This window comes from Drosophila guanche, unplaced genomic scaffold, assembly GCF_900245975.1.
Source record: "Drosophila guanche unplaced genomic scaffold, DGUA_6, whole genome shotgun sequence".
NCBI classification, from domain to species: Eukaryota; Metazoa; Arthropoda; class Insecta; order Diptera; family Drosophilidae; genus Drosophila; species Drosophila guanche.
The window spans coordinates 1-121,418 of NW_022995788.1; the positions used below are offsets into that span (position 1 = coordinate 1).

At 40.6% G+C, this 121,418-nt stretch overlaps 15 protein-coding genes and 1 long non-coding RNA gene across 19 annotated transcripts; 8 read left to right on the top strand and 8 right to left on the bottom strand.

Moving 5' to 3' along the window:
- Positions 1 to 7: 7 nt before the first annotated feature.
- Positions 8 to 10,791, bottom strand: LOC117591544 (sister chromatid cohesion protein solo; the record flags this gene model as incomplete). The annotated part of the gene is made up of 8 exons (XM_034284841.1): positions 10,616 to 10,791; positions 7,053 to 7,130; positions 6,957 to 6,984; positions 4,248 to 4,300; positions 4,104 to 4,195; positions 4,036 to 4,046; positions 2,813 to 3,848; positions 8 to 1,553 (listed from the first exon to the last, which is right to left on the bottom strand). Coding segments are annotated over exons 4-8 (2,706 nt in total), but the record flags the coding sequence as incomplete, so codon positions are not given.
- Positions 4,868 to 8,200, top strand: LOC117591542 (plasminogen activator inhibitor 1 RNA-binding protein). Its single transcript, XM_034284839.1, has 4 exons — positions 4,868 to 5,016; positions 5,294 to 6,094; positions 7,173 to 7,442; positions 7,512 to 8,200. Exons 2-4 carry the CDS (start codon positions 5,332 to 5,334, stop codon positions 8,024 to 8,026), a joined length of 1,548 nt encoding a protein of 515 aa, XP_034140730.1. The 5' UTR covers positions 4,868 to 5,016; positions 5,294 to 5,331; the 3' UTR covers positions 8,027 to 8,200.
- Positions 10,792 to 10,944: 153 nt separating the features above from the next.
- Positions 10,945 to 12,441, top strand: LOC117591543 (transcription elongation factor S-II). Its single transcript, XM_034284840.1, has 3 exons — positions 10,945 to 11,066; positions 11,208 to 11,294; positions 11,365 to 12,441. Exons 2-3 carry the CDS (start codon positions 11,223 to 11,225, stop codon positions 12,232 to 12,234), a joined length of 942 nt encoding a protein of 313 aa, XP_034140731.1. The 5' UTR covers positions 10,945 to 11,066; positions 11,208 to 11,222; the 3' UTR covers positions 12,235 to 12,441.
- A 266-nt stretch (positions 12,442 to 12,707) lies between these two features.
- Positions 12,708 to 41,304, top strand: LOC117591541 (myosin-VIIa). 3 transcript variants are annotated; one of them, XM_034284836.1, is made up of 11 exons: positions 12,708 to 12,816; positions 27,672 to 27,819; positions 29,418 to 29,678; positions 33,505 to 33,854; positions 33,918 to 34,118; positions 34,180 to 36,574; positions 36,637 to 38,087; positions 38,151 to 39,506; positions 39,574 to 39,720; positions 39,784 to 39,904; positions 39,967 to 40,173. In XM_034284836.1, exons 2-11 carry the CDS (start codon positions 27,802 to 27,804, stop codon positions 40,171 to 40,173), a joined length of 6,507 nt encoding a protein of 2,168 aa, XP_034140727.1. In that variant the 5' UTR covers positions 12,708 to 12,816; positions 27,672 to 27,801. The 3 variants fall into 3 exon arrangements, with proteins under 3 accessions (XP_034140727.1, XP_034140726.1, XP_034140728.1); XM_034284835.1 differs by lacking the exon at positions 12,708 to 12,816 and adding an exon at positions 13,039 to 13,149; XM_034284837.1 differs by lacking the exon at positions 12,708 to 12,816 and having other exon boundaries at positions 27,802 to 27,819; positions 39,967 to 41,304.
- Positions 41,305 to 43,810: 2,506 nt separating this feature from the next.
- On the bottom strand, positions 43,811 to 47,436 carry LOC117591538 (suppressor of hairless protein). Its single transcript, XM_034284832.1, has 4 exons — positions 47,077 to 47,436; positions 45,174 to 46,054; positions 44,906 to 45,113; positions 43,811 to 44,838 (listed from the first exon to the last, which is right to left on the bottom strand). Exons 1-4 carry the CDS (start codon positions 47,434 to 47,436, stop codon positions 44,530 to 44,532), a joined length of 1,758 nt encoding a protein of 585 aa, XP_034140723.1. The 3' UTR covers positions 43,811 to 44,529.
- A 2,680-nt stretch (positions 47,437 to 50,116) lies between these two features.
- LOC117591529 lies at positions 50,117 to 51,210 on the top strand. The gene is made up of 3 exons (XR_004574414.1): positions 50,117 to 50,432; positions 50,593 to 50,994; positions 51,052 to 51,210. It is a non-coding gene; the product is annotated as an uncharacterized LOC117591529 (long non-coding RNA).
- A 721-nt stretch (positions 51,211 to 51,931) lies between these two features.
- On the top strand, positions 51,932 to 52,938 carry LOC117591531 (anamorsin homolog). Its single transcript, XM_034284823.1, has 3 exons — positions 51,932 to 52,090; positions 52,156 to 52,649; positions 52,711 to 52,938. Exons 1-3 carry the CDS (start codon positions 51,955 to 51,957, stop codon positions 52,822 to 52,824), a joined length of 744 nt encoding a protein of 247 aa, XP_034140714.1. The 5' UTR covers positions 51,932 to 51,954; the 3' UTR covers positions 52,825 to 52,938.
- On the bottom strand, positions 52,855 to 55,802 carry LOC117591530 (protein yellow). Its single transcript, XM_034284821.1, has 3 exons — positions 55,490 to 55,802; positions 53,715 to 54,120; positions 52,855 to 53,645 (listed from the first exon to the last, which is right to left on the bottom strand). The coding sequence occupies exons 1-3, from the start codon at positions 55,720 to 55,722 to the stop codon at positions 52,968 to 52,970; spliced, it is 1,317 nt and encodes a 438-aa protein (XP_034140712.1). The 5' UTR covers positions 55,723 to 55,802; the 3' UTR covers positions 52,855 to 52,967.
- Positions 55,803 to 58,236: 2,434 nt separating this feature from the next.
- On the bottom strand, positions 58,237 to 84,139 carry LOC117591536 (gamma-aminobutyric acid type B receptor subunit 1). Of its 2 annotated transcripts, XM_034284828.1 has the most exons (17): positions 83,469 to 84,139; positions 73,839 to 74,096; positions 64,967 to 65,101; positions 64,734 to 64,904; positions 64,455 to 64,671; positions 64,221 to 64,386; positions 63,902 to 64,145; positions 63,686 to 63,835; positions 61,225 to 61,367; positions 61,037 to 61,160; positions 60,854 to 60,970; positions 59,809 to 60,016; positions 59,484 to 59,740; positions 59,291 to 59,428; positions 59,033 to 59,228; positions 58,837 to 58,906; positions 58,237 to 58,611 (listed from the first exon to the last, which is right to left on the bottom strand). In XM_034284828.1, the coding sequence occupies exons 2-16, from the start codon at positions 74,091 to 74,093 to the stop codon at positions 58,866 to 58,868; spliced, it is 2,562 nt and encodes an 853-aa protein (XP_034140719.1). In that variant the 5' UTR covers positions 74,094 to 74,096; positions 83,469 to 84,139; the 3' UTR covers positions 58,237 to 58,611; positions 58,837 to 58,865. The 2 variants fall into 2 exon arrangements, with proteins under 2 accessions (XP_034140719.1, XP_034140720.1); XM_034284829.1 differs by lacking the exons at positions 58,837 to 58,906; positions 83,469 to 84,139 and having other exon boundaries at positions 73,839 to 74,093.
- Positions 61,383 to 63,647, bottom strand: LOC117591537. Its single transcript, XM_034284831.1, has one exon. It carries the CDS (start codon positions 63,614 to 63,616, stop codon positions 61,427 to 61,429), a length of 2,190 nt encoding a protein of 729 aa, XP_034140722.1. The 5' UTR covers positions 63,617 to 63,647; the 3' UTR covers positions 61,383 to 61,426.
- Positions 84,140 to 98,106: 13,967 nt separating the features above from the next.
- LOC117591540 (mRNA cap guanine-N7 methyltransferase) lies at positions 98,107 to 99,621 on the bottom strand. The gene is made up of 2 exons (XM_034284834.1): positions 98,445 to 99,621; positions 98,107 to 98,388 (listed from the first exon to the last, which is right to left on the bottom strand). The coding sequence occupies exons 1-2, from the start codon at positions 99,598 to 99,600 to the stop codon at positions 98,306 to 98,308; spliced, it is 1,239 nt and encodes a 412-aa protein (XP_034140725.1). The 5' UTR covers positions 99,601 to 99,621; the 3' UTR covers positions 98,107 to 98,305.
- Positions 99,622 to 102,684: 3,063 nt separating this feature from the next.
- Positions 102,685 to 103,819, top strand: LOC117591532 (probable tRNA(His) guanylyltransferase). The gene is made up of 2 exons (XM_034284824.1): positions 102,685 to 102,960; positions 103,018 to 103,819. Exons 1-2 carry the CDS (start codon positions 102,735 to 102,737, stop codon positions 103,758 to 103,760), a joined length of 969 nt encoding a protein of 322 aa, XP_034140715.1. The 5' UTR covers positions 102,685 to 102,734; the 3' UTR covers positions 103,761 to 103,819.
- LOC117591535 (protein Dr1) lies at positions 103,753 to 104,467 on the bottom strand. Its single transcript, XM_034284827.1, has one exon. The coding sequence runs from the start codon at positions 104,383 to 104,385 to the stop codon at positions 103,834 to 103,836; it is 552 nt and encodes a 183-aa protein (XP_034140718.1). The 5' UTR covers positions 104,386 to 104,467; the 3' UTR covers positions 103,753 to 103,833.
- Positions 104,468 to 104,504: 37 nt separating this feature from the next.
- Positions 104,505 to 105,319, top strand: LOC117591533 (ankyrin repeat domain-containing protein 49). Its single transcript, XM_034284825.1, has 2 exons — positions 104,505 to 104,726; positions 104,807 to 105,319. Exons 1-2 carry the CDS (start codon positions 104,591 to 104,593, stop codon positions 105,316 to 105,318), a joined length of 648 nt encoding a protein of 215 aa, XP_034140716.1. The 5' UTR covers positions 104,505 to 104,590; the 3' UTR covers position 105,319.
- A 10-nt stretch (positions 105,320 to 105,329) lies between these two features.
- On the bottom strand, positions 105,330 to 106,199 carry LOC117591534 (dynactin subunit 5). The gene is made up of 3 exons (XM_034284826.1): positions 106,059 to 106,199; positions 105,673 to 105,972; positions 105,330 to 105,610 (listed from the first exon to the last, which is right to left on the bottom strand). Exons 1-3 carry the CDS (start codon positions 106,104 to 106,106, stop codon positions 105,395 to 105,397), a joined length of 564 nt encoding a protein of 187 aa, XP_034140717.1. The 5' UTR covers positions 106,107 to 106,199; the 3' UTR covers positions 105,330 to 105,394.
- Positions 106,200 to 118,474: 12,275 nt separating this feature from the next.
- On the top strand, positions 118,475 to 119,781 carry LOC117591539 (dual oxidase maturation factor 1). The gene is made up of 3 exons (XM_034284833.1): positions 118,475 to 118,906; positions 118,965 to 119,580; positions 119,652 to 119,781. The coding sequence occupies exons 1-3, from the start codon at positions 118,528 to 118,530 to the stop codon at positions 119,692 to 119,694; spliced, it is 1,038 nt and encodes a 345-aa protein (XP_034140724.1). The 5' UTR covers positions 118,475 to 118,527; the 3' UTR covers positions 119,695 to 119,781.
- Positions 119,782 to 121,418: the final 1,637 nt, after the last annotated feature.

Genomic DNA, 121,418 nt, shown 5'->3' on the forward strand with positions numbered 1-121,418 from the left:
TCGCCTGCAAGTCCAGAAGAAAGCGAAAGGTTCTCGCCGCATCCATGCGGTTCTTGATGAACGGAGCATTCTGCAAATCCACCCGTGGCCACGTGATGAGTGCCTCAAACAGACCATGGACTAGCTCCACCTTTGATATTGGCATGTCCAATATTATATGTGGATCGTAGGTCTCCACAGCGGCAAGGGAGCGATACTGTCTGATCGCTTCTCCGGGATGCTGCTGATCGCTGAGATACTTCTGATGATCGACCATTACACGAAGCATGTCCGTGTGCTGCGCGATGTATGCCATGTCTTCCATGTGTTTTCTGTTCCGACGAATTGCTGTGGTTGCTGTCCGTTGCAAAGACGATACTGACACGACTGCGTTTTCCGCACTCTGAAGTGTTGATCTTCCTGCCTGATATATGGCTAGACTTTCTACTGATTTTCCTGCTTGTTCTATGGCTGGAAATCCAGTTGACACTCGTGTCTGATCTATGCCTGGAAGTGACAGGCTCCCGGTGTCCATGCTCCATGGTGGCAGAATTTGCACATCAGTAACGATTGCGTTTACACTCAAGTCGGCCAAAGAGTTCGCCGACTGTCTACTGTTGGTAATCTGCATTGGCACAGCCACCTGCCGGGCTTCCGTTACATCCATACTCGTTATTTCGTTCTCCGAAATGTTAGGCAGGATTTCTGGAATAGAGGGTCCTAGAAGAGCCGGTGGAAAATCAGGAGCTTCCGCGTTTAAAGCAAATCGCGATATTGTTGCCTGTAGTGGCGGCTCTGCTTGCATTGGCTCTTGCAGCTCTCCCAGCACTTCCATCTGAGGCAGCACCCCATCGGAGTCAGGAGCAGTGGGGGAGCCAGTCGTAGATGGCGGGTGAATAACCATTTGCAGTGGAGCTCTGACCATTTCTGTCGCTCTTTGCAGTAAATTGGCCATAAAATTCTTTGTGATCTCATGATTCAATCGCGGCTGTTCGTCCAATGTATCCCTTGGCGGCGTTTCCGGTAATCTCTGGCGTCGTGGACGTCGGTTTCTTGGTGCCGAGACATTTCGCGTTTCGACATAGCTCGGTATTTGATCACGCGCTCGAAATATGCTACTCCAATCACGTCGCGGAGTCTGTGGTGGTGTAATAGGAGCAGTTCCCGCTGCTACCTCTGCTCCTGTTGTGTCTTCTACTATTGCTTCTAACGGTCCTCCTGCGGAAGCTTCCGGTGGGCAACCTGATTCTAATGATCCTGCTGCTGTTGTTTCGTCTGCTGGTGGGGGCGGATGAAACGACTTCTTCAGCAAACGCGGTAACATAGAGAGGCGATGCTCCTCGTCGATCACTGGCAACAATGGGCGAAACGGTGTGACTCCAGGTCGAGAGCGAGCCACCGTTGAAACGACATCTTCTGACGCGGGCGACATAACCATCGACTGCTTATTGCCGCTGTCCACGTCCACCAATGCAACCTCCGCTGGCAACGAGCGTGCACTCCCGGATCCTGGCATCATAGGAGTGTTCTCCTCATCGGGCTGCGATGAGGACGATGTCGGGTGGAATGCCAATCTGTGAAACGTACATACATTAAGGGTTTGAGTTAGCTGCTGCCTGCACCTCTGAATTAAAGATTAGAAAATTAAGCGATAGAAAGATAACAGGAAAGGAGACAGGATTGTGTATCAGTGGATTGATCTGGAAGAAGAGTGTGGGTCGCATCGAATAATAAAATATAGATATACCAAATGAACCTTTATGTGGAAAGAATTACATTCGGCTTGTTTTACACAGAGTGTAAGCACGGAGTTTTAGTGCCCTTTTGGAGTTAATAACGAGAAAGGACGTGTGAGACGCATCCCGGCACTCAGTCAGTGTACCTGTACCATATTGTTTTTTACGAATTTTACATTTGACATTTTAGATTTTTTTCTACACCTCACATCTGCATCTACATAACTTCTCACGCCAACACGCTGTTTTCGCTCGCCCCCCTCCCCTAGAGCCACAAACTACAGTCCAAGTCAGAGGCAGACCAGCTGCAGAGGCAGAAGGCCGCACACTGCAGAAGCAGAGTGTGAATGAGAAAATGTGAAAAAAAACAAAAGCTGCTGGACAGGGTGTGTTTAGCCACTGCGAATTAATTTCTTCATTGTGGCTATAATAATGATCTAACCAGATCCAAATTTGGTGATCTGATAGATATGGCCATTCCCTGCGGAATTCGTTTTCTTTTATCTTCAAATTTGTAGGTTTGGGAGGTTTTCAGCCTTTTGCGTGGGCGGAAGGGGGCGGGGCTAATTTTTTAATACACTGGTTTCAGTGTGAGCATACAGCAGTCTGTATGCAACATTTCGTGGCTCTAGCTCTTATAGTCTCTGAGAACTAGCCGACAAACAAGACGCACGGACGGACTGACAGACAGACATGGCTCAATCGACTCGGCTATTAATGCTGATGCTGTTCACCAAGAATATATATACTTTATGGGGTCGGAAACGTTTCCTTCTCTGCGTTACATACAACCGTTATTCGCACAAATACAATATACCCTATTCACTCTTCGAGTACCGGGTATAAAAAGTACGAAATCCCTTAGTAGCCCTTATCTCAAAAATGTATCAGTATCATGTAGTGTCAAACAACAAATAAAATGTTTTAAGTTATGTTCATGAACAGGAAAAAAAATAGTTATAAAAGAAAATATACTTTAATTGCAAACATTGTTCCCATACATTCATGCATTGTGGAAGATCTGATTGAAGTGGCGAAATCAATCCAATGGAATAGGAAGGAAAAGAGAGATAGGCTTGATTTATTGTGTTAAATACCCGTAGTCGATGTTAGGTGTTATTGGGGTTGATGATAAGGCGATACGTGCACCGCCGTCCTGTTCGCACAACGACCCGTAGCGACTGAAGTATGCTATATCAGTGGTGTCCCGATTCTGAGACTGCTGCTCACGCGCCACATTGGTCCCCAGGCTGCCTGCCGGTATGCTTGTGTATCCCATGCCATGTTCAACTGCTGGCAGCTCCATCGGCTCACTAGACTCGGCCAAAAATGAAAAATCCAGAAGTCTGGGCTGTCGGTCGTCCAACCATGCCGGTGGTAGTGCATGTCCCTCATCAGGCCAGGCTCGTCGACTGTGCAGCCCTGTTGTTACGCCCATGTTAATCAATCGTATCGTGTGCATCTGCATAAAGTTCTCACTGAGCCAGTGGGGAAATTTTGCCGCGCTTAAAGTGGCCAGAACTGGTTTTTCAGCTGTGGCTGCTGCTACTGCTCCTGCTTCTTCTGCTTCAGTCTCATCTTCTGACGAGAGTTCATTTCGGATTACAGCTTCCTCATTCGCATTATACAAGGCGAAGCTGGCCATGTAGAGATCTTTGATCTGTCGAACTTTTGCAGTTTCCTCTGAGGACGTGGTCACAGTTCCACGCCATTTGGAGCCCCTTTGTCTTTCTCTGCTCGGACGAGATCTGGGCACCACAAATTCATCAAAATTATCATTCAAATGAGGCTGCTCATTTACCCTCATACCGTGGAGCTGCCTAAACATGTTCTTCACCTGACTTTGCCCAGCTTCGGACTGGTTAAGCATTTTATTTATTTCCTCTAGAACGCGCTTGGACTTGGCTGTCGATTCACGATTCAGTCGCGACTGCTTCTCTCGCTCCTCCCTATCCTGAAGCTGCAGTGCATCCCTTTCGCTGGTCACAAGCTCTTCGAAGGCCGTGAGCAAGTAGTCACGAAGCTCTCGCACCTTCACCATTGTCGTGAATGTCCGCAAATCGAGATGATCAAGGAAGGAGATCACCACATCCCTGTCGCAGCTTGAAGGTATCTTCATGCGCACACAATTGACTGATACAGAGCGTTATGAAGAGAAGATATTGGGTGTGAAGTTCCCAACGACCATGCAGGGATATTGGGTGGACAACGAAAAAACAAAGCACATCACAAAACAAACATACATATATGTACTTAAATCTAAGCTTGCAAATACTTCTTAGCTAGATCAGGGAAGAAAATTAAAGGCATTTATCTTTACCATCTTCGCCATCATTGCGAAGTCCACGATATCCGCCTCCGCTACCACCACCACCTTCCTCGCCCTCACCACCTCCACGTCTTGCGGTGTTCTGGGGTGTCTCCTCGTCGCTCCAAGCTTGCACTGACATCGCAGCTACTCCCTTCGCAGGTTCAAATTCCTGCATTAAAAGTACATTAGAAAATGGGATATGCCTGTGTGAAAATGGGTACCTCGCCTTCCCAGTCAGACATTTTGGTAAGATTCGACCTTTTTTAATAAGTATCTGAAAGATAAAATTATAAAACATAAGCATCAAAGTCGTCCAAGAAATTAATTAGTTCTTAACATGTTCAAAAATTTAAAGATGGCGCCAACGAAAAATTAATCGATAGATTATTTATTAAATCACTAAAGCACAGCAATTAAATGAAAAATCAATGAAAGCAACTTATCTGGCACCAATTTCTTTAAATATTTAAAAGAAACAGATGTAAAAGATTGCTAATATTAAATTGTTTATTTTGGCGCTACATGCTTAGCGACCGATAACCGACTGTCGGTAAACCCTCAACACAGAATCGGTTTTCATCCACAATTAAACTAATCTTATTTTATTTAATACATTCCTGTGTTTTTTATGTATTTTCAACTTTTCCCAATTTATGGCACATAAATCTTCTATTAAATGTTCGATTGCTTCGACTAAATTTGCAAGATTGCCACTTCAATAGTGGACAGAGTAGCCAGCACCCACATTCCTTATCTGACAACCGACCGATAGTTGGCATTCACCAGGCGACGCGGGCAGCAAAAACGTGAGTTTCTGTTTTTTCTATCTATACCAAGAACACATGTGGGCTTGCCTAGCTGTGTGCGTGAGTAGGCCATGTGCGTGTGCAGTCGTTAGCGTGTGTGTGTAGGTAATACAGCAGCGAGGCGAAGAAGAAACGTTGAAAATTTAGGTTAGAGAGCAGCAGCCACCAACAGCCAGCGAGAAAAGTAAGGAAAATTTCGCGCATAGCAAAATTGAAAAAAAAAACTCCTCTCACTTCATTCCACACGCACCAGCAGCACACTAAATATATTTGGGAAATGAAAAACATCTATATTTCCGTGTGCACAAGCGACATTACAAGCGATTCCCCCATTTCCATTGTGTGACAGAAAACTCAACTCTCGTTTGCATAAATCATCGTGTGCCGTGTGTCGTGTGTGTGTAGAGAGGGAGTGCAGGAAAGAAAAATCAATTTAGAACTGTCTAAAAATTCTTTTGCAGGCAAGCAAAGCAGCTATTAGCCACATAAACCTCAAATCATGGATAGTGCCGGTAAAAATCGTTATGAACTCTTGTTCATGGACGATGATGTTAGCGATCCATTAGATAATCTTGTTGCGGCGACGGCTGCCGTAGCAGCCGCAACATCAGCCAGCAAGAAGAAGCAGCCGCAGACCGCCGGGGGCGGTGCAGTGTCCGCATCGGGAGGTACCAAGAATGGCGCCGCCAAGATGGCCAAGACAGCAGCCGTTGGCGGAGGACCAAATGCTAAGAAACCAAATCAAGCCGAAAAGGAGAACAAACCGAATGCTCTTAACAAAAATAACAACAACGAGGGCAAGAAGCCCGCTTCGACCACGGACAAACAGTTCAACAAAGACAACAACAACACCGGTACCAGCAGCGCCGGTTACAAGCAGGGCGGCGGTGCTGCCCGTCCAGGCGGTGGCAGCTTTGGCAACAGAACACGTGAGTTCGGCTCTGGTCAAGGGCAGGGACAAGAGCGGGAACAACGGGGACAGGGTCAGCAGCGGGAACGCAATGTGAACTTCCGTCAACAGAATGGTGGTGGCGAGCGCGGTGGCAATGGAAATGGCAACTACGAAACACGTGAGCAGCGCAACAATCGCCGCAATGTCCGTGAGAATGGCGCTGGTGGACCACCCGATGGTCAGCCTCGTCCGTATCGTGGCCAGGGCAACAGTGGTGCTGGCGGTGATCGCCCTCCACGCCAAAATCGCAACTATGATGGACAGAACAGGAAGCGGGAATTCGATCGTCAGTCTGGATCCGACAAAACTGGTGAGTAATAAAGTAGTCCAGGGCGAAGGGGTGCATCAGGCATGGCGGCGTAAAAACATAACCACAAACAGAATGCCCGCCCACTAAATAAAAAAAAAATAAAAAAATGAACTGAAAATTTGTAGGAACAAAAAAATCATTTGTTCCATGACAACAAAAAACAAAATCAGCGGGCTGATGCAAAGTCAGGGGGGAGGGGGGCAAGCCGACACGACATTCCAATATTGATACCTATTCAATTATCTTATTATTATTCTTATTCATTATTATTATTGTTATTCATTATTGTTATTCTTATTCATTATTATAATTCTTGATTTCGCAGAAAACGAAAGATCCTTATATTTCAGAATCATTATTTTTGCTTTATTCCACTTTTAACAATTACACAAAACGTATAGTCCAATTTAGGCACCAATGAGAGACACAAGGCAGACAACGAAATAGATTTATGTCGGTCAAATTAATATTTATCAGAACTTTTTATATATTCTATATTTCACTTCACACTTCCTGTCTTTCTCTTACCCATTTCATTTTTGGAATATCCAAAATTAAAATCTCTAAAAGTTTAAGAAAAGCAAAAGCAAAGATAAAATCACACGCCAAGTGGAAAAATTTTAAAATGTTTTAAAAATAGTTTGCGCGTCTTTCTCTAGCAACGCTTTCTTCTTCGTTCACCGCCACGAAAGAATATTAGTTGTATTAGGCCCATTTTTCAGAGCGAAAAACATTAACGTGCGCGCATAGCCTATAGAGGAAGTTTTATATTCCATATAATCTGATTACAGCAAAAAAACAAATTTTAGCAAATTGTTCTTATTTATCACTATGCAAAGGTAGTACAAATATATCCACTCACCAAAAAAATAAAAAAGCGGAACGCTCAGCTTCTGTAAAAGTAAAATAAACAAATATTAGGGTGAAATCAAAATATAAATTCAGCAAAGAAACTTACTTTTAGCTGGGAGGATTCACGAATTTCCGTAGACTATCTGCTGGCTTTGATCCTTAGATCTTTTCTGGCCTCTCTCTCCTGTAAATAATATATTTATTAATACATTGCTTTCTTTCGCAGGTGTTAAGGCAATTGATAAGCGCGATGGAGCTGGCGCCCACAACTGGGGTTCGGTAAAGGAGGCCATTGATGATGTGAACAAGAACGAAAGCGAGACAAGTGTGAACAATGCCGAAGGCGACAGCAAGGCCAACGAGTCTGGAAATGAACAGCAGAGCGAGCCGCAGGCAGCCGCCGAGGAAGAGACCAAAGAGCTGACATTAGACGAATGGAAGGCACAGCAGGGGCAGCGCACTAAGCCCACCTTCAACATACGCAAGGCCGGAGAAGGTGCGAAATATAACCCTAGGGGGGTGATGAATAATATAACCTAATTTAAATCTTGTTTCATTTCTTCAGGTGAAGACACATCGCAGTGGAAGAAGATGGTCGTTCTGACCAGTAACAAAAAGAAGGAGAACGAGAGCGAAGAGGAACTTGAATATGACCCTGCCATGTACCCACAGCGCGTTGGTCGCCAGCAGCGCGTTCTTAACATCCAGTTTAACTTCAACGACGGTCGACGAGGACCAGGCGGTTTTGGTGGTCGCGGTGGTCGTGGCGGTCCACGTGTCGGCGGTGGTATTGGTCGGGACGGACCCCGTCCTGAGGGCGGTAACCGTGGTGGACCACGCGATGGACCCCGTGATGGCCCGCCATCGGGTCCTCGCCAGAACACTGACGAGGGATCTGCTGCTGGCGGTGGTGCCCCATCGGCACCAACCAACCGGCCACCAATTGAGCGCCGTGGACCCGGAACCAACAACAGTGGTGGTGGTGCTCCTGGCGGTTTGGCCAAGCGTTTCGGTAATGAGCGGCAGCAGAATACCGCCCCCAAGGTGAACGATGAGCGCCAGTTCCCAACACTGGCCTAAAGATGGAGGTTCTTCAAGTTTTATAAACATTTTGGTGACTAGTCGTCTGGGATTGAACGCGAAGTTGAACTAGAAGGACTAGCTAGAGGCAGGCTCTGGAGGTTCTGGTTACCAAAATGAAAATCTAATAAATTACATATATCACAGACAAATAGAAGTAACAAATTTCTAAAAGCAGTTGTAGCCGCCATTAAAAGCCAAAAGCAACAAAACAACAACACGAAACACCTATGCAAAAATGGAAAATAAAATATACATATATTCAGAAATATATGAAGAAAACAAAAGCAATTTTAGTTTATGCGCTCTAATTTTACATGTAAAATCGCGATCAAGCTGAGACTTCGTATAAACTAGTCCGACGATGAAGAAAAGGAGCAGAAAAGAGAAGCTAGACACACTGACATACACAACACACACACACGCATCCCATCCTATTGTGAATTGAAATTAAATCCACTCACAATCGACATTTGGTGGATTAAAGAGAAATTTGTAACAGACAAAAATGTACTGTAAATTTGATTTTTTTTATCATTATCAAACTCAACAATCATCCTACTAACAATAGTACTAGCACAGTAACTACAAAGCGTTTAAAAAGTAACTAAGGGAAAATATAAAACATCATCGGCCTGGCGGCTTGTGGGAGAAGTGCGAAATACGGCAGAGGAGAGGCGAAGAAAAAAATCCAACACTAAAAAATACACTTCATACAGACAAAAAAAAACAGTAAAAGCATTTTCATTACTCATATGATTTTTTTCGGTTTAAAAAAATACAATTTTCACGAGGGAACTTTTTTATTTACCATTTTACGGTTTTATTTAAAATAAAGGAAACAAAAAAAATTACAATTATAAAAAGTTTTAGTTGGACAAACGCAAAAGAATAGCAACTGTTAAAGCCCCTGTAATTGTGTTTCTCGATGCAGATTCTATAATTATACATTTACATTTAATAATTATAAAGCAAATTAATATGCATCATATTTACTACTTTTAATTATAGAAACAATACAAAACATAAAACGAAAAACTGAACCCGAAATATTTAAAAAACACAAAATAACTTTAAGAAGAATTATGAAACAAAACTCAAAAACAATAAATAAAACAATATTCTAATAAACTATTGGAACAACTATAAAAATTTAATAAGTAGATTTACGGGGAAGGACGTTTTCCCTCAAAAGGTCCCTATGCAATGAAAAGAATAAAACCATCCTAAACACGCAAAAAAAAAACAATTTTATGATCCCCTGCAAGATTGTTTTCTTTTACAATTAGAAATTGTATAAATTAATAAAACCTATATTCATAATAGGATACAAGAATTGCAAAAATACAAAAACTTTATGACAGCAAAAACGAATAGGGAAAAAACCACTTAGAAGAACAAAATACACGAGATTTTTTGAAATATTGTATTGTATTTTGACCCAAAGGAAACAAACAACCATTTAACAGCGAGTGTTGAGAAACTCGTTTAAACATAAAGGAAAGAAAAATTATTTCATAAAAATAAAGAAAAACAAAAAAAAATTTACTCCTCGAATATGTTGTATAAGGGCTGGGGGGAGGGAGGGAGGGGGGGGGGGGGGGTCGAATTTTCTAGAAGCACGCGGGAAATAGCCAACCGGTACTTCAGAGAAAAGCAACTACGTAAGTTTGTGATTTTTGGATTATTTACACAGAAATTTCATATGTACAACTTCACTACAGCGACGCTGTTTGGAACAAGAACTTTTGTTAAAGTTAAAAATACGCATAAAAACCCACCAAAAGAAATTAAACTAAAGGCTTTCATTAAACTTGGTCATTTTGATAGGGTTCTGACTTGCACACATATGCGTACATATGTATGTACATGGGTATGTACAACGAAGAAACGCTTAACCAGAGTTCTCGGTAAAAATATAAATATTTCTTTATTAAATTATTGCTGGGACAACAAAACTGTTAAATTAGTCACACAATTTAATGCAAAACACTATTAAACAGGAAATTCCATGTGATTGGAATCCCGCACACACACATGCACGCACAAATCTGTTTTCTTATTTGAATTCTAGACAGAATTATTACACGAATATAATTTGCACAAATACCACTTCCTAACTCGGTTAACTAAAGAACGGACGCGCAAAAGAGAAACTCGGATCAGCGACGGCAAATTCAATGATTAGGATTGTCGCAGTTGTCAAAATGTAGTGTAATTGCTATAGCTTGCACAGAAAACCATGAAATGGAGCTTCGATAATCTTGCGACATTACGGTAAATTCAACGGACAACTGTCAAGCGAAAACGGACGATAGGCGAATGGGCGATTAAAAGGGACTACGTAAAGTTGCTTGCAGCTTCATTAATGGATGTATCGGTGTTCAAAATAAGATATATAAACAAAAATAGTGTAATGTGGATTTTGTGAATTCAATATTTAAGGGCATTGCAAGCGAACTATTTCACCGTTCAGCACATTTCACTCACAGCTAAGCGGCACATACATATGTAAATACATCTGGACCTTGAATTGGTGTATTTTATTGGCATTCAATGACAAAACACTATCAGCAGCGCAAGACTCACCTTTCGAATAGTTCCACACTTCAATAAAGTCAAATTAGCTACGATCTTTGAGATTCACAACGCTTTATCGTATCGTTGGTTGAGAAGGACGGGAGGAAGAAAGGAAGATCTTAAATATCGCCGCATTGTCAGCCATTTTTTATATCAGTTAACTAATCGCACTATCAATCGATAGTAGTATATGGGAAAAATTTTAGGTTTCTGGGGATTATTTATTATTTAATTGTGTCAAAAAATTACATATTATATGTGTTTGTGTAAAATAAATAAATAATTTAAATTTACTTAAGAATCCTATAGAACTTTTACGTGTGACGCTACCTTATTTGACCGTCAGGCGTCTCTGGCAGGCATCCCTATGTAGTAGACCATACTTGACACCAAACATCGATGACAGCAGCTGCCACACATCGATGTTTCTCCAGCTCTAATACATATAGAAAAAAATCAGGTAAACAATTTTTATTGGAGGGAAAAAGTTTAGTTCTCCGTTTAAGCTTTAAAGCAATATTGCTGCTGAGTTGTTGTAACAAATTTCACGCAGCGTTGGAACGCCGCTAACTTAACCTCTCTTCTGTCATATGCGATACAGTTTCTGGCGGCCAATATGAGCGTGGAGGATGAAGTCTTTCGCATTCAGAAAAAAATGAGCAAGATATCAACGTTTAGCGATGGCTCAGTAAGTAGCGTCCACCACACATCCATTGCGTTGTTTTGATAGCTTTTCTTCCCACCCGCCCCACTTTCAGGGACAGGAACAGGCTTTGGATCTTCTGAAGGCGCTGCAAACGCTGAACATTAATCTGGAGATCCTGACTAAAACGCGCATCGGCATGACTGTCAACGAGCTGCGCAAAAGCAGCAAGGATGACGAGGTGATTGCACTGGCCAAGACCCTAATTAAGAACTGGAAACGCTTTCTGCCCAGCCCAGCCCCTGCCACCCCAAACAACAGCACTGCCGCCGGCAAGGAGAGCTTGAACAATAGTGCCTCCAAGTCCTCGAGTTCGAGCAAGTCGGCCAGCAAGGAGAAGTCTAGTAGTAGCAGCAGCTCCTCCTCGCGTGACAAGCGCGACGAGAAGAAGGTTTCGTCTTCACAGACTTCCTTCCCATCCGGCGGCATGACAGATGCCGTGCGCTTGAAGTGTCGCGAAATGCTGACCGCCGCGCTCAAGAACGGAGAGGTGCCCGAAGGTTGTGCCGAGCCCGAGGAAATGGCCGCCGAGCTAGAGGACGCCATTTACTCGGAATTTAAGAATACGGACATGAAGTACAAGAATCGCATTCGTTCGCGTGTGGCCAATTTAAAGGACCCGAAGAACCCGGGTCTACGTGGAAATTTCATGTGCGGCGCCGTCTCTGCCAAGCAGCTGGCCAAAATGAGTCCCGAGGAGATGGCCAGCGACGAGATGAAGAAGCTGCGCGAGAAGTTCGTGAAGGAGGCCATAAACGATGCCCAGCTGGCCACCGTACAGGGCACAAAGACAGATCTCCTCAAGTGCGGCAAGTGCAAGAAGCGCAACTGCACCTACAACCAGCTGCAGACGCGCTCCGCCGACGAGCCCATGACCACTTTCGTCATGTGCAACGAGTGCGGCAACCGCTGGAAGTTCTGCTAAGCTCCGTCCCAGCCTGTAACTCCAACAAAACCCTTGAAACACCCTACAACATACACCACTTGTATCCAAATAGCAACCTACATATTCTTATTACTTTGTAAAGACACGAGCTACTTTTTTGTATTTACCCGCTTGAGCAAGCGCATATTCTATGACCACCAAGAGAGGAAATTTCAATAAAAAAAACTATTGATAAAAACAAACTAACAATCAATTCTGTGCTTGAGTGCCGGTGATGAAAACGAAGGGCAGATAATATTAGTACATTATGTTGTTGCAAGTACAGTTTTCTGTCAAACATTTATAGGAGGGGTTAAGTCTGTTCGTCGGTATATTTACGGTATTTTTGAAAGCGATAAGGTTCGGTATATTTCTTAGGTATCTTTTCGCTCAGACCTGAAACGGAAAAATGAGTTGGGAGATTTTAAACGTGTGCCATGGTATACAAGGTAATGGGTGGGATTTTACCTAGCATTTGTGCGCACTTTCTTCTCTGTTTTACCTGTAGTCTGTACCCTTTGTTTCTCGAAAATTACATAAATCTTAAAAGCTGGGTTTAAAAACATTGTTCGGAAAAGCTCGGGAAGAAAATGTTTTGGACGCGGAATACTATAAAATAAATATTTTTAAATATTTTTCTGAATTCAGAAAAGTCAGTTGATATCCATATTGTTACCTGTGCTCGTTCATTCGAGAGAAATAAATAAATAAGTGCACTACAATTGTAATAATTTTCTCCAAGAATTTTTCACTCGATCGGTTTTGATCTATTCCCCATTTAATTTTGGTGTAAGTTTGTAGCATAAAGGGAAATGATAATGAACAAACGCATGAAAATGTTCAATAGTCGAGTAAAACTAATTAACCTGTTGGATTGAGAACAATCGGCGCGCTGCACTTTTCCTGCTATTGTTGGTGTGTGACCTATTTATATAACCTGTTTTTGAAAAAATAAAAATATCCCGCTTCAAAACTGGCCTAAACCGAGTGACCCAAGTGATAAATAATACAACAATACATTAAGTTGTTGTGCCAGAAAAGAATTGTGCAAAATTCCAGAGAGAAATAGGCAGCAGAGAATGTTTAAAAGAAAAAAAGAGTGCATTAACCTTGCAAGACAGAGCTAAATCGCCTGTGTGTATGTGCATGTGCATGTGAATGTGATTGTTGTTGGCTAGAAAACCCATCAAGAGAAAATGACAAGGGTCAAGTTAAAGGAATGGAGCATCATAATTTTAATTACCATTGATTTTAGTATCTTCTAAGACGCGACGTGGCTGCATTGCATTTTTCTTTTTTTATTGCCTTAAGGCCCTCTTCTCAACAAAAAAAAATTATAGCTACGCTTCAGGTTTCGTTGGCTAGAACGGTACTAACATGCACACACTCACTGACAACCCACAGAGCACACACTCTCACACACACCCAGACCTGAACAGACACCTGCTAAAGAAGGTAGAGCAAGAGAGAGCGGCATGCGTAAAGAGCGGCTGACAGTGCAGCAAACATATACACAGATTCCCCTATTCTTCCCTCTCACTCTCACCCGCCTGTTGCTGTCTGGTTTTGAGTTTCATAGAAGTCGAACGCACTCTCTCTCTCTCCGTGAGCTTGAACCTGGCTGTTCTTATTCGAAAATCACACCAACTCACCACACATGCACACTTGTTTGGCCGGTTTGTTGGTGTTGATGTTGCGCAACTGGACATTTATAGGGTGGCCAGGGGACTAGATCCGGAAACCCTTTTCCCTTAAATGCTTCTCATTAGTTGTTTTGTGGAACTGTGGATTCTTTCAGCCACAACACAAACCTTTTTTTTGCGTTTCCATTTCGGTAGCCCTAATAAAGCTTATGTTGGATGGCGGCCGGCCCCCTCCCATCCGCATTGGTGTCTGAGACTTTCGCGACTTTCTGTTTGTTTGGTGAAACTTAAGGTTTCTAAATATGTATGTATATGTATGTAAATACATACATACGTATGTATAATAAAAAATGCAACAAACAAGAATTCTAATAATACTTTATTCAGTTTAACTTAGTTTCTTGGGTGGTTTTAGATGGTTAGGAGATTTTCTAGTGTAAGACTTTAAAATGTGAAAGAAATTTCAGTGTAGAATGCAAATATGAGTAAAAGTGAGGGAAGAAGGGGAATATATGTATGTACATACATGCATAAATATGTACATAATGGACTTTAAAAGAAAAAAAATGTTAAAAAGACTTTAAAATTTAATACATGTGTACATATTTACAAATCTACATACATATACGAAAATATGATCAATATTAAATAAAGTTTATTTTAAAAAATGATAAAAGTTGTTTACTAATTAACAAAAGTTTGAAAACGAATTTAAGTAAAAATGTACATACCACAAAATAATTGAAAATAATAATGATAACAATTCTATAGTAATTGATTTATTAATTCACATCTCCCATTATAATGCTTATTCATCTGATCAAAATTGTACACAATTTGGTTAAGGTTTGTTATAAGCGTGTTCTTGAAGATCAGTTGTACATATAGGATAAATATGTATGTAAATACATATGTACATACAGATATTTTATTCAAGAAGACCACTGGAATGATAGTTCCCTGATGTACGTACATATGTATTCTCCTAAGCAACCAACCCGCTTTTCTGTTCATCGAAAAATATATGTACTTGCTCTCAGAGCGATCATTCTACAACCAAAAGCACAATTTGTGATAAATGCCAACGTCAAGTTGAACAACAGCTAATGTATAATAATAATAAGCGGTATAAAGGTTATGTACATACATTTGTATGTACAAATTACATACATACATATAAACATATGTACGTATGCATGTGTGTGATGCATATACCGTAATTGTACGTGGCTGAGCATAACATATTTATGTACATACGAACTTTCACTAATGACTCTCGATGAACTTTTGGCTCACTCACGTTTCACACACAACGAATTTTTTATTTTATTTTTTTTTTGAGGTTTTATGTTACCGCTCTTCCCTTTTGAATAGTGGGGATTAATTGTCGCACTCTCTTAAAAGTCGCTCACGTGCTGCTCTTTTTCCTTTCTCCCTTTCCACTGTCGCCTCACCTAATCCCTCTCCCCTATTTACCACCTGGAAGATACGTGATAAAGTTGAGTCATTGACGGGTTGTTGGATGGATTGATGCAGAATCTCTTTTAATCTTTCATTGCGGAAACTCTTAGGCGCGTCTGTCGGTTGATTCAGTTTTTTGTAGAGTTTCGGTCATGCCCAGAGATATGTCTGTGCTAATATGGCACTCTCGAACCAAGCACTCTTCCCTCACACCTTGTTTAATGTTCTTATCTGGCATGCACTTACGCGAGTTTCTCCGATAAGAGCGGCCGGGGTATTAAGAAATACTTGTATTTTTAAATGTTTATTTGTAAAAATGTATGATGTATGTGTATGTTTCAACTAAATGCTTGAACTCTAAACAACTGACTCACGGTAATCTGCATACGAAATAATGTGTGTACATACATATATGTATACAGACCGCCGTTCTCTTTCGTAGTGACCAGACGTGTTTTTGTTTTGCGCTCCGTAATTTCCTTTATATTTTGGATAAACACCGGGTTTTTTTTCGAAATAATTCTTTTATAATTATTGAATAGCTTGCCGCTTTTCTTAACTATCCTAATACGCGAGTGCATGCCTATTATTTTGTTTAAAATTAAAATCGTATTCATTTGTGCGTCGGTTAGTTGTGTGTTTGTGCTTTTTCTTGTAAGTACGCCCTCACTATTAACCTCTCTCTCTTGTAGTTGCGCTTCTGTCTTTCACTCTATAGTTCGAGTAACTGTTCTCCCTCTCTCGCTCTCAATACTTTCTGTGCAGTGGCGTGCGCTCACTGCTTTGGCTGCCGCTGCGCTTGTTCTTCTCTCCTCTCTGCGCTCATCTGTTTTCGATCCCGCTTTAAACATTTCTTTAAGCAATTGGTCGGCACACTGGACCCATTGCTATTTGTTTTGTGAAAATAATATTTATTTGTTTTATTTATTTAATATATTATATATATATTCAAAATAAATAATAAAATAATGGAATACTTGGTTGTGTGCTCCGCTAAGGCTTGCAAAAAGCAAATCACCCACGACCAGCCGATCATCCCTTGTTGGCTCTGCGATAACGTAGTGCACGCAAAATGTATTGGGTTCTCAGGCCTCGTGGGTGACGCAATTTCGAAGCGTAATGGTCTGCATTACAGTTGCGAGGCATGTCGGTCTATCGAGAGTGACATGGTCACGTTTATGAGGCAGACGCGAAAGGGCTTTAAGGAGCTGACCGTGGGCTTTAAAAATCAGTACGATCGGCTTCTAGCCATGGAATCTCAATTCAGCAGTTTTAAAGTGCTGAATGAGTCTCCTAGGCGCAAAAAAGTCACTCCTCGCGATCTGCAAGTGCCTGTCCCTCGACCGCTCGCTGCTGATCAACTATCTCCGTCCACTCCGATAGTGCAGCAGCTAATTTCGTTCGCTACTCCAAGGGCAACGACAACTGCTGGTGATCAAGTTTCGGCTACCGAATCGATCATCTCGGAGAACATGCAGCCAGTTAGTGCTGTAGCGTCCGTGTCTGTCCGGATATTGCCGTCACAGGTACCAGTCTCTCGGCTTGCCCCTGACCTCACATCTAATGATGTAACTGCTTTTATACAAAGCAAAATAAAAGCCGTTGGCTTAAAGGTGGAGAAGTTTAATTTCTCTTATGCCAGGGAGATATCCTCTTTCAAGATTAGCGTGTCTCCAACTCATTTCGAGACCATTTGCTCTTCCAAATTTTGACCAGAGCAACTGGTTGTGAAAGAGTTTAAGGCTAAGAAGAAAAATAGGCCCCCATAACTCTTCCTAGTAGTGAGGCCAGTGGTCCTTCCTCCTCCGCTCCATTCTCCTCTTCCCACCGCAATTCCTTGCAGTAAAAAAACTAACCTCCCTCTTTGTAGCCTATCAAAATGCTCGCGGCTTACGTAGTAAGCTGAGCACTCTTTTTATGGATACAAAGTGTAACAGTAGGGTACAATAACACAAATGGCTTTGGACCAATTTCGGCCTGTAAGAATCAAGGCTTCAAAACCGTCTAGCCATGTGTTGAATATCTTTACTAGCAAGCAGAGCTCGTGGAGGAGGGGTTCTGATTGCAGTAAACTCTAACTTTACGTCGGAACTTTTCATAGTCCAGGTCTCACAAGACCTGGATTTCAACCTGCCAGGTACTGTCTGGTCTTCGGTTAACGAGTCAAACAACCTTGTGCCCATGTCACGACATGAGTTTATTGATGGCTTATTAGACCTGTCCCTGTCTCAAGTCAACCATGTAAAAAACTCCTTGGGTCGATTGCTTGATCTGTGCTTTGTCTCGGATCCGACCGTAGCGTTGTTAACACGAGCACTCCCGCTCACTATACCTGAAGACTGCTATCATCCTACTTTCGAAGTGTCGATAGATATTGGACCTACTGTATCGGATCGTGCGGGTAGGCTATCTGAACGCGTCCGCTGCTTTCGTAAAGCCGAGTTTACGAAGCTCAATAACTTAATTCGAAATTTTGATTGGTCCGCTCTGTACTTGTGCAGTGACGTCATTGAAGGCACAAACATTTTTTACAATGTACTTGACACAATTTTGGACACGTGTGTCCCACTTTCATGTCCGACTAGGTCTGCGAAACCTCCTTGGTTCACCAAAGTGTTACCCAGTCTAAAAAATCTAAAATCAAGACTATTTAAAANATTCTTAGTTCCGAAGTTTTGGCAGATCGGTACACAATTTATAGGAATGATCGTTCGTCTCGACGTGGAGGAGGGGTTCTGATTGCAGTAAACTCTAACTTTACGTCGGAACTTTTCATAGTCCAGGTCTCACAAGACCTGGAATTCCTCTGTGTTAGACTGATTCTTCCCGGCCAGTCTATTTATGTCACTTGCTCGTATATTCCACCGTCTTCGGATGTACTAATATACGAGCAGCATTTGTCTGCCTTAAAAACTGTTTCTTCCTCGCTATCAGATAAAGACCATTTAATAGTTCTTGGGGATTTCAACCTGCCAGGTACTGTCTGGTCTTCGGTTAACGAGTCAAACAACCTTGTGCCCATGTCACGACATGAGTTTATTGATGGCTTATTAGACCTGTCCCTGTCTCAAGTCAACCATGTAAAAAACTCCTTGGGTCGATTGCTTGATCTGTGCTTTGTCTCGGATCCGACCGTAGCGTTGTTAACACGAGCACTCCCGCTCACTATACCTGAAGACTGCTATCATCGTACTTTCGAAGTGTCGATAGATATTGGACCTACTGTATCGGATCGTGCGGGTAGGCTATCTGAACGCGTCCGCTGCTTTCGTAAAGCCGAGTTTACGAAGCTCAATAACTTAATTCGAAATTTTGATTGGTCCGCTCTGTACTTGTGCAGTGACGTCATTGAAGGCACAAACATTTTTTACAATGTACTTGACACAATTTTTGACACGTGTGTCCCACTTTCATGTCCGACTAGATCTGCGAAACCTCCTTGGTTCACCAAAGAGTTATCCAGTCTAAAAAATCTAAAATNTTGATCTGTGCTTTGTCTCGGATCCGACCGTAGCGTTGTTAACACGAGCACTCCCGCTCACTATACCTGAAGACTGCTATCATCCTACTTTCGAAGTGTCGATAGATATTGGACCTACTGTATCGGATCGTGCGGGTAGGCTATCTGAACGCGTCCGCTGCTTTCGTAAAGCCGAGTTTACGAAGCTCAATAACTTAATTCGAAATTTTGATTGGTCCGCTCTGTACTTGTGCAGTGACGTCATTGAAGGCACAAACATTTTTTACAATGTACTTGACACAATTTTGGACACGTGTGTCCCACTTTCATGTCCGACTAGGTCTGCGAAACCTCCTTGGTTCACCAAAGTGTTACCCAGTCTAAAAAATCTAAAATCAAGACTATTTAAAAAATCTCAAGAAGTTGGTTCTCCCTCTTCTCTTTCTTATTACTTAATAGCTCGGTCAAATTTCACGGTTCTTAATGCTCAATGCTATAGGAACTACCTCCTTCGATGCAGGATACGTTTTTCACAGGACCCTAAACAGTTTTACAGCTTTGTAAACAGTAAGCGTAGAACGTCCGCACATCCATCCTCGCTATCATTTTTGAATATGTCGGCAAACAATGGTCAGGCAATCGCCGATCTTTTTGCAACATTTTTTCAAACAACCTATTCCCAGCAAAGCTACCCAGGTCATATGTATCCATATAGTTTACCAAGGTCGAGTGGCATTTTCTGTCCTTTGTTTAATGAAGGCTCCTTACTTCATGAACTTAAATTAGTTAAGCCGGTATTTTCACCGGGCCCTGACGGAGTTCCCGGCTGTGTACTCAGGTACTGTGCCGAGTCTGTGTGCGGACCTTTGCTTAAACTATTCACTCTATCTATCCATTCTTCTAGCTTTCCCCCCATCTGGAAGGAATCCTTTATAATTCCTCTCCATAAAAAAGGTAGCAAGTCTGACGCTAAAAACTATAGAGGTATATCTAAGTTATCCGCTATTCCTAAAATGTTCGAGAAATTTGTAACTCCGCACTTGCAGCATCTCTGCAAATAACTTATATCTCCAACAACCACTAATCTTTTAGAGTTCACCTCCTTTGTAATTAAAGGCTTCCAAGGTAACTTGCAGACGGATGTTATTTACACTGACTTCAGTAAGGCATTCGATTCTGTAAACCATTCTCTTCTTGCACAAAAGCTCGACCTTCTAGGGTTTCCGCCCAATCTGTTGAGATGGATTTCTAGCTACCTGTGTTCTATGTCTCAAAGGGTCCTTTTCAAAAACTCCTTATCTTTACCTGTTATGGTTACTTCTGGAGTACATTTAGGCCCCTTACTTTTCATACTCTTTATTAATGACCTGCCTTCTGTATTAACAAATTCTCGAGTACTTATGTATGCGGATGATGTTAAACTCTGTGTCCAGTATAAGGACATTTCATTTCACTCTCGCTTGCAATCTGATCTCAATAGCTTTCAGTCATGGTGCTGTGCAAATATGTTACAACTTAATGCCTCGAAGTGCAATGTAATGAATTTTTATCGCTCCAGTGCTTGGGTTTATAAAGAGGTGGTCAAAGGAATTTGAGGACCCCTATATAACGAAGACTCTCTATATCTCGCTTGTTCGTCCGATTTTAGAATACGGCTCATGTGTATGGTGCCCTCAGTACAACATACATCAGGACCGTATTGAATCAGTACAGAACAACTTTTTATTATTTGCCCTACGGGGCCTCAACTGGGATGCAACTGTGAGACTGCCATCCCATCAGACTTCTTTTAATAAATCTTCCATCCTTAGTTAGTCGTAGAAAAATGCTTGGTGTAATTTTTATGCACAACTTGATCAAGGGGGATGTAGACAGCCCAGACTTGCTGAGCCGCATAAACTTTACGATTCTCATTAGACCCACTAGAAACTTTATTCCTTTGTGCCTTCCACTATGTAGATCGAATTATGCCTCACACGAACCCACATTATATCCTCAACTAACTCCCTTCCTCTTCTTAAATCTCTTATACTAGCCTACCTCTCCCGTAGTTAGTTTCATTTTAGTTTTGTCTTGTTTGTGATTTTGATAATTTTGCTTGCTTAGCTATAGTAGCTCTAGTCTAGTTATGTTTAGCTCTAATTTTCCTCGAATATTAGCCTAACATCTATCTTTCCATGCCATATCATGCGGCAGCGCCCCTCGGTCGGTTGGGCGGGAGGAGGGCTGCGTTCTGCTGGGTCCCGCGCGTAACAGGCTTTGGCTTGGTGTCGCTTGGTGTCGCAGTCATTGCATTTCAACGTCCAGAAGATCTGCATACATACATACATACATATATACATACATACAATATAGGTAAAGTGTAATCACTGTAAAGAGAATAAGAGCAGGGGGAAAAAAATTTAAATAAAATCGGGATACTTCATACATATGTTGTACATAGTACATACGTATATCACAAAAGATCCAAAGAGATTCAATTGATTTTTCTAAAATATGAATTTTTCACAATGAGTTTCCGGCTCACGTTTTCGACCGCCCATAGATGTTCTACTGTGTGTATGTGTATGCTTGTACTTGTGTCTGCTTACGTGTGGCTTGTAGATACACTCCTTATCAGTGGAATAGACTCACGAATTTTCATTAGGAAAATTTATTCACAACATCCAGCTTCGAATGATTATGTAAAAAATATATTTTTCCATTAATCAAGACTCTCTTCCTTATTTAAAAAGTAAATAATTAGACTTCTAAGTAAACAATTTTTGTTCAATGATTTTTTTTGTGTAAATATCACAAAAATATAGTGAGTTTTAGTGATCACTCGAATAGACTAAACTTTAATATTAGGCAAAAGCTTTGTATTACATTTTTTGTAATGATATTTTTAGCACTTTTTTGAGTTCGAAATTTTCACTAACTTTTTATACCCGGTACTCGAAGAGTAAATAGGGTATATTGCATTTGTGTGAATAACGGTTGTATGTAACGCACAGAAGGAAGCGTTTCCGACCCCATAAAGTATATATATTCTTGATCAGCATTAATAGCCGAGTCGATAGAGCCATGTCTGTCTGTCCGTCTGTCCGTCTGTCCGTCTTGTTTGTGGGCTAGTTCTCAGAGACTATAAGAGCTAGAGCCACCAATTTTTGGCTCCGGACTGCTGTATGCTCACACTGAAACCAGTGCATTTCAAAAATTAGCCCCGCCCCCTTCTGCCCCACAAAAGGGCGAAAACCTCCCAAACCTACAGTTTTGAAGATAAAAGAAAACTAAAAAACGCCATTCCGTAGGGAATGGCCATATCTATCAGATCACCAAATTGGATCATTATTATAGCCACAATGAAGAAATTAATTTCCAGTGGCTAGTCCCGCAGCTTATATTTGTTTTCTTCACATTCTCTTATTCACACTCTGCTTCTGCAATATGCGGTCTCTGCCTCTGGCGTCCCTCTGCCTCTGCTCTGCCAATTTTTAACTCACCCCGTCCCGCAGCTTATATATGTTTTTTTTGTGTGCGGGCGATGCCTCTGCCTCTGCCGTGAGTTTGCAGTGTGTTGGTCTAGGGAGGGGGGCGAGCTAACGGAGCGTGTTGGTGTGAGAAGTGTTGTAGATGTAAATAACAGATGAAGAAAAAATTTAAAATTTGACAACCGCTTAGGTACAGATGTAGTACTGAGTGTCGGGTATAAAAGTTGTGACGCGTAAGAAGCGTCTCACACAGCCCTTCTCGTTTTACATTGATTTCACAATCAACAATTTGAAGATGTTAAACCATTACATATTTGCATCCTTTGAAATCCCTGAAGGACTTTAGCAAGCAATTCCAAACAAGTTTTCCACAAACATTATTAGTTAAGTTTCATATATCATTAACAAAATATTTAATACAACTTTTGCCTAATACAGCTTTTAGATTCAAGCTGAGTCTATTCGAGTGATCGCTAAAACTGGCCCTATTTTTGGGGTTCTTACACAAAATAATTCATAAAAAAACCATTTTACTTAGAAGTCTAATTCCTTACTTTTTAAATAAGGAGAGAGTCGCTTGGTTAATGGAAAAATATTTTTGTTTTCATAATGATTCATAGCTGGATTTTTAGAATATATTTTTATATTGAAAATTCGTGAGTCTATTCCACTGATTTGGGAGTGTAAGTTCCCTATGTGCTGCTGCTACTGCTTCTGCATTATGGGCTATACTTTTATTTTGACCGCCAGAGCGTAACCAGACTGGTTTACGTGCCGCCGCCGCCTCGCTTTTTGTGCCACTAAATCTGGTTGCCATTGTTTTTGTTGCTGTTTTTTGTCTGGCATGTTGCAATTACCTTCGCGATGAGATTGTATCCCACCTATAGAGAGACGCCTAAAAATGAGTAACTCGTACATATATATACATACCTGGTGTTGGATGCGGCAGGGTCCGCTGTGCTCTTGTTGCCTCCTCTGCCGCTGCTGTTAGCCATGTGTTAAATGATGGATGGGGTGTCCAGTTGAAAGGCGGTTTCAAATGGCAACCGACTTGAAATTGAGAATCCATGAGATACTGCCTCATAGTGGCCTGCTCCTCAAAGGGGTCTCTTTATGGTACATATGTATATCTATGTATGATATGCAGGTAGAGAGTTCACCAGTGTTAAATTAAAAAGCTGTTTTTAGCTATTATATACAAAATATGATGCGTGGTTGGGGCATTTCTAGTAAAAAGATGATGACAAATAGAATTTTCTATGATCCAGTAGCTATAAAGCTGGTCTGCTTAAAGAGCTTTAAATATACATACATACATACGTTGCAAGAAATGTTATCTTTTAAGGAAAATTCTTTGCGATTAATCGTTTGTATAGCAGAATTATATGCTGGTCGCGATATTCAAGGAACTATCATTGTAAGCCATCATGTGGGTCGTTAATTGTTTGCTAATATGGCATGCAATCGTCTTCTATCTTCTTCTGGACGTTGATATGCAATGACTGCACCATCAAGTGGCCTATGCAACACTAATCCAAAGCCTGTTACGCGCGGAACCCAGCAGAACGCAGCCCTCCTCCCGCCCAACCGACCGAGGGGCGCTGCCGCATGACGCGAGCATGCAGGAAAGATAGATGTTAGGCTAATATTCGAGGAAAATTAAAACTAAACACAACTAAACTAGAGCAAGTATAGCTAAGCAAGTATAGCTAAACAAGTATAGCAAACCTATCAAAGTCAGAAACAAGACAAAGCTTAAATGAAACTAGCTACGGGAGAGGTAGGCTAGTATAAGAGATTTAAGAAGAGGAAGGGAGTTAGTCGAATATATAATGTGGTAGAGGGAATTATAATCCGAGCATAAAACCCTAAAGGGTTCGTGTGAGGCATAATTCGATCTACATAGTGGAAGGAACAAAGGAATAAAGTTTCTAGTGGGTCTAATGGGAATCGTAAAGTTTACGCGGCTCAACAAGTCAGGGCTGTCTACATCCCCCATGATCAAGTTGTGATATCTTAAATGATATCTTAATTTTTTAATTCCCATTGCACTCTCAAATAGATATCCACATCTACGAGTATCAATGTTCCCTTTAGATATTTTCAAAACATCCACTTCAGGATGAACAATGGAAATATTTTCCAATTCTGAATTGATTCCATTTCGCTTATCACTCAGATTTCCCCTTAGAAGGTGAATCAATTTCCCTATCAATTTCGACACCTTTCTTTTCTGTCCAAAAATGTATTGTTATAGACCTGCAGTTTTCTATTGACTAAATCGTATATAGCACGGCGGGACACGTGCTCCTCCGTATAAAGTAATGAAAGTACATTTTTATAAAAAAACGAGAAGGGACGTGTGAGACGCTTTTTACGCGTCCCAACTTTTATACCAGGCACTCAGGACTACATCTAGATGTAGAAGACATCGCCAACCACTAGATATCGTTCACATTACAGAACACGTAGTAAAAGCCTACTAAATAAAATGCATCAAACAAATTGGATCGGTTAATCGTATTTTCCAATTTATGATATATTTAAAACAGCAATAAAATTGGTACTTTTTCCCTGCACATTCTGTGAAATAATGACCGCTAGGTTTCACAGCAGATTTTTCGAAAGTGGCGCCATCTATGAAAATTTCTTATACGCAACTTGATGGTCACTCTTCTTCTAATACAGAGCGTTAAAAACCTAGTCTTGGTTTTAACTTTTAAAAATTAGCTTTTGGCCACTGTTTCCGCAACTCCTCGCAACCAGTTCAGAATCAAAATCTCGAAATAAAAAGCCAAGTGCTGCTGTTCGGGCGAGTTGGAATTCAAATCAATTTAATCTCTTCTTCTTTTCAATTTCGATATTCACCTATTAAATGCATGTTCTTCCTCTTTCTCTATCGTATTCACATATCACATGTATGTTCTATAGCAACAAGCTTCTGTCAGTAGCTTAATGCTACAAAGTCATCTACATCTACAACACTTCTCACGCCAACACGCTCGCTTTCCCTAGACCCGCACTGCTGAGTTGCGGTATTGACAGAGGCAGCGCCCTCACACAAAAAAAAAACAAATATAAGCTGCGGGACGGGGTGGGTTAAAAGTCGGAAGAGTACACGCCAGGGGAGGGCAGAGGCAGGGGCCGAGTGAAGCAGAAGCAGATTGTGAATGAAAGAATATAAAAAGAGCAACAAAAGCTGCGGGACATGGTGGGTTTAGCCACTGGAAATTAATTTCTCCATTGTGGCTTTAATAATGATCCGATCGATGGTGATCTGATAGATATGGCCATTTCCTACGGAATGGCGTTTTTAGTTTTCTTGTATCTTCAAAACTGTAGATTTGGGGGGTTTCGCCCTTTCGCGGGTGCGGAAGGAGGCGTGGCTCATTTTTGAAATACACTGGTTTCAGTGTAAGCATACAGCAGTCCGGAGCCAAAATTTGGTGGCTCTAGGTCTTATAGTTTTTTGAGAACTAACCGACAAACAAGACGGACAGACGGACAGACAGACATGGCTCTATCGACTCGTCTCTTGATGATGATCAAGAATATATATACTTTATGGGGTCGGAAACGCTTCCTTCTGTGCGTTACATACAACCGTTATTCCACAAATTCAATATACCCTATTTACTCTTTGAGTACCGGGTATAAAAAGAAAACAAATAAAAGCTGCTGGACGGGGTGGGTTAAAAGACGGAAGAGGAATCGGCAGGGGGAGGGCAGAGGCAGGGGCCGAGTGAAGCAGAAGCAGAGTGTGAATGAGAGAATGTAAAAATAACAACAAAAGCTGCGGGACAGGGTGGGTTTAGCCACTGGAAATTAATGTCTTCATTGTGGCTAAATTAAAGATCCAATCGGATCCCAATTTGGTGATCTGATAGATATGGCCATTCTCTACGGAAGTTTTCTTTTATCTTCAAAACTGTAGATTTGGGAGGTTTTCGCCTTTTTTCGGGGGCGAAAGGGGGCGTGGTTCATTTTTGAAATACACTGGTTTCAGTGTGAGCATATAGCAGTCTGGATGGAAAACTTGGTGGCTCTAGCTCTTATAGTCTCTGAGAACTAACCGACAAACAAGACGGACAGACGGACAGACAGACATGGCTCTATCGACTCGTCTCTTGATGATGATCAAGAATATATATACTTTATGGGGTCGGAAACGCTTCCTTCTGTGCGTTACATACAACCGTTATTCACACAAATACAATATACCCTATTTACTCTTCGAGTACCGGGTATAAAAACCACACACACAAACCCCCCTAAAACAATTTGCATAACAAACCCAGACCATTCAGAGACCTTCGGTTAGGCTTTCGGCTGGGTTCTCGTGTTTATTGGTTTTGGGGACTGTCACGGAAGATTGTCGCTAAAAAGTGAAAATAGCTGGTTGGCCTTTTTTGCATGTCTATGGAGTTTATTATTTATGAAGATTTGTTCGGTCACGTATGGGACTGTTTGATTTGATTTCGGAAAAAAAAGAAGTATCGAAAGTAACGAATGGCTTAGGAATTGGTGACTAATTTGTTGTTCGGGTTTTTGGGGTTATTCTTATTCTCAGTTTAGGGTGATTGCTGGGGGCTTGGAAAAAGTACCGAAAGTTTAAGATGGGTTAAGAATAAATGAAAAATGTTGGTTACAGTTTTAAAATTGTATTTAGGTTATTCTTAACCTCGAGGAGGAAATATTTGCGAACTTCTAGTGACTTTAAATATATGTATGATGGATCTCAAAGTCTGCGCCCGTAAACAGTGGTGGTATTGACAACAAGCAACTGGTTTTTCGATGGGGTAAATTTGATTAAGGAAAATGAAACACTTGTCACCCGGAAAATATTCCTTGATGTGATACCCTCCCTACTCGACCTGTTTTGTGAATATCTGTCCACCATTGTATTAACCATAGTTCAGGTCTATTCCTGGTGTCACTCTTTCTGTTTTTGCTGTTTTAAACTTCAACTTTTACCCTCCATCCTAGAACTACCTTTTTTTTAATGGGTCTAATAATTATAAAACACTGGCCTTGGGTCATGTGGGAGTAGTGCTTGACTGTTACTTTGACTGTAAGTGCGTGCAAGCCGAGCATTTGAATTGGTTAGCCTATGCCAAATGAAAAGAAAGAACGAAATTGACTAGGAATGACAGAGATATACTTACACAGATAGAGAAATAGACATACGAAGAAACAACAACAAAAATAATACAACTAATACGGACCACAAACGAAGACAGCGACAAGTTGTGAATTCTTTTAATTTACCGTAAGCTTCACCTTAATTCTTCGTGTTTTTTTCCAAAGCCGGTTTCCGTTGACGCAGGCAGGCGCTAACTTGTTGCTGTTGCTGTTTGCCTATGGCTAACTCTCTTCCACTTGTTCTCTTTTATGGAACAGAACAACACCACTAGAAAAGGTAGAAGAAGGAGGCAAAGAATCAAAGAAGAAGCAGACGACGGAGAAGAGCGAACGGAGCTTTGAATTTGGATGCCAAAACCTGGGGAACAGTAAATGAAGGACGACAAATATGGTGATTGTAACACGTGTAAGTTTAAAGAGAGTACATAACGTTCATAGAAAGAGCCCAGATCTTGCTTCATCTATAATGATGCATCTACATACATACATCCATACATATGTACATATGTTGTACTTCCTTTTCAATGTGCAATATCAAAGTAAATAGATTTAAGGTGAGACCTTATCCGGTAACTACTCTGGCAAATTTAAGTGCAGGAGGAAACCCAAAGCACATGCAGTCGAAAGACAGAGCGCAAGTTTGAAAGTCAGCCATGCATCAACCTTATATTTTGGTACACCTTGTTAATTTGTACAAAAAAACGGAGTAGGAGAAACACAGTGAAGAAGCAAAGAGCGGATGTTTTGTTACACATGCATGTGTGAATTCATGTGAGGTGTGTAAGCCTTACCTCACTTTGTCTCCCATTGTGTCCGTACACAGTGGTGGGCAGAAATGTTGAAACTAGGCAACGGGTTTTTCGATGTGGTAAATTTGATAATGGAAAATGTAGCACTTCACTCCCTGAAAATATTCCTTGAAGTGATCCCCTCCCTACCTGTTGTGTCAATATCTGCACACCACTGTATTAACCATCATTCAGGTCTTTCCCTGGTATCGCCACTAAGAAAACAACATATAGAGGGTTCAAACTACTGAAAAACCTGCTGCCTATATCAGTATAGGGGATTGGCTCCCAGTGCCTTCGGCTTTTGGTGAGAGAGCCTTCGCCTGAGAGAGTTTGGCGTTGGCTCTCTTGAGCATTGAACGCAAAGCGACTCTCGCAAAAAACGTTTTGTTTTTCCTTTCAAGTCTGATTCGTAATTTCATGTGTGCGGTGACACATATGTACATACATGATAGCAATGCGTGTATCTATTCTCGACTTCATATGCGTTTTCATTTTTAGCGCTTGAATCGTTTGGCATTTTTGTGTTGCTTCTGAGCTCACATACCCTTCCTTTAAACTCTATGCTCATATATTTCTTAAATACAGTTAAGACGAAAGGGATAAAAGGTTATGAACATCTTAATATGTATACATATACTTAACAACAATTGACTTGGCGTTGCAAATATTTTCTATTAGAGTATTCAGCGTACACTATATGAATAAACATAGAGTTATAAGTGGAGACATGGCAGCTGTGCCGAAAAAGAATTTATTTGTTTTTTTCTTTTCAAGTTACTTTTGTAGTCTCTTGTGTGTCTCTCTCTCTATTTTTAAACTTACGAATCAGACTTCAAAGGAAAAACAAAACTTTGTTTTTGCGAGAATCGCTTTGCGTTCAATGCTCAAGAGAGCAAACGCCAAACTCACTCAGCCGAAGGCTCTCTCACCAGGAGCCGAAGGCACGGGAGCCAATCCCCTATACTGATTAGGCAGCAGGGGTTTCAGTAGTTTGAACCCTCTATATGTTGCTTGCTTAGTGGTATCACTCTTTCTGCTATTTCTCTTTCCGCTCTGCTCCTTACAACAAACAACGTCAAGATATTGTTTTTTATGCCTCTGGGTTTGGGCCTCTCTGTCCATGACAACCCAATGTGGCAGGCATCCTCGGCGTAAAGTTATGAATGCCAAATTGTTAAAAAATTTTAAAACTTGTGAACATCGATCCACACAGGGTGACTACATCTGGATAGAGCCCGCCTCGGGACGAGAATTCGATGTGGCCATTGGAGCACGTGTCATCTCCGCGGAGGGTCGACGCATCCAAGTGCGTGATGATGATGGCGACGAGGTCTGGCTAGCCCCCGAGCGTCGCATCAAGGCCATGCACGCGTCCTCCGTCCAGGGTGTGGAGGATATGATATCGCTGGGCGATCTTCATGAAGCTGGCATCTTGCGGAATCTACTCATACGCTACAAGGAGAATCTAATTTATGTGAGTAGAGCAACAAAAAATAGTACAGACAATTATCTACCTCTAGAAATGCAAAAATCCTTTGAATCAATAATATGTTCCTTGGTTAACCCACAGTAAATTCATTAAAAGGCTCATATGAAGTCTTGGAATATATTACATCATTATTGAAGGTACACTCCCAATCATTGGAATAGACTCAAGAATTGTCAATATGAAATTTTAATTTTAAAAATCCAGCTTTGAATGATTACACTACTCTGAAAAATGGAACTTTTTTTCCGCTTCGAACCAAACCAACTTTTTCTAATAGACTAAGGCCTACAAATTTTTATACCCGGTACTCGAAGAGTAAATAGGGTATATTGTATTTGTGGGGAATAACGGTTGTATGTAACGCACAGAAGGAAACGTTTCCGACCCCATAAAGTATATATATTCTTGATCAGCATCAATAGACGAGTCGATAGAGCCATGTCTGTCTGTCCGTCTGTCCGTCTTGTTTGTCGGCTAGTTCTCAGAGACTATAAGAGCTAGAGCCACCAAATTTTGCATGCAGACTGATATGCTCGCACTGAAACCAGGGTATTTCAACGCCACGCCCCCTTCCGCCCCCGCAAAACGGCTGAACCCACCCTGTCCCGCAGCTTTTGTTGTTATTTTTACATTCTCTCATTCACACTCTGCTTCTGCTTCACTCGGCCCCTGCCTCTGCCCTCCCCCTGCCGATTCCTCTTCCGACTTTTAACCCATCCCGTCCCGCAGCTTATATTTGTTTTTTTTTTTGTGTGCGGGCGCTGCCTCTGCCGCGAGTCTGCAGTGTGTGGGTCTAGGGAAGGGCGGCGAGCTAAAGGAGCGTGTTGGTGTGAGTAGTGTTCTTGACGTAGATGACAGATGAAGAACAAATTGAAAATTTGACAACACACCGCTAAGGTGCAGATTTAGTCCTGAGTGCCGGGTATAAAAGTTGTGACGCGTAAAAAGCGTCTCACACGTCCCTTCTCGTTCTTTAAAGAAATATGGTTTTTCTTTATGCCACAACTTTTTTTTAAGAATTTGTAAAGTGTGATATTTTGTTTTAACGTTTGTTTGAGGTAGCGTATTCTATAAAACTGATGAATGCATCTATAAAATGTAACCAAACATTTTGTGGTTTTAGCTTACCGTTTGAAAAATATTAAGCTTTGAAATGCAAAAGTTTGATTTTTATGAGGTATTTTTTACGAAATTCGTACTTCAAAAACTCGGGTAAAGTGTCCACTCATGTGTCCACTATTTTTGCTCGTCAAAATCTATGGAGAGACGAAAGACCTGTTGGAAGGTAGTTGGTATAATTATTTACTTTTTATACCCGGTACTCAAAGAGTAAATAGGGTATATTGTATTTGTGCGAATAACGGTTGTATGTAACGCACAGAAGGAAGCGTTTCCGACCCCATAAAGTATATATATTCTTGATCATCATCAATAGCCGAGTCGATAGAGCCATGTCTGTCCGTCTGTCCGTCTGTCCGTCTTGTTTGTCGGCTCGTTCTCAGAGACTATAAGAGCTAGAGCCACCAAATTTTGCATTCAGACTGCTATATGCTCACACTGAAACCAGTGTATTTCAAAAATGAGGCACGCCCCCTTCCGACCCCGCAAAAGGGCGAAAACCTTCCAAATCTACAGTTTTGAAGATAAAAGAAAACAAAAAACGCCATTCCGTAGGAAATGGCCATATCTATCAGATCACCAAATTGGGATCCGATCGGATCATAATTATAGCCACAATGGAGAAATTAATTTCCAGTGGCTAAACCCACCCTGTCCCGCAGCTTTTGTTGCTCTTTTTACATTCTCTCATTCACACTGCTTCTGCTTCACTCGGCCCCTGCCTCAGCCCTCACCCTGGCGTTGACTCTTCCGAATTTTAACCAAGACTCGGTTTTCAACGCTAGATGGCGCCACTTTCGAAAAATTTGCTGTGAAACCTATCATTCATTATTGCACAGAATGTGCAGACCATTGGACCATCAAAGTTGCGTACCAGAAATTTTCATAGATGGCGCCACTTTCGAAAAATCTGCTGTGAAACCTAGCGGTCATATTGCACAGAATGTGCAGGGAAAAAGTACCAATTTTATTGCTGTTTTAAATATCTCATAAATTGGAAAATACGATTAACTTATTCAATTTTCTTGATGAATTTTATTTAGTAGGCTTTTTATTACGTGTTCTGTAATGTGAACGATATCTAGTGGTTGGCGATGTCTTCTAAACGTCGTCTGTCTGTCTTCTTCTAGAAAAACGTCCTTCAATTCGGATGGATCCTTGAGAAATCAAATTTGAGCATACAGTTGTATTATGATGATCTGCAGTTAAGTCAAATGCTAATATAAAACTGTTTTTATCAAACATTTCCTTTGTGATTTGCAAGCCTCGATCATAATGTCTTATGCCACTTGATCTGAATAATATATTATATCCTCTAGAGCTTTGAGCATTTTCAGAATTCGAGAAATCAAATTCAAGTGCCTGCGATGGTACTTGCACTCCATTTACCATTAGATTAAAACGTTGAATTTTAAAATGATCAAAGTTGAAGGGATTTAATGTCCGATTTCCTGAATATGATTTGTTTTTGCCATGCAAAAAGCTAAGAAATTAGGAAGCTCTCCAATGTCAATGTTAAAAGTTAAGCTCAAATCAACATTATTTATGAGTAATTTTGGTTGATTAAATATATCTCCATGAACTTTTCCGAACAGCTCAACCTTATTACTGTTTTGAAATAGATTTTTGAGCAGAATGTTTCCATCGGTGTTAACGTATCGATTAGATATTAATTTTCCATAATTAGGATAACCCCCTTGAGTAGCTAAGTGACTTTCACTAGCATCACTACCATAGTTTAAAATCGTTTGCAAATACGATCTATAATGATAGTTATTATTGCTCTGGGAAACCAATATATTATTTAAAGAGACTGATGAACAAGCGTCTCACACGTCCGTTCTCGTTAAATAATGAAGAAAGTCCTTATTAATAGAAAACGAAAAGGGACGTGTGAGACGCTTCTTACGCGTCACAACTTTTATGCCCAGCACTCAGTACTACATCTGCAAGTTAGCGGTTATTTGGCAAATTTTAAATTTGTTCTTCATCTGTCATCTACATCAACAACACTACTCACACCAACACGCTCCTTCAGCTCGCCAAGAGCTCCCCTAGAGCCACACACTGCAGAGTCAGGGCAGAGACGCGGCAGAGGCAGATACGTGTCAGAGGCAGCGACGCGGCACTGCGCGAAGCAGAGTGTGAAAGAGAGAACGTGCAATATGCTGCGGGACGGGGTGGGTTTAGCCACTGGAAATTAATTTCTTCATTTTGGCTATAATAATTTTGCCCATTTTGGTGATCTGATAGATATGGATAGTTTTCTTTCATCCTCAAAACTGTAGGTTTGGGAGGTTTTCGCCCTTTTATGGGGGCGGGGCTAATTTTTTAAATACACTGGTTTCAGTGTGAGCATAAAGCAATGTGGATGCACAATTTGGTGGCGCTAGCACTTATAGTCTCTGAGAACTAGCCGACAAACAAGACGGACAGACGGACAGACAGACAGACAGACAGACAGACACACAGACAGACAGACAGACAGACATACATGGCTCAATCGACTCGTCTATTAATGCTGTTCAAGAATATATATACTTTATGGGGTCGGAAAAGTTTCCTTCTGTGCGTTACATACAACCGTTATTCCCCACAAATACAATATACCCTATTTACTCTTCGAGTACCGTGTATAATAAACCTAAAAGCATGAAAAGATAAGCTTTGTATTTTTACTGCTGCCTTTCAGACCTATACCGGTTCCATATTGGTTGCCGTCAATCCCTACCAGATCCTGCCCATCTACACGGGTGATCAGATCAAACTGTATAAGGAGCGCAAAATAGGAGAACTCCCACCGCATATATTTGCCATTGGCGATAATGCGTATGCGCATATGAAACGCTACCTCCAGGATCAATGCATTGTCATCTCGGGTGAGTCGGGTGCGGGCAAGACGGAAAGCACTAAGCTGATCCTACAATATCTGGCGGCTATCAGTGGTAAGCATTCGTGGATTGAGCAGCAAATCCTAGAGGCAAATCCCATACTAGAAGCCTTTGGCAATGCCAAGACCATACGAAATGATAATTCTTCCAGGTAAATATCTTAGATCTAAGAGGAATCTTCTTCATTGCTAATCGATCTTTTGTTTATTAACAGATTTGGCAAATATATAGATATACACTTTAGCGCGAATGGTGTGATCGAGGGTGCCAAAATCGAGCAATATCTATTGGAGAAGTCACGAATTGTCTCCCAGAATCACAGCGAACGTAATTATCACGTGTTTTATTGTATTTTGGCTGGTCTTTCGTCCGAGGAAAAGAGTCGCCTCGATTTGGGAGCAGCTGCGGATTACAAGTGAGAGGCAATATGCAGACTTTAATAGCTTCAAATGACTAAATTTTTCGCTCCTTGACAGATATCTAACAGGCGGTAATAGCATAACCTGCGAGGGACGCGATGATGCAGCTGAATTCTCTGATATACGATCCGCCATGAAGGTTTTACTGTTTTCGGATCAGGAGATTTGGGAGATAATCAAACTTCTGGCTGCTCTACTCCACTGCGGCAACATCAAGTACAAGGCGACGGTTGTGGATAATCTGGACGCAACAGAGATACCCGAACACATAAATGTGGAGCGTGTGGCTGGACTTCTAGGACTGCCCATACAACCATTGATTGATGCGTTGACGCGACGCACACTGTTCGCACATGGCGAGACGGTGGTGTCGACCCTCTCGCGGGACCAGTCGGTGGATGTGCGCGACGCCTTTGTCAAGGGCATATACGGGCGACTCTTTGTGCATATTGTGCGGAAGATAAATACAGCCATTTTCAAGCCGCGAGCAACTTCACGCAATGCCATCGGAGTGCTGGACATTTTCGGCTTTGAAAATTTTGATCAGAACAGCTTTGAGCAGTTTTGCATCAACTATGCCAACGAGAATCTGCAGCAGTTCTTTGTGCAGCACATTTTCAAGTTGGAGCAGGAAGAGTACAACCATGAGGCCATCAACTGGCAGCACATTGAGTTTGTGGACAATCAGGATGCCCTCGATCTGATAGCCATAAAGCAGCTGAACATCATGGCTCTGATTGATGAGGAGGCGCGCTTCCCCAAGGGCACGGACACCACGATGTTGGCCAAACTGCACAAGACCCATGGATCTCACAAGAACTATCTAAAGCCCAAGTCGGACATAAACACCAGCTTCGGCTTGAATCACTTTGCGGGTGTGGTATTTTACGATACGCGGGGTTTTCTGGACAAGAACAGGGACACCTTTAGTCCGGATCTGTTGCATTTGGTCAGCCAGAGTGGCAACAAATTCCTCAGGCAGATCTTTTCTCAGGATATTGAGATGGGCGCCGAGACGCGAAAGCGAACACCCACTCTGTCCACTCAGTTCCGCAAGTCTCTGGATGCCCTGATGAAGACCCTTAGCAGCTGTCAGCCCTTCTTCATACGCTGCATTAAGCCCAACGAGCTGAAGAAACCCATGATGTTCGATCGCGGTCTGTGCTGTCGACAGTTGCGATACTCTGGCATGATGGAAACCATACGGATACGTCGCGCTGGCTATCCCATTCGTCACGGGTTCCGTGAGTTTGTGGAGAGATATCGGTTTTTGATACCGGGAGTGCCGCCCGCTCATCGCACCGATTGCCAGGTGGCCACGTCACGCATTTGTGCCATGGTCCTGGGCAAATCCGACTATCAGCTGGGACACACGAAGGTCTTCCTGAAAGATGCACACGATCTGTTCCTGGAGCAAGAGCGCGATCGTGTGTTGACGCGAAAGATCCTCATACTGCAGCGTAGCATTCGTGGGTGGGTGTACCGCCGGCGCTTCCTGCGTTTGAGGGCTGCTGCCATCAGTGTGCAGAGATTCTGGAAGGGCTATGCGCAGCGGAAGCGCTACAGGAACATGCGCGTGGGCTACATGCGATTGCAGGCTTTGATACGTTCGCGTGTTCTGTCGCATCGCTTCCGCCATCTCAGGGGCCACATTGTCGGACTACAGGCCCATGCCAGGGGGTATCTAGTGAGGCGCGAGTACGGCCAAAAGATGTGGGCCGTCATCAAGATACAGTCGCATGTGAGGCGCATGATTGCTATGCGTCGCTATCGTAAGCTGCGCCTAGAGCACAAGCAATTCGCGGAGGTCCTGCAGCTGCGCAAAATGGAAGAGCAGGAGCTGATGCATCGTGGAAATAAGCATGCCCGGGAAATTGCCGAGCAGCATTACCGCGATCGCCTGCACGAACTGGAGCGACGGGAGATAGCCACACAGCTGGAGGATCGACGCCGCGTGGAGGTGAAGATGAATATCATCAACGATGCGGCACGCAAGCAGGAAGAGCCCGTCGACGATGGCAAGTTAGTGGAGGCAATGTTTGACTTTCTACCCGACTCCAGCAGCGATGCTCCGACGCCACATGGCGGAAGGGAGACTTCAGTGTTCATGGATCTGCCCCAGGGTCAGGCCGCCAACCAGGAGGACATAATTGCCCAATTGCACGTCTCCGAGGATGAGGAGGATCTGTCTGAGTTCAAGTTTCAGAAATTCGCAGCCACCTACTTCCAGGGGAATGTGAATCATCAGTACGCCAAGAAGGCTCTGAAGCACCCCCTGCTGCCGCTGCACACACAGGGCGATCAATTAGCCGCCCAGGCACTGTGGATCACCATACTGCGTTTCACGGGGGATATGCCAGAGCCCAAATATCATACAATGGATCGCATGGACACCACATCGGTGATGTCGAAGGTGACGGCCACATTGGGACGTAATTTCATCAGGAGTAAGGTGAATGTTCCTTGCAATTTCTTCGAGTGTTCAGTTTCTAAGATTTATGTTTAATTTCACAGGAATTCCAAGAGGCTCAACTGATGGGCCTGGATCCGGATGCCTTTCTTAAGCATAAGCCACGCTCAATACGCCACAAACTCGTCTCGTTGACACTGAAGCGTAAGAACAAACTTGGCGAAGATGTGCGCCGACGACTGCAGGATGATGAGTACACTGCGGATAGCTACCAGTTCTGGCTGCAGTCGCGCCCCACCTCGAACCTGGAGAAGCTCCACTTCATAATCGGCCATGGCATACTGCGCGCCGAGTTGCGCGATGAAATCTACTGCCAGATATGCAAGCAGTTGACCAATAATCCTTTGAAATCCTCACATGCCCGTGGCTGGATACTGCTGTCGCTTTGCGTGGGCTGCTTTGCGCCGTCGGAGAAGTTTGTCAACTATCTGCGGGCCTTTATACGCGAGGGCCCGCCCGGCTATGCTCCCTACTGCGAGGAGCGACTGAAGCGCACGTTCAACAATGGTACGCGCAATCAGCCGCCCTCCTGGCTGGAGCTTCAGGCCACGAAATCAAAGAAGCCCATCATGCTGCCAATCACGTTTATGGATGGAAATACCAAGACTTTGCTCGCGGACTCAGCCACCACGGCCAGGGAGCTGTGCAATCAGCTGTCGGACAAGATAACGCTAAAGGATCAGTTTGGATTCTCGTTGTACATTGCTCTCTTCGACAAGGTTAGTTCGCTGGGCAGTGGCGGGGATCATGTGATGGATGCCATTTCCCAGTGCGAGCAATATGCCAAGGAGCAGGGTGCACAGGAAAGAAACGCGCCCTGGCGTTTGTTCTTCCGCAAGGAGATCTTCGCGCCCTGGCACGAGCCCACCCACGATCAGGTGGCCACCAACCTAATCTATCAGCAGGTGGTGAGAGGCGTCAAATTCGGGGAATATCGTTGCGACAAGGAGGAGGATCTGGCCATGATTGCGGCACAACAATACTTCATCGAATACGGCACGGACATGTCCATGGAGCGGCTGTTTACGCTACTGCCCAACTTTATACCCGACTTCTGCTTGAGTGGCGTTGACAAGGCCATCGAGCGATGGGCTGCTCTTGTGCTGCAGGCCTACAAGAAGTCCTACTATGTGAAGGATAAGATTGCGGCGCTCAAGATCAAGGAAGATATTGTCAGCTATGCCAAGTACAAGTGGCCTCTGCTCTTCTCGCGCTTCTACGAGGCCTATCGCAACTCGGGACCCAATCTGCCGAAGAATGATGTCATCATAGCCGTCAATTGGACGGGCGTCTATGTGGTGGATGATCAGGAGCAGGTGCTGCTGGAGCTGAGCTTCCCCGAGATCACAGCCGTGTCCAGTCAGAAGACAACCAAGGTGTTCACACAGACATTTAGTTTGTCCACAGTGCGCGGTGAAGAGTTTACATTCCAGAGTCCAAATGCAGAGGATATTAGGGATCTGGTGGTATATTTCCTGGATGGCCTAAAAAAACGGTTAGTATCGGGAAGGATATGCGAATTATAAACCATTTTATACTCCTCTTTCTGCCCTTTCAGTTCAAAATATGTCATTGCCCTGCAGGACTATCGCGCTCCGTCGGATGGAACGAGTTTCTTGTCCTTCTTTAAAGGCGATTTGATCATTTTGGAGGACGAATCGTGCGGCGAATCTGTGCTAAACAATGGCTGGTGCATAGGACGATGCGATCGCTCGCAGGATCGTGGCGATTTCCCCGCGGAAACGGTCTATGTACTGCCGACTCTCAGCAAACCGCCACAGGACATACTCGCCTTGTTCAACATCGAGGATGCAGCGCATCACGGACGCCGCCTGAGCATGACCTCAAATGGCGTAGCCGTTGAACCGAGAGATCGACCGCATACGCTAATGGAATACGCTCTGGATCATTTCCGGCTGCCGCCCAAGCGCACCATGTCCAAGACGTTGACGCTCAGCTCAAAGCGGAACGAGGAGTTGTGGCGCTATTCGAGGGATCCCATCAAATTGCCGCTGCTGCGCAAGCTGCAGAGCAAAGAGGAGCTGGCCGAGGAGGCCTGCTTTGCCTTTGCCGCCATACTGAAGTACATGGGGGATCTGCCCTCGAAGCGGCCCCGCATGGGCAACGAGATCACGGATCACATATTCGATGGACCGCTCAAGCATGAGATTTTGCGAGACGAGATTTATTGCCAGCTGATGAAGCAGCTAACCGACAATCGCAATCGCATGTCCGAAGAGCGGGGATGGGAGCTAATGTGGTTGGCCACGGGTCTGTTCGCCTGCTCGCAAGGCTTGCTGAAGGAGTTGTCGCTGTTCCTGCGCACAAGGCGGCATCCAATCTCGCAGGACTCTATTCATCGCCTGCAGAAGACCATACGCCATGGACAACGCAAATATCCACCGCATCAAGTGGAAGTGGAGGCTATACAGCACAAGACAACGCAAATCTTCCACAAGGTCTACTTTCCCGACGACACGGACGAAGCCTTCGAGGTGGACAGCTCCACTCGAGCCAAGGATTTCTGCAACAACATCTCGCAGCGTCTTTCGCTGCGCACCAGCGAGGGCTTTTCTCTGTTTGTGAAGATTGCCGACAAGGTGATCTCTGTGCCGGAGGGCGACTTCTTCTTTGACTTTGTGCGCCATCTGACCGACTGGATAAAGAAGGCGCGACCTATCCGCGACGGTGCCAATCCCCAGTTTACCTATCAGGTGTTCTTCATGAAGAAATTGTGGACGAACACAGTGCCAGGCAAGGATCGCAATGCAGATCTTATATTCCACTATCACCAGGAGCTACCCAAGCTGTTACGCGGCTATCACAAGTGCTCCAGGGAGGAGGCAGCCAAGCTGGCTGCTTTAGTCTTCCGCGTACGATTTGGCGAAAATAAAACAGAACTGCAGGCCATACCGTAAGTGGCAGGGAGGGATGTTTTTATACTTATAAAATCATATATTAATAATTTATTTTTATTGCAGACAAATGCTGAGAGAACTTGTTCCATCGGATATTATGAAAATGCAGAGCAACAATGAATGGAAGCGTTCGATTGTGGCCTCGTATAATCAGGATGGTGGAATGACCTCAGAGGATGCCAAGGTGGCCTTCTTGAAGATTGTCTACAGGTAATGTTTTAGACTAGAAATTGTTAAAAAATATAGATATATATAATTGTCTTACCCGAACAGATGGCCCACGTTTGGTTCTGCCTTCTTTGAGGTGAAACAAACCACCGAACCGAATTATCCGGAAATGTTGCTTATAGCAATCAACAAACACGGCGTGAGTCTCATACATCCCGTGAACAAGGTGAATCTATTGCTATAGATACCCAATAGTTGCTTGTATTTATATATTTATTCGCTTTCTAGGATATCCTTATCACGCATCCCTTTACACGCATCTCGAACTGGTCGTCCGGCAATACGTACTTCCACATGACTATTGGCAATCTGGTGCGAGGCTCTAAGCTGCTCTGCGAAACGTCGCTGGGCTACAAGATGGACGATCTGTTGACCTCGTACATATCGCTGATGCTGACGAACATGAATAAGAATCGAACAATACGAGCCAACTAGTAAAAAGCGTACACACAGCAAATATTTATAATAATTATAAATGATAAATTGCAATAACTTATACACATACCTTAGTACTCTCTAGCTCTAAGTAAGTACTCCCCCACCAACACCCATGCATTTTAACTACCCCTACCCATTCCTACCACCCACACTCAGAATTCATTCCACGCTTTGCTATCAAAATCAACTTTTGTCCAATATTTATACCCGGAACTCGAAGAGTAAATAGGGTATATTGTATTTGTGGGAAAGTGGATGTATGTAACGAAGAGAAGGAAACTATATAGCTACATATGTAGATGTAGCCATGCCTGTCTGTCCGTCCGTCTTGTTGAGCGCTTGGACCTCAGAGACTATAAAAGATAGAGCCACAAATTTGTGCATCCAGATGGCTGCATGCTCACACTGTTACAAGTGTATTTCAAAATTTCCCGCCTCGCCCCCGCAAAGGCTAAAAATCAGCATATTCACATTTTTGAAGATTAAAGAAAATGAAACTAATAACGACATTCCGTAGGAAAGGACTATATCTTTCCGATCACCGAATTGGAATCAGATTGGATCATTATTATAGCCAGAATGAAGAAATTAATTTGCTGTGGCTTCATCCACCCTTTACAGCAGCTCTGCGTATTCTTGCTTATTGTTGTTATGCTTTCTCGCTCGCACACTCTGCCTCATGCAGTGTGCGTTACTGGGGGCGGGTGGCGAGCTAAAAATGGCTTGTTGTTGTGAGAAATGATGTAGATGTAGATGAACCATGTAGAAAAAATGTAAAATGTAAAGTTCGAACAAATCAAAAGATTACATATGACTGAGTACCGGGTATAAAAGTTGTGACGCGTATGAAGCGTCTCACAAGCGTTCCTACTCGTTTTTGTTTCGGTTTTACTACGAGTTTTTGATTATTTCATTCATTTTGCAACACAATTGCTTTAGGCAAATTCTTATGACACATTCCACATTTTACTTAAATTATTGAATACCTGTGGACTATAGCATTTGTATCTTCGCATTTTGCATCTATCTCTTTTGTATATCTTAAATACATATCTGTACTGAAGACGTTTTGTATCAAATACATAGAAATGTTCAACTATTTAATAAATTATATACACATTAAATTTACTTTTTTCTATATTTTGATGTGGGCTGCGTTTAAGGGATTTATCAGTCATAGCTCCTATAACACTGCTCCAAAAAAATCGAACGTTTGTTAAAAAATAAAATGATCATCAAACCATTTCTAAGCCCTATATCTTTCAGAAAATTAAGTTTGGATCGAAGCGGCAAAATCGTGTAGAGTAGTGTAACATTGCTGCACTGAAGAGCATCAATAAGGGATATATTCAATATCCAATATTATTTGCTTATTGACATCTCTTAAATGGATTATTAACGAGAAGGTACGTGTGAGACGCTTCTTACTCGTCACATATGTACCTTAGCGGTTATTTGTCAAATTTCAGAGGAACGGCAGAGACAGAGACCGCATAATGCAGAAGCAGAGTGTTTATCCACTGGAAATTAATTTCTTCATTGTGGCTATAATAATGAATTTGGTGATCTGATAGATATGGTCATTCCCTACGGGGGGGCGTGGCTCATTGTTGAAACTCACTTGTAACAGTGTGAGCATACAGAAGTCTGGATGGAATTTGGTGGCTCTAGCTCTTATAGTATCTGAGTACTAGGTGCTCATCAGGACGGACAGACAGACATGGCTCTATCGACAAAAATATCGGCACAAGTACAATATACCCTATTTACTCTTCGAGTACCGGGTAAAAAAAGTACAAGGTTTTTAGCATGCGTTAAATTCGATTCAGATTATAGTTCAATAGCATTCACTATGAATTAAAATATTTAAGCAATTGGGTATTTAATCGATTGCCACCATACCTTCAAAGATGGTGGGCTGGGTGTGTTGCCCAAAAGCAAAATTGAGTTTCAGTGCTTGGGAAAAATGTTCTTGCAACGATATAAAAGATCTTAAGGAGTCTATGTGGAAAGGATTTTGAAGAACCTTTTTCCTGAATTTGAACTATTTGAAATCTTCTTAAAACTTAAAGGAGTCGAAGATGCTTGACTATCCATATTGGTCTATAATTCTTCTAAAATCTTCTAAAAACAAAATCATGTTTAACATAAAGAATTATGAAAGAAATCCTACTATTTAATTGCAGAATACCTACCTATAACCGCCAACACAGACTAATTCAGTCCTCCTCCTTTTTATTTTTCAATGTCACTTTGAATCAATAAACTTGAAACAGGAATTGTATTTTCCATATATTAAACAACAAAAAAAACGGACAACACAGCACTTAGCAGTATATGTATATACGAGGACTCTGGTATGTATGTATATTTTGTAGGTCTACTATATACATATTAGGATGGACTTGCATGTGTACTTCCCCTGATTGGTCTTGGCTGGGCTCCCACGCAACCGAATTCCCACGAGTTGTATTTTGCGGAGAATTTAAATTTTTCCACACAGCGTGTGAAAAACGGCAGCAGTCAACGGGGAGGCGGCAAATCAAGACGGGGATAGACTTAGATTTCTTCGAGATAATTAACTACGTTTTTTTTAGATGTCGAGCAGTCCTGAGAACTTTTAGAAATTGTTTTCTTCCCCCTTTCTAGCTAAGAGACCGACCGCAATCAAGGCACCTTCGCCCCCAACTCTCCAACCAGACTGACGGTAGTACACGGAGGTGGGGTCGGCCTCATGGAAATGTTCATTAAAAATTCCAAACTAATTTCATATTCAGCTTCTTATAAGACAACGCGCGACCTTAAGAAGTTGCAGTAGCAATTACAAAACTTGAGACACATTTTGGTGGTGGTTTTTCCATCATCATCATCTTCGTCAGCCACATCACGTGACGAGCGAGTTTGCTGTTTGAGTCTTTTGTTTTCCCATCAAATAAGTGCAGCGACTCTTAGGGGTTGACCTGCTTGGCTGCCTCTGGCACTGCCGCTCCGATAAGAAATTTTGTCTCCCAACTTCAGAGATTAGTTTTTAGTGCCGCTCTATCCGACAATCCCAAGCGGAAGTAAGCGATATTTAATTTAAAACTGCGAATCTTAATTTGTAAATCTGTAAAGAGCAACAACAATAAAATGCATAAATATTCAACAAAAGGCAGTAAAAGTTCTCACAGCAGCGGCAGTGGCAGCAACAGCAGTAGCGTAAGACCCTACTTTTTGGGCTGTGCGAAAACACGGCTCCTTAACGTTGGGTAAAAACGGAAACAATAGTGTTATATATACAGACACAGGCACAGACACAAGTTTCTTGACTTGGCATTCAGCGATTTCAGACCAAACTGTAATTAAAGTGAAGTTCGTAAGAAGGGGCAAGAGTAGGAGAAGGGCCATGCCATCGTGGGAAGAGGGGCACTTGTTTTGTTTAAAAATATTCACACGATATCTGGTCATATTCCCACAGCAATTTACCCTGCCCTCCTCCAGCACCCCACCCAAAACACTCCTCAGGGCGACCATCCAATAAAAATTGGTAGACTAGAATAATTTTAAATCATGGTAAATCATAAATGTATAATCTGACGACATGCTTTGCTTTTTCTTTTGTCATAATTTCGGTCTTTCGATCTTGTTTTTTTAGTTTTATTATTGTTGTCTGGACTTAAAAACAAATCGTTTTTATCTATATTTTTATATGGTACAAAAAATAATATCGCGGATCTTTGATCGTTGAGAGGTTCCAAAGATATGGGCCAAAGAAATCCAGAAATGTCACCAAATTGTATATATACAGACAATATCCCTACAGGAATGTATTTTGTATTTGTATATGGGATTTTATTAATGAAATGTTTTTTTGTGTTCATGATTTTTAAAGGAATTTTATATATTCTGTTTGTGGGTGATTTCTTTTCCATTTCTTTGCAAATTCACAAGAATAAAAGTGTTAAAAAATATTTGCAACCGCTGCCAAAAAAATCTGCTATATACTTATACAAAAATGTATATTTAACTAGAATTACAACTGTATATATATTCTATACAAATATATATACATATATGTATATCATATGCGTGTGTCGTGGTGTCAGTGTGTGAGCTCTTTCGAGTTACATATATACAAATTTTTCTTTATGTATTCCATCTACACATCTATTGGTTGCGTACTAGCACTAATTGTAGGATGATTTTAAATAGTAGGTGTCACTAGAGAGGAGGAATTTCTGTTTGTTTGTTCGAGACGCGTCATGAGAGGGGAGAAATTAGAATTAGAAAAATAGTCAATCTACAAACTAAGGCGTCTAATGGAAACTATAAAAAACTTAGCAGACATAAATGTAAGATGCAATTGTCCTGCACTCAGGACAAGCCGCTACCATGACTATTCCATTGCACTTCTGAGATGGAGGGCAGCGCCTGATGCTGCTGTGGCTGTTGTTGCTCCTGCTGTTGCAAGCTGCCACCTGCCGGTGAGCCCGAGTTATTGTTGTTGCTGATGTTCGAGATGTTGTTATTGTTGTTGTGCCTTGTCCGCATCACATCCTCAGCCTGGGTATTGCAATGCGGCCGCGGCCCCGGCTCTGGGGTATACGTGAATGTCAGGCCCGTGGCATAGATAATGCCATCGTTGCGCACCAGCGAAATGGGCACCTGTGTGGGCTGTCGTACCTATCAAAATCATAGTTATAGATAGCGATTCAAATGGTAGATAGACTATTTCCACGCAGACACTCACCCAAAGCCATTCGCCGCGAAAAAGTGATATTTCCGGCACCACACAGAGCAGCGTCTCCGTACAGCGATACATGGTCTCGGCCTCCACATCACCGAACCACACCTGCAGATGGGGCGTAAAGTTGTCGCCGCTCAGCTCCAGCATGGCCACATCGCCGCCACCATTAAGATTAAGGGAATTTACAATGGGCACAGGTGTGACTGGAGAACTTAAAGAAGAAAACGTCAAATAAAATCAAGCCGTGACAGAGAAGAGAAGCTCAACTTACGCCACAGGACCCATGCCCTCGTAGAACTGGTACTCGGCTTTGTCCGTGGAAATAATTGTCCAACAGGCACCATCATTGATCATCTCCTTGTTTGGCTCCTTGGGACAAGGCGTGGCCTGAAATTGGATAATCTTCTCTTGCGACAAGCACAAATACATGCGATCCGTGTCCTTCATGTAGAACGCACATTTGTGCAGCTGGGAGACAGGATCATCGGCCTCCAGCAGCGCCATTTGCTTGTCCACCTTGCGTATAATGAGGCGCGGCAGGGCCATGCCTGTGACTGAGCATACCAGCTTGACTGTGGCACCGTAATGGATGTAGCCATCGCGCACCTGAAACTCCTCCGACTCGGACTCGTTGTCGTCGAGCAGATGTATCGTAAATGCCCCCCACTGGGTGGACGAGGCATGAAAGTGTCCATTCTCCACATGCAGATACCGAGTGGAGACGGTTTGCGAGCGCAGGCGATTGAAGAGGGCCACATTTGTGCCGCTGGCTATGCACAGGTCGGCGTTTTTTAGTGACTGCTTTTTCTTGGATGGCTTTGATATCACCTTGATCCGTTTCGAATTGAACACGCCGATGTCGTGGCCATTCCCGTAAAACATCTTCACCGACAGCATAAAGTGTTTGCGTTTGTCCGAGTCCGAAATGAAGAGGGTCTTGGCAGCACAGTACTGCTTTCCGTTGAGATCCAGCTGCTGCATGTCCTGGTCACTGCTCCCAATGCCAATGAAGGCGCACAGCTGAGCCCCCTGTTCACCCTCGCCCTGCTGCAGCATCTCCTCGTAGCGCCGTCGCCAGCCGCTGCCAAACAGATAGATGCAGGGCGGCGGGCAGAAGAAGCGCTTCTCATTGCCATAGGACTTCTGGGCCACCTGGAAAGACGCGAAAGATCGAAAAATTCAATTAGCACAAATTGTTACTCGCTCGGATTATCGGCAAATACTATCAAAACCGCAAGCTATGCAGCTTTGCTAATTGTCTGTAATTAATTTCGATTATTTTCATTGCGGCTCGGCTCGGGCTGGACTGAACCGAACCGGGCAACGGGGAACCGCACCGAGCGCGCTGCGTTGCTCAATTTGGATTCACTGGAGTGTGAAGGATTCCCATTTGGCAGCAGTCGTTGCCGTTTTAAGATCGCCACCACTAAAAAAGCGACCGCGACAATTTCATTCTCATTTTTTTCGCTTTTCGCCAAAACCGCAAAAATGTAACACTTTTAAGCTGGACAAACGAATCGGACACTTTGGCGCGGATGTTCGTGGAGGAGGTGACTCTGATTAGAATGGGAATATCAATTTAAAACCTACTTGAAGAACATTTCGGTACTTGAAGAAATATTTTAAAGGCTATCTAGTATAGTATAGAGTATAGAGTGGACTGGGAATTAAATGGGAATATTTCAAACAGATGTGAGAACAATCTTCAGGATAGCGTACGAATTCGCAAAGACCAGGAGCATTAAGGAACTGTTTGGATAGTTAAGTAATGTCGAAGATCATTCTATGGTCATCACAGTGTCTGAGAAATAAGATTTATCTTTGAATTGGTGGTTAGTATCTATCAGAAATTCAATTCAAACCGAAATATGACACAAATTACACACATTTCCTGGCCTAAATTACCTTACATCTAAATTGTAAATGTTTTAGGTTTTCATCAGGATAAATATCCACATAAATTAGTGAAGTATTTCCTGGACATCATATCTATATCCTGTAAGAACATTGATAAAACAAACTACTCTTAGCTTTCTTCAATTGAATTGACGAACTTTAAGAACTCCACCAGCCACCTTTTTAACCTGAACCTACCAAAAGTGCCCCCATTTATACTTCCTAAAATCCCTTCGAGAGCCCTACCAAATGATCCCCAAAACCATGTCATATCGCACCTTGGCATGGAGTATCACGATGACCATATCGTTACGCTCCCTCATATACTTCTCCATGGCATCGCGCGTCAGCTTTTTTTCCTCGATGTGCGGCCGGTACGGACCCGGCAACATGGACAGTTGCATTTGTTGTTGCTGTTGTTGTTGTTGCTGCTGCTGATGGTGCACTTGCTGCTGCTGCGTCGGCGGCGGCTGAGGACCGCTGCCCAGTCCAAAGTGCGGCATGTCCTGACGCTGCTGCTGCTGATTGTGATCGAGGGGCGAATTGCTTGAACTTAGGGCTGCTGCTGCGGCTGCGTTCTCGTAGGCAATGGCGGGCGGGGCAACGGCGTTCAAACTAAATTGGTTGTAGCTCTTCATTTATGCACATGTCTTCTGCATAGAATTCTATGAAATTTAATGGTTGCTTGCTTTTGGTTAGCTCTTTTTGTTTTATTTTTTTGGCAAATTCGTTTATAGTTTTGGCACTTTATGTGTAATATTTGTTGTTGTTGTATGTTTTGTATTTGTTATCCTGCACCAACACACACGGCCAGCAGCTGTCGTTTCTCTCACGCACTCTCTCTCTCTCTTCGTCTTGGTCGGATTCGCTGATGGAGACTTGATTTTTGTACTGGACACCGTAATCACATATTTCTATTTTGAAAACCACCTGACTCTAGCGACTAGCGGTTGCAGCGGCTGCCTTCTGTTTAATGCTGTAACTAGCGCTTGAGTTATATTTATAATCAATTTATAAAAAAGCGACTTGTGAGCAATGTATCGATACATCGAAGGTTTGTTATTTACGATAGTTGACACCTACCGGCGATATCTTCACCGCTTAATAACACTTAAAATTAGAGGTGGGCATGGACCGAGTTTTCTTTGCGTCACGTCGTGACATGTCACACTCTAACCGTTTGGAGTCTAAACTTTAGACGCATGAGAGGACCGTATAGACAGACTAGAGGATTTTTCTGACCATTATATGAAAAATTGATATACAACGAGAAGGGACGCTTCTTACGAGTTACATCTTTTATACCCGGTACTCAGTACTAACTCTGTACTTAAGCGGTTTTTATTTTTTCAAATTTTACATTTTTTCTTCATCTGTCTTTTACATCTAGATCACTTCGCACTACACACTACACGCACAATGTGAGAATGTGCAATAATTAAAAAAGTCTGCTGGACGGGGTGGGCGCAGCCACTGAAAATTAATTTCTTCAGTTCTTCTTAGTCCTTCCCAACGGAATGGCCTTTTCTCTTATCTTCAATATTGTGGCTGTGGGCGACTTTCGCCCTTTGTGATGACTCTTGTAACAGTGTTAGCATACAGAAATCTGGATGCAACATTTGTTGGCTCTAGCTTCTATAGTTTCTGAGATCCAGGCGCTCAACAAGACGGACAGACGGGCGGACAGACAGACATGGCTCTATCGACTCGGCTATTGATGCTGATCAAGAATATATGAATATACTTTATGGGATCGGAAACGTTTGCTACTGTGCGTACATACATTCCCCGTAATTCCCAACAAATAAAAAATACCCTATTTACTCTTCTAGTACCGGGTATACAAAAACACAAGGTCATAAATAGACTATTAATGAATCGCGCCTATGATAACATTTTGCACAAAATCAAAGCCGGAAACACCAACATATGCGAAGTTTGCAACGTTCTTGACAATGTGGGACACGAAATCTTCGCCTGCCAACGACATGCTATTACCAGGAAAAAAAAAAAAATGTTCCATCGTTTTAAAGACCTTAAGGAGTTATTACTCACATAAAAGCCTATTTTTTAGAGAATTGGCCAAATTAATTAATGCACACTGGATTACTTCAAGTCGGGTTAACTCGGGCAAGAGGAGGAACCTTCTGTAGCAGGTTATTTGTTCTAAGGACTGTATCTTTTGAATAAGCGCGCGAAGATATCGTCCACGACACCGATACATCGAGTGGAGATACCAATAGATTAAAGTCGATCACTAAGAACTATCGATAAGCGGGTAATCGTGATTGCGCGAAGAAGAAGGGACTTCGATTGTAATCATCATGCGGACCGGTCGTATGCAAAAAGAGATAATAAAATAAAGAAAACAATTGAATGAGAATCCGAGTGTGTGCCTATTTGTTGATTGGCCAGGCGCCTCCTACACTTTGTTGTTCCTACTTTCTGGGGCAGCCTTCTGTTGCCTTTGCACCTACACCTACACTTACACATCAATCCATTAAATTAAATCTCACTTCCATACAATTTGTTAAACCTTTACACACGACCAAACTTTCTAACCAAGCATCATAACATTGTTATACCCGGTACTCGAAGAGTAAATAGGGTATATTGTATTTGTTTAAATAACGGTTGTATGTAATAACGCACAGAAGGAAACGATTCCGACCCCATAAAGTATATATATTCTTGATCAGCATCAATAGCCGAGTCGATAGAGCCATGTCTGTCTGTCCGTCTGTTCGTCCGTCCGTCTTGTTTTTGGTGGTTGGAAAAAATAAATATACCAATAAAAGTTGTTATTTTATTTGAATGCTGTAATTGTTTTAAATTCAGATTTTATACTGCTTTATTCAAAATTGTATGCATATTATTTAAACGCCGTCGCTTCTCGACTTCGTTGCTGCAGTATTATCAACATTGTTACCAAATCCATCTTTTACAGACAAATCTTTTCAGATAAATATAAAAACATATATGTATATAGGACATACATATTTATGAACATACATCTTTTCAATTGCTGTTCTCGTCGTCGAGTATGTTCTCGACTTCATGTGCGCTTTAATTGTTAGCGATTGAAACCTTTTGCATTTTTTTTTATTCTGAGCTCACATACCATTCAAATGAATACCCTCAAGAATTTATGAAGAAGCTTGCCCCTCAAAATCAAAATACATTTAATTTGTGTGACCTTTATATGCTTTATATAATTTAGGATGAAAGGGGTAACGGATATAGCCATGAATATGTATACAAATAATGAATTACTGCAATTGACTTTGCGTTGCAAATATTTTCCATTAGAGTATTCAGAGTCACGGTGTGAACAAGCATGGAGTATTGACGGAAGCAAGGCGGCTGCCTTGCACATTTACACACACATTGACACTTGCACATTTTCCTCCGACTCCCATCGGCAAATCGAGATTTGTAGTTCAGAAAGTCAGCGCACCAACACATACATTACTTGAAGTGCCCGTGAGAATCAAGACAAAACCGGTTTGGAGCGCTAAAAAATCATTGGCTACACCCACTTATGCAAATGAAGCTGGGACTTCTGGCTGCGTGCTTTACACCTGCAGTGTTGCCAACTCTTCGTGCATTGATGGAAGCTAAGAAACACGCTAAGGTATTGAAACGTTGTTTTAAGAGCAGAATCTCGCAAATTAGAACCACTTTGTTCCTGGGGTGATTCTAATTTCTGAAAAGTTATAATTTATGCACATTTTTTTTAATAGAATATGCTAAATAACCCAATAACAATTTAATTTGATTTGTTGCATTCGGAGGAAATCGATCGGCAAAATACTGGATTTTGCAGTATTTTTTGTTTGTGGTTGGCATTTGATATTAGAAGGGGCAAGCCGATAAACGGTGCCCTAGAGCGAGAGAAGGGGAAAATAGAAGCGAGGCTCGAAAACATTGCGGGATCCACGAGCCAGCTCACCCACACCCTCAAAAATGCCATGCTATGCCCTTGAACTTGGTTCAAGGGCAATAGAAGAGATGAGATCAGCTGCAGCAAGAGGGACTGCGTAGAGCAGCTACGCTGAACATGCCGGCAGTGGAAAAATAAACATCGGCAGTGTTAGAGTGTTTAGTGTGTGTGACCGTTTAGAAAAAATTCGGGAAAAAGGAAACAAACAGACCGGCCAATCTAGAGGACCTTTTTACCCGAATCTAAATAAAAAGTGAGTCCAGTCCAAAGAAAAAATGAATCCCAGATTCAATATTTTTAAAACCCATAGGGCATAAGTTGTATCGGCTGGTCTCCCGTAGATGGGCCAAAATTACCATTCGCCGCGGAATCCTGGTCACACCCCTGCCCGGGCGTGAGCCCGCCACGCCGCCACCGACAATAAAATAATTAATTCATGCATACATAAACGCATACATAAATAATTAATACATGCATATATAAATACATAAATAATATCTATCTATATTAATTAATATTTAATTAATTAGCCGCCCCCATATATAATTACCGACCATATTAATGTAACATAAATGTAATAATAATTAATTAATTAATTTATAATAAAACTGTATAGAATTTTATTCATAAACATATTCTCTTGTTTAACATTAACATTTTAGTCTGTCATTTGACCTTCTTCAGTCATCAACTGACAGCTAACATACATTTTAAAAGCGTATCAAAAGTTTACACGCAGTGAATAGCTCGGGGACTCCCAATTGTATTTTTACTTCAACCGAAATTAGAAACACACGTTCTAATTTCACAGTCGCCAGTGCAGTATCCTGTATGGTACTTGTCAATGTCATCTTCGTGCGACCATCCCTGATCCCTGATAAATAATATATATATATATATATGTAAAGCTTAGCTGCGAAAATCCGAAGAGCCGAATACGTTAGCCGTTACGTGAAATCGGCTTTTATTGCCCGGATCAAATGCTTTCGCCTGAGCGAATATTCTCTGAAGAGACTTGAATGAATATAAACTTTAGAACTAGAATTACGAACAATAATGTATCTAATCCATGGTCTATTAAACAAACAAAAAATATTTTTCGGTATATTTTCGAGGCCCTGCCGGTATATTTTATCGATAATTATAGCGGTCACGCCACTAGCGATTATATACAAAAAAAAAAATACAAATAAAATAAAATCATTCTAGAAAAATGGAACAATTTAAGGGTCTGAAAAAATCTCTATACATTTGGACTGAAAGCGACGATCTGGACAAGCGTGTGGAGCTGCTGAAAGACGCCACCGAGGGCGAGGTGGCTGTGGAAAATGTGCATCGCCTTTCTTTTTGTAAGTTTCATGTGAAATTGGCCCTTCGCTTCGCAAATTCATTAGCGACCGGCATTCAATTTCAGCCTCCTACGCCAACTCCAGCTTCGACCTGATTGTCATTGAGTGCGCCCAGCTCACCGACAATTACGTAAAGCTGCTGCACATGCTGAAGCCCAGCGGAAAACTCCATTTGTTTTCGTTCATTGGCACTGTCGCCAGCTTAATGCAGGAAATCAAACTCTCTGGTTTCATCAACTGCAGCGAGGGTCCCGATGCTCTGACAGCAGAGAAGCCCGGTTACGAAACTGGCTCCTCGGCCCGCCTCTCGTTTGCCAAAAAGAACGCCAGCGCTCTGAATGTGTGGAAAATCAGCGGCGACGATGAGGAGCTGATCGATGAGGAAGAACTGCTGGATGAGGAGGACAAACTGAAGCCAGATCCGGCTGTTCTAAAAGTCTGCAGCACCACGGGCAAGCGCAAGGCCTGCAAGAATTGCTCCTGCGGCCTTGCCGATGAGCTTGAGAGGGAGAAGAAAGCCACAACGGCCACTGAAAATATCAAATCCAGCTGCGGAAGTGTATGTTAGGACAAAAAGATTACTATTGCATTTCGAATAATTATGATCTGTGTTTTTGCAGTGCTACCTGGGCGACGCTTTTCGCTGTTCCACCTGCCCCTACCTAGGCATGCCTGCCTTCAAGCCGGGCGAGAAGGTGCAGCTGGCTAATAATCTGCTGAAGTCGGACATTTAACTTAAGGGACCCCCCACAGCGCACAGTCAATCACATTGAGAATAGTTTATTAAGCTGACTTACTAACCAACAATTAATGCCTTATGAAAATACAAAAATTAATCGCGGCTCAAATCACACAACGAATGCCTGTAGGGTGCTGCTTACATTTCGCACGGTGAACCCTTGATGAGATCGCGATTGTTTCCCATCAATATTCGGTAGTTAATGGCTGAAGGATCCAGCTCCTTGTACAAATACGTGGGCATCCTGTCGGACAGCACCCAGATGGTGCCCTCGCTATCGATCTTCATGTCGTTAGGAAAGACCAAGGTATGTGAATCGGAGTCAATGAGACCTTGAGTGTCGGGCGTGTAGGGACGCTTGATGTTCCAGCAGGCGATGGCATCCTTGTTCACTTGCGTGTAGAAAATGACGCCCGTTTCCGGATCGAAGACCTCGGCGGTCGACTGGCCATTCATGCCGCGATCTCCCACATATTTAAAGTCATAGTAGGAATCGCCACCCGTGACGTGTGATTCGTTTTGCAACACACGATTGGACACCTTGAACTCTTTGGTGCTGGCCAAAGCATGGAAGTAGATGTCCTTGGAGTGATCCGGATTCATGGGACCCACGGCCAGGCCAAATACTCCATCCGTCCACTGGAAGTTGACGCCGCCGACATTGAAGTCGCCCTGTAGTGGATCAAAGTGGAAGAAGTTGTGCTTGACACGATAGGACTTGTCTTTTCGCAGCGAGTACACAATCACACCATAGGCACCCAAGTCGGGCACATAGGCAAACGCATCCTGGCACTCTGAACGATCAGCATCCACAACCTGCAATTGGATAAATGGAATACCCTCCTTAGTATAAGAAAATCACGTTTTCATGTCATCATTACTCACGATATTGGCAAAGAACGAATCCTCCTTGGACTGATCAGCGGGAATGGTGAAACGACGCAGCAGTGTATCAGTCTTGAGATCAAACACCAGAATGGAGTTTGGTGTAATCTGCTTGGGGCTGCCCAGAATATCAGCCAGACCAGTGTCCAACACCCACAGACGATCGCAGACATCTACCTGAATGCGGAATGTGGAAATGATGGTGGCATTGTCCTTCAACTGAATGCCAGCATCCTGCGCCTTGTCAGCATCCAAACGTCCACCCGAGGGCGTCTTCTGATCCTGCGGCTTGACATCGATGGGCAATGTGTTGGCCTCCCAGCTGGGATAGGGATGTAACTTTGGCGACTTCTCAGTCGATGTGAGATCAATGTAGTTGAGGGTGGCAGCAACACCGGCCTTCCATCTGTATGGGAAAGAAGGAAATTCAAATTATAAAATGTTTTATAGATTGAGAACTAGACAAATTTACTCAACGGAAGCTGGAAAGTATTTCTAAGCGAAGGTTGTAAGTTTTTTATAGCGATACCTGGCAAAGCTATAGAAATTTTTCTCTCTCTTTATATTTACAATCTGTTTTTTTAAACAATAAGTAAATTGTATAATTAATATTCAATTAACAGAAATAGCAGTTTTCCAATGAGCCCTGCTATTATATATCACATCTTTTCAGTTTGTTGGATTTAAAGCTACAGAAATAAATTGAAAAACCTTTGTGATAAGAAATCTCACAAATTTTTTCTTGTTTATAATCATATCTGAGAATTTATCTCAAAATTGTTTGTCATCCAACTTTTAATTCTTGTTTTTATTAAACAAACAAAAATTTGTTTATCTCATTTGGACTCTTTTTTATACCCGGTACTCGAAGAGTAAATAGGGTATACTTATTGTATTTGTGGGGAATAACGGTTGTATGTAACGTACAGAAGGAAACGTTTCCGACCCCATAATGTATATATATTCTTGATCAGAATCAATAGCCGAGTCGATTGAGCCATGTCTGTCTGCCCGCCTGTCCGTCCGTCCGTCTTTTTTGTCGGCTAGTTCTCAGAGACTATAAAAGCTAGAGCCACCATTTTTTTTTCTCAGGACTGCTGTATGCTCACACTGAAACCACTGTATTTAAAAATTAGCCCCGCCCCCTTCCGCCCCCGCAAAAGGCGGCGAGTCTGCAGTGTGTGGGTCTAGGGAAGGGCGGCGAGCGAACGGAGTGGTGTTGGTGTAAGAAGTGTTGTAGATGTAGATGACAGGTGAAGAAAAAATTTAAAATTTGACAGAACACCGCTAAGGTGCAGATGTAGTACTGAGTGCCGGGTAGAAAAGTTGTGACACGTAAGAAGCGTCTCACACGTCCCTTCTCGTTTTTTTAAAGGCAAACCCCCCAATAGAGCTGACGTCACGTACCGTCTGATCTTATTGACCTTTTTCTATGAAAAGGTTCTAATTAAATCCGGTCAAGTGCTTAAATGTTTTCTCTTATTAATTATATATAAATTTCACGTGAGCATTTGCATTTAGAAACTAACATTTAAAATGCAAAATAGTTTTTTACACAAAGGAAAATTTACGTAGAAAAGTTACCCTAGCCAAGAGGGGGAAACAGGTTTACATTGTAGAGCTAGTCGGTCAGTGAGTTTGCAAGTCTAGACTGACATTTAATTAACCAACCGAAAAAAACCTAACATCGACTGCAAGAGGTTTTCACATATTGGGTTTTGGTCTGTTGAACACTACATAAAATAAATACGTGTATGGTGATAATGGTAAATTACCTTGGCACAGTGACAAAGATTCTGTTTTGCCAACGCTCCACGCCCAGCGGCAGGTTATTGTCCTCGATGTAGTGTCCGTTTGCTTTGGCCTCCTCCTCGGCCTTTGTGCTGGGCCAGTCGAAGGCCAGCTGCTTCCACGAGAATTTCTCTTCCAGCTTCGCCATCGCACTCCAGCTCCAGCAGCTTATCAGGCACAACAATAGCCCCACGCTCACCATTCGTATGGTATACATATTTTTTGTACTGTTTGTTCGAAGTACTGTCGTTTCGGTCCGATCTTCGCTTTTATAACCGTTCGATGCGAGCTTTGTGCGCAGAGTGCAAGATCATTGCTGGAAGAGCAGCGTAATATGCTTACAGCCAAGCTTAAAGCTCAGCTCAGGTGAGTGTTATAATCTATTTGAACTGTTATACCAAAAAGCTGTGGGAAGATCGGTTTCGCTGCTGAGTGGATGTTTTAAATTAGCAACATAAGCGGAAGGAAAAAAATGCGTTGCGATGCGGGTGTGCATCTCTCACTTGGTAATATTTTATAAATACCTTTCGGGATGCAGTCTGTCTGCTCATCTGTATTAAAATCATAAGAGCAGTGAACCCATAAGATCGAGTGGCGCAGACATTACGGATCGTTGGTTTTTAGTTTGAAAGTCGGCCGCACAATTTGTATAACGGAAAATGTAATGAATTTGATCTCATATCAGACTTGAGTGTTTTTCTACCTTTATATTTGCATTTATTCAATGATTTGCTCACCTAATTCAATTAAAATGAATTCCCCCAGCAACACGTTTCCAATATTAATAATTCAAATACATATTTTTGTATTCAGATATGCAGAAAGGTCAAAGACCTCCCAAAGCCACACAAATTATCCAGTTATTTTTAAAATACAGTTTTTGTGTTTTGTTTTTTATTATGTAAAATTCTCATTTATTTCCATTTTTATTAAACTTTAAGTTAATTCGTCAATGTTACTTTCATAAGAACATACCGAGTTTTTCTTGCATTAAAGGTTCTTTTTATTTTCTTTGGGGCTTCCTCTTTATATTGCTATGTTTTTCTTTGATTTTTTGGGGTGTGTGTTGTTTTCATGGGGAAATAAATCTGGTTTTATTTACTTTTCGTTTTGCCTTTGGTTTATTCTACATATGTATTGTATTGATTTTATACAACAATTAGCCTGGCTAAAGTTTGTCTTATTTTACTAAAAGTTCTTCATTCGGTTGTGATCTGTGAATAATGGTTTTTTAACGGATGCCAAACTTGAAAATCAAATTGAAGTATATTTGGTTACACATTAGAATTTTTATTTGCTTTGGGGGCTTGTTTTGTGGAATTGTGTGGAGAGGAGTCGCAGCTAAATGTTCTATATACAATATACACATACATACATACATACATACATACATACATGATTTCTACCCTAATAGCGTTCCCTAAATTTATACCGAAATACAATTCAATCAAATTTAAACTGCAGGTTCCAACAATCCTTAACAAATATCAATGTACTATAAGATGTTTTTTTGCCATGTGTAAATTTCATATATATGTATATATATAACTACATACATACATATATCTTTATTTATTGTTATGTATATAATCATCGTTGATTTATCGTGACTATCGTATTTTTTGTTTTGTTATGATTTACTTGATTTTCCCTTTCATTTTAACGGCTTAGATTTTAAAGTCTTTCATTTCGTAGGAATTTTATGTTTTCTATGCGTTTTTTCTTATAGCACTTTTTTGGAATGGATTTGCTTCTTATTTCAATTTAATTTTCTGTGTTTTGCGAATTCTTGAATGTGTCACTGAATTATAAAAGGGTTCTAATTTGATCATATATATCGAGTGATAGACAGAGAGAGAATGTGTGGTGTGAGAGAGTCATTTCATAATTTTTCTCAGTAGGTTTCAGTTTTCTGTTTGGTTTTTATTTTAGTTTAAGTAAAGTCAATTCCTTTATAACGACACGCTCATTTATGTTCCTTGGTATTCCTTCATTTCCTGTGTATAATATATATATTTTATAAATGCAATTTTAGAACTTACAGAATGTTCAAAAATTTCTCATTAACATTTATTTTATTTGCTCATTCGCTTGAGTATGAATAACCGTACATAAAAATTAAAACGTTGCTTGAGCCTTGTGACCTTGACCCATCCCATAATATAATATTAACTTTTGAGGCTACACTAGACTATGCTATATATTTATATAATATATATCTTCTTTTAATATCTAAGGTTGCTAAACTTTTCCATTCGATTTGTGCTATTTACGATTCGCTGAAATTTAAACTATTAAAACTTGATCTTGAGTGCGATTATACACAACATACGGACATACATACGCATTTGGATCTATACAAAATGCCTAAAGCTAACTTATCTATAAAGAACCAAGACCCAAAATAGATCTCTGGGCTTGGTTACTGGAGTCTAGGAGTTTGGTTTGTATTGGATGTGTAAGAAATAACAAAAGTTCAAGAGAAGGCCGCCATGGGTAATGTGGTGGGGAGTGAGGGGTGGATGGCGGGTGAGGGGCTATATATATTGTGTGTATGCATTAATAGACCTCTAGGAGACAGCACTTAGCAAAAAATATGTTTGAAACGAAAACAATAGGATTATTTATGTACCTAAAAAACAACAGTTTGTTGTCTTTTGTATTTTAAAAATGACTAAATTTAACATGATTTGTTTTGTTGTTGTTTTAGGTTCTCTACACGTTTGTATTTTTTGGGTTTTTTTTATATATAAACTTTAAAGCCTAACAATTTGCTTAGAGATTCTAGTGTAGAGTGTTTTTGGGTTTTCGTTTTGTCTTAGTTATTTGTAAGTTAAAAGTATTTCGTTTTCCATATTAATGCTAAACACGTTTAAGGTACAATACATATTTCAGCTAATCTACAAAATTGCTGCTACCAATTCTCACTTATTTAGCTCAGCTTAAAGTTGATACAAAGTTTATTAGGTATATATTTTTTGTATTAAATTTGTTCTTTTCTTCGTTTTTCATCCTTCTTATATGCACTTCATACTTTCAGTTGTATAATTCACCTATCACGCAAAAAAAATTGACAAGTTTTTTCATGTACGCTGCTCATGAGTATCTGAAAAAGGGAGATCCCAATTAAATTAGTTTCAGTTTAAATACAAATTCGGTTATTATCACTAGAAAAGGTTGAAACATCGAATTTACCGGTAAAAAGATTGATATTTGTAAAGATTGAATTGTAATTTCGTGTTTTTAGTGTTTTAAAGAATATATTTGTATTAAATTAAGTGCTTAAGGTGCAGGTGTGTGAGTTTTGCATAGCATAAACAAACCAAATAACCTTTGAACTCCATTTCTACGGCGTTGTACCTAATCAAGTGTGTCAATACCCCCGAAAATGGCCAACATTTCTAATTGAGATTGAAAACATATAAATTAATAATATCAAGCTAATACAACATTCAAGTTCCACATGCAAGTATCTATGGTGAGCACATCCATTCCATTGCATAAGTCTGTGTGTGTGGATCACTTACCTTGTGTGATTGCGAGTGTGGCTGCGGGTGTGGGATGTGCGGATGTGGATGCATTGATGAGAGTAGCGGGCTGCGACGGTGAGGCTACCGCTGCTGCCACTGCAGAGGCGACGCCCGTTGCACCATTCAGTTCTGTGCCCTTGGCGTCGCTGCGCTCCACGAGCCGCTGTCGTAAGACTCGTATTTTTTCCTCCTTCTACGGATTAATGAATTCAAAGAAATGTAAGAGTAACCCAAATTTGTGATTTATTTGCTTGCCTGTGTGATTAATCGTTGTAATTCCTCGTTTTCCGTGACCAGTTTCTGATAGCGTTCCTCATCCTCCTTCGATATGGCCGAATCGGGGTTGTATTTCGACTCGGCTTTATCCTTCGGATGTCGTATTACCTCAATGACCTGCAAGCACACATTTGCATCAAAATTTAATGGTTATTCGTTGTGAAGGACTCACCTTTGGCACAAAAATCAGCAGCATGCTAAGGAAACAACAGAATATCACAGCTAGAGCAACAAAGGCAAATGATGCGTCCTGTTGCGATGCAATGACCATGCCCACCGGCGCTGTTATCAGGCAAAGAACGACCACATTGTAGATGCTCATGCCCACATACCGTGAATCGTTAATCTGTTTCACTTTAATGGAGCGCGTCTCATAGGCCAAAAAGAGACCAAAAACCAGAATGAGGCCCTTGAAGCCATAGACAAGTCCTGTAAGTACATGTATTTCTTCGTAAGTTCCTGACGGAAAATTATAATCTAGAAATATATGTACTCACCCAGCCACATGGAATTTCGCTGACTCTCACAATGCTCAAGCTCTGGACGTATTTTAATATCATCAGTTGTAGATACTGGATCTTCGAGTGGGAATGTTTCAAGATAACGCTGCAGCGGATCAAAGATCTGCCATGAGAGTAATATCACTAAATCTATTGATAAGAGGCCCGAAACCATGGTGTATAGCTTCCAAGGTTCCACTTTTTTCTGCAAAAATGCAAAACATTAAATTTGGAGACTAAGAGTTAATTTTTTTGTTTTACACCCGGTACTCGAAGAGTAAATAGGGTACATTGTATTTGTGGGGAATAACGGTTGTATGTAACGCACAAAAGGAAACGTTAGATAAAGTATATGTATTCTTGATCAGCATCAATAGCCGAGTCGATTGAGCCATGTCTGTCTGTCCGTCTTGTTTGTCGGCTAGTTCTCAGAGACTATAAGAGCTAGAGCCACCAAATTTTGGCTCCAGACTGCTGTATGCTCTCACTGAAACCAGTGTATTAGTCCCGCCCCCTTCCGCCCCCGCAAAAGGGCGAAAACCTACCAAATCTACAATTTTGACGATAAAAGAAAACTAAAAACGCCATTCCGTAGGGGATGGCCATATCTATCAGATCACCAAATTGGATAATTATAGCCATCATGAAGAAATTAATTTGCATTGGCTAAACCCACCCTGTCCCGCAGCTTTTGTTGTTCTTTTCACATTCTCTCATTCACACTCAGCTTCTGCTTCACTCGGCCTCTGCCTCTTCCAACTTTTAACCCACCGCGTCCCGCAGCTTATATTTATTTTTTTTTGTGTGCGGGCGCTCCTCTGCCTCTGCCTCTGCCGCGAGTCTACAGTGTGTGGGTCTAGGGAAGGGCGGCGAGCTAAAGGAGCGTGTTGGTGTGAGAAGTGTTGTAGATGTGGATGACAGTTGAAGAAAACATTTAAAATTTGACAAAACACCGCTAAGGTGCAGATGTAGTACTGAGTGCCGGGTATAAAAGTTGTGACGCGTAAGAAGCGTCTCACATCCTCTCTCGTTTTAGCTATACCTTAGGGTCAGTTTTCGCTTTTGTTGTAAAACGATGCACACGCCAGACTTTGCTGAACATGGCACCATAGGCTAATGTAAAACCGGTGGATAATAACCAAGCTCGAGCTTGACAAATCTAAAAATAGTAAATGGTACAAATATGAGTTACAGTTTGAATAATTTTTCAGTAACAATATCCTACCTTTGGGTATTCCTCGGGGCTAACAAAGCGTCCGTCCATGCCCAATAAGATGACTGATGTGAGACAGATGATAACACCAAATAACATGATGGTATTGCAAACAGGATGTGAGGATTGTATAACTCTGGAAATTAAATAGATATTAAAAATAATAGAGGGAAATCTATAATTCATTCATGATAAGTTACCTTCTATGCTTATTCCATATATTAAAGATGATCAAGGCAAATGCAACAAATATGCCGCAACTGGAGATGGTGCACATGCACACAAATAATGGCAAGGAAACGGTGCGTAGGACATGGGTAACAATTGTGCGATCTTGAGGAACCTAAATGCAGATATAGAAAATAAGAAATGAATTACTTTAATCATGTTCATGAGATTTACTCATAAGGAATCGTGATATATGAGTGCCTTCTGCACCCTCTGACGATTTTGTTCATGTCCCATGATAACAAAAAATGAGACCTGACAAAAATCTTTGCTGTTGTGATGGATATTTTGTGCCCAGATCTTGCAATTGATGTCCACTCTTTCGTTTGCCTTCAGATTTCGTAGCTTGAGAGCCACAATACGGTTGAGATCCTCTCTATCAAAAGAGTTTTTTACAAATTTCTCCTCAATATCCGTGTATTCCGTTCTGACGGCTGCCTCTGGATAGAATTCAATTTTAAGTTTATTTTTCGGTTTTGTGGTGCATGTAAACCAAATACGATTCCCACATGCCTTTTGGGTTGTCGTTTTCCTTAAGAGACTCTTTAATATGATGTCATGGGGTCTTTTGTTGTTTTCTCTATCCACCTGATTGAAATGTGTATATGGAACAGTTTTGAAACCAATTTGACGATTAATTTTGAGGAAAACACATGGCGCACTGCTTAGATAGCCAAACTTTTGATCTGCTGTGCATGGATCAAAGCGTTCATTTTCCCCCGAGTCGCCAAATCGCTGGAAAAATTCCAATGTCCTGGTGTACATATCATTGACTTCCGTATCGTTTCGCTCATCAAATGTAAGCCGTCGCCATAAAGTCGTAGCTAGACTTAGATAGGGTTGCACCATCTTTGCAACTGGTCTATTTTCGGTAATTACCTCTGTAACATGATCGATCCAGGCCATGCTGAAGAGACACGCAAATAATATATATAAGACGACACATAGAACCGTATAAATCCAGTGCATGGGAAGTCCTGCTAGGTATGTACCCTGGAAGCCATCACGGAAGAGTCTACTCCAATGATTTCTGCCCAGAAAATGGTTTTTACAGCCCTCATAGTAGGATCTACTGCCAGTTTCCACCTCATATGTCCCATACACCGCCTGTGTCCTTGCAAACAGTTCGTTAATGTGATTCATATCGATTTTATAGGGCTTTATGTGATTGATCGGTGTATCATCATGAATCGGTTCGCAAGGATTTACTGTGTTAACCCCAATTTCCCGTAGGAGACCGTAACAGTGGTAGTGCATCTGCGATATGGATGGCTCTCTTTTTATTTCCTCAGAGACCTCTTCTATTTTCTCTTCTATTATTTCCGTAGTCTTTGCCATTTCTTCCTCTGCTTCGTATACGATAATTTCATCAAAATCATCTAGTTCCCATCTTTGAGGCACTCGAGATATTCTAGTATTAATGGATTTATGTTTTATAAGCGGATCAACGCTCTCATCCTCCATAGAAAATACACTGTCCCGACCTTCTTCAGATAACTGGCGCATGCCTGTTGCCTTGGGACCCCGTAACTCATCCAAAGTTCTGACTTTGCCGCGATTTCTCAACTGAGATTCCTCCAGGTCTCGCTGGGCATACCATTTTTGTATATCTTCTAATGTTAGAAACTGATTTCTAGCCAAATCAGGTGTCGGTCGTCCTTTGCCTCTTCGATATAAAAAACCCATGGATAGTTCATGTCTGACACTGTCCAACGATGATTTCCTAACACTTGGGATATCTTGAAGCGTATTACTGTTGGGGTCCGTTACCGCTTCACCGCAGTGGGGTAAGTCCCTTTCGGTATGAGCAAAACTATTATCAGAATCGCGCTGTGGTTGAGAGGTCTGCATACTTGCGTTCGTATGAGGACTCTCGAGACTTGCAGTATCCTTAATTTGCCGCTCTTCATTCGTCTCACTTAGATCAAGATTGTTCAGTTTTTTCTGTGTAGTTTCTGCATCTGTGCTTCTCTCTGTGGTAATATTTTGATCCACTGACTCCCGACCATTTGCAAAGTTTGGTTTAGTTTCGATTTTCACATTTTGTTGGCTTTCTTCAAGAGCTTCCCTTCCTTGATTGTTGGCCTTATTTTCTGAATCTATCAAAGGTTCGGAGATCCTTGGCAATGCATTTCCTTCTTCGTTTTCGGTAGCTGCTTCTACCTCATATATTTGTGATTCCTGTTTTTGATCATCTGCAGTTTTTTGTTTCGATTCTAGAGGTTTTACTGTATCTGAACCTTTTTTGGGCTTTGATTTTGGTTTTGGACTAACCGGAGGACCTGCCGGTTTGATGGAACTGGCGTTTTTAGTATCCTTTGAGCCACAATTTGGTTTCTTTTGCTTCTTATCTTTGTCAGACATTTTTCTTATTGATTTTCAGAATTCTTTAAGCCTAAACTTGTTTGGTTTGAATGATAGTTCAATGCTCACCTTGCCACCAATCCATTGCTCGGTATTTAACCAGGTTAGGTTATCCAGTTGGGTGTCGTAGTAGCCTAACTTCTCGTACCTGCCCTTTACCATCTGTTCAATCTGTGTAAGGGCAATACGATCACCCTGCGAGCTGAATGCCACAACGCCCTAAAAAAAATGGTAATCCTTTGTAGAACATTTTATAGATGTAAAGATATGATTTAGAATATTTACCGACACACCCAGAAACTGTGTTGAATTCATGGCCGCATAGATCTCATCGGCAATTTCCTTGTCCGTATAGGTGAAGTCTTTCAGTGATTTCTGGCCCATCGTTAGACGCTCCATTGTTTTGTTAAAAGCTAGTGCCACACTCCAGACAGCATCATAGGCTAGGGGTGCCTCCTGATAGCCCTCCGGATAGCGACCATGACTTATGTCGTAGTTATCCTCAATTAAAGCCTGATTCAGTCGATGTCTAAGATTGGATAAAGATATATTTTAGACTTAGATGATCTGTATCTTATTACTATGTATAAATGTAAGGCCTTACCGAAATTCCTCGGCAGTCATACCGGATATTGTTGTCTGATTGTTCTGATTCCACATGAGAGCCTCGGTCGTTAGATGTCCTTCGGCAGCTATACGCATTTGCTCAACGGTACAGGTGATGCCCTCGGATACTAAATTTACCTCATACCAATTATCTTCATACCAGCCTGAACAGAAAGAAATTCGCATAAATTTCCGAGAAGTGAACGGACACATGACAAGAACGGAGACTTACCTATGAAGAACCATACATGTGCCCGCCCATAGAGCTGCTGTTTGTACATTTCACAGAGCACTCGACGGGCAGCGACTACATAAAAGAGTCCCACAATGATGCGTGCGTCCTGGCGTCGTAAATTACGTACGGCGTCTGTTGGATCGGATAGAAATGATTGTCTAGTTACAATTTCAACGCCAGCTTCCATGCATCGATTCTCAAGATCTTCTACGGTCTGAAAAATGTAAAATGCAATGAAATGTTTTGTTTAACTATACCAGCAGAGCAGCGACATACCGATATAAATACTTCTTCGGCCTGTTGTAGGATGGCCACGCGTGACCAACCAAATTTCTTCATCAATTTTATGCGAGTTGGATTGTGCACTGTGGCCGATGGATGGGTGCGAAAAAGCGTTGGGAAACGCTTACGATCGGACAGGGCAGGACTCGACGCTCCATAGCATAGCTGTGGAGAGAGTTTTTTGCATTTTGCATTCCATTACGCAATTTTGCAGACAGCACACTCACCACAATGAGATTCCACATTTTGGCAGCCTCTGCCACAGTGGTGCACACAGTGCTGCATCCCGCTAGTAGCATGAGTTTTTGCGGTTTGTTATACAGCAGATTGTACATCACACTGGCGCCCAGTCCCGGCTCGCACTGTCAATGGCAATGGCAATAATATAAATACGGAAAGTGAATTAGCTTTCCAACCTCATTCGATGGCTTTCCAACAGAACAAATATATGTACGATTATCTACATATGTATTTTCTGCCGGTAAATATTCTGATTTTAAATTTAAAAATACATAATATGTATGTAAATGTGAAAATTCGGATGTTGTGTGATTTATTTCTGTCTGTCAGCGGAGGGGAAGTAAGTTCTGAATTATTGGCTTAGATATGTACTCGTATGCATATGTCTGAAACTATTGATTATTATTTACATTCTAGTAGTATTTATGCAGCTATAAAAATTCAAACAAAACTATTTTCATTATGTGAAAATTCGGCTCTTGTGTAATTTATTTCTGTATGTCAGCGGAGGTGAAATAATAATTAATTTGATTCAATTCCTGTGAGATTTACGAGTGCTCCGGATGATTGCGGAAAACGTTAATTCGTGTCGATTAATCTACAAGATTTGTTGCGGAGGAAGTGGTTAAACTCCAATTAAATGTAGTTGATTTTCAAATGTTAAATTAAATATTCGATAGTTTCATACGCACCATAAAACCCAGAATTTTCATTTTGTGTAGCAATATTTATTTTATTTGCTTAGTTAATATGCATAAATATTGTTTTATTAGTTTATAGACAACAAAATAATGCTAAACTGCTGCCAACTACCAGCTGTTCAATAAATTAAAATTAAATAATTTTTTTTGCAATAAAACCATATGTGGTCAGTTTATTTTTACACAGTTCGTTTGGAATTTTAGAATACATATGTACATATATACATATGAATGTTCATAAGTACATGTATGTCCAATGTAAAATGTTTTTTTTAAATATTTGGTTTACTTTTTCCTACCACACTTAGGGGTTAAATTAATATGTAAACGTTTTAGCACCATTTGAAATAAAAAACGTGTCGAGTGGTGTTATTGAATTTAGGCTATATTTAGGTTTGTTGGGTAATAAATCGGTGTGTACATGGATAGATGTTGGTATTTTGTAAATTAGGGGACTCTTACACCTAGTAGTCAGATTCTAAATATGGAAATATAATTGAAAAAGCAAATAAAATTTTGAAAGCTGTGTTAAAAGAGCCAAACCTCAACTGAGCCTTAAGTAGTTTCGTTAGATCTCGTATCTGGCTAGTAAAATCACTTTAGCAAAAATAAGAAATATATCTCAACATGCTTCTAAAGCAGGTATTATAAGTGGGTACATAATCTAAATGAATACTATGCAATTCGCGCTTTCAATGGTAATTTATGCCATCACTTGGGATCAATTTCTTTTACATGTTTTTTTTTTTAGTACCGTTTTTATGTATATTATCAATTAAACAAAAATCATTTATGGGTCCTTAAGGTGTCCTACTGTCTCTGTGCCTTCCTCTTTCTCGTTTTTTCCTGGCCATATAAAGACAGACAGGAAACGTGATTCGAGGGAGGCCTGAAAAGTAATCGGCCTTACCAATATAACACCTTTCTCTTATCCTGAGAGAGTTTCAGACGGTTTTGGAAACCCTTGGTTTTTTTTGCAAAAAAAAAACGCCACTGAATCCAATGCTAAACTTGCTGACAACTTCGAATAAGTGTTTGGTGTGGTTCCACGACAATAAGGACACATTTCTGCACCGTTTCGTAACCGTTTATGAAACGTAGAACACCCAAGTCCACCAGAGATAAAAGCAGTCAAAGCACAGTGTTTCTCAGGATAATTCTGAGCCAAAGTCGGCCAAAGTGGGTTTTCTAGGTTATAAAGCTAATAAAATAATACATCTATTTTTATGGAATATCTTTCTATCATTATCTACCTTCAGAATCGTATACAATCAATGGCGATCAACAATGGAAATCAACTTATTTAATATATTTAATGCGAATGCTTAAAAGAAACGACGACAAGAAACTAAGCTTTTCAGTTGCATTAGAAAACATCCATCCACTACGATACGAAATGAGTCTGAGAAATGCTAAGAAAGGTATATAGAGCAAAAAAGCTACAGAGATTTTGTTGACAAATAAACAAAAAAAACAATTAAAAAACGAGAAGGGACGTGTCAGACGCGTCACAACTTTTATACCCGGTACTGAGTAGTAAACCTTAACGGTTTTTTCAAAATTTACATATTACATTTTACATTTTTTCTATATCTTTCATCAACATCTACATCACTTATCACGCAAACACGCTCTTTTAGCTTGCCCCCCTCCCCTAGAGCTGCACACTACACAAAGCAGAGTGAGAGAGAGTGAGAAAAAATAAAAAAAAACGTAGCCATTGGAAATTAATTTCTACTACATTCTGGCTGTAAAAATGATCCAATCACATCCCAATTCGGTGATCTGATAGATATGGTCATTCCTTACGGAATGGCGTTTTTAGATTTATTTTTTCTATAAAACTGTGGATACCGCAGGATTTCGCAATTTGCTCGGGCAGAAGGGGGCGAATTTTTTGCACTTTTAACAGTGAGAGCATACAGCCATCATAATGCAAAATGTAATGGCTCGAGATTTTATAGTCTTTGAGAACCAGGCGATCAACAAAACGGACGGACAGACAGAAATGGCTGCATCGACTTGGCTATTGATGCTGATCAAGTGATCAGTGGTTTCGCATCCTTATGTGTGTTTCATGTTTTCCGCACAAATACAATACTTTTCGAGTACCGGGTGTAAAAAATGTTTTATCAGGCCTCGTATATCCACGTTGACCATATGAATAATTCATTTATTCAGTTATTCATTCTCTCCATTCATTAATTTACATTCCAAATTCCTTTTTTTCAGTTTCCTCTTCAACTTTCTTTTTGGCTCCACCCTCAGATGCCACCCACTCTTCCTGCGGTACGCTGACGACAGTTTTCATATTTCTTACCGGCCTTGCGTGTAAACAACTGCTATAATTTGTATACCCGGTACTCGAAGAGTAAATAGGGTATATTGTATTTGTGGGGAATAACGGTTGTATGTAACGCACAGAAAGAAACGTTTCCGACCCCATAAAGTAAATATATTATTGATCAGCATCAATAGACGAGTCGATAGAGCCATGACTGTCTGTCCGTCTGTCCGTCTTGTTTGTCGGCTAGTTCTCAGAGACTATAAGAGCTAGAGCCACTAAATGTTGCATCCAGACTGCTATATGCTCACACTGAAACCAGTGTATTTCAAAAATGAGCCACGCCCCCTTCCGCCCCCGCAAAAGAGCGAAAACCTCCCAAATCTACAGTTTTGAAGATAAAAGAAAACTAAAAACGCCATTCCGTAGGGAATGGCCATATCTATCAGATCAAATTGGGATCCGATCGGATCATTATTATAGCCAGAATGAAGAAATTAATTTTCAGTGGCTAAACCCACCTTGTCCCGCAGCTTTTGTTGTTCTTTTTACATTCTCTCATTCACACTCTGCTTCTGCTTCACTCGGGCCCTGCCTCGGCCGCTTTGGCTGCTTTGGCTCCGTATTAGTTGACTGTTTATGCATAAGCATTATCCTACAGTACAACTATGTACTGGTACTGGAAGTGCTGCTCCCTCCACCATCATCTATGTGTAGCCCTGGCTATTTTTATGTACATATGTGTGTCAAGACCCGAGGCATGCCGCATTAAGACCCAGCCAGAGTCACTGGCAGGGCGATTCCGAGCGCTCTTGTTTAATAGTTTTCCCTCTATTGGTAATACTCTTAAGAGAGGGTATTTTGAGATATTTGTGGAGCAAGGCAGCGAGAGAAGCATAGTTGGGGCATATTAAGGTAATTTCTCATCCCATAACACTACCCGACACGATTTTTCCTCAAGGAACCAACCAAATGGTTTGATATATTTATATATTTTTTTTATTTGCCAGAGATTTTTTAAAAAATTTTATAAATTTTTTTTAGTGGAACCGACTTCTTTGACATTTTCTGAGTTTTTAAGGTCAACATTTTGTTAAAAATAACGCACAAAATTCATTATTTTTGCGTTTAAAAGCTTAATATCTCTCAGACGGTAAGTTAAAACCAGAAAGTGGCAGCTTTTCAGAATGGAAATGTTGTTTACAACCTAATCTAAGATACTTGAGTTATGTGAAAAAACGGCTACTTCTGAAAAAGGAACAGTTGTTAGACGCTTCCTACGCGTCACAACTTTTATACCCGGTACTCTCTTAGTAAACTTATCAGTGCCTTAGTGGTTTTTTCGATTGTTAAATATTACATTTTTTCTACATTTTTCATTTAAATCTTTCATCTTTGTCATCTAAATTCTTTCCACCCTCCTAGTAACTCACACTGCAAGACGCAGAATGTGAGAATGAGAGAAAGAATGAGCAACAAAAAAAAGGCAAATGCAAAAGTGCTTTGAGGGGCTTTTGGCTTTTGGCTACAATAATGATCTAATCTAGTCCCAATTTGGTGATCTGATAGATATGGTCATTCCTACGGAACTGCAACGAAATTATCTTCAAAATTAAGCATGTGGGAGATTTACGCCCTTTGTGTGGCCGGGGCGATATTTTGAAAAACACTTGTAACAGTGTGATATCACAAGAGTCTTCACACAAGATTTGGAAACTCTACCTCTATAGTCTCTGATATCCAGGCGCTCATCAACACGGGCGGAAGGACGGACAGACAGACATACCTCGGCTATGGATGCCCTCTGTGCTTTAAATAATAACTTTCATAAACTTTCGGTCACAAATACAATATAACCAATATAATCTTCGAGTAACGGGTATTCATTAAAAAATGTTAATGCCCCAAATCTTATTTCAGACAAAAGTTGTTTTGGTTTCGTAAGGAATCAAAAGTTTGATTTAGTCGCGTTGTGTAATTAGTAAGAAATATTAATTTTAGTTTAAGAAAATTCAAAATAAATCTCACAGTTGAAAGTCATAAATAGTATTTATGAATGCAGCCGAAGATCGTAGACAAGAAATTTATTCATTGTTTTCCCTGAACTCATAAGAGTATTTCCAGCTTCGTTGCTACCCTTCAATCTGTCATTCTTACCACTCCGTGGTCCCTCCTGTGCACGCTTCGTTGGGACATTTCACACATCAAAGTAGGTCAAGCTAACGGCAAAGGTAAAAGTTGAAGCTCGGGCTGTTGCTGAAGCTGACTCTGAACCTGAAGCTGAGATTGGAATGAGAAGGCAATGGCAAACATTCCGTGCGTCCTTTGCCGCTTTTCGCCATGCCATGGGATGTGGGAGGGAGATAGCAACTAATTATGCAGCATTTAACGGAAGCTGTTTGCCAAAGCCACAAATATAACTCTACTACTCCCTACTAACACTACTCCCATATACAGAATCTACTGCTGCCATCTGTCCGTACTACTGGCCACGAGTATGTGAAAGTATAATATGTACTGTCCGTCTGTCTGTCTGTATGTGTCCCTCTTGTCAGCCTTGAATTAAAATAACTCAAATGATGAGCTGAAAGCTAAGACAGAGCGACAGGTAGAGTGAGACAGAGCTCGAGCTCTCGCGAGCGCTGTAAAGTGACCTCATTCAAAACTCAGAACAAGTAGTTAAGCTTTTTCGTTCACTTAAAACTAATGAGGTTCGCGCTTATAAATAGACAGCACCCACGCCTCAAGCCCTACACCCCACTCCTGCCATTCAACATACCGCATGCCACAGGAGGACCACCCAACTAGACCAGGGCCAAACCCAAAGTAGTAGTCAAAACCGCAACAACTGTACCGCAAGCGGACCCTTAATATTAAGAAAAACAAAAGCAAAAATATTAAAATAAATAAAAATAGTTGTATGAATTTTTGAGTGTGGATAGTTGGTAGGGGTTGGGTGCTGTACACATTGATAGGGGTATTTTATTCAGGAATCAAAGTTACATTCGAGAAAGGGTCCCTTGGAAACTCTCCTACTGGCCATTAAATATGATATACGACATTTTATATGGCGACTTGGGGATGGCGGTAGGGGGTAGGGGGCGACGGCATTTGTCTGACAGTTTAAGGTTTTACATTTTCTGCCATTAAATATGCTTCGAGGGATTCGAGTTGCCAGAGATTAATTAAAACATTGAAATATATTGGCTGAGAATTCATTTTGAATTGGATCTAGCTTTGCCCACTGCAAAGATTTGATCTTTTAAGTTATTTATAAAAAACGCGGAGACGCTTTGAACGCGTCATAACATTTTTATTTATTTTTTTATTTGTGTATTTAATACGCCCGGTACTCGAAGAGTAAATAGGGTATATTGTAATTGTGGGGAATTGCCAATTAATCGAGGTCGATTGAGCCATGTCTGTCTGGCAACAAAGTTTTGCAATCAGACTTCTTTCTGTATGCTCACATTGTTAGAAGGGTATTTTAAAAATGAGCCCTCAACAAACGGCGAAAATCTCCTACAGCCACAATTTTGAACATAAAAGAACACAAAAACGCCATTACGTAGGGAAGGACTATATCTATCCGATCACCGAATTAAGATCCGATTGGATCTTTATTATAGGCAGAATGAAGAAATTAATTTGCAGTCTCTAAACCTACCACGTCCCGCAGTTTTTTGTTGTTGTTTTTTGCACATTCTCTCATCCACGCTCTGATTCTGCAGTGTGCGGCTCTAGGGGACGGTGGTGAGCTAAAAGAGCGTGTTGGCGTAAGAAGTGATGCAGATGTAGATGTAGATGATGGATGAAGAAAAAATGTGAAATGTAATATGTAAAATGTAAAATTTGAATAAACCGCAGATGTCCTATTCAGTACCTGGTATAAAGTTTGTGACGCGTAAGAAGCGTCTCACACGTCCCTTCTCGTTGTGTAACATATGCGGATTAGAAATGGTCGATGACAATTTTTTTGATTTCAATTTTTTTAAGTTTATATTCAGAGGTAGCGGTTGGTTTTGTACACAACTTTAGTATCTTAAATCTGGTTTTAAGGATTTGGTTTATTTGAACAGCGTCTTCATGCAGCTAAAAAGTAGACTCAAACTTTTTGTGATTTCAGCGTACCGTCTGGGAAATATTAAGCTTTAGTGCTGTGTTTTTTACGAAAGTCAAAGTTCTGCCATAGAAAAAATAATTCTTTAAAAAAATCTAATCCCCGATATCTATCAGAAAAAGTCGGTTTTGTTTTTCGAGGAAACAAAAAGTTTGATTTATAGTCCTATTTAATAACTAATTTGCAGAACTAGTTAAATCATCATTGATAAGTCAAAAACATCAATAAATTGTAAAAAAGATTAAAAAATATACTATCTTACACCTTTAATCATTAAATATATAACTTTTTTTTGAGAAAGTTTTAAAATCTGTTTTTTTTTTTAAGTTTTTATTCAGAGGTAGCGGTTTGTTTTGTATCTAAAATCTGGTTTTAACGACTTGCTTTATTTGAACAGCGTCTTCAAGCAGCTAAAAAATATACTCAAACTCTTTGTGATTTCATCGTACCGTCTGGGAAATATTAAGCTTTTGTGCGGTATTTTTTACGAAAGTCAAATTTCTGCCATAGAAAAAAAATATCATCAAAACAATGTAATACCCGATACCTAACAGAAAAAGTCGGTTTGGTTTTTCGAGAAAACAAAAAGTTTGATTTTGTCAAGTAGTGTTTATTAACTATCCTATTTATTAACTAATTTGCAGAACTAGTTAAATCATCATTGATTAGTCAAAAACATCAGTAAATTGTAGAAAAGATTAAAAAATGTAATATCTTACACCTTTAATCATTAAATATGTAGAATAAATCTATTCAGTTTTTGGAAACAGCGAAAAGTATTTTAAAAATGCTCTCAAGTCAACAATCTAAACTCAAAGACAGGGAAGTTTTGGTAGAGCTGCTAAAAGAACAACCTAACATTTTCTTAAGTATCCTTAGCTCCGATTGTTCATTGTAGCTGTAATCACGATAATTCCACCGTATGCTCTAGCCTTAATAACTTTTCTTTGAGTACAAGTGACACACACACTCATAAAACAGCGATTTATTCTAACTCTAGTTTGATGAATGTAAATGCCTGCGTAATGGTTAACTCTCAGCTCCAAATCCTGACCGGCCGTCCAGTCGTATACTCAAAACTCAATTACAATTTATGTACGGTCGTTAATCCCAAGAAGGGAAGATTGTGGCAAATATATTTCTGCTACTGCTGCTGCTGTTGACCAATTCACGGGAAGTTATACTAGTATTGGAAAGTAATAGATAAAATGTTACTGAAAATGTTCTGCTCGCAGGCAGGCAAAAGACAAAAGAAAAAGCGAAAAAGAGATGAGATGAGAAGTACAGAATTTATAAGTTATTTTTCTCTCTCGTAGATGTACATATTCATACATGCGGGCATTGTTAGAGATGGTAATTTTCTACATGACTGGCTGGCTGAGTTGCTCAGAATTTTCGAAGAATTTAATTTGTGGAACACTGTTGCGTATAAATACCCTTTAGTTGGCTGACAGAAATCATAATAAAATCGGGAGGCAGAAGCCCCTACAGACCGGATCAAAGTCTCTAGAGAAATATGCTAATGAATGCCAGTACGGTCAGCCCCTACCATTTGGGGAGGCACACTCCACTCATCAGTGGAATAGTGAAAGAGAAAAAGAAAAAAAAACATAAGTGGCACCCAATGTGAGCATACCAGACCCTATATATGTACATACGAGTATCATATGAAAAAGAGAATATGACTGAATGTACATAAATATTTACATATTTAGGTATTGCTAGACAGCTTATCCTATATTTTGAGTACTCACCTCACTGTCATTGCTGTGGAGGATGAGCTTGAAGCCGGGTAGGAGATTGGGCTGCATGTTGACATCCTCCAGTGCCATTTTTGCGGCCGGCATGCATGCCTGCCCGCCCTGCCATCCTCCTTTGCCTTCTATTGGGAAGATGCCACCTATGTGCAGCTCATCGGGCCTACCTGCCTCGCCTTCCTTCAGGTGCGGCGAGTTGGCGATCAAACAAAGCAAAAATATCCAAAACGTAACAGCACCATCCCTTGTCATATCCTGAAATGGAAACAGAGAGAGTGCAACTGAGAAAAAGCCCGAGGATGAGCAAAAATAATAAAACGCTTGAAATGTGATTACCGAATTGCCAAAGCAAGAATGCAGAAAAATACAAATCGGGGAATACAAATACAAATAGAATAATATAAAAATAAGAAGGACAACACGCAAAACCCAACGGAAAGCCTACGGCTAAGGACGAACCAAGCCCAAAAAACGATGAAAACCAAAACGAGAAAGAAAATAAAACCAGAAACAGACGAAGTGTCAAGCTTCATTTTATGTGCCAAACAATTTTTATGATTAGATGGGCAAACGTGTGTGTGCTGGATGTCCTTCAGATATTTTGGGTATAGCCGGCATGGTATGGCATACGATTTACTGGGAGATATGGGCTCGGGATATTATGTTAACTTGTGTAAAGATTAGACTGGATTTTTGGGACTGGACTCCGCACATATGTGTATATGTATGTACAATATCATATTTATTATTATAAAATTATTTAATTTTCAAATTTGATTTGCACTGGAGGGCATTTGGGGAACTTAAGAGAAGCTTTGTGATCTAGGATGAAGTTAAATATAAGTACGTTAATGCCCGTTCAACGATGGGCAGCACTTTCAATCCACTTTTTGAGTAATCACAATTTTTATATTGATTTAGAGATTCATTTCGATTGATTTTTGGAGGCTTAGTATTAGCTTAAAAGCTTCAAAAATTCATAGAATCTATCTAGATTATCCAGAGAAAAGTATAAAATATTTACTTGGAAAATGGAATTTGTGCTTAAAAATCAATTGATATGTGAAATTTAAAACACTTTAATGTATCATTCAGTGGAATAACCTTTAAAAGTTATCCACTCTGCATATCCATATCATAGTTCCTGTCTTATTTATAAGCTTTATTTCTAATATTCTAACAACATAATTTGCCATAATCTAATTCACTTGTCAATGATATATTTTTTCTTCATCAGAAAGATATACTTTTGGTTTCATGTTATTTCTAATACCCCTTTTAGTTAGGTTAGGTAAGGTTAACTCGGACGGCCCTCGGTGGGGCCACTCATAGGCAACATATTTTTATCCTCGGTCTTCGAAGAGTAAGTACATCCACAAAAGTGGATGTATGTAAGTCAATAAGAGCTATATCCACCAAATTTTGTCTGCAGACTGCTATGGTGTCACACTGATGCACGCTTCCTCCCCCACAAAAAAACGAAAATCTGTGGTATCCACAATTGTGATGATAAGAGAAATCTAAAAATGCCATTCAGTATGAAATAACATATCTATCAGATCACCGAATTCAGATTTGATTGCACCATTTCATAGCCAGAATGAAGAAATAATCTTCTCATTCTACACCTTGCTTCGTGCAGGGTGCGGCTCTAGGGGAGGGGCGAGCTAAAAGAGCGTGTTGGCGTGAGAAGTGATGAGATGTAAATGACACATGTAGAAAAAATGTAAAATTTAAAATTAGAAAAAATCCACTTAGGCACAGATGTCCTACTAAGTACCGGGTATTAAAGTTTTAACTCGTAAGAAGCGTCATAAACGTCCCTCCTCGTAGTTTTTTTGCATTCAGCTGGATTATGTTAAGGATTTTAATTTGTACATTGCATTCGCAATCGTTTCGAAGTGTAGTGAAAAAAACATTTTACATATCACATTTTTTGCTTTCAATGAATTTTATAACAAAACGGCAGCACGAAAAATGGATTTGTTCTTTCGAATTTGTTTGAAAGAATTGCAGCTTAAATTTCGTTAGCTTCAGGCTTTGTTACCTAACTTACGACTAGAAGATATTTTTTTTTTTGAAAAGTCTTTATATTTATTTGTGAAATACGGAGAAAAAATTTGGAACATTCTTTTATAAAATATGTCTGGGAAAATGGGAATCGTCTTATTTTGCTGCCACATTGTTGTCTTTAAATATATATGACAATTTTTTTTTAAATTTTTTAATTTAAAAAGTATTTTAGGTATTACAAGCTTGGTATAATACGTCTCGAAAAAATGTAAATTATATTCTTGGATTTCTCTATATAAGATTTCTGTTTAAATTTGGCTGCTTTTCCTTTGTTGTTTTTGCATTCGTTTGATTACTCTACTCGACTAAATTAAACTTTTTTTCTCAAGGAACTAAACAATCCTTTTGTCCAGAAGACAGGATACAATTTTCTTTGACTTTTCCTGAGTTTTTAAAGTCAAAATTTAGACAATTTTTACATTTTAATGCTTCATATTTTTCAAACGGTACGCTAAAACCACAAAGCGTTTGGGCTTTATAGAATGGCTAAGTCATTACAACCCGATGTAATATACTTAAGTTATGTGAAAAAAAGTGCTAGCTGTAAAAAAATACAGGTTTTTTAAATTCTTTAATTGTCATAGAAGATATATTATCAGACCATTTCTAAGACCCATATCTTTCAGAAAAAGTTGGTTTGATTCCTTGAGTGAAAATCGTGTCGGGTAGTGTTATCTTAGGTAATTTTTGTTGTTACTGAAAAATTTGAATGAACGACAACGCGTATCACAATTGGCACGTAATCCAATAACACCATAAAGCGACTAATTACATTTCAATTAAAACCACCTCCGGAATCCTTCCACATTTAAATACATGTTTGTTTTAATTAGTCAAATCTCATTAGAAACTAAAGTGGCTGCTGACAAACTAAATCAGAATCCGAATCCACATAGATCATCCCCCCAGCATAATCCTCCTAAGTTATGTACAGATGTATGTATACAGGAATAGTTTATTTGGGGTGGTAGTCCGCAATCGGAAGCCAAATCAATTCTGTAAAAATTCAATTGTGTCCTGACCAAATTGAACTTGGATTTTCGCTTTTATTTTTGCTGTAACATTCGATTTGTCTTTTTTTGTATCTTTCCCTATGTTGGTATCTTTTTCTGTGGTTTCAAGCTCGCTGTCTCTATGTGTATCTGCGTCTTTTTTGATGTGTATGCGGTATGCGGCTTGTGTGCGGAATCCATTTGAGTTTTGATTAGAAAGCATTTAAGCTTTGTTTCAATTACGATTTCGAAACAAATAAATAAATAAACAGTTTCTATTTTTTGTGGTTCTTTTTTTATTTGTTCTGTATACCCGGTACTCAAAGAGTAAATAGGGTACAATAGCCGAATCGATATAGCCATGTCTGTCTGTCCGTCTGTCCGTCCGTCTTGATGAGCGTCTGAATGTCAGAGACTATACGAGATAGAGTCACCTGATTTTGTGTGAAGACTCATGTGTTAGTAGAGAATATCTATCAGATCGAAAAATAAGGATCAGATTGGATTAATATTATTATAGCCAGAATGACGAAATTCGTTTGCAGGGGCTTCCCCCCACCCCTACCTGCAGCTTTGCTCATGCATGCATTTATCATTTGTTTGTCGCTCGCACACTCTGCCTCATGCAGTGTGAGACTCTGTGGAAGGGTGGCAAGCGAAAAGGGCGTGTTGGTGTGAGAAGAGAAGAAAAGAAAAGAGAAAATTTAAAATGTAAAATTTGAAAAAACCATAATGTATGTACAATGTATATAAAAATGTATCACACTACGGCAGGGCTCGGCCCCCACACTGTAATACGCTATTACTTGAGAGCAGCGCCGCGGCAGAGCTGTCCTATACCAATAGATATGGGCGTGCCAATAGATAAGGTTACATACGCGTTTCACACGTGCTCGCTTTTGTCTAAACATATTCTGCGAAAAGGTATTTTGCGCTTCAGCGCCTGAGTTTTATCTGTTCTACTTTGGTTTTTTTTTATCAGAACTAACAGCACTGCTTCTATTGGCTTTACTTCTCTTATCTTCCCCTTTAGATTTTTCTTCTCTACCGTTTCCATTATTTTTTTTCGCTCGTGCTAATAGATTTTGTTTGTTTCTTTTTACCCGGTACTCGAAGATTAAATAAGGTACATTGTATTTGTCTTCGAAAAATGTAACACACAGAAGGAAGTGTTTCCGACCCTATAAAGTATGTACATATGTATATTATTGATCAGTATAAATAGCCGAGTTGATATACATACATAGCTATGTCTGTCTGTCCATCTGTCTGTCCGACTGTCCGTCCTGATGAGCGCCTAGTACTCAGAGACCATAAGAGATAGTACAACCAAGTTTTGCATCCGTCTTCTTAATGCTCACACTGTTAAAAGAGTAATTTAAAATTTCGCACAGCGCACTTCCGCCCCCACAAAGGTAAAAAATCTCCTATATTCACAGTTTTGAAGATAAGAGAAAACTAAAAACGCAGTTCTGTAGAGAATGGCTTTCTAGCAGATCCCTGAATTAAGATCGGCTCAGATCCTTATTAAAGCCAGAATGAATATTTGCAGTGGCTTCCTCCCATCCCTTCCAGCAGCTTTGCGTACGCTTGCTTGTTGTGGATTTTCTTTCTCGCTCGGCGTGTTGGTGTGATAAATGATGTGATAGCCGAAGTATAAAAAATGTAAAATGTAAACTTTAACATTCGGAAAAATTACAATGTTAACATATGTACACACATATGTATGACACTTATGTTACATCCATATGAATGTACATACATACACATGTATATACTGACTGAGTGACGGGTACGAAGCGTCTCACAAACGTGTCTACTAGTTGTTTTTGTGTTGCCGGAAGCGTCTCTGTAGCCTTGTATGTATATACATATGCCTCGTTCGTGCGTGTGCTGTGAGAAAGGTTGAGTACCCAGTCGGACCGACTAGAAGTGGTTGCGAAAAGAATCGATCTTGCATCTCTCCCTGGTAGACTATGTAGAACCACGTAATTAAGTATGTACATATAACTGTATCTGTTTGTCGTCATAGGTTTGTATCATCGATCAGGTAGCAAAAGAAGAAAGGGTTGAACCAGAAATGCGGTGAGTTATTTTAAAAATGATTATTAAATAATATTCAAACTGATCTGATATCCTTTTTAAGTTCATACGTAGGTACATTAATATTGCTATTTTTATATTCTTCAGATAACATACAAGGAATTAAAGCTCCATGTAAAAAAAAAATGGATATGCACAAGGACAATTTATACATGCTTACAGTTTTCGTTAATTTATTTGTAACGTAGCCTACATATATTATTTTTGAGTTCTTTGAGAACGGTCTGTTATGCTTGCCACGGATGTGCTATGGAATGATTCTATTGAACAGTTGCGAACAGTTCTTAATAGGTTCCTGTGGCACGATATTATATGCATGCTCTATAGATTCCCAAGGGACGCATTTAGATGCATTCCAAAGATGTGTACTGCAATGCTTTTTTCGAAAACTACACTGGATGGGAAACCCGAGTGTTTCACGAAGTCGAATTTACAACAACCACCAGTTCTACATACGTTCCAAAAGAAACGTTCCTACCTAGAACAAAAAGTACTGATTCCCACGTGTTTCACACCCTTTAAATTTGAATCGAAAACCTCACGCATTGTGTACTCATGCTTAGTGGAAAAGGTAGCGATGCAGAAGTACTGTTTGGAAGCAACTAGGTCCGACTGGATATATGCACATTTTTATGAACGCACTCACTCACACATCTACACAGGGGTACGTTTGCTTATGATTGTCGGCGGTTATTGAATGGATGCCCTCGAAAGCAGGCAACATAATTTCGCCATATACACACAGATTCAGAGGCGCACACATGAACAGACACGCATGAGCATCTCACCAGTTATCCAGCCGTCCCCCTTCCAACACTCGAAAATTGTTTGATAGTTAATCGCACTGAACCGTTAATCATGTTTTGAGGGGTTGGGAGGAGGCGGTTGCCGCTAGGTTTTGGGGTGTGGTTGGAGATTTTGCGAGTTGACACCTTTTGAAGGTGAGTGGAAAAGAGGGATGGGGATTGTGATGGATGGGGGGGCCTAACAGGGGGACTAACTTCCTAGTGACCTAGTTTACCCACACACACAAACTGAAAAATACACGTGGCGCAAACACACAGGCAACACATAAGCCCACACTCAGTTATATGTATTTATGTATGTACATACATACATACATATATATGTATGTAGGTATTATTTACACCGAGACATTTGGAAAAAAAAAATGCACAGGTGCTTTTCACGTCACTTCACCTGCTCTCCACCTGCACTTGGTCTTTCAATTCCACTCGAACAAAAATGAACTCGCCGTTCCTCTCACTCCATGCATCAACTGATGCTCTCCTGTAATTCTTGGATTCGCATTCACATTCACACCTGTACTCAAACTCAAACTCACCTGCAATTACCCTGCTCTCGTTCCCTCTCTCTTTCTGTTTTTGTCTCTCTCTCTCTCTCTCTCTCATGCACTCGAACTTACTCCTGTGCTCCTATGCACGAAGAGAAAAATAAATCTAGGTACATAGGTCTGTGTTCGATTCACAAGTTTCGATTGTGATTACTATTATTATATTACAGTACTATTATTATTTTTAGGTCATACTCTTATTCCACTCTCTGCCTCATCCAGTGGATGAAAAAATTAAAAACTTCCAATTTTTTGATTTTAGTTCTTATTAGAAAGAGAAAGGTATTTTGAAAAAATGGGCGAGCAACGTTTTCTTCAGTGTAAAATATCATTTTTATTTTATTATTCCCGGTACTCGAAGAGTAAATAGGGTATACTGTATTTTTGCACAAAGTGGATTTATGTAAAGCACAGAGGAAAACGTTTCCGAACCCATAAAGTATATATATTCTCGATCAGCATTAATCGCCGAGTCGATTGAGCCATGTTTATCCGTCCGTCGTGTTTGTCGGCTAGTTCTCAGAGACTATAAGAGCTAGAGTGACCAAATGTTACCTTAAGACTGCTCACACTGATACATATTTCTACAAAAATTTAAAAAAATTTAAAATGTCAAATGTAAAATTCGAAAAAAAACTGCCTGAGTACCGGGTATAAAAGTTGTCATGTGTAAGAGGCTTCTCACACGCCCCTTCTCGATTTTAAATGGTTTCAAAGAAACACGAGAAGGGACGTGTGAGACGATTCAGTACAACATCTGCACCTTAGTGGTGTTTTGTCAATTTTTAAATTTTTTCTTTAACTGTCATCTACATCTACAACACTTCTCACACCAACACGCTCCTTTAGCTCGCCGCCCTTCCCTAGACCCACACACTGCAGACTCGCGGCAGAGGCAGAGGCAGCGGCAGCGCCCGCACACAAAAAAAACGAGAAGGGAAGTGTGAGACGCTTCTTACGCGTCACAACTTTTATACCCGACACTCAGTACTACATCTGCACCTAAGCGGTGTTTTGTAAAATTTTAAATTTTTTCTTCAACTGTCATCTACATCTACAACACATCTCACACCAACACGCTCCTTTAGCTCGCCGCCCTTCCCTAGATCCACACACTGCAGACCCGCGGCAGAGGCAGAGGCAGCGCCCGCACACAAAACAAAACAAAACAAATATAAGCTGCGTGACGGGGTGGGTTAAAAGTCAGCGGAGGCAAAGGCAGAGGGGCGGCAGAGTCAGGGGCCGAGTGAAGCAGAAGCAGAGTGTGAATGAGAGAAAGCTCAGTGTGAGCATACAGAAGTCTGGATGCAAAATTTGGTGGCTCTAGCTTTTATGGTCTCTGAGATCCAGGCGCTCAACAAGACGGACGGACAGACAGACATGGCTCAATCGACTCGGCTATTGATGCTGATCAAGAATATCTATACTTTATATGGTCGGAAAAGTTTCCTTCTGTGCGTTACATACAACCGTTATTCTCACAAATACAATATACGCTATTTACTCTTCGAATACCGGCTATAATTATAAGACAATGCTATATTATAAACAAAGAGCGTTCCTGGATTTTTTTTTAATTCAAAACTGCACGTTAGTGCAGATTAACTCAACTTTATTATAATTGTACGATTGTACACGAATTTCTGCACCAATCTGCACATTTTCTTTTGAACTGTCTTATGTTTCAGTGCAATTTTCAAATTAATCGAAAAACTGTTCAGAAAATCTCTTATTTTAACTTATTTTATTTAGAAGATCCCTTATCATCCTCAATATTAGAGATAGGTTTTACCGCCTAAATGCATTGGAAGTTGACATCTTATTTTGCACTTTTCTTCTTCACTGCGGTCAACATTGAAAATAACTAGGAGTTTTTCAGACCTTATGTTTCATCCTAAAAACTTGAATTGCTGAGAAAGTGTACAAACGTGCACATTGGTATGCAAAGCATATAACAATAATTGAACAGTCTAAATTATGCATTAAGTCGTATGCTGCCAAGAAAAGTTACTCTTTTTGTAAGCTTCTTCAAACACAAATTTTCATTACAAACTTAGATGTACTTATTAAACGACTAAAGATTAGACAATATAAGGACAATTAATCTGATCAAAGTAAAAAACATAGTTGAAACCTCTTTGATGAGGCTGCGTAGTAAAAATTTGACTTAAGTTGTTGAATTTTAAGTTTTAAACTACTTCAAAGTTGCAAGAAAGTTGCAAGTTGCTAGCTAACAGCTCTGTTAAAAGCGGATAACTTAACAGTGCACTGATTAATTTTGGACTACATAACTTTGAAGATTTTCGGATACATCGCTGTTAAAAATATATTATTTCAGGTACGTTTTTAAAATGGATTTTGGCCAATGTGAATGAAAAATGTCAAGTGTACAATTCGAAAAAAAAAACATAAAATCACATACATTTAAATGTATAACACTCAGATTAAACACATATGTATGCATGTACATATCTACGTACTGACATGGAACTGGGTATAAAAGTTGCGACTCGTATGACGCGTCTCACAACGTGAGACCCCCTCGTTAAATAGTCAATATGGCACACGTGTATCTGAGGTAATATTTTCCTGAAGTTTCCAGCTATGGATATATCGAAGGTTATGCGTTGACCATGTGCTACTGCGAAAAATCAGCAAAATCACATTTAAAAGTAATCCAAAAATATAAAAAATATAGACATAGATAAATCTAAATGTATAACCAAAAATGTTGCCAACGTTCAAGAATTAATTGATGTCCCAAAATCGCAGAAATCGTTTGTATCTGTGTAGATATAGATTTTAAAACCATACTTTGGCAATACAAATACCAATTAATAAAGCTTATCTGTTTTCCATTTTTCGGTTAATTGATGTTGTGGGAATATTATTAAAACCGTCAACAAATATTTTAAGATATTATATGTACATACATGCATACATATGTAAATTCATTTAAAATCAGTGAATTTATGTCTAATTTATATATCTTTTTGCGGTGTACTCTGCCTGTATGGTTAACTTTGTCACCGTTCCCAAATCCCTCTTTTCCCATCCCACTTTCCCTGCCGTTTTTCTCCTGCTCTTCATTTAAACTTCACTTACTTTGCGTATTGCCGTTAAAAAATGTGATGCGATTCTGGGTTGCTGTTATTTCTATTTGTATTGTTGCTGTTGCTTCTTTTGTTGTTGTTGTTGCTGTAACTTCTTCTTTTTCGTCTTTCTCTTTGTTTTTGTCCTTGTATTTGTCTGCTGCTGCTTTGGCTGCCTGGGCCGGTGCCTCAATTGTTTCATAAGACGCAATCTATCTCTTCACTGGATTGGAGGCGCAATGCGATGTATGCTCAGTGTGAGGGTCTGTGTGTTTGTGTTAAAGCTATTGTTGTTGTTGAATTTGTTGAACGTTGCTGTTGTTTTTGCAGTTGCAGTGGCAATTGTTGTCGCTCCAGGTTTCGCGGCGGTTTTGTTGTTCAAACATAATTTGATGACAGCGCATTACAATCGATAATACCATGCACAAATGCAACCCAGCGCATCGGCATTGACTTAAATCCATTTTAATTAAACCAATTCCGTAATCCCCAAATGATGAGTATTCCTCCACACCCGCTCTCTATCCACTCACTATCTGTGTCTTCTTATCTCTGGTTGTTGCACTTTCAACATAAAAAAAAAGAAAAAGTTAGTCAAAAAGTAAAAAGTAAAAGGTAAGGAAAAGTACAGAGACAAACTCGGGAGGGGCGTGAGATTTTTCTTCTTTTTTTTTCCTTTATCAAGTTTTGGTTTGAATCCTGATTACTGCTTTATATATCCTCGGATCCTCTTTTGCTATATATTTTGTACTGTAGTATATTTCTTTGGCATTCGAATTTTTCTTATATATTTTCTATGTGTTTGTCTTGCATTTACACCGAACTGAATTATTAAATAATTGGGTTTACACGGAGACAATTTCACACACAATTTCACACTCTTCTTAATTCGCGCACTCACTCACGGTAATGCCTGAAAACTCAATTAAATATATATTTTTTATATATATTCTGATTTTTTTTCATTGAAATTTTTTGTCTATTTTTTGTGGAAACTTTGTCGCATTGTATTTGGGGGATGAGACGCGAATATCTTCTCCAGTTGCGTTCGTTGTGTTCCACATGTATCCGACAACTGGAACTCCATGACTGACATTTAATATTTCGGCTCGCCAGGACGAAAGTTTTCGAGAGACCTCTGCCTGAAGCTTTTGCCTTAGCCGAAAGCTTGCGCCCCATAATTTTTTATTCCAGTTGCCAAGTCGTTGCCAAGTTGAAGTTGCGCTTTTAGTTTAGGATAGAAGTCGCGAAACTCTTCGGTCAATTATTGTTTTTAGAGAGAGACGTAGCGATAAAAGAAAGAGAAAACGCATAGGGCTCACAGGGCGGAGGTAGTCGTCAGGTTGTAGGTTTTAAGGACACCGGTTTTATAGAGTTGTCGAATGGCCTTAGGAATGGCCAGTCAAAACATAAAAATTCACTCGCAATTGGCCAAGGGCACACACCCCAAACACACACACACACATATACACCACATTGTTGTTGTTGTTACAGTTATTTTCGTGGGGAGTTGCTGGATTTTGTTTTGAAAGCGAAAGGCCATAATGGAATGGCCTGGCCTGTGTGAGGTACGGAACCTTGCATGCCACGTTGCATGCCACATTCAAAGCCAAAGTTTAGTTTCCTTTATTTTTGGGGTCGTAAACACGCACAGGCCAGGCAGTTGAGGCACCGCCAAGGTAAGGTCCTTGTCACTTGTCGTGTTGACCTTTTGTTGGCTCCTAGTGTGCGACAAGCACAGAAAAACACACAGGAAATGCAACGAAAACAACAACACCTAATGCCCAAATGCCACGCCTTGAGCTTGAGCCACAACAACTTACCTTCCCCCCCCACCCTTTCCACACCTCGTTAGGCTTCATGTGCATGTTTGATGGCCCTCTCAAGGCTTTGTCTCTCCCTGTCCGACTCCCACTCTCTCTTGGATTATAAACAAATTTTTGAATCGATATCCAGCGATATCCGAGACAGCCAATCACATACTTTTCATCTTAATTGCCCATGAATAAATCATTGCACAATTGATTCGTCGTCATCGACCCCGAGACCTCAAAACTGTCAAGTCGAAGGATTCTGTGGTGGCCAGTAATAAAACTGGTACTTGCAGCTCCCACAAAGTCCACCTTTAGGCCCTAAAGTTGTTTCATGACCATCAAGGGAAATCAATTACTCAAATATTTATTACAATTATGAATATGTGATGCAAATAATAAATTCACTTGTTTTGAAGTTTGCCCAGAAGTTTATTGGCAAACACACAATTTAATTTACGAAAAGATTATCAAAGTAAATAGCTCAACCCAATGGAAAACAATCAGTTACAAGAGACGACGTGCAAATATTTGACGGGACCAATACACACAATTATAATAGACAAACGGAAATAAAATTAATTTGATTGGCTAAAAATGCACATTAGAAAATACCAAAACGGACGAAAAATAGTGCTAAAATAGGGCTATGTGGAAAATTATTTGAAAAGCTAAACAAATTCGATTTCCCTTAAACCAACACAGAAAATTCAATGAGAGATAGAAAGATGTATAGAACAAAAAAAAAACATATTTCAAAAAGAAATCATAAACAGAAATGCACACTAAATCATCGCGAAAGGAGGAGTGACGTGTGAGACGCCTTGTACGCGTCCCATCTTTTGTACCTGGTACCGCAAAGGTACAGATGTAGTACGGAGTACCGGGTATAAAAGTTTTTTTTTTCTTTGTACATTTGCAGGATCTCGGGCTGTTTTGGATCTCCCTTTTGCGGAGTAACCCACGCTTGTACGCGCAGTTAACCCTTTTTATAAAATCAATTGTCAATTCGTATGATTGTTGGTATTTGGATAAGACGAGACAAACTAACAACTTCTTAAAACCAGATAAGATTGCCTGCTTTAGCCTTTAGCGAGTCTAGCATTCGGAGTCGATCTACTTCAATACATCTCAAAGATTTGCAGGTGATCTTCTTGTCATCACTCGTTAAAGATTCAACGGAAATGCTGTGTAAAGCAAGGAGTTTCAATTTGGATCCAATATGCTCCGGGATGGGTATTCTTCTCACCATCACAGCTAGGGCCACAGCAAAGATCAGGGAGTAGTGCATCTCTTCTTCAATGTTTGTAATCAAACTGACCTATGATTGATTTTTATGCGCTTTTTATAGTCGATCGGTGCGTGGTAGATTGCCGTTGTCGCAGAACGGGTAGCTCAGAATGGGATTAAGTCAGACTCAGAGATCACTTCTTATGAACTCACGCTTGCGTAAAGGACTGTCTAGGTCAATAGCAACTTTGGGTTATATGAAGAACTCTGATATCTCATGGACGGCGCCCAACGACGAATAGCTAAATCACCAATCATACGGCCAATCCTGATGTACCAAGTGGTGGTTTGGTGGTCTACCCTAGAAAAGCTGTTCAGCTTCGGTCTTCCGGACCACTGTAGCGTGCTCCAATCGGAGGTCTGAGCAATAAAATAGGCCATCTCTATATTTTATGATTTGTGCCCAAGGCACTCAAATCAAATGAGTTCAAATCCAAGTTAAGACCTCAATTCCACCTCCAGTCATATATATGTAAGTGCAATCAGCACACACACTTACACCTTCATGCTGGGTGGGCTTTACTCCTTTTGCTACCTCCACTTGCTCTGTAACCGCTGCACCCAAAAACCCAAGCAAGAACCAGCCAAGAATCTCAACCCTAAATGGGGAATCACTCATGCATTGAGGCACAGGGCTCTAGTTTAACAGCAAAAGATTACCAGGCGATGAGCTGCAGCTCATCATTTTCCTCTTTGAATAGTGCGGTGAGTGTTGCGGTGCGGTGCTTTATTGTGGCAGTGCGCTGCCTGCCACTGTTCCTTGCTTATTCCTTGAGCCTACATACTCGTATATGCACAAATATGTGTAGAATTTGGGTACCCTCTTTTGAGAGGGTTTCATCATCAAAGATGTTCTTTCCATGACTCTGCACAAGTGCAGAATAGTTTCTCATTTTCAGAGCTATTTTCGCCGAAAATATGTACAGAGCTCGTAAAAGAAAAGCAACTCTCAAGATTTGATTACCATATCCTAAAGCCTTTATGGGATACGAAATTCTTTACTGCGATAATTTTATTTTCCTACAAGCCAATCGTTCAATATTATACCTCCGCATACCTTCTACAAATATTCAGCAAAAATGAGATAATTAGATAACTTTTCTAAAATTTTCTCCATGCAAAAATATATCTGAAAAAACAAATAAGTTTATAGGAAATAAGATTGTAAATTTGTTTAGCCAAATCTTTAGTTAAACGAACAACCTTAAAAATGTTCGCTCAGCTCTAACATCTATGAATGAACTCTTTGGAAGACAACAACATAAAAAATCAGTTCTTTAATGTCTTTCTTAATAGCTCTGTAAACTTTATACCAAAATCGAATGAAAGAAATTATGGATCTGCCCAGGATATTAAAAGCTTTGTCCACCCACCACCCACATACAAGTTTTTTTGCCTGATTTTTTTCGTGTGTTTTTTGTTACTTTGTTACTTTTTTTCAAATGTTACATTCTTTATTCTTTGTGTAGAATCTTTGTGCCCCATTTTTTTTTTGTATACTCGGTACTCGAAGAGTAAATATGGTATATTGTATTTGTGTGAATAACGGTTGTATGTAACGCACAGAAGGAAGCGTTTCCGACCTCCATAAAATATATATATTCTTGATCAGCATCAATAGCCAAGTCGATTGAGCCATGTCATAAATTGATATAGAAGTGAATTAAAGTTTTTTTTCTCTTCTGACCAGAATTTTACAGGGATCGCACGGGGGTAGCTTTTACGTAAAGGATATGAGTCCTGTCAACAATTTTAAGAAGTTAAACCATTACATAATTGCATCAGACAGGCCTGCAGCGAGCTTTAATTGAACCCTTTGAAATCTCGTTAATTTTAATGCCCTGAAAGACATTACCAAGCAATTCCAAAAATGTTTTCCACAAACACTATTATTTAAGTTCCAAACATCATATAAAAATGTATTACAAAGCTTTTTAAAAATTTTGTCTAATATTCATTATTGAGCCTATTCGAGTGATCGTTTGAACGGGCCTTATTTTTGGGGAATTTTCACAAAATAATTCATCAAAACAAACATTTTCACTTAGAAGTCGAATTCTTTATTTTTTAAATAAGGAAAAGAATCTTGATTAATGGAAAAATAAATTTGCTCCACTATCATTCGTTGCTGGATTTTTAGAATTTGTTTTCTTTTTAAAAACTTGTGAGTCTATTCGTCTGATTGCTAGTTATGTACGTACATATAACCTTATGTATATTTCAAATTTTGCATTTTTTCTACATCTCCTTCTAAATTACTTCTCACAATTTAAAAATAAAGTAAAAATGCGAGTGTTAGGTGACAAAAAGGCGTTGCTTATTGTTTCAAAATACCTTCCTCTCACTAGTATGAACTAATATCAACTAACTAAATCAAAAAATAGAATATACTTTGGTTTGGAAGTTCTAATTTTTGCGACAAACAGTGGTTTAATTCCCCATAGTGCATTGGCGCGTTGCTTGGGGCGGCAAGCCTTGTAAAAAGTTTAGCATAGCGTAATGCATCCACATCTCACACAGACTAAGAGAGAGAAAATAACAGAAGCAGGAACACGTCGTATGCCTGGCATGTGTTTTCCACATTGTTTCATGCGGTTGAATAAACGCAAGCCGAATACACAGACACACAGCGCTGCTCAGCCCCATACAACAGGTGCGTTTTATGATCTAGAGAACACACGCAGAAGAGATAGAACCAGACGCAGCCTAGAAGGAGGCAGTATGTGCTGTGCTAAAGCGTGATGGATAGACATTCGCTGGTTTGCCTCGGACAGCAGGCTTACAAAATAAACATTGCGGCATGTATTTTGTTTGTACACACTGCGCATACGCACTGTAAGGCCACACATATTTCCTACCTGCGTTTTGTCAGTGGGCACACGGGCACACATTGACACATACATACAAACACACGCATAAAGCCATACACATTGCAGTCACGTATGCACATTACTCCACACACAGCAGGCTGCTGGGACACGGTCGGGTGGATGGACTGGGCATTGTGCCACAGAATTTAACCCTTGTGCTGACTACTTTAAATCGGCTGGGACCTAAATTCTCTGGAAGCATTTTATAGCCGACCCGGCACGATTCAATGCCTTTCCCTTTAGCGACTCTAGCATAAGCTGTCGATCTACCTCATTGGCGAGGCACTGGCAATGCTCTGTAATATATAGAGTTTTAATTAGGATCCAGCCAGATTTGGGATAATTATTATTATCACAACACAAGCTATTGTTGTAGCATAGATCCTGGAGTACAGAATTTTGTTTGGTATTTGAATGCAAACTACAGCTGACTGAAGTCTTCTGCGCTTTTTATAGTCGATCGGTACGTGGTAGAACTACGTTATCGAAGTATTTTCCGATGAACGGGTCGCAAATTTACATGTTCTCTCATCCGAAATTATGCAGCATTTTCCGGCTGAAAGCTTGTATTGATTGGACATTGAAGACATCTTCCCCCCAAGTGAAACCAATTAAAGAGTACATAAAGTATGAAATATGTACATAAGTCCAATGTCTTGGGGCTATTCTTGAGCCATTTCTTTTAGCTTCAAATGGTTACTAATTATTTTTTCATGCCGAATCTTTGGGATTAATAAATGAAAACTTGTATTAAAAGTTACACAAAGAGAGGCAAAGGCGTCATGAATATTTAAAAATTGAATTTGTTCTAGGGCGACGAAGCGGAGGTGCCGGTGTCATCAGAATCAGGCCTTTGTCGGGGATTTGGGTTAAAAGTGAACTAATTTACATAGACCGCATGGTAAAATGCGCAGGCGGCCGCATGGAGAAGGTAACAAAAAGATTCATTAGGGCCAATCAGTGCAAAGCGAGTCGTGGCGAAGGACATGGCGGCCCTGGCCAAGGAAATGTGGCCTGCTCTCGCAGGATGTAATGGATGGGACGGACCGGGGGATGGGACAATCCGTATGTGCAAACGTAAACAGCTCTCTGTTAGGTCATGGCTCTGGGTGCTTGCTCTGGGCTTTGGGCACCACTCGGTACTGAGGTCTGGGTTCTGGTTGGATTCCTCTGTTGTTTGCCTTATAAATACGCACGCTCTACTTTAAACAAAGCGTTCTCATCCACCCATATACCCACAGTACATACATACATATGTATGTACATACAAACGTACAAACGTGCCTGCCTGCCTTGCCCCGTTGTTGTAAACAATTGGTTCAACCAGTACACTATTGGAACTCAAATTTCAAAAGACGATAAAATAATATTGTTTTAACCGATATACATACATATGTATGTATATAAGAATTTTTTTTCTCTCTTTTTATTTACAATCTGTCTGTTCAAACAATAAGTAAATTGTATAATTAATATTAAATTAACAGAAATAGCAGTTTTCCAATGAGCCCTGCTATTATATATAACATCTTTTCAGTTTGTTGGATTTATCTATCGGGGTGATCGAGATTGTGGTATCTTTTCAGTCTTCTTACTGTTAAGCTATTGTCTAATAGACTTAAGGCTAAATTATTTTCGTGGTTGTGGAGTCTGTCTATGTATTTCTTACTAGTTTTATTTATTTCTTCTTTAACGGTTGGAACATTAAGATCTTGGTGGATATTTGCATTACATACGTATAAAGAAGCACTGACAATGTGTCGCAAAGTTTTTGATTGGTAACGCTAAAGTATCTCAATATTTGAGTTGCTAGCAGTCCCTCATAAGAATAACACAATTTTTTAATGGTACATACCCAATAAATTAACAGAGCCCCCACTGTTAAGATAACAGCTGTTAAAGTCAGCTGTTTCATAAACAAGCAAAAACTATCGAAACAAGAATTTTGTCATCAAGTTAAAATTTCCGTCCAAATAACGTTTTCATTAAGACCAGGTAACTGCCCAAATGTTACACTTAACGGCTCACCAATTGCACAAAGTACCTGTGTGAAGTATCTCGGCTTGCATCTCGACCGCAGATTAACATGGAAAAACCACATTAAAGCAAAATGTCAACAACTTAGACTTAAAACACTAAAAATGTCCTGGCTGATAAGTCGAAAATCAGAAACCACTTTGGAAAACAAAATTCGCCTCTACAAATCCATACTGAAGCCTGTTTGGACCTACGCTATACAGCTTTGGGGAACTGCTAGCAACTCAAATATTGAGATACTTCAGCGTTACCAATCAAAAACTTTGCGACACATTGTCAATGCTCCGTTTTACGTATATAATGCAAACATCCACAAAGATCTGAATATTCCAACCATTAAAAAAGAAATAAAGAAAACTAGTAAGAAATACATCGACAGACTCCACAACCACGAAAATAATTTAGCCTTAAGTCTATTAGACAATAGCCTAACAGTAAGAAGACTGAAAAGGTACCACATTCTCGATATCCTTGATAGATAAATCCAACAAACTAAAAAGATGTTATATATAATAGCAGGGCTCATTGGAAAACTGCTATTTCTGTTAATTGAATATTAATTATAAAATTTACTTATTGTTTAAAAACAGATTGTAAATATAAAGAGAGAGAGAAAAACAAAAAAAAAAAAATTTTAATTTAAAAAAAAGGAAATTTATCAATTTAAGTGAATTTTGTACAATTTTCTTGATTCAGACAGGCTTTGAAAATGTGTTAGTGAGTTTGAAATTAATAAACGGGTAATGGCTAGTTTTTCAAAAAGTCTATATTTGTGAAGTTAAATTTTCATAATTTAACCTAAGGTGTGAAAATTCGGAGTCGTTTGCAAGGTGCAATCCGATTATCTTCTAGTTTTCAATTTTTTAGAATCCGGGAAAGGCTTTTTTAATATAATAGTGCATTGCTTCTCATATTTCCATCATTTTTGTTTGATTCAATTTAAAAATAAAATAAAGTTTGATTTTACAATGAAGAAAAGGCGCTGCCACGACCATTTTTTCAACACACTTTCCTTTCACTATTATTAACTCATATCAAAAAAACAAATACAAAAATATTTTGTTTCGTTTGGAAGTTATTAATTATTGCCACAAAAAGTGGTTAAATGCCCCATAGTGCAGTACATCGGCCAGCCTCTGAACTGGTATAGTTGAAGCCTCAGTATGTGCAAAACCAATTTAAACTTTACACCAAAAGTTTATTTTTATGAGAAAAACTTTAAATAATGAAATTATCTGACAAGAACATGTAGGGAGCTTGGAGAAACGGAGATCTCATCCACAAAATAAGTTTTAGGAAGATTTAAGAAGCAGCCTAACCTCAAGCTGACAGAGATAGTGGATGGGAAAGGTAGACAGACAACAGCAGATACACTGCAAAAAAGAGACTAGTGGGTGGAGGGACACTCGCAAGGGAGAAATTAGAGGAGCGCAGAGACTAACTGATTGTCCCAATAAAGAGTTTTGTGCAGTTGGCTCGAAACCAATCAATGGAGTAATTTATACCCAAACCTGTGTTTTCGCCGAGTTTCCCAACAACCAGAACTCAATCCCTCAACTCCCATACCTTTGTTTCGTTATCAAATATTTATTTACACTTGAGCTATAATAATTCATTGATGCATTGAATGCCTGCCACGGTCATGACTCGGTCGCTCGCTCGCTTTGGGGCCACACCAAGCAAGCCAGGCAAGCTAGGGCAAGAGACCAGGCCAGGCCAGGTCTCGTTCTCAGACACGACCCGGCAACGTAAACGTCAGGACTAACCTTTGTCCGATGTCCTTCAAAGGCGCCGTCGCTGTGAAAGCAACAGCTGTGCGCTCTCAATGCCCATCAAGCGAGCGAGAGAGCTGCTGCTCTTGGCTCTCCTTTCAGTGGCCTTCCAGCCGCCTTCCAGTTTCGAACTCTTTTCAATCGACAAAAGCTTCGTTATCAGAGCTTTGACAGAGCTGCAGGTATTGGAATGGGCAATAAAAGACAACTTCAGCGAGGGTTGTTTGTTGCTTAAGTAGCTGCAGAACCATAAGCAGAGGGGAAGGATACTTTGGTTATATTGGATAGAATATATGTATGTATGTAAGGGTTTTTCGAATACGATTAGATTGAGGTACCGCTTGTAGCTTTACAGATAATGTGGATATTACCACAAAGCAAACAACATCAGCCTCTATGTGTATTTTTCTTAGTGAAATTAAAAATTAGTTAAAACCTGAATCGGAACTAAAAAAGCTCTTCAATTCTGGTATAGATAAATCGAAGTCTGGCGAATATTAAGGGTAAAGATCCTGGATTAGATTATCATTGAGGTGCCGATACATTGCTGCCTCTACCAATAAAACAACAAAAGTATTCAAACTATAGTCACTATGTTTATGGGGTTTTTACTATACATACAAATATGAAAAGTTCTCCCTGAAAATGGAAATTTAATTAATAAGATACATTTTAAATTATTTTTAAGTTTTCTAATTTTTTCTTTCAACCTTAGACAAAAACTGATACAAATGTGTACATCTGGGCATCCCCTCCTTTAATTTTTAATTCAATGAGCAAAACCCGAAGATACAGGAAATCTTCCAGAAATTATAACCCTACGTTACAATTTCTGTTATTTCTGATAAGCTATTTCGATCGAAAATATTTATACCCAGTACTTGAAGAGTAAATAGGGTATATTGTATTTGTGCGAATAACGGTTGTATGTAACGCACAGAAGGAAGCGTTTCCGACCCCATAAAGTATATATATTCTTGATCAGCATCAATAGACGAGCCGATAGAGCCATGTCTGTCTGTCCGTCCGTCTTGTTGAGCGCCTAGTACTCAGAGACTATAAGTGCTAGAGCCACCAAATTTTGCATCCAGACTTCTGTATGCTCACACTGTTACAAGTGCATTTTAAAGGTAAGATCATTATTATGGCCACAATGAAGAAATTAATTTGCAGTGGCTAAACACACACTGTCCAGCAGCTTTTGTTTTTTTTTCACATTTTCTCATTCGCACTCTGCTTCTGCAGTTGCCGCGGCTCTGCCTCTGACTTGGATCTGAAGTGAGCGTCTCTAGGGGAGGGGGGCGAGCGAAAATAGCGTTTTGGGGTAAGAAGTTATGTAGATGTAGATCACAGGTGTAGAACAAATGTAAAATGTCAAATGTAAAATTCGAAAAAAAAAAACAATATGGTACAGGTACACTGACTGAGTGCCGAATATAAAAGTTGTGACGCGTAAGATGCGTCTCACACGTCCCTTTTCGTTTTGAGTTAAAGTCGAGCTTAAAGTCGCACATCAGAGCTTGCTCTGGCAGCTAAGGGAAGGATCCGCTGCTCTATCCGCTCGTCTACATACATAAAGTTATTGAAAATTCGCGTGCGATAAACAAGTCGGTTTATGAAACACTAATGAACAGAAACGGACAGAACATAGACTAAACTCCTAGCATCCAGACTTTTATTTTCTGGCGCAAGATGGAAACGCGGCCACGAATGCCCTCCCTTCCCTGATCGCTTTAATCAAATAAAGTTATACGACGATCCCGTATAAAAAGTCTATGCCGCAATACCTCTGCCTACGTTCCCTACACGACGCATGACCCCCTCAAGTTAGGCGCACTCAGCAGGAGTTCATATTAACGCTTATAGCTAAATTTATTCAACATCGCAAAACACATCCAAAGCTAACGGTTTTACACTAATTATTGAAACAACTTATGTTGATCTTCCAATGGCGATACCCAAATATAAAAGGGAAATAATATAAAGTAGGAAAGAAAATTATAAAAACATATCAAGGAAGAGGTAAATGTATGTGTGTATATAATAGGTGAAATGTAACTTTAAATTAAGAATCGAATATTGAATACGGAATATTAATGAATGGGACTAAATATAATTATGAAACGCATCTGTAAGAAGGTCTTAAACAAAAAAGAAGGAAAACAAAAAAATAATTTTTTTTTTTGGCTAGTGTAGTTTTTGTTTTGGTTTCTCCATGTAGGAAACTGCATGGAATGCATGGCATGCACAAGTTACAATAGCAGCAAAAGCAACAAAAGCTCTTATGCGCAGGTCGGTTCGTCTAGCGGGAAGAACGCACCAAAAAGGAAACAAAAAATTGATCTTTCATCACTCACAGTTTGGTATGCAAGTTTGTATGCTTACGGTACTCCCTCGCTGAAAGGCCTTTCACTGGGGTTGTGAAGAAGCTGTGGAATATAATAATTATGGTTTCCTGTTGGCTTTGGCCGACTGCATGTTATACTTCAAATATTTTTATCTCTTTTGTTCTTTTTTTTCACAAACTTATTTTTCTTTTTTTTCTTCTTTGACTAATATAACATAATTAACTAAGGGGGAATGAAAGGTTAATTAATAAAAAAAGACGGTGCTTTAGGCTTCGATTGCAGCCTAAGAAATATTCATGGCCCTCTTAGCGGTTCTACACTTTAGGCTGTGGCGCTTGCGCAGAGGTTATGGCAAGGTTACATCAAGTTGATGGCAAGGTTACTTCAAGGTTACGGGGATGTTGCGTAGATTTGATGGTTTTTCCAAAATGAGTGCAACTAGGTGCTGGGGCCTGGACTCCACCGGGCTCCCAAGAAAAACTCCCCACCCCTCAGCTTATTGCCGACAAGACGTCAAGGCGCTGCTGCTCTGGCTGAGTGTGGGGGGAAAGCGTAAGCGAAGAAAACAGCCAAGAGGCTATTATCGAAACCTTTGTTCTCTGCCACATTGGACCTACCGATCTTTCCGGGATTTCCGTGGATAATTATTACTTTCTTCTGTCCTTATACTGATGGTTTCTTTTTCACCGGCGTGGATGGGGTGCACGCCAGTGGACCAGGTGAAATCTAAGTTCACTGAAATCACTGCACGGCGTTCGTGTTAAATTTTTTTCATACACGTCGTTGGTCGAAAATTGACTCACTACTTGACAACTGTCATAAACGCAAGCTCACCCACTCAGCCGGTTTAAAAGCTAAGCTTTGCTTTTCCTGTCAGCATAATTTATCAGATTTTATCGCATGCGATAATATCATTCACTGCTTTTAATTATTTGCGTTCAGCTGCAACTACCAGCGCCACTACAGCCTGGAGCTTTATATGTGAACATCTTGTAGAACAACTTTATCTTAAAAAGCAAATAGTTTATTAGCCAATATAACATGAGCTTAAAAATATAGGTTATTTATTTATTTATTATTCTGAACTGCCAGGTCACATTAAACATTCATGTGAAAAGTCTATCACTTCCCTAAATATAGTAACTAATCTATTAAATTGCCGACAATTATTTCCTTTAGCCACCACACGAATTATGCCTCACACGAACCCTTTAGGGTTTTATGCTCGGATTATAATTCCCTCTACCACATCCATCATCTACCATCCTCAACTAACTCCCTTCCTCTTCTTAAATCTCTTATACTAGCCTACCTCTCTCGTAGTTAGTTTCATTTTAGTTTTATCTTGTTTTTGATTTTGGTAATTGTTGCTTGCTATAGTAGCTCTAGTCTAGTTGTGTTTAGCTCTAATTTTCCTCGAATATTAGCCTAACATCTATCTTTCCTGCATGCTCGCGACCGGTTCGGTTAATCGCGCCGCGCGTCATACGGCAGCGCCCCTCGGTCGGTTGGGCGGGAGGAGGGCTGCGTTCTGCTGAGTTCCGCGCGTAACAGGCTTTGGCTTGGTGTCGCATGGGCCACTTGATGGTGCAGTCATTGCATATCAACGTCCAGGCCACAATTAGCAAATCCAGGAAAAACGAGAAGAGACGTGTGAGACGCTTCTTACGCGTCACAACTTTTATACCCGACACTCAGTACTACATCTGCACCTTGGCGGTGTGTTGTCAAATTTTAAATTTGTTCTTCAACTGTCATCTACATCTACAACACTTCTCACACCAACACGCTCCTTTAGCTCGCCGCCCTTCCCTAGACTGCACCCTCGTGGCAGAGATAGAGGCAGCGCCCGCACACAAAAAAAAGCAAATATTAGCTGCGGGACGGGGTGGGTTAAAAGTCGCCAGAGGCAGGGGCAGAGGGAGGGCAGAGGCCGAGTGAAGCAGAAGCAGAGTGTGAATGAGAGAATGTGAAAAGAACAACAAAAGCTGCGGGACAGGGTGGGTTTAGCCACTTAAGAAAATAAATTTCTTCATTGTGGCTATAATAATTATCCAATCGGATCCCAATTTGGTGATCTGATTTCTTGTATCGTCAAAATTGTAGATATGGGAAGTTTTCGCACTTTTGCGGGGGCGGAAGAGGGCGTGGCTCATTTTTGAAATACACTTGAGTGTATGTGAGCATAACAGTGTGAGCATACAGAAGTCTGAATGCAAAAGTTGGTGGCTTTAGCTCTTATGGTCTCTGAGATCCAGGCGATCAACAAGACGGACGGACAGACAGACATGGCTCAATCGACTCGGCTATTGATGCTGATCAAGAATATATATACTTTATGGGGTCGGAAACGTTTCCTTCTGTGTGTTACTTTGTGCACAAATACAATATACCCTATTTACTCTTCTAGTACCAGGTATAAAAAAATTAATTTGAAATTTTGCAGGAAAATATATATGTGCATAATTATACATTTTATATTGAATATTTATAATTTCTTTGCACTTGCGTTAAATAAATAAAAGAAAAGCATAAATTGATTTCTATAAATGATGCTATGGCCAACCTTCTTGAGTGAAAACATTTTACAAAACAGTTGAAAAAGACTAAGATTTGTTTTACATTGGACAACATGCGGGTTGAACCTTAAGCTAATTGGTGTTCATGCGATCGAGTACCTTAATGTGGAAAGAATTAAAGAAAGAGCGAGTGGTTGCTACATTCAGTTGTCAAATTCAAATAAGGGTTTGCCATTGGCATCCCAGGTATTTTTGCATTTCTGGAAGGCACACACCAGATAAAGAGCTACAAGGAAACAAGTTAGAAGGTTACTCTATACAGATATTTGTTTCGACACTTACTTGTTGCTTCCCACTCGGATTTTGAGAGTGTACCCAGCGGCCTGCCTCGCTGGGATGCTTGAAATTCTGAGACATGAGCAAATTGTTCATCATTGCCATAGCGCTGAGGCTGTACAGACTCCAATCCGGACATGCGCTGCAACAGATTTCGACCATGGGGCAGAACTTCTTTGTAGTAGTCTGCAAACGTGGTCTTCCGCACCAGTTTCAGGCCATACTTGCGGCCAAGCTTGACCAAAGTGGGAAAATGGACCAGAAATTCGGGACAATCCACGACGCCTTCCAAGTGAAACTGATATTTCGCTCCGAACAGCGGCAGTGGATCCGTCTCGCAGTCAAATTTAATGTTGTAGACATCGTTGCCAAAGCTTTTGGCATCTGGACCGGCTTTGCGCTTTCGTCTCATTATCTCAAAGGCGTCAGGCATGGTGGCTATAAAATAGCCGCCTGGTTCTAGGCATTCGGCCGCATTTCGCATCATGCAGTCGGCCTGGCCGGGCGACTCGAAGCAATAGTGAAATGCAAACTGGCAGGAAACTAGATTCAGCTGCAGGGTGACATCCTTGTACCGCTCGCGAAGACGCACCAGCGTTGAGTCACAGGCAAAGAACTCGGCTGTGAATTTGTTGGCGTACTTGGACTTCTCAGCGCGCTCCAATATATCCTGGTATCGCCGCTGGCACTGCTCCACTGACACCTCGGCAATGTCAGTGCAAATTATGTGCGTAATGGCGGCCTTCTCCCACTTCAACAGGTCGCCGCCCTTTCCGCAACACATATCCAGCACCCGCAGGGCATCGCCCACGCGCTTCGATTCCTTGATTAGAGCCATGTACTCGTTGATCAGCTGGCTTTTCATCCAATTGTTGAAGTTGCGCATGAAGAAGATCTTGGACTTTTGCCGATCCCTGCGCCCGCCCTCCTTCAGCTCGTTGTAATGATGGGCCACAACATGGGTGTTTGCAGGGCCGCCCTCCTGTGTCTCACTCTCGCCACCACCACCTGCCGCATCCTCTTGATCAGCATCTATTGGGGCAGATGATGTAGTCGAAGTTTCTGCATTGCCTTCACTGCCCTCGTCATCGGAGAGGCTGACGCTTTTGTGTGCCTGGGCAAACTTTTCGTCGGCGGCATTTTCTACGTAGTTGATGCTCATAATAGAGGTGGAGAACTATCGATGGCACTATCGGTACTATCGACGGTTGTACACTATCGACCTAGCTCACTATCAATGGTTTTAAGTCTCGATAGTGTTCGATAGTATAACGATAGTTAACTTGTCAAATGATTTAATTTTAAAAAAAAATCCGAAAATGATTCCGCCACAAAGAATTCAACATGAGGGAAAAGAAAAAAGTTCTTTGAGGTCTGGAAGTACTTTAAAAGGTCTGAGGATAAAAAGATTGCAAAATGCTTGAAGTGTTAAAAATAAATAAAGACAAGCGGCAATACCTCAAACTTGCGCGATAATTTAAAACGATTCCACAAAGCATACGAAACCATGCACCTGACTCTAGACTCTCAACTTCATGCAAGCGAAACGTCACCGCTCAATGTGCCTCTCGGAGTCCCAGGCCTCTGCCACGTGCTGCGTGCTCTACACGCACTAATACACATGTAGCTTGGGCTTCTAGCTGTGTGTTCTACACGCACTAATACTTGTTGCTGGGACTTTGGCAGAGGCCTGGGACTCCGAGACGCACATTGAGCGGTCACGTTTCGCTTGTATGAAGTTGAGAGTCTACTAACGCAGTGGCTAACGAATAGATGGCATCCTCTAGCAGCAGTTGCTGATCCAGTGTATGAAGCAAGCGTTCCTCGGGCCTTTCCCCCCCGAGCACAGTGCTTCAGGCGCACAATCCATTGTCGTTTCACTCACTCTTACAGCGAGAGCCCTTTCACTCGCACTTATTGACAGCATTGTTCAAGCTCCTTTATAGTTGCTTCATGATCCAGTGTACGATCTATGGACTCTTATTTTAAAAGAGCAATGGTGTATGACGCTAACTCGACGCAAAAAAAAAGATATTGATAAAGCGTTGACTGAAATGGTTGCCAAGGATGTGCAGCCATTCAATATAGTGGAGAACGAAGGGTTTGTTAAATACTCAAAGGTAATGGATTCCCGCTACAAGCTTCCAAGTCGAACGCAATTACGAGATGTGATGATGCGTGATTTGTACAAAGAAACTTCGTGTAAAGTAGCGATTTTGGAGGGCATAATAACACACCATACATTTGGTGTTCCAAGATGGACTTAAACAACTGGAAAAGGATTAAAAAAAAAGCATTATTTACAAAGTGCAAGACTATTGTCAGATATTTTAAGCAAAGTTACATAGCCAATAAAAATTGCAAATGGCTCAGAGCACTTCGCTCACACTTTCTTGCAGGAAACACCAACAAAATGGAACAGCTTATACTTCATAATAGAGCGTTTATTAGAAACACACGAGGCGATTGCTACAGTTTTGTTGTCCACAATGCTGATGAAGTCAATATATTAAAGATATTGAAAGAACATTAACATATTTTCTCATATGTGCCCATGTTGGGGAACAGTGCAGTTCACTTTTCGCAGCATGTTGCTGGCTCATACAATGTATGTTGCCAACGGTAAAATACGTAAGTGCGAAACAAAATCCACGTAGGTGAGAATATAATAGAGACAAATTCCTATGTTGCGAGGGAGAAACATCCCTTAAGAGAGAGAGAGAGAAAAATACCTACGGAGAAGAGGGAAAATCCTTGAAAGAATTTTGAAAACCAAGCGAATGGGTGTTTCGATACCCTATATTCATATATTGTTATGATCCGCCTTTTTGCCGCCCTGGTCTATCGTTCCCGGCTAGCTCTCGGGGAAGTCAGGGGTGTTTTCGACCCGATAGCCAGGGGACGGATTTAACAAAAAAAACCTACTTTCTCGCGTGTAACGGACAGATCTCATTTTTTTTTACACGCGTCTACGTTGGCACTCTCCCCGGAGGGGTCAGTCGGTGTTTTCTATGACCATTGAGAGTCCCTCCCATCCATGAGCGTTCAAAATGTTGCACGCTCCCGATTAATAAACATCTGGTTCCACTCTTCCGACCTCTCTCGTCCCACCCAATCTAATAAGCTCTACTCCATTTTCATTTTCTTTTCACATTTTCAAATATACTTCAACATTTATTTAATTTTTTTTTTTTGAAGTTTTAAGTTACCGCTCTACCCTTGGGTAGAGGGGAATTATTTGGCCGCCCGCCTTTACAAGGGGGAAATCGCCACGTCGAAATATGTAACTTGTTACAGTTTTGCTCCAATACTTACCTGGCGTAGAGGTTATGTTCCCCACGTGCTTTTTAGTTTAAGTTAATCATTTTTTTTTTTTTTTTGAGGTTTTAAGTTACCGCTCTACCCTTAGGTAGAGGGGAATTATTTGGCCACCCGCCTTTCAAGGGGGAAATCGCCACGTCGTAATATGTAACTTGGTTACAGCTTTGCTCCAATACTTACCTGGCGTAGAGGTTATTTTCCCCACGTGCTTGCAGTGTGCCCAGACACTTCAATTTTAAGTTAATCATTTAAATTTGCATGCCACTTTCAGCTTTGTTTACTTAAAATTGGGGATGCCACCTCGGGCAAAAGAAAAATAGAATCGGTGTGTATTTTTTTTTTAATTCACCGCAAGGTGAATGTCAGTCGAGGTATAAACATTTTTTAGGAATTAAGTAGAGTTATAAAATTAAAAATTAACAAAATGTTGAAGTATATTTGAAAATTTGAAAAGAAAATGAAAATGGAGTAGAGCTTATTAGATTGGGTGGGACGAGAGAGGTCGGAAGAGTGGAACCAGATGTTTATTAATCTGGAGCGTGCAACATTTTGAACGCTCATGGATGGGAGGGACTCACAATGGTCAAAGAAAACACCGACTGACCCCTCCGGGGAGAGTGCCAACGTAGACGCGTGTAAAAAAAAATGAGATCTGTCCGTTACACGCGAGAAAGTAGGTTTTTTTTGTTAAATCCGTCCCCTGGCTATCGGGTCGAAAGCACACCTGACTTCCCCGAGAGCTAGCCGGGAACGATAGACCAGGGCGGCAAAAAGGCGGATCATAACACTCATTAAGTATACCATTATATACCAATATAACGGAAATGTACAATGAACTCAATTTCGTATTCGAAATATGCTAAGAAGGATTTAATATACCTAAATACGACCACCAAAATGCCATCGATAGTTCTCCAAGTTACCACCAATCAGCTGTTACCAATTCACGCGGAATCCGACGAAAAGAAAATCTAAATGCGATTTATCTGCTTTTTTAATCAATTTAACCATTTATTAGTAAAACCCACTGGCCGAGAGCTAAACAGACGCAAAATGGCCTGTAGCAGATATGAATATGTGAAAACATATGAGCAGGACGACACCATTCTGCCCAATGTGTGGATTGTTATTCGAATTGATGGCAAAAAATTTCACAAATTCTCCAAGACGCACAACTTTGAGAAGCCAAACGACGAGAATGGTAAACAAAAAAACTACTAAACATGGAGTTTATGACTCGCTGAACCTTTTCCTGTAGCTCTCAATGTAATGAACGCGGCTGCCACGGCTGTGATGCAGGAGTTCCCGGACGTTGTCCTCGCCTTCGGCCAGAGCGACGAATATTCGTTCGTCTTTCGCAAGGAGACGGCGGCATTCAAGCGACGCTCCGCGAAACTACTCACCTACGTCACCAGTCTATTCTCCACGAGCTATGTGATGCAGTGGACCAAGTGGATGAGCGTGCCCCTGGCCTACGCCCCTTGCTTTGATGGGCGCGTGGTGCTCTATCCATCGAATGAGAATCTAAGAGATTATCTGAGTTGGCGGCAGGCCGATGTGCATGTGAATAATCTGTACAATACAGCGTTTTGGAAGCTGGTTCTCGAGTCGGGATTCAGCAATCAAAAGGCTGAGGAGAGACTACGTGACACCTTATCGGCGGATAAAAATGAATTGCTATTTCAAGAGTTTGGCTTAAACTACAACAATCTGCCAGCCATGTACAGAAAGGGCACGATACTGCTAAGGAAGCGTGTGATAAGCAGTGGAGATAATGACGAAAAGGGCAGAAAGGCTATCGTTCCACTCCACGAAGATCTAATCTCATCGCACTTCTGGAAAAGTCACACAGAAATCTTGGGCAAGTATGTTCCAGGCACTTATAAAGCTTCTGAAGCCTTGCCCAGACTAGTGGACTTGCAATTAAGCACCAAACAGGAGCAGAAACAAGAGAAGCAGGAGGAACAGGAGAATCCAGAGAATCTGGCCGGGATTAGCTGATAATTCATCTTATGGCAATATATATTATTAGATTAAAATTACAATAAGCACACGCTCGAAAAAAAAAACTATACTAGTAGTCATCATCGTCGTCGTCGTCATCATCCTCACTGGGCTTGCTGGCGATGGAGCCATCGGCGTGAGGTTGCTTCTGGATCATAGCCGCTGCTTGCATACTCATCCACTGTTGCTGCTCCTCGCGTGCCTGCTCTTCGCGCGCCTTGGCAAACAGTTCTTGTTGCTGGCGCAGCAGCTCCTCCTCGGGAATGCCCAGATTCTCTAGCCTTGTGCTTTGCCTTCGTCGCTTGGCAGCAACCTCCTTGCAGTCGTGCAAGACTGCCTCCGCCTCCTGCTTGTAGTCGGTGAAGCCTAGTCGCTCCAGCGCCTCCAGGACGTGATCTGCGTTGATAGTCTTCTTGTTTCGCAAATTGCACACCTCGTTCGCCTCAGAGCTGATCAAATGGATAAACTCTGAGCAGCAGTTTAGTATCAGCTCTCGACTCTCGTTGGCCACGCGCACGGTGGGCACCAGCTCTTTGATGATCTTGTTGATGCTGGCGCGTGGCAGAGTGAGTTCGTCATCCTCAGCGCTAGGCGGCAGCAGCTCCTCTTGGGGATTGGACATGGTCTGGCTCGGAAGTGTAAACAAAAACCAAGCAAGACTAGTGGAAAATGCTTCTTGCTGAGAGTGCTGCAAAAGTGTGTTGGCTAATGCCAAACTGAAATATCGATAGCGCGTCAAACCTATCGACTGCTGTGAAGCGAACAGACGGAAAAGACGGGACAAAACAAGATTTGCATATTTAAAATATTAAAAACTACTTTAAACCATGGACGACTACGACTCGGATGACGAAAAATCTCAAGTTGAGAAACTGCGCCATGCCAAGGTGCCGCGCGGCATGTTTGTAAGCGGCTGGGACGACGACGCTGACGAACTAATTGAGGAGGACAAGAATCCACAGGGTAATCTAACAAAAAATTAAGATTAAAATCTTCTGCAATTTTGTTTTGTTTTTAAATGGGTCTCATCCACTCACTCTCAGCAAGCGTAGAGCGTATGATTCTGTGGGCCGTCAACGAAAATCGCATTAGTGAGGTGCGCGAAATCCTCCGACTCGACCCGGATGCCGTCAATGCCCGGGACAGCGATGGCTACAGTCCACTGCATCGGGCTGCATACAACAATTTTGCGGACATTGCCAAGCTATTGCTGCAGCACAAGGCCGACCCGAATGCCCGCACCGATTTGGGCTGGACCCCGCTGCACTCTGCCTGCAAGTGGAACAACGCCGATGTTGCTCAGATTCTGTTGCAGTTTGGCGCCGATGTCAATGCCGAGTCGGAGGGCAAGCAGACGCCACTGCACATTGCAGCCACAGTGTCCAATTGCAGGAACACTGCCACAACGCTGCTGCTGGACCGCAATGTACAGTCGAAGAAGGAGAACAATTCAGAGGAGATGGCTGCGGTCATAGCCCGCCGCACGGGCATGAGCTATCCCATCTTTGAGATCGCCCACGAGGCTTTCGAATGCGAAACGGGTTTGATAGATTAAACAACTAGCAATAAGTGCATCATAAATATAATACCTAATATACATTTTTTCAAATCGAATCTCATTGATCCCCCCTTCAGATGGCTGGTGTCCTCACGAAATGCTCATAGAATGCTTTTGTATATTTTACCATCTCGTCCTGCATGGCGGCGGGCACAAAGTAGGGATTTCCCTGACCGCCCTCAATGGTGCCCTTGGCCGTGTACCGCATGTAGCTGGACACAGTCGTCTCAGGCGGCAGCACCGCACCATCCTCAATAATGCAACAGTCTTTGATAACACAGCGACGACCCTGAGTCGAAAGGTGTTCAAATTTGGGAAACTCTTTCTATAGACAACCCGCTAAATACTCACAATAATCGCATTCTTGCCTATATAAACGCATGAGCCAACGGAGGCCGCAGACACCACAGCGCCCTCGCCCACAAATACATGATCCCCAATATGCATAGGGAAGAAAGCAATGCCTTTGCTGAACTGCTTGTACGGGGGTCGGATCACGGAATCCTTGCTAATCACGCAATAGCGGCCCGCGCGGACATTGGCCAAGTCGCCACGAATGATGGCGCCACTCTGGACAATAACCTTGCCATTCAGTACAATATTCTGTGATCCACAAAGCACTGTGTGGCGGCTCACTTTGTTGCCAGACGCCTGTAAACAAAAAAAGGTTTGGCCATGATGAAGTCATCCAATTGATCTTGTTCCCAAGGGATACTTGGATAATTTTAGCTACTTGCCGTCTCCACGTATTCATCTTTGCTGTAGTACGTATCCCCTATTTCCATTCTTTCGTCGTTTTATTCGGTTTTTCTTCAAATTTGTTTTTTTTGTTGCACTTGCCAACTAGTCAGTGTGACCGCGGAATTAACTACAAATATACCGTCCAATCCTAAAAAAATATACCAAAATATACCTTCTCATTTTAAAAATATACCGTAAATATGCCATAGTCTTAAATTATATTCCTCAATTTTGATGTTCTTTTCATGCCCAGTATACGTTTCCGACTCCATAAAGTACATATATTCTTGATCAGCATCAATAGCCGAGTCGATTGAGCCATGTCTGTCTGTCCGTCCGCCTGTCCGTCCGTCTTTTGAGCGCCTGGATCTCAGAGACCATGAAAGCTAGAGCCACCAAATTTTGCATCGACTTTTTTTTTTTTTTTTAATTTAATCGAAATTGGTTGGTGTGAGAATTGTGGTAGATGTAGATGACAGATGAAGAAAAAATGTAAGATTTGACAAAACACCGCAAAGGTGCAGATGTAGTACTGAGTGCCGGGTATAAAAGTTGTGACGCGTAAGAAGCGTCTCACACGTCCCTTCTCGTTGATATTACTAGCTTGCAAAGACTTTTAACACTGAAACACTAATTTAATGCGTTTGAAGAACCAATTTGGCTTATTTTAAATACTCATTTTTATTAGATTGTGTACCTTATGACTTTGTAATATATATTTTTTTTTAATTTTTAATTTAAATCACCCCTTCTGAAAGCAAGGGAGTCTAGTCTTCAGTATGTTTTCGAATGTATTTTCTAAATGTATGTAATTATTAAATTATTAAATTATGTATTAAGCCTAGTACTCAGAGCCGCATTCCGTACGGTTACACTTCTCAGGCATCTGTGTTGTTTTGTTAACCTTTTTTAAAATGTGTGAAAATTGAATAAAGGGTTAATAACATATTGAATGCTAAAGCAGGAGATTGCTTTAAGTGGGATTGGCGGCTCTTTCATTAGCGCCGAAAACTTTGATTAAACCCATACCGGCAGGAAAGAAACCAGGACCGTCGTTTGTCTGTTCATTTATGGAAACCCATGAAACAATACCCTTTGTATATTCCGCAGTTTGAAAATATGACAGAGAATTTGCATAAGTCTGGGAACAACATCTGCAGAATTATTTGATTGTTGGAGAGCAAGGCCGTGCCAAGGAATATTTGCTCCCGTGGCAAAGTTGTAAAACGTCAAATCCAAGCACCCTTCCCTTCCTATTCAAAATTGTATAGTTTCGAGTCCAAAATGTCGCCATCGCCCCTTGGCACGACCCTGTGGAGCAGTACTTGGTCCCAAAAGGAAAACACCTTTAAATATTTTGTTAACGGCCCAGCCGGGTCTGTTTTTTGGCAACATGAAGAAACTGGCGTTCAAATATGTTAAACAATATGTAGCGGGATTTTCTAGAACTGTTTTTTTTTATTGGCCCACACCACCCTACTACTTATTGCATGTTCGGTTAACTCAGAATAAATTAATTCTGACCTGTGCACCATGGGTAAAAAGCCCGTTTTTGGCATTAATCAAAAAATAAAGCTAGAGCTCTACAAATAGGCATGAATGTTCGTTAGAGTAAAGTGGAATTTCGGAAAAAATTTAGTCTTTTGGATCCCGCCTAGCTCCCGCCCGATACGAATAGGAACCCATTTACGTCGTATTTATTATAAAAAACGGGACGTGTGAGACGCTTCTTACGCATCACAACTTTTATACCCGGCACTCAGGACTACATCTATCGTTCACAATACAGAACACGTAGTAAAAAGCTTACTAAATAAAATGCATCAAAAAAATTGGATCAGTTAATCGTATTTTCCAATTTATGAGATATTTAAAACATAAATAAAATTGGTACTTTTTCCGTGCACATTCTGTGCAATAATGACCGATAGGTTTCACAGCAGATTTTTCGAAAGTGGCGCTATCCATGAAAATTTCTTGTACGCAACTTTGATGGTCACTATATTTCTAAAACAGAGCGTTAAAAACCGAGTATTGGTTTTAACTTTTAAAAATTAGCTTTTGGCCACCAAAACTGGTCATTGGGACAATAGTGCATCTGCACCTTAGCGGTGTTTTGTCAAATTGTAAATATTTTCTTCATCTGTCATCTACATCTACAACACTTCTCACACCAACACGCTCCGTTAGCTCGCCGCCCTTCCCTAGGCCCACACACTGCAGACGCAAAGCAGAGGCAGCGCCATCACACAAAAAAAAAAATTTTTATATTTGAGTCGGAAGAGTCCTCGCCAGGGGGAGGGCAGAGGCAGGGGCCGAGTGAAGCAGAAGCAGAGTGTGATTGAGAGAATGTAAAAAGAGCAACAAAAGCTGCGGGACAGGGTGGGTTTAGACACTGGAAATTAATTTCTCCATTGTGGCTATAATAAGGATACGATCAGATCCAAATTTGGTTATCTGATAGATATGGCTATTTCCTACGGAATGGCGTTCTTAGTTTTCTTTTATCTTCAAAACTGTAGATTTGGGAGGTTTTCGCCCTTTTGCGGGGGCGGAAGGGGCGTGGCTCATTTTTGAAATACACTGGTTTCAGTGTGAGCATACTCGGCTATTGATGCTGATCAAGAATATATATACTTTATGGGGTCGGAAACGCTTCCTTCTGTGCGTTACATACAACCGTTATTCGCACAAATACAATATACCCTATTTACTCGTTGAGTACCGGGTATAAAAATATGTATTTAAAAGATTAATTATGATAAAAGATATTTTAAAACATTTTAGAACTAAAAAATATATTTGATTGACTGATTGTTTGGTTAAAAGTAATTTGATTGGAATCGCTCCAACGTACAATTGCATTTCGATTGGTACTTGTTTAACTAAGTAATAAATTGGATAATTTTCGTTTGAATTGTAATAGTTTCTTCTTAGTTAGTCAGTGTTTGTCAATACTCTTTAAACTATAACATTTTATTGCGTCTGATTCACGATTGTTGTTGGTCCAGACCTCCAGCAGCGCTGCATGAGTGAACTCATAAGCTTCTGCAAAATTTAAAATTATTCGAAAAGGACAAAAACGGGCTAAAAGCATTAACACCACATGATTCTATAATAATTAGTTAATAACATATAACTTGAACCTCTGTGAAGTGGTGTGCTGTGCAAAAGTAATATTCCACAGAACACACGTGCAATTGTTAGCTAAAAATATAAACGAACAAAACATTAGACAATTAAAAACTTCACTCAACTATCAAAAAACATGCATTAGCAATTAATTGAAATACCTCGACCCATTAATTTCATATTTTTACTTTTATTTAAAATTTGAAATCGATCTACGATTAATCTGCAAGTTTCTCAATGTTTTCCGCACTTTTTACTAGTCAAAGCATCCCAAAATCAATTTAAAAGCGCGCAAAAAATTTATGGTACTCCTTAAAAATCTTCTAAAACCAGAAAATTTAAGGTCGCATTCAAATATTTTACCCAAAAAAAATTACATTAATCCCAAAAATTCGGGCTTTTTACCCATAGTGCTGTGGATAAAATCACCGAGCCTTGCTCCTACCTCAAGCTATTGGTTGGTTGGTATTGGTTGTATCAATAAATGATACCACTAATTGAACTAAAAAAATCAGAGAATTTAAGGTCGCATTGAAATATTTTACCCAAAAAAAATTACATTAATCCCAAAAATTCCGGCTTTTTACCCATAGGGCTGTGGATAAAATCACCGAGCCTTGCTCCTACCTCAAGCTATTGGTTGGTTGGTATTGGTTGTATCAATAAATGATACCACTAATTGAACTAAAAAAACCCGAAACATCGACCACAGTTAGACTACTATATTACGGTTCAGTTTTACAAGGGTTCTGTTGGTATCCAGAATTCTGGATGTAAAATTTAGTGGCTCAAGCTCTTATAGTCTCTGAAATCCAGGCGCTAATAAGGACGGACAGACAGACGGACGGACAGACAGACATGACTCAATCAACTCGGCTATTTAGGCTGATCAAGAATATATATACTTTATGGGGTCGGAAACGTTTCCTTCTGTGCGTTGCATACAACCGTTACTCGCACAAATACAATATACCCTATTTCCCCTTCGAGTACCGGGTATAAAAACGATATTCCGGAGGGAATGACAATATCCATCAAATCACCGCATTGGGAATTGAGGACTCTGCCATTCTCTCATTCACACACTGCTTCTGCTGTGTGCAGCCTCTGCCTCTGCCGTTCCTCTGCCCCTGCCTCAGCCGTGACTCAGCGTCCCTGAGAGTCCAGGATACAGGAAGCATGGTGATTCCTGGCGACCTGAAGAAGGTTCTTAAACGGCTGGAGATCCTGGATCACAATTTGATTGCCGTTGTCGCCGATGGCTGCTTTGCCAACGAGCAAGCAATGTTGTGCGCCTCGCAGAGATATCCCGTCCTGTACGACCTCCCTCATTTGCTTACAAGAATGTGGGGAAAATATCGCCATTGGAATGTAGCCTTTACTTCCATATATACTCGCACGTACATATGGGGGACAATTGGGAGCAGGAGTTCCCCACCATTGAGGAGTTCAATGTACCGGCCAATGTGCACGCCGTACACGTTCAGGTGATGGAAATTCAAGCTGTAGTGCCAAGCAAGTGCATGAAATCCAATTCAGCCTGAGACATATACATGCCGTTTAAATGGTGGAAAGCTGGAGGTTTTCGGACAATCCAATCAATCGGATCAATATTCTGAAGGTATTCCGGACTATTAATCAAAATCATCCAGAAATCAGGACACACAAGTTGTCGTCCATCAAAATATTCAGCTGAGCATGTTGGTGAGCTTGACGGACCCCAGGAACTAGGATTAATTAAAATTTGCATTTAACTTCTTGATTTAATATTTCTTCATCTTAGTTCCTATTTATTCCTTCCCGCCAAGTAATTTGAATTCTATATCGAAAATAAATACTTGAAATACTTTTTCTGACTTTTTAAAGGTTTAACTTTCAACGTGTAAGATGCTTCTTACGCGTCACAACTTTTATACCAGGTACTCAGTAGTCAATCTATTCCTTAGTTTCGTTTCCTACATTTACATTTTACATATCTTCTACATATGTCATCTACATCACTTGTGACGCCAAGACGCTCTTTTGGCTTTAGAGAATGTTCAAAAAAAAAACTCTTTTATAGCCCCGTTTTTATTTTTTGCACATTCTCTTATTCCTCACTCTGCTTTGTGCAGTGTGCTGGGGAGCGAGGTGGCGTGAGAAGTGATGTAGATATACATAGATGACATATTTAGAAAAGGTGTTAAATTTAAAAAGAAACCACTAAGGTAAATATGTCCTACTGAGTACCGGGTATAAACCTCCTCGTTTTATATTAAAAGTAATGTGTTTTTTACTTAAATTTGTAATAAATTTAATTTAGTGAACATTGAAAGGAATTTATCATCAAAGCTAATCGTTAATTAGACTCGCGCGATATTAAACTATTTACAGCGGCCTTTGGCATCGTTTTGGATGGGAAAACTCAGGTGTTTAAACCTAATTGACCATTACCTTTATGCATGTACTCGAGTCTATTCAACAATCACGATGCAGATCGGACAACTGCTCTTCTACATAATAAAAAACAAAAAAAAGAATGTTAATAGTTCCTCGCAGTGTGGGGGTGCTTGTAAGCTTCTCGCCCCCAAAGAAGGCAAATGTCCGTAATGAAAACCTTCCACCATAACAACAACTTCCCGCTGGTGTTGTGCTTCAATGATATTCCAATTAATGCTTTTTATAATATTATATATTATTATATATATTATATATATTATATATATTATTATATTATATATATAATATATTATGTTGTTTGTAACGCACAGAAGGAAGCGTTTCCGACCCCATAAAGTATATATTTTCTTGGTCAGCATCAATAGCCGAGTCGATTGAGCCATGTCTGTCTGTCCGTCTGTCCGTCCGTCCGTCTTGTTTGTCGGCTAGTTCTCAGAGACTATAAGAGCTAGAGCCACCAACTTTTGCATCCAGACTGCTATATGCTCACACTGAAACCAGTGTATTTCAAAAATGAGCCACGCCCCCTTCCGCCCCCGCAAAAGAGCGAAAACCTTCCAAAATCTACAGTTTTGAAGATAAAAAAAAACTAAAAACGCCATTTCGTAGGAAATGGCCATATCTATCAGATCGCCAAATTGGGATCCGATCGGATCATTATTATAGCCACAATGGAGAAATAGAATTAATTTTCAGTGGCTAAACCCACCCTGTCCCGCAGATTTTGATGCTCTTTTTACATTCTCTCATTCACACTCTGCTTCTGCTCTACTCGGCCCCTGCCTCTGCCCTCCCCCTGGCGTTGACTCTTCCGACTTTTAACCAAGACTCGGTTTTTAACGCTCTGTTTTAGAAAAAGAGTGACCATCAAAGTTGCGTCCAAGAAATTTTCAAAGATGGCGCCACTTTCGAAAAATCTGATGTGAAACCTATCGGTCATTATTGCACAAAATGTGCACGGAAAAAGTACCAATTTTATTTAGTTTTTAAATATCTCATAAATTGGAAAATACGATTAACTGATCCAATTTTTTTGATGCATTTTATTTAGTAGGCTTTTTACTACGTGTTCTGTAATGTGAACGATATCTAGTGGTTGGCGATGTCTTCTACATCTAGATGTAGTCCTGAGTGTCGGGTATAAAAGTTGTGACGCGTAAGAAGTGTCTCACACGTCCCTTCTCGTTTATAATCGCAACGCAGACCCCAGAGCAATGCCCAGCCCCAGTCCCAGCCCAAACGTTAACCTTCAAAGTGCACGCTCGAATGCTTACACGAGGCGGCAGTGGCTGCATCTATCTAATCATAGTATCATTTTAATTTCTTTATTGTTTGTCTTGGGTGTTTGGGTTCTGCGGGTTTTGGGTGTAGCAGAACGCCGGCCATTCAACCATGCACAGCCACTTATGGTAATCCATTATGGTGTGTCTCTATACTTACAGTTGCGAAAAAAATAAAAGAAACCCTACAACACATTTTGTTCTTGGCCAAAAAAAAAAATTATTGTTGCGATTTTTTGTAATTTTTAGGTTTTTCATATAGTTAAGTATTCCCCATTACCAAAAAAGGTGCAAAGAAGCGTGACCTTAAGTAACAATTTATATTTGACGTAACAGACGTACCCCTACAATGAAGAACAATTTGAATGCCAGAGTAAAAAGTTTTATTTACTGAAAAGGGATTTCGATCATACTTAAGACGCCTAAGGAACGCCAGTACACCAAAGAAAACCATTCAAAATAAAAGGTTTAATTTAATGGTATGGGCCTGCTTCTCTTACTATGGAGTAGGTTTAATATATTGAATAAAAGCCATCAAGAATCAGCACGTGTGCGTGGATATCATTGAGACTGTAATGCTATTCTGCCGTTTGCAGAATATGAAATGCCACTAGAATGGGTAAATATGGGTTTCAACCGGTAAATAACCCAAGCATGAAAGCAAAGGAACCAACACTGAACGTGTTAAAGTGGCCAGCACAGTGGCCTGACATGAAACCAATCGAAAATTTGTGGTTCGCCATCCACAAGGCAGTTGCTGCTTCCAAACCAACCACTGTAGGATCACTTTGAGAACAAATTTAAGAGTCCTGGTCCAAAGCTGCCCAAATGTTATGCCAAAATATGACACTGAACTAAATACTTAATGATAAATATATATTAATAATTAATTGTTCAAAAGTGTTAACTAAGAAATTCTTTACTTGTTGGTAATTTTTTAAATTTTAAATCTATTTTTCAAAAGTGGTGCTATTATTTTTTCTCCTAATTTGACCAGTCACTAAAGTTCCTTAAATAACTTAAAAGCCTAACTAAAAATGATGTTTTTTTATTGTTCGCAGATTTGTAAGAGTCTTCCCTTTCTAAAAATGTGCTTAAAGTTTCATTATAGTTAAAAATGTGAGTTGGGAAACTAATTGAAAATTGCTTGTGGTGGTGGTGCTATTATTTTTTTCACAGCTGTATATATCCATAGGGTTTACTTGTGCTATATATTTGCTGTTGGCATAGAAAATAATTTGTTGATACATGCAAATATTTAAATAACTTTTAGTATCCCTAACCAACACCCAAATAAATGAATGTAATGGTAAGTGTATAATTTTTGCCATTTTATTTGCAACCTTTAACTTTTTTAAAACATTCTTGAACCATTCTCAACTTTGCAACCATACAATTGGCCTTTAGCTAATTGGGAACTGAATAGAAGCCGACAACGAAAAATCGTTTAACCTTCTGTCTTGGAAAACCACAACTAAATACTTTAATCTGTTGATGTTTGCTTTTTTAACAAAGCACTATGGGTAAAAACCCCGTTTTTTTGGCATTAATGAAAAAAATAGAGCTAAAGCTCTACAAATTGGCATGAATGTTCGTTAGACTAAAGTAGAAATGCCTAGCTGCCGCCCCCGTACGACTTGGATCCCATTTACGTTGTATTTATTATAAAAAAAGTATTCAACGGATAAATTATAATAAAAGATAAAAGATCCTTTAAAACATTTTAGAACTTTAAGAAAATATATTTGATTGACTGATTGAATGATTGTTTGGTTAAAAGTAATTTGATTGGAATCGCTCCAACGTACAATTGCATTTCGATTGGTACTTGTTTAACTAAGCAATAAATTGGATAATTTTCGTTTGAATTGTAATAGTTTCATCTTGGTTAGTCAGTGTTTGTCAATACTCTTTAAACTATAACATTTTATTGCGTCTGATTCACGATTGTTGTTGGTCCAGACCTCCAGCAGCGCTGCATGAGTGAACTCATAAGCTTCTGCAAAATTTAAAATTATTCGAAAAGGACTAAAACGGGCAAAAAGCATTAACACCACGTGATTCTATAATATTTGGTTAATAACTTGTAACTTGAACCTGTGCACCAGCAGTGGTGTGCTGTGCAAAAGTAATATTCCACAGAAAACACGTACAATTGTTAGTACCAAGCTAAATAGACACACGAGCAAAGCATTTGGCAATTAAATAACTACACACAACTATACAAAAACATGTATTAACAATTAATTTAAATACTTCAACTTTTTTTGTACATATTTTTTCTTGTATATATACTTTGTAATCGAGCTACAATTACAGCTGCAAGTTGCTCAATTTTTCCGCACTTTTTCGCAAGTCAAAGCATCTCAAAATCAGCCGACTTTGAAAGCGCGCAAAAAACATTTGGTACTAGGTAAAAATCTTCTTAAACCAGATTTGTTTTATCTGGATATTTAGGAATCAGAAAACTTAAATCGCATTCAAATCTTTTACCCAAAAAAAATTACATAAATGCCAAAACTCGGTCTTTTTACCCATAGTGCAAAGGTGAATACACTTGAACTTGAATATTGTTTGGAAATTAATTGAGTTTTGTTGTGAGCACACAGACAGACAGAAATACAGACACAACATTTAAACGAATTGTCTTAAAATATTTTATACAAATTTGTTTTGCGCTTTTGGTTCTTTAAATTGTGTTGATTGTTGTGTTAAGGTTTGGTCAGTATTTAATATGGTGCGAAACCGTTCGTGTAGCAATCAAAACATTATTCAAATATTCACCAGTTTGGGGTCCAAAGAGTCCGTTAACATTTTGATTTGTTTTTAGAATTATTACGCTTTTTCGTGCACCACTTGGCCGCATATCTGATATCTCTTTTTGCAATAAATGGAAATGTTATTAAACACAATTTTCACTAGCAATAAAAAAATTAAAGCCAAGCACCAGCAATACACACCCACACAATGCGTCCCTTCGGCTCTTCTGCCACAAGCCGACCTTCAAATACATGGAGGGCCTCCACAGAAACACTATGTAAATACTTACAAAAGATAAACTCATCCATGGCCTTGATAATAATTATACCCGGTACTCGAAGAGTAAATAGGGTATATTGTATTTGTAGGGAATAACGGTTGTATGTAACGCACAGAAGGAAGCGTTTCCGACCCCATAAAGTATATATATTCTTGATCAGCATCAATAGCCGAGTCGATAGAGCCATGTCTGTCTGTCCGTCTTGTTTGTCGGCTAGTTCTCAAAGACTATAAGAGCTAGGACCACCAAATTTTGGCTCCGGACTGCTGTATGCTGACACTGGAACCAGTGTATTTCAAAAATGAGCTACGCCCCCTTCCGCCCCCGCAAAAGGGCGAAAACCTCCCAAATCTACAGTTTTGAAGATAAAAGAAAACTAAAAACGCCATTCCGTAGGAAATGGCCATATCTATCAGATCACCAAATTGGGATCTGATCGGATCATTATGATAGCCACAATGGAGAAATTAATTTGCAGTGGCTAAACCCACCCTGTCCCGCAGCTTTTGTTGTTCTTTTTACATTCTCTCATTCACACTCTGCTTCTGCTTCACTCGGCCCCTGCCTTTGCCGTCCCTCTGCCAATTTCTCTACCGACTTTTAACCCACCCCGTCCCGCAGCTTGTATTTGTTTTTTTTTTGTGTGCGGGCGCTGCCTCTGCTTCTGCAGCGAGTAAGCAGTATGTGTGTCTAGGGAAGGGCGGCGAGCGTGTTGGTGTGAGAAGTGTTGTAGATGTAGATGACAAATGAAGAAAAAATATAAAATTTGACAAAACACATCTGAGGTGCAGATGCACTATTGTCCCAATGACCAGTTTTGGTGGCTGTTTACGCGGAATTAGCGCAAAGGGCTTATGGCCGGGAGCAATTAGTATTTTGTATAAGTAAAATGAATTTGTAGTATTAAGCTATTGAATTGTTGCATTTACGACATACTCACAGAAGCTTGTTGCTATAGAACATACATGTAATATGTGAATACGATAGAGAAAGAGGAAGAACATACATTTAATAGGTGAATATCGAAATTGAAAAGAAGAAGAGATTAAATTGATTTGAATACCGACTTGGTCGAACAGCAGCACTTGGCTTTTTATTTCGACATTTTGATTCTGAACTGGTTGCGAGGAGTTGCGGAAACAGTGGCCAAAAGCTAATTTTTAAAAGTTAAAACCAAGACACGGTTTTTAACGCTCTGTATTAGAAAAATAGTGACCATCAAAGTTGCGTACAAGAAATTTTCATAGATGGCGCCACTTTCGAAAAATCTGATGTGAAACTTAGCGGTCATTATTGCAAAGAATGTGCAGGGAAAAAGTACGAATTTTATTTCTGTTTTAAATATCTCATAAATTGGAAAATACGATTAACTGATCCAATTTTTTGATGCATCTTATTGAGTAGGCTTTTTACTACGTGTTCTGTAATGTGAACGATATCTAGTGGTTGGCGATGTATTCTACATCTAGATGTAGTCCTGAGTGACGGGTATGAAAGTTGTGACGCGTAAGAAGCGTCTCACACGTCCCTTCTCGTTTGCATTCATTTGGTAGTGTTTCTCTCTCTTTCACATACTCAAAACCTTGTTGAACAACGCTCTCGTTACAAAAAAAAAACAAAAACCGAACAGAAAACTGAATACAAAACGGGCCAAAAGCGCGTGCCCTGTAAACCGGAAAAATTGCTAACAAAATATGCTATCAGAAAATAGAAACACAAATGTAATTGTATTTATTGCACATTGATTATGCGAATGTTGTTGCACTTTTGGCCGTCGTTCAGTTGAGGTGTTTTTGGAGCTGAAATGCTATTGACAATGAATGTGTGCCATTAATCATATACCTTGTGGCACCCAAAACATTTCTGGTGCAACAGGAAATAATCATTTAGTTGAAGTGTTTCAGTTTGTCTGTAATTGAACTGAAGGTTGAATCTTGAAGGTGTGTGTATTGCTGGAGGTTTTTTTTTCGGTTATGGAAATATTCTGACTTGTGATTGTTAAGGAACTGTGGAGGAGGTTTTTTTTGGAGTCTTGTTTTTATACAATTTAAAGTCACTTTTAACGAGCGTTGATACGTGTTTTTTTAGCCATACCCATTGGAAACTACACGCCACCGGATATCGACTACAACGAGCGCTTCATGTGGGAGGGTGCCACCGATATGAGCGCCAACTATCGACATGCGCTGCAGCGTGGTCTGCCTTTTCCTATACTCACGGTGGCCGAGTACTTTAGCCTCGGTNTGACAATGAATGTGTGCCATTAATCATATACCTTGTGGCACCCAAAACATTTCTGGTGCAACAGGAAATAATCATTTAGTTGAAGTGTTTCAGTTTGTCTGTAATTGAACTGAAGGTTGAATCTTGAAGGTGTGTGTATTGCTGGAGGTTTTTTTTTCGGTTATGGAAATATTCTGACTTGTGATTGTTAAGGAACTGTGGAGGATGTTTTTTGTGGAGTCTTGTTTTTATAAAATTTAAAGTCACTTTTAACGAGCGTTGATACGTGTTTTTTTAGCCATACCCATTGGAAACTACACGCCACCGGATATCGACTACAACGAGCGCTTCATGTGGGAGGGTGCCACCGATATGAGCGCCAACTATCGACATGCGCTGCAGCGTGGTCTGCCTTTTCCTATACTCACGGTGGCCGAGTACTTTAGCCTCGGTCGCGAGGGCTTCTCTTGGGGCGGACAGTACAGGGCTGCGGGATATTTTGCAAGCATAATGCTGTGGTCTTCGCTGGCCTCGTGGCTGCTGATGAACCTTTTACTGATTGCCGTGCCACGGTATGGTGCGTATATGAAGGCTCTTACGGGGGCCTTGCTCGTCTGCACCACCGTGGGATATCATTGTCTGTTGCCCAAGCGACCGTTGTGCATTTATTTGGAGGGCGGACGATTGGAGTTTCACTTTGGATGGTGCTACTGGTTGGTTCTGGTAGCAGGTAAGTGGAATATTCCAGAATTTCCCTTTTGGAGACTCATTTCTGTCCTTCTGTTCAGGTATCCTCTGCTTTATAGCGGGAGTTCTGATCTCCATCATTGATCTGGTGTGGCCGCATACCTTCTCCACGGTGCTGGAGGTGTACTATGGAACGCCCTATGACCGCCATGTGATCCTGGAGGAGTCCAGCGATGTGCGCTACCGCAAGCCCCGCAACAGTCGCAGCCTGGAGGATCCCCCTGGTCTAGGCTCTCGCATACTGCGCCGCTTAAGTTCGAAGGCACGTGACATGAAGCACGGTACGGCGCCGCTACGTGACAGTCCCGCTGGCATCTCCAACAACGCTGTCGGTGGTGGTGGTGGTGGAGGTGGCTTCGAGAACGAGGGCTTCCAGTCCGATGTTCCGAAAAGTCCGTGGCGCTATCCCTTCAGGCGTTCGCAGCAGATGCCGCCGTCGCACCAGCATCCGCTGCAGCAACAGCAGAGTCCCCATCAGTCGCACCATCCGCACCAGCACCACCATCAGCAGCAGCTCCAGTTTGTGGGCGGGCCCGTGGTGAAACATCCTATGCATCATATGCAACGCACCATGTCCCAGGACTCCGGGTCGAGTATTGGATCGGCAGCAGTGCAAATATCACCACTGCATAAGCATGCTCTGTCCCGAATGTTGCCGTAAGTTAAAGTCTTTGTTCACTTTTAAACCTCTAACCAATTTTATTTTTGACTTTCCCTTACCCTGGCAGTAATCCTCCCGTAGAACGTATACGTGACATGGATCACTGGTGATGCCATTGGACAAACCAATTCAACAATTAATTCTTGACTACAGATCGCTTAAAGAAACCGTAGATTAAAACTAAAACAATTGATGAAAAAATGCTACAAAAAAATATGTGATAATTTCTTAATTAAAAAAACAATCATTTAATTGACAACAAAAAAATAAGTAAAAGTTCGTTCGGCAAACAACTCTTTTTTGAGTTCAAAATTTTTAGTAACATTTGTATCTGGTCAATGTCTCATCGTCTGCGACCAACGAATTTCGCTGTAGCGATTAAATTAACAAAAAAATAATTTAATTGACAAAATCACAAAATCACAATTTTAATCTTAAAAAACAAAAATTCGCTAATTTAAAATCTAACTTTAATTAAATTATTTTAAATGTAAGAAAAAGATTGAGGACCTACAATACATTTCCAAGATAAGCACGTTTTTAGTGATGTTCATTTGTGATAAGATAGAATACTGCCACGCATACAAAAACACACTCGGATACACCATACATACATATATACATACATACACACACACACGAGCTAAGAATACAGAGAAAGAAAACAAAGAACACTAAAGAAAACAACCGATATTTTTTTTAGGAATTTGAAGGAATAATTTATTTTATATTATGTTCACGAATAAATATGAATTCCATGCCAGTGTCAATAGCGCTTAAGTCGATTTTGAAACAAAAGTGTAAACTCTTCGTTAAGTTTAATTTTTAAGCCTTAACCATGCTAAACAAAAACAAAAAGAACAAATGACGACAATGAAAACGAAGAAATGCTGAGTTTTAGTTTTGATTAATTTAGTAATAGAAGTAATCGAATTTATGGCTCTTTGGTAAGAGATTGCTTAGGTTTCCAATACTTGATTCTGTCCTTAAAATAAGAAGCCTATACAATGAGGTTCTTTAAAGATTTGATAATGGAAATGTAAAGTAAAGTTTAAGAAATTATGTATTAGATTGGTTCCTTAAAATTATATGCAGATGCATATGACAATTAATCTACAATAGGAATTAAAGGAATAGGTAGTGCCATGGCGAAATTAGTACCAAGGTGATGGATTTGTACGGTGAGGCGTGTAGCTGCTTTTGTTTTTTTTGCGAAAATCTTGTTTTGGGATTCGCCGAAAAATAGGCACTGCTAGGAGTACAAATACGGGCATACGAGAATGCAGAGACAAGTTCATCAAAAGGAGAGCGAGTTCGAAGGAAAATTTCGAATAGACATAGGCTTTAAATAGAGGTCGGCAGGGCGCCATTAGGCATTTTCGATCTGTATCGCTATCAACTAAAAGAGTTTCAGAGGCCAAGAAAGTTTTTTTCCATGTGTATAAGTGCAGTTTAAGTTAAATTTACACCGCCAAATTGGACCACCATGCTAGACCAACTATCCTGCGAGAGCCGCAAGGCATCGATTAGGTAAGGGAAGTGGGGGTGAAAAACAATAAGAAAAGGCGATACTGATACTGAACATTTGCCCACCTTTATGCATATGTACGACTAGATAAGCATTAGAGGAGGCTCGCCCGCTATAAGTACCAGCTGGAGTGACAAAAAACCGGCACATAAGTAAGCCATAGCGGAGACTCGGCCCTTTGAATTTGTCAGCTGGAGCGACAGAGAGTTTCGCCGGAGCTTTTGCCGCCGCTAAGCATGCAAGCAAGCAAGCGAGAGGGAAGACGGCGCACAGTACCAGGCAGACGGCGGCCACTTAAAACAGCGC

What these genes read in the sequence shown, in the direction of transcription:
- LOC117591542 (XM_034284839.1), top strand. Translation starts at nt 5,332, where the DNA reads ATGGATAGTGCCGGTAAAAATCGTTATGAACTCTTGTTCATGGACGAT. An exon ending in GTCTGGATCCGACAAAACTG is followed by an intron (nt 6,095 to 7,172) that starts GTGAGTAATAAA and finishes TTTCTTTCGCAG; the next exon opens with GTGTTAAGGCAATTGATAAG. An exon ending in CATACGCAAGGCCGGAGAAG is followed by an intron (nt 7,443 to 7,511) that starts GTGCGAAATATA and finishes TCATTTCTTCAG; the next exon opens with GTGAAGACACATCGCAGTGG.
- LOC117591543 (XM_034284840.1), top strand. Translation starts at nt 11,223, where the DNA reads ATGAGCGTGGAGGATGAAGTCTTTCGCATTCAGAAAAAAATGAGCAAG. An exon ending in CAACGTTTAGCGATGGCTCA is followed by an intron (nt 11,295 to 11,364) that starts GTAAGTAGCGTC and finishes CCCCACTTTCAG; the next exon opens with GGACAGGAACAGGCTTTGGA.
- LOC117591541 (XM_034284836.1), top strand. An exon ending in CGAAATGATAATTCTTCCAG is followed by an intron (nt 33,855 to 33,917) that starts GTAAATATCTTA and finishes GTTTATTAACAG; the next exon opens with ATTTGGCAAATATATAGATA. An exon ending in TCATACATCCCGTGAACAAG is followed by an intron (nt 39,905 to 39,966) that starts GTGAATCTATTG and finishes TTCGCTTTCTAG; the next exon opens with GATATCCTTATCACGCATCC.
- LOC117591538 (XM_034284832.1), bottom strand. Translation starts at nt 47,436, where the DNA reads ATGAAGAGCTACAACCAATTTAGTTTGAACGCCGTTGCCCCGCCCGCC. An exon ending in GAGGGCATGGGTCCTGTGGC is followed by an intron (nt 45,114 to 45,173) that starts GTAAGTTGAGCT and finishes TTCTTCTTTAAG; the next exon opens with TTCTCCAGTCACACCTGTGC. An exon ending in TTCGCGGCGAATGGCTTTGG is followed by an intron (nt 44,839 to 44,905) that starts GTGAGTGTCTGC and finishes TGATTTTGATAG; the next exon opens with GTACGACAGCCCACACAGGT.
- LOC117591531 (XM_034284823.1), top strand. Translation starts at nt 51,955, where the DNA reads ATGGAACAATTTAAGGGTCTGAAAAAATCTCTATACATTTGGACTGAA. An exon ending in TGTGCATCGCCTTTCTTTTT is followed by an intron (nt 52,091 to 52,155) that starts GTAAGTTTCATG and finishes ATTCAATTTCAG; the next exon opens with CCTCCTACGCCAACTCCAGC. An exon ending in TCAAATCCAGCTGCGGAAGT is followed by an intron (nt 52,650 to 52,710) that starts GTATGTTAGGAC and finishes GTGTTTTTGCAG; the next exon opens with TGCTACCTGGGCGACGCTTT.
- LOC117591530 (XM_034284821.1), bottom strand. Translation starts at nt 55,722, where the DNA reads ATGTATACCATACGAATGGTGAGCGTGGGGCTATTGTTGTGCCTGATA. An exon ending in ATCTTTGTCACTGTGCCAAG is followed by an intron (nt 54,121 to 55,489) that starts GTAATTTACCAT and finishes TTTCCCATACAG; the next exon opens with ATGGAAGGCCGGTGTTGCTG. An exon ending in ATTCGTTCTTTGCCAATATC is followed by an intron (nt 53,646 to 53,714) that starts GTGAGTAATGAT and finishes ATCCAATTGCAG; the next exon opens with GTTGTGGATGCTGATCGTTC.
- LOC117591537 (XM_034284831.1), bottom strand. Translation starts at nt 63,616, where the DNA reads ATGTCTGACAAAGATAAGAAGCAAAAGAAACCAAATTGTGGCTCAAAG.
- LOC117591536 (XM_034284828.1), bottom strand. Translation starts at nt 74,093, where the DNA reads ATGACAAGGGATGGTGCTGTTACGTTTTGGATATTTTTGCTTTGTTTG. An exon ending in ACATGTATGGTTCTTCATAG is followed by an intron (nt 64,387 to 64,454) that starts GTAAGTCTCCGT and finishes CTTTCTGTTCAG; the next exon opens with GCTGGTATGAAGATAATTGG. An exon ending in CACAGTTTCTGGGTGTGTCG is followed by an intron (nt 63,836 to 63,901) that starts GTAAATATTCTA and finishes CATTTTTTTTAG; the next exon opens with GGCGTTGTGGCATTCAGCTC.
- LOC117591540 (XM_034284834.1), bottom strand. Translation starts at nt 99,600, where the DNA reads ATGAGCATCAACTACGTAGAAAATGCCGCCGACGAAAAGTTTGCCCAG. An exon ending in ATCCGAGTGGGAAGCAACAA is followed by an intron (nt 98,389 to 98,444) that starts GTAAGTGTCGAA and finishes GTTTCCTTGTAG; the next exon opens with CTCTTTATCTGGTGTGTGCC.
- LOC117591532 (XM_034284824.1), top strand. Translation starts at nt 102,735, where the DNA reads ATGCGATTTATCTGCTTTTTTAATCAATTTAACCATTTATTAGTAAAA. An exon ending in GAAGCCAAACGACGAGAATG is followed by an intron (nt 102,961 to 103,017) that starts GTAAACAAAAAA and finishes CTTTTCCTGTAG; the next exon opens with CTCTCAATGTAATGAACGCG.
- LOC117591535 (XM_034284827.1), bottom strand. Translation starts at nt 104,385, where the DNA reads ATGTCCAATCCCCAAGAGGAGCTGCTGCCGCCTAGCGCTGAGGATGAC.
- LOC117591533 (XM_034284825.1), top strand. Translation starts at nt 104,591, where the DNA reads ATGGACGACTACGACTCGGATGACGAAAAATCTCAAGTTGAGAAACTG. An exon ending in GGAGGACAAGAATCCACAGG is followed by an intron (nt 104,727 to 104,806) that starts GTAATCTAACAA and finishes ACTCACTCTCAG; the next exon opens with CAAGCGTAGAGCGTATGATT.
- LOC117591534 (XM_034284826.1), bottom strand. Translation starts at nt 106,106, where the DNA reads ATGGAAATAGGGGATACGTACTACAGCAAAGATGAATACGTGGAGACG. An exon ending in AAGATGAATACGTGGAGACG is followed by an intron (nt 105,973 to 106,058) that starts GCAAGTAGCTAA and finishes TTTTGTTTACAG; the next exon opens with GCGTCTGGCAACAAAGTGAG. An exon ending in TAGGCAAGAATGCGATTATT is followed by an intron (nt 105,611 to 105,672) that starts GTGAGTATTTAG and finishes CTTTCGACTCAG; the next exon opens with GGTCGTCGCTGTGTTATCAA.
- LOC117591539 (XM_034284833.1), top strand. Translation starts at nt 118,528, where the DNA reads ATGTGGGAGGGTGCCACCGATATGAGCGCCAACTATCGACATGCGCTG. An exon ending in CTGGTTGGTTCTGGTAGCAG is followed by an intron (nt 118,907 to 118,964) that starts GTAAGTGGAATA and finishes CCTTCTGTTCAG; the next exon opens with GTATCCTCTGCTTTATAGCG. An exon ending in GCTCTGTCCCGAATGTTGCC is followed by an intron (nt 119,581 to 119,651) that starts GTAAGTTAAAGT and finishes TTACCCTGGCAG; the next exon opens with TAATCCTCCCGTAGAACGTA.